The sequence below is a fragment of the Heteronotia binoei genome, chromosome 2 (genome assembly GCF_032191835.1).
Source record: "Heteronotia binoei isolate CCM8104 ecotype False Entrance Well chromosome 2, APGP_CSIRO_Hbin_v1, whole genome shotgun sequence".
Lineage (NCBI taxonomy): Eukaryota > Metazoa > Chordata > Lepidosauria > Squamata > Gekkonidae > Heteronotia > Heteronotia binoei.
In genome coordinates this window covers 177,086,256-177,213,078 of record NC_083224.1, presented here as the reverse complement: position 1 = coordinate 177,213,078, position 126,823 = coordinate 177,086,256, and the positions used below count along the sequence as shown (strand labels likewise).

General features: G+C 47.2%; 4 protein-coding genes across 6 annotated transcripts; 2 read left to right on the top strand and 2 right to left on the bottom strand.

The window, feature by feature from the left end:
• Positions 1-38,209: 38,209 nt before the first annotated feature.
• Positions 38,210-75,847, bottom strand: SPPL2B (signal peptide peptidase like 2B). Of its 2 annotated transcripts, none has more exons than XM_060232530.1 (15): positions 75,689-75,847; positions 67,943-68,062; positions 67,644-67,826; positions 61,175-61,264; positions 59,295-59,434; positions 57,849-57,991; positions 53,523-53,619; positions 53,316-53,432; positions 52,851-52,932; positions 52,183-52,257; positions 50,210-50,272; positions 48,659-48,758; positions 45,812-45,889; positions 42,225-42,385; positions 38,210-40,728 (listed from the first exon to the last, which is right to left on the bottom strand). In XM_060232530.1, exons 1-15 carry the CDS (start codon positions 75,755-75,757, stop codon positions 40,417-40,419), a joined length of 1,830 nt encoding a protein of 609 aa, XP_060088513.1. In that variant the 5' UTR covers positions 75,758-75,847; the 3' UTR covers positions 38,210-40,416. The 2 variants fall into 2 exon arrangements, with proteins under 2 accessions (XP_060088513.1, XP_060088514.1); XM_060232531.1 differs by having other exon boundaries at positions 40,511-40,728; positions 42,157-42,385.
• Positions 75,848-75,924: 77 nt separating this feature from the next.
• LSM7 (LSM7 homolog, U6 small nuclear RNA and mRNA degradation associated) lies at positions 75,925-81,010 on the top strand. Of its 2 annotated transcripts, XM_060232528.1 has the most exons (4): positions 75,925-76,097; positions 77,746-77,836; positions 79,447-79,518; positions 80,260-81,010. In XM_060232528.1, exons 1-4 carry the CDS (start codon positions 76,074-76,076, stop codon positions 80,400-80,402), a joined length of 330 nt encoding a protein of 109 aa, XP_060088511.1. In that variant the 5' UTR covers positions 75,925-76,073; the 3' UTR covers positions 80,403-81,010. The 2 variants fall into 2 exon arrangements, with proteins under 2 accessions (XP_060088511.1, XP_060088512.1); XM_060232529.1 differs by lacking the exon at positions 79,447-79,518 and having other exon boundaries at positions 75,961-76,097.
• Positions 81,011-84,579: 3,569 nt separating this feature from the next.
• LOC132566977 (kelch-like protein 21) lies at positions 84,580-91,147 on the top strand. Its single transcript, XM_060232527.1, has 3 exons — positions 84,580-85,500; positions 87,912-88,323; positions 90,814-91,147. The coding sequence occupies exons 1-3, from the start codon at positions 84,582-84,584 to the stop codon at positions 91,124-91,126; spliced, it is 1,644 nt and encodes a 547-aa protein (XP_060088510.1). The 5' UTR covers positions 84,580-84,581; the 3' UTR covers positions 91,127-91,147.
• A 998-nt stretch (positions 91,148-92,145) lies between these two features.
• Positions 92,146-118,340, bottom strand: LOC132566975 (CTD small phosphatase-like protein 2-B). Its single transcript, XM_060232524.1, has 10 exons — positions 118,260-118,340; positions 112,236-112,355; positions 101,933-102,035; positions 100,835-100,931; positions 99,657-99,743; positions 98,729-98,791; positions 96,343-96,422; positions 96,077-96,203; positions 94,159-94,254; positions 92,146-92,762 (listed from the first exon to the last, which is right to left on the bottom strand). Exons 2-10 carry the CDS (start codon positions 112,324-112,326, stop codon positions 92,703-92,705), a joined length of 804 nt encoding a protein of 267 aa, XP_060088507.1. The 5' UTR covers positions 112,327-112,355; positions 118,260-118,340; the 3' UTR covers positions 92,146-92,702.
• Between the last annotated feature and the right edge of the window lie 8,483 nt (positions 118,341-126,823).

Here is a 126,823-nt window from a genome sequence, read left to right as displayed (position 1 = left end):
CAGTCTCTGAGGCTTATGGTGTAAGCCTTGTTCTAAAACCAAGGTCTTGTGATCTCAGGGCACATCCACAAGTTACTGGTCCCTTGACACTGTTAAATATAAGGGAATGTGTCTAGTTATATATTCTGTTACTGCAGCCAGCACCATCCAAAAAGCCAGGAACAGAAAGCAAAGCAGCCAGAGGCGGATGCAGGAAATAACCAAGAAAAGACAGGATCAGTGGTACTCGCTCTGCAGCTTATGGACAGCCACATTCACCATAACCCAAAAGAGCCACATACTACCACATGCCCCATGCACCACCCCACAAACACACATGTTATAAGACAGAACTATTCATATTCAATGTACAATTATAACCTTTTGATTTCTATTGCAAAGGTAGGGTTGTAGCTCCCTACCACTGTTGAACCTTGATTGTCTGGGGGCTGATGGGAGTTCTTCCCTCTCTTCCTTCCTTCTTGCTCTCCTCAGAGAGGGCAATCGCCAAGGCACTGCTCTGTGGCCAGCTTGCCCCATCCATTCTGTGTACTGTTGCCAGCTGTCCAGGGGGAGAAAGCAACATGTCCCTTTAATAGATGCTGGACAGACTATTACAGGGGTGGTCAAACTGTGGCTCTTTCACACATATTGTTGTGTGGCTCTCAAAGCCCCCACCACCCTGTCAGCTGGCTTGAAGAAGGCATTTCTTGATTTAAATAATTTCTCCAAGCCAAGCCAAGCCAGCCAACGGCTTGAAGAATGCATTTAAACCAAAAGTTGCTTTCTTTCCACCTCTCCTTCTCCCTCCACCATCTATTTGCCTTCCTTCCTGCCTGCCTGCCTGCTCTCAAACATCTGACATTCATGTCTTGTGGCTCTGTTGTGTATATGGACTACGACTGTGTATAATTAAGGGTGTTCCTGCCTGACTCATTGGAGCCTTTAGGACTGAGCTTGGGGACTCAGGAACAATGGGCAGTAGGATCCAAATTCCTGCTGCCCTGCTCCAATCACGAGCCCCCTGCTGGTTTGAATGATCCAATGGCATCCTAGCATGGGAATCTTGACGTGTATATAGTTGGCCACGTTCTTCAGTCTCTTCAGTCGTTACCATGCTGTACTTAATAAAGAGCTATGATCACTACAACAGCATCTCCTCCTTGCATTGAACCCACTATATTATAGGCTCTCAAGCATCTGATGTTTATTCTATGTGGCTCTTACATTATACGGTTTCACCACCCACTAGGTGATGAAAAGAGACGTGCAAAGCACCAGAAGTTGTAATTATTTATGAAGTGATAAATAAGAGGATCAGACGGAATATAAACATAGAATTGTATGAATGACGGGTCAAAAATACACAAGCTCAGCAAAGCCAGTGTACACAGAGATAAATGACAAACACAACAGCACCACACTAAACACGGCAGAACAGTAAGTCGTGGTGCTTAGAAATGAAACATTGCACAGAAACATTGGTTGTAATGCACAAAAAAGTCCAGCAGGTAGCAATGTCGCAAATAGTAAATGGCAGCAATGCACATCAAGTCCAGCAAAAACAAATGTACACAGACAAAAGTGATAAACAGGACTCTCTGCTGGACTTTTTTCTTCTTGTTTTGCACACACAGCCAAATGGCGGCTGCATGGGACTAATTTTTAAAGAGCGGCAGGGGCGGCTTTAAAGCACTGCAGAAGCAATTCAGAATCATGGCACCAGACATGGGGGAGGAGGGTTCAACCTTCCCTCTCACACAACTTTCCTGCCCCAGGGATGTTTTAGGCCAGGAACGTAAGAGGGAGTGGAGGCTGAAGCTCCTTCCCCCTGTGCCACAGTTCTGATCCAAATCAGGCCCCTGAAGTGCTTTAAAAACCAGTTTCCAGCAGTTGTCAACCTGTGAGGAAACATAACATCTAATTCTCACATGAACTGTTGTGCTTGCCTGCCTTCCTGCAAGGGAAACGGTGTGCGAAACAAGAGTGTGTAGGGTTACCGTGTCTGTATTGGAAAATACCTGGAGACTCTGGGGATGGATCTGGGAGGGGGAGGGGTTTGGGGAGGGGAGGGGAGGGACCTCAGCATGGTACAATGCCATAGAGTCCACCCTTCAAGGCAACCATTTTCTCCAGGGGAACTGATCAAGTGTATATTGCTTTATTACATTTGATTGTCACACAGCAGCTCCTAAAAGGAAATTTAGTGGCTTGGGAATCTACTGCATGTGTGACTAGCCTTACTACTTGTTGAATGTGCAGTGACGAGAGTTCTCGTCCCTGCCAAACATCAACGGCACAGCTATTTCAAAGACTTGCCCATATTTTCAGAAAACCACGCTGAAGTTCAAAAGTTGACATTTGGAGCCATAATGCCAGGCAATGACCCAATTCTGAAAGAGTGCGGGCATATCACATCCTCAAGGCTCAGGCTCTACACTTTCCCTTCATGGACTACATTAAATCTTTGTTGGAAGTATCAGATGCAAATTCTCAAGCGTCTCAGTCTATAGAAGTAAGGGACCACAGAATTGCAAGCAGATAGGCAGACACTAAAGCATCTTCCTGTTTACTCTACTGTCACTGGGTGCTATCTCACACATTAAATAATGCGCTTTCAATCCATAATTGCATAAGAACATAAGAGAAGCCATGTCGGATCAAGCCAATGACCCATCCAGTCCAACACTCTATCACACAGTGGCCAAAAAACCAGGTGCCATCAGGAGGTCCACCAGTGGGGCCAGGACACTAGAAGCCCTCCCACTAGGGTTGCCAAGTCCTTCCACCACTGTGGCAGGGAACATCGTGTGCGGGGTGCAATGACATTACCTGGAAGTGATGTCATCATGCCGGGCACATCACAAGGGGGACACTCTAGGAATAACAATAAAACTCCATGGTAACAGAGTTTTAACAATTCCAAGAGTGGCATACTGAGGAATCCAGTAATGCAATTTCAGTGCACTTTCCAACCGTAGTTTACTGTGTGAACTGGCAAAATCCAGTTGGAAAGTGCATTGAATGTGGATTGAAAGTGCGTTAATTAGTGTGTGTGATCACAGCACTGACTCCCTTTGAAGTGTAGATCAACAATCTTTAGGGAAAAACAACTTCCTTCCATCTCCTTCCTCTCTCTCTCTCTCCCTTCCATCCGCCTGCACACAATGAAGTTGCAGGATGCCTCTCATTCACATCCATCTCCTAGCTAGAAATCAGTGTTCCCTCTAAGCTGAGTTAGTGTGAGTTAGCTCACAGTTTTTAGCTGCTGGCTCACACATTTTTGTCTTAGTTAAGAAAGGATGGGCCCATAGTGTTGCCAGTTGAGGGCAGGGGATCCCTCAGTTTGCAGGCCCTCCCCCCACTTCAGGGTCATCAGAAAGCGAGGCAGGGGGAGGGAAATGTCTGCTGTGAGCACTCCATTGTACTGTATGGAGACTGATTCCCGTAGGGTATAATGAATAATTGATCTGTGGGTATCTGGGGCTCTGGAGAGGAGCTGTTTTTTGAGGTAGAGGCACCAAATTTTCAGCATAGCATCCAGTACTTATCCTCAAAACAAGTTTCAAAAAGATTGGACCAGGGAGTCCAATTCTACGAACCCCCCCAAAAGGTGTCTTTATCCTTCATTACTTCCAAACGGAAGGAAGGCATTTAAAAGGCATGTGGTCCCTTTAAATATGATGGCCAGAACTCCTTTTAGAGCTCAATCTTGCTTGTCAAAACCTTGCTCCTGGCTCCACCCCCAAAGTCCCCAGATATTTCTTGAGTCGGACCTGGCAACCCTATGGCCCCAGAGCAAACTAATTTATGCAAAGGGTTGCCAATTCCCAGGTGGTACAGGGAATAAGGTATACACCTCCGCGAAAAACCAGCCTCAAAAAAATATAACATAAGATACAAATGTTTATAAATATAGCAACCAAACATATAAAGTGAAATAAATCACGAAATAGACAAAGACCACGTTCACACTCAAGTCCCTTTGTATGCGAATTAACGTCAAGAAGATGAGAAGAGTAGTCCAAGTCGTGGCAAAGGTAAGTTCTTCTAGGGAGTCCAAAGCTCCAGGACGTCTTCCACGAATTTTAAAGATGAAATAATCCAGTGCAGCAGAGCACAAGAAACGCAACAAGGCCGTACCTGATCCCCTGTTTCACTAACAAGTTTCTACGAGTTTTGGAAAACCATCATATATTTTACAATAGAGCAGAGCTTCAAAGATCTTAACAACAACGTTGTTGTTAAGATCTTTGAAGCTCTGCTCTATTGTAAAATGTATGATGGTTTTCCAAAGCTGATAGAAGCTTGTTAGTGAAACAGGGAATCAAGTACAGCCCTGTTACGTTTCTTGCTCCTGGCTCCACCCTAGGGTTGCCAAGTTCATCCGTTGTTGCAGCGAGGGACTTGTTCCTCATGTGTGCTTTGCGCAGGGGATGCAATGACATCACCCAGAGGTGACGTCATCACACCGGAGACATCACGCCATGGATGCTCTAGAACTCGTGCTAAAAACTCTATGGTACCGTAGAGTTTCACTACAATTCCTAGACTATCACACGGGAAATGCTGATACCATAGAGCAGGGGTGGGGAACCTCCGGTCTGTGGGCCATTTACAGCCCGCGAGGCCCCTTGGACTGGCCCCCAGAATAACCCAGGCCAGCCCCCAGAACAACCCACATGCGCGCGCACACACACACCCAAACGCACATTCCATATGTCTGTGCAGGGCTTCCTTGCCGATCCATGCCGATCCTTTTGCACACACCAATGAGTTCTGTGCAGGTCCAGGGAACGCTTCCTAGCCTGGCCCCACCCTGATCCTTTCATGCTTGCCAAGAAGCTCTGCGCAGGTCCTGAGCACACTTCCTGGCCTAGCCCCACCACTTTCTTTTCTCGCGTGCCAAGGAGATCAGAGCAGGCAGTGAACGAGGAGCATGTGCCTGCCTGCTATTGCTGAGGCCTTTGCCCCCCCCCCCCCACTTTTGCACTAGCCACTTTCCTCTTCTTTTCTCAGGCTGAGGCACACTGGTAAGCAGCAACAGGAGTCAAGCATGGCAGAACACATCCCCTGCCCACCCACAGGGCATGCGGAGGAAGTTGGCTGGCTTGGCGAGACTGAGGCGATTTCCCTTCCATGGGGGAGTGGGAGGGAGGCGGCAGGGTCAGGGTAGGACAAGTGGAGGCTTACAGAGTTGGGAGAATTGGGTGGGGAAGGGGAGGCAGCAGGGGCTGGAGCACACAGAGCTGGAGAAGTGAGGAAGGGGAGACAGCCAGACCCATAGTTGGGGGGGGGGAACCCATTTAATCAACCCCCACGTGACCCCTCAAATGGGTGCCCATGGAGTGCGGGGATGATGGAGGTGGCTCGCGGACCAAAGGAAAGGTCCCTCTGTCGGACGTTTAGCTGCTCACCACAGCTGGGTGCGGCCACTGAGGAAGAGGAGAGCAGTGGGAGGGTAGCTGTCCTGAAGGAAGAGTGTGTGTGTGTGAGGGGAGGTGTTTGGGATGGAAAACAAACAAAAATGGAGCCCCCAGTCTCTGTGTGCAGTTTAAAGTTCCCGCTGATCAGGGGGCCCTTCAAATGGCTTTCCGTCACAAGGAGGGGGAGGGAGGAGGCAGGCTTGAATTTATTTATAAGAATAAATTCATAGGTACAAAAGTCCATACAACTATTTACTGCAACAAAGTACTAGTGCAAAAAGTGCTTGCCCAATAAGGTGCTGAATCAATCAATAACGGAATTACATTCCTGTATGCTGCGGTTCTCGTAGACTCCCCACGGTCACCTCTGGCAGAGTCAGAAGCCAGCTTTATCCTTGCCGCACTGTTTCTTCAACTTTATCATCGCCTTTGAAAATTTGAGTGCTTGTTCTTGTGTTCATGTTGTGATTATTGTTGTAGAGGATATTAAGAATTTATGAGAGAACTCCAAAGACCCCTCTTTGATAAAATTTAAGAAATGGTGCGGCAAGGATAAAGCCGGCTTCTGGCTCCGTCAGAGGTGGCCGTGGGGAGTCTACAAGAACTGCAGTATACAGGAATGGAATTTCATTATTGATTCAGCACTTTATTGGGCAAGCACTTTTTGCACTACCACTTTGTTGAAGTAAATGGTTGTATGGACTTTTGTACCTATGGATTTTTTTTGTCATAAATGATTGGATGTGCTAGTAATGAGTTTTGTATTTCACCCTATTATGAATATTATGGTTGATATGTGAAATTAATATTTATGAATGAAAGATAAATGGTTTATATTGTATTCGTTAGTTTATCATGGTGTTTGTTTTTGGTTTCTCAATCTTCAGATGGCACCTGGAGATCTGCTGTTATAATTAATCTCCAGATGATGAAGATCAGTTCCCCTGGAGAAAATGGCTGTTTTGGCAGATGGACTGTATGGGATGATACCATGCTGAGGTCCTAACACTCCCCAAACCTTGCTTCCCTAGGCTCCACTCCCAAAATCTCTAGGTATATCTCAACCAGAGCTGGCAATCCTACGAGGAGCTTATGCCAGTTGCAGCCTGGGAGGAAACATCTTGAGTCACTGCAATGTATCATCCCCAGCTTTCTCACTTGGAGGGAGAAAGGGAGCTGGATCAAACCTCATTGGTCACAGTCACCTCTCTTCATTGCTCTTTAAAGAAGATTGCTCTAGCCATGCATCAACCTGGCTAAGAAAAACTGTTGTTTCGGGGGTCTTTTTAGCCTTGCTCTGAGCTCCAAAGCAGCATCCTGTACTATTCAAAAGTTTTTTATCTGGTCTCTGAAGGACACCTTTCTCTAAGAAAGGTTATTCAGGGGTGTCAAACATATTTGTTATGAGGGCCAAATCTGACATAAATGAGACCTTGTCGGGCTGAGCCATGTCGAGTTGGGCCAGGCCATGTGTGTACCTATTTATGACTAGGTAGCAGAGATATAAACTTTATAACGGACACAGAAAAACATAATTTAAAAAAACCCCTTAAAACATCCATAAAACATTAGCACTTGGTGTTAAGGGTGCTTTCTTTGTATCTCTCCCATGGGATCCAGGGAACCGGGCAAAGGAAACTCTGGCTCTTTCCTTTCTTCCACAGGGGACCAGGAAGGGGAGGAGCCTCAGCAAATAGAAGGAAGAGAGCCTTGGTTCAGTAGCTCTACTGTCTGATTGAGAGAACCTGGCAAAGCAAGCTATCCCTCCCCCCCCCTTCTTCCCCAAGGGAGGAGCCTCAACCAGTTGAGAAAACAGAGGTTTTGCTCTGTAGCTCCTGTGTGATTGAGCAAGCCTGGCAAAGCAAGCTGTTATGTAGAAGGAAGCAAGAGAGAGGGAGACGGAAGCGGATGACAGCCAGTTGCTCAAAGGCCTGATAGGAGCCCTCCGGGGGCCCGATTTGGCCCCCGGACCGCATGTTTGACACCCCTGGGTTATATAGTGCTCTTCATTCTGCTGTAAAGCCTAACTGCTAAGGCTCCAAGGCACTCATCTGTCTCTCATCCAAGCAATCCGGTTGGACTGCTTGATCTCTGCTGGGCACTCAGGGGAGGGAGAGAAAGGCACTGGATGGGGAAGAGGCTGCCAAATACAGTAACAAACAGGGGCAAAGAAGACACACACACACACCCCTCCATCAAACACGTGATGAAGGCACCTCTCAGGTAAGCTGATGTTCCATTTTGTCCTAGCAAACATATTAAAGCCCTTCTCACACATTTTGGCAAAGGCCTTTCTGTCTTGTCACACTGAAGAAAGCATCTTTGAATGTAGCTGAAAACTGAGAGCCATGGGGGAAATCAGGCAGGGGATCCGGAGCACCAGAGCTGCCTCCAGGGGAGCAGTGTCTTGTCAGTCTTTCCAGTAGGCAACGGGGGCTCATCAAAGCAGCAGCCCCTGATAAGGGAGAGTGGGAAAGGTCAGCCTCCAAGGGAGGGGATCACCTGTCCAAAAGACAGCTTTGAGGAACCTCGGCGTCCACTTTCAGCTCATGCAGGAGATAGTAGCCAGGTGGTTCGCCTAACAATGGTATGGCTTGACAGTAGCGACTCTATTCCTCGGCGGGATTTGTAGTGACCTGGTTGCATTTCAATGAGAGAACTTTGGCTCTCCTGTTTTGTTTCAGAGTTCCCCACTCCTTGCACCCCACCAAACCGCTGGCCTTATCTTTGGGCCATCAAAAATGAGTACCCACGGAACACAAAACAATCTGGGGCCTGCTGAGCGGGGAGGGGGGGGGAGAAGAAGAAGAAAAAGAAGGAGGAGGAGATTGGATATATATCCCACCCTTCACTTGGCGTCTCAGAGGGGCCTAGGATCTCCTTCCCTTCCTCTCCCCACAACAAACACCTGTGAGGCAGGGGGGGTTGAGAGAGCTCTTTTGAGAGAATCTGTGACTGACACATGGTCACCCAGCTGGCTGCATGTGGAAGGAGTGAGGAATCAAACCTGGTTCCCCAGATTAGAGTCTGCCGCTCTTCACCACTACACCACAGCGGATTCTCAGAAGGGTATAGAAGTGTGACACAGAGGGTGCATTCACACGACATTAAATAATGCATTTTGCAACTGGATTTTTACTGTGTAAAAATAGCAAAAATCCAGTTGCAAAATGCATTATTTAATGTAGTGTGAATGTATCCAGAATGTTGGACTGGATGGGCCATTGGCCTGATCCAACCTGGCTTCTCTTATGTTCTCTTAAGTGAGCAAAATAAGATAGGCCATCTGCAATTTTGCCGCTCTTTCAAAATGGCTGCCCAATCTCCCCATCCTTCCAGACATATTTCTGTCCTTCTTCCTTGTTGGGTTGTTGTCTGAAAGGGGGGAACTGTAAGAGGGCGAAACTCTTATGCAGCAAAAGATAATCACAATATAGCAACCACCTTGCTGGCTCAACAGACTGAAGGCTTACTTGTGATTGCAAAAGGTTAATGCAAAGACCCGCCTTACAAGATACTGGGGCTTTTTCCCCTCTCTAAAAGGGCATCTGTGTTTTAGTTTCAGAGGGCAGCCAATGTTGGCCTGCAGTGGAACACTTACATTCAAGTTCATTTGCACCTTAGTGCACTATTGGAACTCTGGCTCTCTTGAACTACGTCAAAAGCTTTTCCTCTGAAATTTGTGTTGGTGTCTAAGGTGCTACTGGACTTGAACCTGTGTTTATTCTTTGAAGATTAAAGCCAAAACTTTTGCAAGCGGCACTGAATGGAGTGGGCTCTAGTCTGACACAATAAAGGTGACCGAGTGGACTAAAAGTCTTAAGGTACCTTGAAGACTAACACTGTGTTTGTGACACACTACTCAGCTGAAATTCTTGAGGGAATGCTTGCTAGCAAGGCACGATAGTTCTAGTTTACGGCTGCCAATCCCCAAGGGATACCCCCGTTTGGAGGCCCTTCAGAGTCGTCAGAAAGCGCTGGGGGGGGGGGAGGGGGAGGAAATGTCTGCTGGCCACCCCATTATTCCCTATGGAGACCAATTCCCATAAGGCAATGGTCCCCAACCTTTTTGGCACCAGGGACCAGTTTTGTGGAAGACAATTTTTCCACAGACCCGGGTGGGGGGCGCGTGATGGTTTTGGGGTAATACAGTTGTGCCCTTTATTTCTATTAGTTTGGTGTAGTGGTTAAGTGTGTGGACTCTTACTTGGGAGAGCCAGGTTTGATTCCCCACTCCTCCTCTTGCTCGAATGGATTTGGGTTAGCCATAGCTCTCACAGAGCTGTCCTTGAAAGAGCAGCTTCTGTGAGAGCTCTCTCAGCCCAACCTACCTCACAGGGTGTCTGTTGTGGGGGAGGAAGATAAAGGAGATTGTAAGCCGCTCTGAGATTCAGAGTGGAGGGCTGGATATAAATCCAATGTCATCTTCTTCTTCTTTCATTGTAATATATAATGAAATAAATATACAACTCACAGCCCGCCTGCTAACAGGCCATGGACCAGTACCAGTCCACGGACCAGGGGCTGGGGACCCCTGCCATAGGGTATAAAGGAGAATAGATTTGTGGGGCTTAGGGGGCTGTTTTTTTTGAGGTAGAGGCACCAAATTTGCCGTGTAGCATTCAGTGCCTCTCCTCAACACTCCCTCCAAGTTTCAGAAATATTGGACTAGGGGATCCAATTCTATGAGTCCCAACAGAAGGTGCCCCATGCTTCATTATTTCCAAAGGAGGGAAGGCATTTAAAAGGTCTGCAAACCCTTTAAATGTGATGGCCAGAACTCCCTTTGTTCAATTATGCTTGTCCTAACCTTGCTTCCGGCTCCACCCCCAAAGTCCCCAGATATTTCTTGAATTGGACCTGGCAACCCTTGTTCTAGTTACCCCTTTTTGTCTATCACTTTTGGTCATGGGAGTTAGACAAAGATCCGTCCTCATGTCTAGCGTCTGCTTAGGATTGAACCAGACATGACATCGTCAAGTGTTCTCCACAGGAACTGGCAGCCATACGCTAGCTGCCAGTCCCTGTGAGGAATTCCTGAAAGCACCACAAGACCCAGATTTTGGTCAGGACAAGGGCAGGGAAAGGGGACTCCTGCTGTAATGTACTGAAGTCGGGACGTTCAGATGGCAACAAGCTTTATTAGCGAGTACATCACAAAGACAACATGGTGGGGCCGGGTCCCCTGTTATATACATTTCCAGGAACAACCTTCTTCCTGGTCAGGTCCAATCCTGGCCAGTTAAACTTCCCACCACTGGTCGTCATAGGCGGGCTGTGTTCATCCTTTCCCGGCACCGCCCACAGGCGCACTGTGCTGTACCTTCCGGGACGAACGCCAGACACAACACCTGCCCACCCCCCACTGTTTTGCTGGTCCAAAATATCACATAGGACAGCTGTATGTGCTGCTGCTGAACAGGGCAAATTATACCCCTGGGCTGTTATTAGGGTTGCCAAGTCCAATTCAAGAAATCTCTGGGGACTTTGGGGGTGGAGCCAGGAGACTTTGGGGGTGGAGCCAGGAGACACTGGGGTGGAGCTAGGAGCAAGGGTGTGACAAGCATCACTGGCACACCTTTTTAAATGTCTTCCTTCCCTCCACCCTCCCCTTCTCTGATTTCACCTCAGAGGCGGAGCTGAGCCCATCTCGGAGGAGCAGCTACGGTGAAGCGGAGAAGAGGCGGCAGCGCAGCGGCGTCGCCTGCTCCGCCTCTGAGGTGAAATCAGAGAAGGAGAGGGTGGAGGCAGGCCAGGAGCGTGGCGAGCCGCGAATCTGGGTCCTTCTAGGACCCGGACTCGCGGCTCGCCACGCTCCTGGCCTACCTCCACCCTCCCCTTCTCTGATTTCACCTCAGAGGCAGAGCAGGCGACGCCGCTGCGCTGCCGCCTCTTCTCCGCTTCACCGTAGCTGCTCCTCCAAGATGGGGCGGCTCGGCACACTCCTTGGCGCCGTTTCCCCCCTCCCCCCGCTTCCATTTTTTGGAGAGCGGGGGAAGAGGCTGTAAATTCTGGGGTCCCCCGCCAGGGCGGGAGGGTTGGGAAGCCTAGCTTTTATGGGTCCACAAAATGGTGAAGGGGAGAGGCAGATCTCCCTCTCCCCATGTCATGTTTCCAACCAGAATTGGGGCCCCAGGGTGCCATTTCTTTAGAGGGAGTTTTCCATGGGAACCAGCAGCTAGTGTATGGTTGCCAGTCCCTGCGGAGCAGACGTGACACACATCACATCTAGTCCAGCCTTTAGCTTTGACAAGTGCGAAGAAGGGGATATGACAGGTTCTTACCAGAGGGAGCCAAGCCGATGAAACAGGAAAATGAGACTCTATTCTGAATTTCCTTTCTGTCCCAATGACAGAAGCGATCAGGGAGGGTAACTCTGTCTCCCAGTACCAGAACACAAAGCATACTGTTTCCCGCAAGGTGAGGGACAGCCAGAGTCAGACAGATTTATTTCTTTAAAATATTTTTTCTCTTGTATTCAGTTAAAAGAAAAAAACAAAAACAAAAACCCTCACAGCTAATTTCAACTTCTTTTCAAAATTTTTTAACTGGCTCCAGATGCAACCGATCCAGGGAGTGAGTGGCTAAACACAAACCTTGCCAGCAATTTCTGATCATTTTCAGAAATTGTCTCCACTCAGAGTTCAACAGAAATTCCAGGAAGGTGAAAAAGGTGGTACAAGCCTCACCATGGAACTCCAGAAGCAGCCATTAACAAAACGGTTGTTGAATCTGTGGGGCAGATACTAGCCAGGATGTTGTGGAACAGGGTCCCTAAAACCACTGCTGAGGAGAGAAAGCAGGGGGCTTGAGAAAATAATGCAACTCAGCTTGGCAGAACAAAAGCCTGGCATGGGCATGGTCAGGTGGACACTGGCCAATGCTGTGTTGTGAGGGCTGGTTTCAACAAGTGGAGAATATATGGCTCATCTTTGGCAGAGAGAAACAGTCTGGGACATTCTGTCCATGACTCCAAGCCCACATCATTCACTCTGGGAAGCCACCTTGGCAGACCCCATAACGCAGGGGTAGGGAACCTTTTTTATACCAACGGCCATATGGATATTTATAACATCATTCGCAGGCCATAAAAAACCATCAACTTAAAAAAACAGTGCTCCGCCGAGGGAGAATGATTCAGGTCAGCAAAATTAATGCAAATAATTGTTTTTCTATTTGAAGTCATGTGGGGAGAGCCTAATCTGGCACACACACACCTGGCCTGCCGCCCTAAGCAATTGCATAGGTCCAGGGCTTTTTTGTAGAAAAAACTTCAGCAGGAACTCAGTAGCATATTAGGCCACACCATCTGGGATAATCAAGTGCAAACTGAACTGTGACAGTAACTTTCCCAGGCCCTGCAGCAATTCTGGCCGGCCAGCCAGGCCCCAAGGAGGCTGCCGCACAGTACATCTGGGTCCTGTGATCCCTGCCTGGCCCTGGGGAGGCTGCTGCACAGCACAGCTGGGCCCTGCGATCCTCACTGGCCAGCCAGGCCCCAGAGAGGCTGCCACATGGCTGGGTTCAGCCCAGCAATCCTCGAGCGCCACACCAAGTGACCTCGAAGGCTGCATACGGCCCTCGGGACGGAGGTTTCCCACCCCTGCCATAACGCTAGGCTTCCCAACCCCCCCGCCCTGCCGGGGGACCCCTGAATCAGCAGCCTTTCCCCCCGCTTTCCAAAAACGTGGAAGCGGGGGGGTGGGGAAATGGCGCAGCCTCCCTTTGCGAGGTGCATGCTGGGACTCGTAGTCCTTGCGTCCTCTCCGGCTGCTACAGGCGTCTCCTCGGGGAGTCTGGCCAGCGGGGGGGGGGGGACCTCCGCTCCCAGAAGACCATGTGCGTTTCTACCTCCGGAGGCTTCAGTCGCTGATTGAAAGGCTTCCTCTTGGGATGGGGTGTCTGTGTTACTTTGAAGAAGTTGGCAGCAACTCGTGAGTAGAGAGGCCAATCCCCCTTCAGTGTTGCCAGAAATGGGGGGGGGAGTCTGCTGAGTACTTCATTATTCTCTATGTGGAGATCGATTCTCATAGGGTATAATGGGGAATTGATCTGGAGGTTTCGGGGGCTCTGGGGGCGCTGTTTTTTTAGGTAGAGGCACCAAATTTTCAGTATAGTATCTAGTGACTCTCCCCAAAGTATCCCCCAAGTTTCAAAACGATTGGACCATGGGGTCCAATTCTATGAACCCCAAAAGAAGGTGCCCCTATCCTTCATTATTTCCTATGGAAGGAAGACATTTAAAAAGGTGTGCGGTCCCTTTAAATGTGATGGCCAGAACTCCCTTGGAGTTCAATTATGCTTGTCACACCCTTGTTCCTGGCTCCACCCTGATGTCTCCTGGCTCCACCCCCAAAGTCCCCAGATATTTCTTGAATTGGACTTGGCAACCCTACATAACGCATTAGGGCCAGCAGCAGGAAGGAGTGGAACAGAGCATCCTGAATGGCAAGAATTGGAACCAAGTTCCTAATCCCTTTACCCAACCAATGAAGGGCAAGAAAAGTGGCTAGTGCTGTACCCTCTTTGCAGACACAAGCTATTCCCTTTCAGCTGTGTGGTAGTTTTGGGATAGCCCCCCTCCAATCCACTTTGCCACACTACGCATTAGCAGGTCTGGCCCTTGACTATATGGCACCCTAGGCAAGGCTAACTTCTGGCACCTCCCACTGCACTGATAATGTCACAGAGTCATGTTAATAATAATAATAATACTTTTTATTTATATCCCGCCCTCCCCGCCAGGGCAGGCTCAGGGCGGCTTACAACATAAAAATACAATATACATCAACAGTTATACTGTTGGTGGGGGGGGGAGGCACCCAATTTGTGACGCCCAGAAGGTGAGCGCCCTAGGCTATTGCCTAGTTTGCCTAGTGGTAGGGCTGTGCATTATTCATGCTGTGCTGCTGCTGGACTTCTTTAGGGTCAGGCTCGTCTCTTGTATCAGTAGTATGACTGTTCACCTTGCACAACAGGTGGGAAAGTTCTGACTTCCTGAGCGTTCCCTGTGCATTAGTCATTTCAGGAACTCTGCTGCAAGATGTGGCGATGTCCTTAGAGGGCTTCCAAAGAGGGTCAGTTTAATTCATGGAGGTCTATCAACATGCTATTGGCCAAAACAGGAAAAATGGACCCTCCCTGTTCAGGAGGCAGTATACCTCTCACTACCAGTTGCTGGAGAGGAAATGGCAAAAGAGGGCCTTCATATCATGTGACCTTCCCATATTCATCTGGATGGCCCCTGCGGCAACCAGGATACTGATCCACCTAAGCAGCTTTAATGAATGGCATCAGCTGGATCTCAGATTCCAAAGGAAAGGAAGGAAAGGTCCCCTGTGCAAGCACCAGTCGCTTCTGACTCTGGGGTGACGTTGCTTTCGCAACGTTTTCACGGCAGACTTTTTACGGAGTGGTTTGCCATTGCCTTCCCCAGTCTTTTACACTTTCACCCCAGCAGGATTCCAAAACCACCCCCCAAATCCAAAGCCCTTATGCTTGCTAAAGGGGGGGGGGGTGTCCTAGTGAAATCTCATCAGCCAGAAATGAGCACATCAGGACTTCCAGATGAAGAGCAGTTGGTGCTTCCATACACCTCACAGTTTGCCCATCACATCTGGCAAGAGCAAAACTTGAAGCGGGGCTTGGTAGCCAGATGGTGTTTTGGGGTGCCTTGCACCCTTCCGAAACCATATGACAGTGTAATGCAACTCTTTGTGTGTGGCATGTTCCTTCACACGCATTCCAGACCTCAAAAGATGCAGTTATTTAAACTATGGTACTCTGCGGGATCGAGAACGCTCAGGAAGTCAGAACTTTCCCACCTGTTGTGCAAGGTGAACAGTCATACTACTGATACAAGAGACAAGCCTGACCCTAAAGAAGTCCAGCATCCTTTCCTTTCTGCCTGCAGAGGGAGAAGAGTTTCACCATCTTGCAGGCTCCAGAGATTAGCAGACTAAAAAAGACAGTTGCTACCAGCAACCATGTTTGTGGACCCCTGGGAATTATGTAACAATGTTTGCAGTTTTGATTATGCAACCTGGATTTTTTTCAGTAATAAACACTCAGAACTTGCTGGCTTCTTTCAGCCTCAGTCACTCTCTCTCTAAAATGGGATGTGTAACTTGCTTATTATTGTAAGCACAGATATTTTTGCATATATTTTTTAAATGCCTGATAGCTCAGCCACCACATTTCCCTGGTCTTTTGCTAGACCCGCAGGTTCAAGAATTCTGTGTTTCCCATCACTAGGAGTAAGGATCTCCTATAGAGATCACTCTGCCTATAGAGAAATTGATGCAAAAGTCTTGAGTTAAACATCACTTGAGAGTTACCGTAGGTCTGCTTTGTGTTGCCGTTCTTGCACTCCCAATGCACTGAAATCCCACTTCAGGGGAACACGGATTGCAGGAGCTACAGCCGAACCTGATCCATTCTCACAGTGGGAGAGAAAACGGAGAGACAAAGCCAGCCCTCTCGGGGGACCAGACTGGCATGCATTTGAGCAGAAAAGGACTGCTTTCCTTTTAGGTTGTTGTTGATCAGTTCTCCCTGTGATGGATGCAAACTGTGAGGCAGTGAACACAGCATGATACACCTCTGACAGTGCTCCATTTTGTAGAAGGCAGAAAATACCTGACAGCTTTTTAGAAAGGGGAAGGGGGGATTGATTTCCCTTCTGGCCCTCTTTTGCCCAACGGAGTTTTTCACAAAGTTTTGAGCAGCTGCAGCTCTTCAGCCCTTTGTTCCCCAAACCTGTACAACAGGGGTTTCCTAAATGCTGTAACTCTACCTAGCAACCAAGCTACAGGGAGATGAGAAAATACTTCCAGGGTTGAGGGACGTGAAGGGCTGAATGCCATTAGTGGAAATTTCACATCCAGCAAATTTCTAGGCTGCAAGTCTGTAAGAATACCATTCTCCTACCAACCCTTCTGTTGAGGCAGACATCCAAACTCCTTGAAGGAGCATCTTTTAATTAAAAAAACTTCATTCCCATGGTGCAACTAGAGTTGTCACCCTCCGGGTGATGGCTGGGGAACCCCTGGGATTACAACTGATCTCCAGGTGAAAGAGATCACCTTGCCTGGAGAAAATGGTCATTTTGGAAGGCGGGGTCCGTGGCATTAAACCCCATTGAAATTCCTCCTCTCCCCAAAGCCTGTCCTCAGGTTGCACCTCCAAAATCTCAATGTATTTTAGAACCCAGAGCTTGTAACCCTAGGTAGAACAAGCAAACAAATCCAGTGAATCTGGGTCTCATTAGCTTCTTCCATAGGGTCCTCAGTTAGCAAATTCACCCTTTAGAGCAGGGGTCCCCAACGTAGTACCCATGGGTGCCGTGGTGTGCACTAATACCTTTCCTGGTGTGGTGCCCATCAAATGTTTTTAGAAAATGGGGGCCAGCAAGGCTTTTGACTGACCACTGGAGTTCTGTTTTATTGATAACATATGGTAACATTATCTGTTTATATCATTACTATCCCTAACCCATATGCTATTTTCCAATCCCCCCTCCCTCCGTTACTAGACTCCCGCTGAAGTTATATACTTGAGTTCACTAATAAAGGTACCCTTAACCAATCAAAGTTCAATTTCTCCCTTTTCTCATACTCATTATTAAAAAATTGTCCAATGTCTTTTTACATTCCACTCTTTCTCTATATATCCTCTAAATTTCATCCACTCCCTTTCGAACACTTCCAAATCATAGTCTCTTAAAGTTCTTGTTAATTTGTCCATCTCACTCCACGATAAAACTTTCACAATCCAATCCCATTTCTCTGGTATTTTTTTCTTGCTTCCACAACTGTGCATACAATGTCCTAGCAGCTGAGAGCAAGTACCTACTGGCCACTGGAGTTCTAATTGGCTGTGCGCACATTACTAGAACATTATTTCAAGAGTAGCTGCCACTGTGGGGTTGATTGGATCCTCTTTCACACCTCTTCCCCAGGAAAATTTCTTAAAAATTATCCCTGTTCTCCTGCCAGAGCTATGGCTGACCCAAGGCCATTCCAGTAGCTGCAAGTGGAGGAGTGGGGAATCAAACCCAGTTCTCCCAGATAATTGGCCTTGTTACTGACCTTCCTCTCTGGTTTTGGTGTTGTATGTGGTATGTCAGGGCTTATTTTGTATCAGGAACTCTCCTTTGCATATTAGGCCACTCCCCCTAATATAACCAACCCTCCAAGAGCTTACAGTAGGCCCTGTACTAAAAGCCCTGCAAACTCTTGGAGGATTGGTTGTGTGACCTCATATGCAAAGGAGTTCTTGCTACAAACAAAGTCCTGCACATATTTATGTTTTAATCAAAATGTGTTTATGCTATTTTAATGTAATTTTTTAAAATGTTTACTGCCTTAAGGATCCTATTTAAATGGAAAGGCAGCATGGAAATGTATAAAATAAATAAATTAGCCGCTTTCTCCAAGGCAATTGATCTCTGTAGTTTGGAGATCAGCTGTCATTCTGGGCACCAGGGAGCTGACAACCCCATCCCCTCGCTTGTTCTTCTGACCACAATGATGCCACTCATTCAATGGCTTCCAGTCCACTTCCAGATCTCCTCAAAACAAACACTCTGTGAGGCAGGTGGAGCTGTGAGAGCTCTGACAGAAACTGCCCTTTCTCTCAGAACAGCTCTGAGAGAGTTATGACTGACCCAACGTCACTCCAGCAAATACATGTGGAAAAGTGGGGAATAAAATCCAGTTTTCTCAGATAATAATCTGTGCTACACCAAACTGGCTTTGTACAGTGGTTAGAAGAAGATACTGGGTTTATATCCCGCCCTATACTCTTAATCTCAGAGTGGTCACAATTCTCCTTTACCTTCCCCCGCCCACCACAACAGACACCCTGTGAGGTGAGTGGGGCTGAGAGAGCTCTTGCAGCAGCTGCCCTTTCAAGGACAACTCCATGAGAGCTATGGCTGACCCAAGGCCATTCCAGCAGCTGCAAGTGGAGGAGTGGGGAATCAAACCCAGTTCTCCCAGATAAGAGTCCGCACACGTAACCACTACACCAAACTGGCTCTTAGAGTGTCAGACTAGATCAGGGAGACTGAGTTCCCACTCTGTCCTAAGAACATAGGAGAAGCCATGTTGGATCAGGCCAATGGCCCATCCAGTCCAACACTCTGTGTCACACAGTGGCCAAAAAAGCCCCAAGTGCCATCAGGAAGTCCATCAGTGGGACCAGAAGCCCTTCCACTATACTTCCCCAAGCACCAAGTCCTGGAAGCTTGGTGGGTGACCCTGGGCCAGTCATACTCTCTTTGCTTAACCTACTTCGCTGTGTTATTGTGAGGATAAAGTGGAGGAAAGAGAATGCCGCTTTGGGTCCCCACAACGGAGAATGGTGGGGTATAAATGAAATTAGTTAATTAACCCTTCTTTCCCAACTGATATTAAGCCTTAGTAAGTGGAATTAGAATTAATACCTATTCTTCACCTGTGGAACCCCACCATTTCTTCTTGCAACTTCTGCATCAAGTTTTTTTTGGGCAGAGACCTGGACTTTTGCTGGAACTGAATTTGATGGTTTTAATTAGATGGTTTTAAACCTCTGACCTCCCTCACCATCCAGTTGGTGTAATGACTGATTCTGCGGCTTTATGATAAGACCCACACCTAACCTTTGTATGTCAACTCTTCCCTTTCCCCTTTATATTAAGATCTACAATTGAAAGACACATGGTGTAGCTCACAACAAGCCTTGACTCTCCCCCACCAACTTTCCCCATTAGACTACCATTTTTCTTCAAATGTCTTATATGATGAAGTGGGCTGTGACTCATGAAAGCTCACAGTGAAGTAAATATTGTTAGTCTTTAACATGCTAGTGGACTTTTGTTTTATTCATCTCATAGAGAACAGTCTTTTCTAGGGGCAAAGGCTGTGATGTATGTGCCACAAAGCTTATATATAGCCACCCTTTCCTAGGCATTTTTAAGGTTTGACCTAGATCAGGGGTGGCCAAACTGTGGCTTGGGAGCCACATGTGGCTTTTTCATACATACTGTGTGGCTCTTGAAGCCCCCACCATCCTGTTGGCCGGCTTGGAGAAGACATTTATCTCTTTAAATCACTTCGCCAAGCTAGCCAGTGGCTTGGAGAATGCATCTAAAGCTAAAGTTGCTTTCTTTCCATCTCTCCTTCCCCCCATCTATTCTCCTTCCTTCCTTCCTTCTCTCAAACATCTGACATTCATGTTTTGCGGCTCTCAAACATCTGACATTTATTCTATGTGGCTCTTACATTAAGCAAGTTTCATAATGAAAATTAATTGTGGAAAGAAAAAGGGAGAGAGAGAAAGAGAGAGAGAGAAAGAGAGAGAAAGAGAGAGAAAGAGAGAGAGAGAGAGAAAGAGAGAGAGAAAGAGAGAGAGAAAGAGAGAGAAAGAGAGAGAAAGAGAGAGAAAGAGAGAGAAAGAGAGAGAAAGAGAGAGAAAGAGAAAGAGAGAGAAAGAGAGAGAAAAAGAGAGAGAGAGAAAGAAAGAAAGAAAGAAAGAAAGAAAGAAAGAAAGAAAGAAAGAAAGAAAGAAAGAAAGAAAGAAAGAAAGAAAGAAAGAAAGAAAGAAAGAAAGAAAGAAAGAAAGATTTGGATTCAGTAGCAATTTCTGTGGATGGAAAGGATTTCCATTACTGGAATGGGACTTTCTCACCTCCACGTAATACTCTCCAAAATACTGCTCCTAAGGGACCCCAGCAACAGCACGAGGGGTGAGTTGGAGATCTGCAGCAGAAGTGAAAATAATTGTTTTTGGGAAAAGAGGTGTCCTTAGAAAGTTTATGGAGCTCTTTATTGAACCAGAAACTGGAAACCAGGAGGAACCAGCTTCAGTTTCCTTCCAAGTATGAGGCAAACTTTGGGGTCAGCTGAGGATCCAGTTCAAGTGTTTCCAGTTGAGAGACAACAACAATAAAAAACCCCACCCCAGAGGAAACCCTTAGGCCTACACCCCCACTAGAAAAACCCATGCCCACGTATTTCACTGATTTTTGCTATAACAGAAACACCCCGCATAACAGCTGAAATGGAAAACTGAGGATTTGTATGCAACATTTTCCTCCTTGCATTTATTCCAACTCTAGTTACATTACTGGAGATCGTCCCATCTTCTTCATCAGAAGAAACTTTAGAGACCCATTTTCCTGAGAATAATAGGAAGTCAAGAGCAGCAAAAATGTCTTTTGGGTTTGTGAGGGGGCTGAAACCTCCTAACCTGAAACTACCAAATGAATACCCTGGAATCCTAATTTTGAATGTCATAGGATTTTGGAGATGTTGGCACATAATCTGAGAATCTGAGACCCTGAATAAATTGACCCTAAAGCTCTCTCCCTGCACAGAGGGGGCTGAGGGCACACTTTGCAGAGGAAATCTCACGTTTGTTTGTCATAAAGTTGCTTTGGCAAATGCCCAAACTTGGAAGCCCAAGTTGTGCGCCATAGTAATTTGGCACTGCGAGAGACAGGTAGGGCGAGCATCACCTCCCCAGAGGATTCTTCAGTCCCCCTGACCCACAATGGATGGTTTTCCTGCCATCCCCAACTAGGACTCACCTGTTTGCTCCAGAGAAGTGCTGCCTGCGCCTTTTAGAAAAGCCTTTTCATGCTACTCTGGAGAGTCTCCATCAGCTCCCTTCTATGACTGCACTCAGCTGTGTGAGCGAAGGGAATGTTTTGTTGAGCTGAGAGGGTGGGAGGAGGCATGTAGGAAAGCTTAAAGGTACAGGGAGGCAGGACAAAAATGCACCTGGAAGTGCTCCTACGGCTGTTTAGGAAGAAACTTTAGCTCTGTAGTGACTGGAGGCCTAGGGACAGCCATATTCACTGGAGAAACCAGTGCTGGAGGCACATGCAGGCTAGGCTGGATAAAGTTGTTCTCATGTCTGCCTTTGAAACAAACCTGACATGCACATTCTCACATACTTGCTTCAGTGGATAGGACAAGCTGTAGCACCAGGGCTGAACGTGGCCCAGAAACAAACACCTCTAGCATGCTGGAACTCTGGGGATAAGGATGCTGCCACTGCTCCATCTGGAAGCCTCTTGGAAGTATCCAAATTGCTGCCCCTCCTTCTCCTGGCTGTGTTGGAAAGAGGCCCAGTTCTTCTTGTGTTCTTCCTACCAAAAGATCAACCGAGGAAGAAAAAACATCCAGTCTACTTTGAAATCCTATATATGCTCCTTGGGAGTAAACCCCATCAAATGGGATTTACTTTGAATGAACATATATAGGATTAGGCAACGTACTACTTTTCTTTCTCTGGTCTACAAGCTGAACTTCTCCAAACTGTGGTCCAGGGAAATTGGGTTTACCTGCCGACTTTCACAGACAGAAGAAAAGGGACGCCCCTGGGGGTGGGGCCTGATGCTAATCCGGGTTTGATTACTAATGTGCCAAAAACAGACTGCAGACCAAACCCATACGTTATGTGCCAGAAGTAGATTTATTGATAGTTAAACCCAGCTTTTCTTCCCAATGGCTACCCAAAGCAACCCTCCCTCCGTCTATTGTATCATTACAATGGCCCTGCGAGAAGTCCCAGTAGCACCTTAAAGACAAGCAAGATTTCCAGGGTATAAGCTTTCGAGAGCTCCCTTTTGTCAGATATAAAGTAGGGAAGTATGCAAAGTACCTGTGAGGTCAGTGAGCTTTCATGGCAGAACACTGAGGGAGGATTTAAAAGGGGCCAGGTAAAAAAATCTTGCGAAGGAGACAGCATAAAATGAGGATGGGAAGTCCTCCAGGGACCTGGGGAGGCGATCCCCTGGAATTACAGTTTGTCTCTAGACTCCAGAGATCAGTTCCCCTGGAGAAAATGGATAATTTGGAGGGTGGACTCTGTGGCATCGTACCCCACTGAGATCTTTGTCCTTCCCAGACTCCACCCCCAAATCTCCACGCATTTCCCAACCTGGAGCTGGCAACCCTCCCCCAATGGTGGCTGGGGGGATCTGGCAACCCTAGAAGTGAGGTAGAACTAAGAGGCTTCTCAGCAGCTCAAAGGCCAGTGGTTCATATTTATGAAACAAATTAAAACATTACAGTGCATCAATAAATTAGTTTAGAACCAGTTCATTAGTTCATATTCCCAATCAAACCAGTGGAAGCAAACCTTCTTAGATGACATTCTGTATGTGATCACTTCCTCCAAGCGGGCAGCATCATAGGCTGGATGAGATGGAAAAATCGTTGCTGTCCTCAACCATGGACTTGGTAGAACACCTTCATTTTGCACGCCCTGTGGAAACTGTACAAGGTCTGATGTCTTCTAGCCCTGGAACGGAAGTTTCTTTTAGTCATCACAACTAGTCAGGGCTTTTTTTGGGTAGAAAACGCCCAGCAGGGACTCATTTGCATATTAGGCCACACCCCCCGGACATCACCATTGTTTCACACAGAAAAAGCCCTGCAGATAGTCATATTAGGGACCCCTGTGATGCCATGCCAGCTGGAACAGTGTTCCTGCTTGAAAAAAGCCCTGCAGCTAGTAAATATTAACAGGCCTATTCCAGCCTTCAGCCATCCCCATCACACAAGGGTTGCGACTCGGTCTAGGCTGGGAACTACCTAGAAATGTTGTGTGTGGATCCTGAGGAGGGGAGGCATCAGTGGGGTATAGTGGCATAGAGCTCACCCTCCAAAGTTGGCCATTTTCTCCAGGTGAACTGATCTCTGTCACCTGGAGATCAGTTGGAACAGTAGGAGATCTCCAGCTACCACCTGGAGGCTGGCAAGTTGGCATTGGCAACCCTCGCATTTCAATGGCTAGAATTTATCGACAGCTCCCCTTGCTTGGTTTGTTTGTGTGAGTTATGAATGGAAATGCTGTTCCAAAAAGACACAAGTAAGTCTGCTGGCACCTTCAAGACTACTAGATTTTAAATTTATTGCAGAAGTTTTCTTGGACCACAGTCCACTTTGTCTGAGGCAAGCTGGCATCTAGCTGCAGATAAATCTGGTAGTTTTTTAAGATGTCACCAGTCTTTGATTTTTCATGCTGCAGAAAACTTGACATAGCTACGCAAGCAGGAAATGATATGCCAAAATTGTTCACAGTCCCCCATGCATGTGCTGGATAGATTTCTTCAAAGGGAGAGTGTAGTAACCACTGACAATTCACAGCCACAATTTTCTGGCTATATCTTCCCAGCAGATCCTTCCCCTGGACAGGGGATTACCTTATTTTAAAAAATTATTTCCTACCATTCCATTACCACAAGGGGCTCACAACAGAAAAACACATCCGGATGCAAAAAGAATGAGGACATTTTTTGCCTCTGTGACAAGTCTACCTCACAGTACTGCCAGAGGAGAAAAGAGAGAATTATGACATTCTAGGACTTGCATAGGGATGCCAAGTGTGGGCTGGGAAATTCTAGCGATCTGGGGGTGAAGCCTGGGGAGGATGGGAGCTCAGCAGAACTGTGATGCATGTCACTCTAGGACTTCAATTTCTCCAAGACTCTATGGCAGGGGACCCCAACCCCTGGGCCATGGACCGGTATTGGTCTGTGGCCTGTTAGCAACTGGGCCGTAAGTTGTATAATTATTTCATTATATATTACAATGTAACAACAGCGATAATAATACATTGAATTTATATCCTGTCCTCCACTCCAAATTTCAGAGTCTCAGAGCAGTTTACAATCTCCTTTACCTTCCTCCCCTACAACAGACACCCTGTGAGGTGGGTGGGGGTGAGAGAGCTCTCCCCAAAAGCTGCCCTTTCAAGGACAACTCTGCGAGAGCTATGGCTAATCCTAGGCCTTGCCAGCAGCTGCAAGAGGAGGAGTGAGGCATCAAACATTCTAGCTGGTGCATGTCTTTGCCAATGCATTCATGGATCCTAAGGAAACTTAGTGGTCTCCTCCCATATGCACAAGCCTCAGAAAATTTCACCTTGCAAACCAAAGTGGGCTTTGCTGTCCTTGTATTTTTAAGCAAGAGCTCCAAACAAGACAGCCAACACAGCAGCTCCCAGTCCGTGTGCAGCACAAATGTGTAATGGAAATGCAGATGTTGCATTTACTGAGGGGAGATATGACTGTAACAAACAGTGTTGAACTATCACATGAATAAGGCTTTGGAAAATTAGACACACCTGCAGAAGAGAAGTGACCTACTATCCAAGCGGGTTTAATAGAACCTCCATGTTGAGAAGCACGCTGTCTGTACCAGTTGCCAGGAAAGGGGAAAAGAGGACAGCAAGAATTTTGATGTTTCCTGATGCAAACGTCTACCTGAAAAATCCAGCTCTTATAAGGTCAAATTAATATTTAGAGCTTGCCAGGCTTTGTACTAAACATATATCAAGAGCTTATCATCTCTCTTGGCAGCAGTTTTGCTCCACTAAATCATTCAGCACAGGATGTAAACTAGGAAACACTCCAACTGTCCTTATTTACTAGGACCTGTCTTTCTCCCATCCATCAAGTCCTTGTTTTGTCTCTCTGTAGGACCTATGATGGGGGGCGGGAGGTAGGGTTGCCAGCTTTGAGTTGGAATATACCTGGAGGTTTTGGGGGTGGAGCCTGGAGAGGGCAGGGTTTGGGAAGGGGAGGGACTTCAGCAGGGTAGAATGCCAGTCCACCTTTCAAAGCAGCCATTTTCTCCAGGGGAACTGATCTCTGTTGCCTGGAGATCAGTTGTAACCCCAGGAGATCTCCAGCCACCACCTGGAGTCTGGCGAGCCAGGGAGCAATGGCTGTTCAAAGCTTGTTTACATGAGAATGGCGCAGTTCTCATCTCCCTTCTCAGAGCTTCTTAAATTTAAACCTCCAAGTTGGGTTGATTGATGCATCTAGCCTTTTGATCCATGTACAGGAATATACATGCATGCCCATAAGCCCTAATGCACCAAGCAATGCACCACCTGCTACTTTAATATGCTGTAGGGGCATATTAGCGAACATCATTACAACACGAGGCATGTATGCAGTGCTCACTATTTCACATGCATTGTGTGTGTGTATGTGCGTGTGTAGGTGCCTGGAAGTGATGGTTGACTTCTGGAGACCCCTAAGTAGGGCTTGGATGTTTCAAAGAGGAGTCTTGCTGTTACCTGCCTCTGCATCTCAGCCCTGGTATTCCTTGGGGGTGTCCCATCCAAATGCTTGCCAGGGTTGGCCCTGCTTAGCTTCTGAGGTCTGACGAGCTTGGGCTTGCCTGGGCTATCCTAATCAAGGCCACGTACATTATCTTGTAAGTCTCACAACAACCTTATGAGGTAGGTCACTTACAAACACACAGTAACTGGCTTAAGGTTTTACAGCCAAGTGGGGCTTTGAACCTGGGTCCTTCAGATACTAACCTGGCATTCTAACCACTACAGTGACTACACTGTACTAGCTCTACATGATATCTTTCCCAGTTTGCTAAAGGTAATATGGTTGCCAGGTCCTCCCTGGCCACCAGCAGGGATGAAGGGTTAGGGTTGCCAGCTCCAGGTAGATAAACTCCTGGAGATTTGGGGGTGGAGCCTGGGGAGGGCAGGGACCTCAGAGGGGTACAATGCCATAGAGTCCACCCTCCAAAGCATCCACATTCTCCGGGGGAACTGATCTCTGTACTCTGGAGATGAGCTGTTATTCTGGGGGGTCCCCAGGTCCCACCTGGAGGCTGGCATCCCTAACACTGGATCCAGTAAATGCCTTCCTTTAGAAGAAAATGCTTTTGGATTTTCAAACATATCTGTAACTGAAAGAACAACCCCAGTCTTTTAAATCAACAGAGGACAGTTGGTTGAAGAAGATCCAAATTCAACATACAGGAAGGAGTAGTGCTTTTTATATATATATATATATATATATATATATATATATATATATATATATATATATATATATAAATAAACTTAATGATACCCTGCCCTCAGCCAGTACAGGCTCACAAGGTGACCTAAGATATCATCTGCAATAAAAACATGAAATATCCCCAAATAATTCAACAGCTATTTTTTAGGGGGAAAATTGTAATACTCCACAGCTAAGCACGAAAAAGTCCCAACAGAGTACTAAAAAACCCATAAAACAGCCGTAAAACATTATGAAACTATATAAACCCTGGCCAACTAATTAAAGACACCAACTATGGCCAGATGGGCATGGGTCTCTGATCCCTGTTATGAGAGCAGTGCGGTTGTGAATATGGCCTCATTTCCCACCGGTGAAATGTCAGACAGTGCGTGCAACACTGCTCTAACCTTACAGAAAGGAAGGCCACTTGTTCTAGGAAAAGAAAAGCAGAAAAAGCAAGAACCAAAGAGAGGAAGGTGAGGAAACATAGAAACACAGAGCTCAACGGAACCCCCAAGGATAACTTAATCTAAACCCCCACAAAATGCAGGAGAGTCACAGCTCTTCACTCACACCTCCAGTGATCTCTGCTCTATGTCCAGAGCAGGAGTGGCCAAACTTGCTTAAGAGCCACAAGACATGATGTCAGATGTTGGAGGGGAGGGGAGGGGAGGAGAGGGGAGGGAGGGAGGAAGGAAATAGATGGAAGAAGAGAGGTGGAAAGAAAGCAACTTTAAATGCATTCTCTAAACCACCAGCCGGCTTGGCTTGGATAAGTGATTTAAAACAAGAAATGCCTTCTCCAAGCCGGCCAACAAGGCAGCGGGGGTTTTGAGAGCCACACAATTTGTGTGAAAGAGCTACATGTGGCTCCCGAGTCGCAGTTTGGCCACCCTTGGCCCAGAGCGACTGAGAAGAGTGTAGAGAAATGGAAGAGACCAGAGGTTTGTGATGGTTTTCCAGCTAAGCCAATGAGCAACTTTCATGGTGGATTGGGGATCTGAATACTAGAGACACATGACAGGCTGGTTTAAAGTTATTGCATGTTGCCTATCATGAAGATAACCTGGTTAAGATATTCCAGTTCTGTTCAGTTTTGGTCAGTTTTCAAACATGTGTTATTTTCTGAGTTATGCCTGCCACAAACAGAGATCCTTTGCTTCCTCTGCAAATGGCACAGTGTGGTTGTGATTTGTCTCACCTGGGCCAGGATTTTCTCATTTTGGCCCTGCAACTCTCACAATCATCCAAATACTTGTGGCCATTTCTAAGTGTCCTAGCTTTATTCTCTGACAAGTTATGCCTTGCCAACAGGACCGTCAATTGTCTGTCGAATGTAGGAGCGTTGGTCTCCAATATGAATGGTTTTAGTCATTGCCAAAACTCGTTGAAGCCTCACGTGAAACAGGGCATTTAGCGCATCCCTGTTGCGTCTTACTGCCTTGCTGCATTCCATCCAGATATTGGCTAACAGAGAAGAATTGGAGCATTGGACTCTGTTTTCACAGCATTGCACACTACTTCCCGACTCTATTCTCAAGGAACAAACTGTCGGACATCAATATAGGACTGGTTGTTTCGGGAGTAGTTTTTCTTTGCGCTTTGTGATACACTGTATTTTCTATGAATGATTTGTTATATGAATAATTGAATTTCTAAGGATTTGAGGTTGATTTAATGTGAATGCCTGTGTGGCTCTCTCCTCCTGCCCCACCTGGAGGTTGGCAACCCTAGGTCTGCCTGATGACTCCTCTGAACCAGGACTCTTTGGGACTGTTGGACCTTTTTAAAGACTTTTGAAAAAAGCGTGGTGGACTTGAAAAAAACTTTTTGACCCCTAGAGGGGTTTATGTCTATGAACAGAACTCTCAAAATAATTGTGGACTTATCGAAGAAATTGTTGCTTTGGTTATAATTGCATAATTGTTAGTTTGCACTGTTATTGCTAAGACCTGAGCAAGGCTGTTAATGATACGATGTTTTAGAGAACATGAATCAGGGTGTTTTTGTTTTGTAGCAGGAGCTTCTTTGCATATTAGGCCACACCCACCTGATACAGCCAATCCCCCTGGAGCTTACAGTAGGCCCTGTAAGAAGAGCCCTGAAAGCTCTTGGAGGATTGGCTATATCAGGGGTGTGTGGCCTAATATGCAAAGGAGTTCCTGCTACAGAAAAAGCCCTGTTAATTCATAGGGTAGCTGTAATTTAGAAGTGACTTGGCAGTTAACACACATGTTGTTTCTAGCCTACCTGATTCCAAAGGCTTGAGCTTGGTGCAGCTCTAAAAACAACAGAATATAGTCTAATGCCCCTCTAAGACCAACAAAATTCTATTCAGCGTATGAGCTTTGCTTGATATTCCTGTTTGCATCTGTTAAAATATTTCATTATATTGTATGCTAATTTGCTGTTCAACCTCTGCCTCATATGTATGGACTGGTAGGTTTCATTCCAGTTTGTGCACACAAAAGCTAAACAAGAACTGATTGGAAAAGTACTAGAGACAGCTGAACTGGACTATTTATCTTCTTTATTGAGAGGCAAGACTGTAGAAGATATTAAAAATATTGGGAACCACTATATGCTTGGCTTGACTCTTCTGCTTGAATCCATCATTATTGCTCCCCGATGAAAATTCCAATTTTCACTTCTAGTATCTGTATCATGACTGACCTGGATGTATACAAACTAAGACCAACAGTAAAAAGGTAAAGGTGGTCCCCTGTGCAAGCACCAGTCGTTTTTGACTCTGGGGTGACGTTGCTTTCACATTTTCACGGCAGACTTTTTACGGGGTGGTTTGCCACTGCCTTCCCCAGGCATCTACACTTCCCCCCCCCCCAGCAAGCTGGGTACTCATTTTACTGACCTCGGAAGGATGGAAGGCTGAGTCAACCTGGAGCCGGCTTCCTGAACCAGCTTCTGCTGGGATCGAACTCAGATCGTGAGCAGAGGGCTCCAATTGCAGTACTGCAGCTTTACCACTCTGCGCCATGGGGCTCTTACCTACAGTACTTACCCTTTATGTCAATGTATCTTGAATCCTTGTAAATTATCTCTCCTTTCTTGGTATTATGATATGCAGAATGTAACATTTCCATATCCATTTTTATTCTCCCATCTCCTTCCTACCCTCCCTACCTCCTTCCCTTTTATTGCAAACCTAATAAAACTCTTCAAACGACAACAAAAGCTCACAACCTGACTAAAACTTCGCTGGTCTTAAAGGTGCCACTGGACTTTAACTTTATTCTATTGCCTCAGACCAACACGGCTACCCACCTGGATCTACCTACGAATAACAGTTAATGTACAATGTACACCAAGCCTTTGTTGATCGATCTCCACTCTAAAAGATTAGCGTGGGCAGCAGGTGCTGCTGGGGGCCAGGAGGGGTCAGGGAGGCAGCGGCTGCCAAAGCCCAGACAGAGCCAGGCTGTGTTACGCGGCCCCTCTTATCTTGAGGGATGAGCACAACAGATCATTGTAATTATCCAAGCCTTTGATTCCTTTCTGCGATGAGTCATAATCAGGTTACCCAACTGGAGCTTTTGAAATGACTGGGAAATGGAGACCCAGCTGGCTGGTTCTCAAGTAGTGGGCATCTGGCCAGCCCAGCTATTACTCACCTGTCCATCTCTATTTCACCATCCATGCCCTGAAAAGACCCCCCGCAGAGAAGCCCTCTCAGGCCTGGTCATGAGTCTTCCAACAAATGTTTCCACAGAAAAAGGGAGAGCCAGAAAGAAGCTGACAGGCTCTCTTCTGCCTTTCCTGCCTAAGGGTATTGGTGTAACTGCAGTGACAAAGGGGAAGATCACTCTAGCTTTGAGTTGCCAGCTCCAGGTTTGGAGATTTTGATGGTGGAGACTGAGAAAGGCAGGGTTTGGGGAGGAGGAGAGCAAAGGGATTTCAATGATGTATCATGCCGTAGAGGCCACCTTCCAAAGTGGCCATTTTCTCCAGGTAAATTGATATATGTCGCCTGGAGAACAGTTGTAATAGTGGGAGATCTCCAGCTGCCACCTAGAGGTTGGCAGCCCTGAGCCTAACAGAAGTCAGTAGGGTAATCTACAGCTCACTGAAAAAGACAAGAAGAGCCTTAAAAAATGGACAGAAGGTACACATGTATGGTCTAATTTATTTGAGAGTCAGGCTAGTATCCTGGAGAGGAAGGTTCAAACTGGAAGTTTGGCTGGGTGACTTTGGGCCTATTATGCTCTCTCAGCCTAACCTACCTAACAGGGTGGTGATGATTGTAGGGTTGCCAACTCTGGGTTGGGAAATTCCTGTAGAATTTGGGAGTGTGAAGCCTGGGAGGGTAGGATTTGAAGGGAAGGACCTCAGTGCGATATAATGTTATAGAGGCCACTCTCCAAAGCAGCCATTTTCTCCAGGGGAACTGATCTCTGTCATCTGGAGATCAGTTGTAATCCCAGGAGATCTTCAGGAACCAACTACTAGAGGTTGGCAACAGTATTTATTTAGACTTCTGTCAAGAGCAGCCAGGTCTGTAAGGGATGCGGGTGGAAGGAGGGGGGGAGATGTTCTGGGAGCCAGAAGTGTTGCCCCCAAGAAGTAGGGTTGTCAAGTCATATTCAAGAAATATCTGGGGACTTGGGCGGTGGAGCCAGGAGCCTTTGGGGGTGGAGTCAGGAGACATTGAGGGTGGAGCCAGGAGCAAGGTTGTGACAAGCATAATTGAACTCCAAAGGGAGTTCTGGCCGTCACATTTAAAGGGACCACACACCTTCTAAATGCCTTCCCTCCATTGGAAATAATGGAGGATAGGGGCACCTTCTTTGGAGGCTCATAAAATTGGACCCCCTGGTCCAATCCTTTTGAAACTTGGAGGGTATTTTGGGGAGAGGCATTGGATGCTATACTGAAAATTTGGTGCCTCTACCTCAAAAAATAAAGGGGCCCCCAGACAGAGCCCCATGGATCAATTCTCCATTATACTCTATGGGAATTGGTCTCCATACGGAATATTGGAGTGCCCAGCAGACATTTCCCTCCCTGCCTCCCCACTTTCTGATGACCCTGAAGCGGGGGGAGGGCCTCCAAACTGGGAGATCCCCTGCCCCTACCTGGGGATTGGCAACCCTACCAAGAAGTGACGTAGGCATGTCAGTGGTTTGGGGACAAAATTCTATGGTAAAATTGCCCTCAAACCATAGAGTTTTGCCCTAAAACCAGAGCATGACCCCAGCATGCTCACTCCCAGGTGACGTAGGCACCTCGCGTGATGTTGCTGTTGGGGAGTGGGATTTCCTGCCGGGCAGGCTGGAGCCCACAAAACCAGAGGATCCCCTGCCACCAACTGGGGAGCGGCAAGCCTATTTCTATCCCGCCCTCCCCTGCATAGCAGGGCTCAGGGCGAGTATCAACCATTGAGTTTAAAACATCTTATACATATGGAATTTAAAACACCTTATACATGAAACATCTCATGCATATATATCACCTTTAAAGATTAGCTCCTATAAAACTAATACAGTATCTTTATCTAAACTAATGAAGGAACCAAGTGCAAAGGCAGGGGCGGTGCAATTGAACTGTTGCTATTTCTCACCCATAAGCCTGGCGGAACATCTCTGTCTTATTGTGGAATTTTCTCAAGTCCCACAGGGCTTAGAGCTCACTCGACAGAGACTTCCACCAGGTTGGTGACATGGCCCAGGTTGTGGTTAGCTGGATTTTTGGGGGCCAGGATTCACCAGCAGGTTGTCATTAGATGAGCACAATGCTCTTGCGGGGGATGTACCAGGAGATCCTGCAGATACACTGGGGCCTTAAAGATTAACACCATAACCTTGAACCTGATCTGGTATTAGGCTTCCCAATCCCCAGGTCCCAGAGGGGGATCCCCCAGTTTTAAAGACTTCCCCCCTCCCCCAGCCAGCTGGCCGGCAGGGGAAGCCCCGCCCCCAGAGCCATCATGCACCTCCATGAACGATTCCCATAGGGAATGATGGGGAATTGATCCGCGGGTATCGGGGACTCTGGGGGGGGGCTGTTTTTTGAGATAGAGGCACCAAATTTTCAATATAGCATCTAGTGCCTCTCCCCAAAATACCCACCAAGTTTCAAAAAGATTGGACCAGGGGGTCCAATTCCATAAGCCCCAAAAGAAGGTGCCCCTATCCATTATTTCCTATGGAAGGAAGGCATTTAAAAAGGTGTGCAGCCCCTTTAAATGTGATGGCCAGAACTCCCTTGAAGTTCAATTATGCTTGTCATACCCTTGCTCTTAGCTCTGCCCCAATGTCTCCTGGCTCCACCCCCAAAGTCCCCAGATATTTCTTGAATTGGATTTGGCAACCCTATCTGGTATTAAGTTATTGTGAGGATAAAAAAGTGGATAGAATGATATTGCTCTTGGAACCTGCTTTGGGTCTGCATTGGGGAGACATGTAGGGTACAAATATCTAACTAAACAATGACTTATATTCAGATATGCAAATAGACACAATTACCATATTTTAAAAAGAAATACAACTCAGTCTCAAATGCCAGCGCTGTCTGCTTGCCATCCAGTTTCTGATTGTGAATGAGCGACTTTTCAAGGCCTTCTTCCTTCTCCTTCTCATCCTCTGGAATCCAACCTGGTGGTTACCTTTCTGCCAACTGCAGGGAGTTCTCAAGCCACTGCAGTTGCTCATAGGGTTGCCAAGTCCAATTCAAGAAATATCTGGGGACTTTGGGGGTGGAGCCAGGAGACTTTGGGGGTGGAGCCAGGAGACTTTGGGGCGGAGCCAGGAACAAGAGTGTGACAAGCATAATTGAACTCCAAGAGAGTTCTGGCCATCACATTTAAAGGGACAGCACACCTTTTTAAATGTCTTCCTTCCATAGGAAATAATGAAGGATAAGGGCACCTTCTTTTGGGGCTCATAGAATTGGACCCCCTGGTCCAATCGTTTTGAAATTTGGGGGATACTTTGGGGAGAGGCACTAGATACTATATTGAAAATTTGGTGCCTCTACCTCAAAAAACAGCTCCCCCAGAGCCCCCGAAACCTCCAGATCAATTCCCCATTATACCCTATGAGAAGACGTTTCCCTCTCCACCCCCCTCCCCCCCGCCCCCCCCTTTCTGGGAAATCTGATGCAGGAGACAGAACTCACTCACCTCCGGAGGTGCAAAGGCACATGGTCCTTTGGGGGCGTGGCTGGGCTCCCCTCCCTTCACCGGCCAGCTGACTGGGGGCGGGAAGCAGCCTGAGAAAACGGAAGAGCTCTGGCTGCTGCGATCGGGGCTGGGTGCGAAGGGCTGCCGTTCTCCTCCTCCCCTCCCCCCCCCCGCTTTCCCTTTTATGGCCAGCGGGGGGAGGAGGCTCCAAATCGGGAGTCTCCAGGCCTACCGGGGGATTTGGGACCCCTAGTTGCTCAGGAAACCAGCTTCCATAGCCATTTCAGTTGGACATTTCGGATGTCTGGCCTTAACAAAATAAATAAAACCAGAACCGCCTCCTCCCCAGGGAGAACTGCCATCTGAAAAAAGGGGGGGGGGAGATCTGACTACCCTACTGGCCACAAGGCTGAAGGCAATTTGCCCCATCTTCACCCCCACAAGACAGCCAAGAAACACAGGCTGACCACCTGGGTATACTGCCTTTCCTGCTTTTGCCCTGGTGTGCCATTGCTGAGTTAGGTCTTATGCTACATATGGTGCCTGGTGCCAGTGTGTGTGCCCTCCCCCTCCCCCTCAGAAAAGGGTTCCACAGTGACTGAAAAATGCAAAAGGGGAAAGCTAGGGCTCCCTGGATAAGCCTAGAGTTCCCTTCGAATTACTACTAGCTTCTAGACAACACAGAGCTCAATTACCCCAGACAAAATGGCAGCTTTGGAGAGTGGATTCCATGACATCACACCTCCACCTGGCTCCTCCTCAAATTGTGCCAGGAATTCAAATCTCCAGGAATTCCCAAACAAAGATTTGGCCAACTTAGGGGCAGGGACTCACGGGGAGAGAAAGCTCCAACCTTTTTGCCCCATTGCTGGCAAATCAGCCTCCTTTGGGCTACCTTTAGAACACTGTTATTCTTACATGTTGGTCTCCGTCTTTTTGGTTCTGAGTGTCCTCTTCCCCTCAGAGGGAGAAGTGGCCTTCTGTATCCCTCACAGCAACAGTGTCAGCAAATCTGCATTTTCTAAGGCTCGTAACCCAAGAACCTTCCTCAGTGTCGGAGCGGCTGCTTTTTTTGCGTGGCCTTTGTGAGGAGAAAGCACACAGTGTACTGGCGCCATGGGTAAGAGAGTAGAAGCATGTAAAACGCTACTCCCAAAATGGTTGCACAAGGTTACAGGGAGGGCAGTCAGCCAGGACTGGCATTTGAAAAGTGGCCACAAGATCCCTTCAGTGCAATGGAACTAGTTAGGACTAAGGAAGTGGCTGCCACCATACTTGCAAGGCCAAAAGCACTCTGAGAGGGAACTATTTGTGAGGCTCCACTGAAAGGGCCACTTTGGAATACCACATAAAAAAGCCTGAGGCGCATTGTACCACCACTGAAAAAACAAACCTGGTTTCAAAGTCAGAATGAACTATATACAGACCGGTGGCCAAGCAAGCTGTGACATTACGGTATTATTTCTCTAGGACAGCAGTCCCAAAATGTTTTCAACCTATGGGCACAAATGGATTTCTGACACAGTGTGGTGGGCACAGCCACAAAATGGCTTCCATAAGATGCATAGCCAGCCACAAAATGGCTGTGACTAGAAACAGAGCCAGCCACAAAATGGCTGCCACTTACCTTCAGTCACACAGTGAACATCTTGCTAGGGCAGCCTGCCAACTTCTAGGGGGGCCCTGGAGATCTCCAGCAATTACAATTTATTTTCAGACTGCAAAGATCAGTCCCCCTGGAGAAAAGGGCTGCCTTGGAGGTTGCACTTTATGGCATTATATCCTGCTGATCTCTTTCCCTTTCCCAGACTGTTCCCACAATCCTTCAGGTATTCTCCAAGCTGGAGCTGGTAATCCTAGGCCCCTGCCCTGAAGAGCTTATATTTCATAAAAAACTGGGGGGGGGGGCAGGGAGAAGTGAAGTGAAGAATCTGAATTCAGTCATGTTGCATGTACTGTTCGGCTTATTTTCAGTATGGAAGCGGATCAGGTTCCTCTTTGTCCCTATTATACTGGGTTCTACACCTCTCCTCTTAATCCTTTCCTCCTGGAACAAAGGTCTTCTCATCTGTATTTCTTTCAAAAACCTTGTCCCCCATTTTATATGCTCTTGTTAATCCTTCACACGCATCTAATGTAGACTGTAACCCTTCTAAGTTACTAGCTTCTGTGTTCTGTGCAGCACCTAGTGGACAGTCATTAGGTGAACAAATTTTGCACCAAATTTTAGCTTTGGGCTGCAGTTTGACAATCACCAAAAAGGAGATGCACACACTATACCTTTAGTGTGTCAGGTGCACTCTGAAAGTAAATTCTGTCAGTTTTTAAAAGCAAGATGAAACTGTTCACCACTAACCTTTTAAAAAGTATTTTTATTAAACATTTTATATGCTTTAAGTTTTTACATTGTATAAACTAACATCCCTAACCTGGATGACCCAGGCTAGCCCAATTGCAGTTCTCAGAAACAGGATCAGCCCTGGAAACCTGGTTAGTCCTTGGATGGGAGACCACCAAGAAGTTCAGGCTTACTATGCAGAGGCAGGCAATGGCAAGTCACCTCTGAATAATCATTCCCATGTATAGCGCAAAGGCATTCAACGTTTTAAAGTATATATTTGTTTAAACATGACCAATTTTGTCCACAATTAATGTGTGTAGTAGGCTGTTGAAGAGCCCACTGTTTCCAGTATTCTTAAGTTTAATGCAATAGCCAAACACTGGTACCGTATGAGACCACAGCTTTAATTTCCCCCCTATATCTCAGATGGAAAAAACTAAGTGCTAAGGTAGCACAAGATGCAATAGCTTACATCTGTATTTGGCGGTTTTGCACGTAGAAAACAAAGGTATTTATACCTAGAAATGTACACGCCAAATAGTTATATATATAAATCTCTAAATGATGTGTTATATATTGTTATAGTAAGGTAACTATAGGCTTGATAAGAGAGTATTCTATATATTTCAGTTTGCGTCCAAATTTGTGTGTGTCTTTTCCCTCCTTACCCCCATGGTCTCAGCGTCCCCACAGGATAAACTGTGTTAGTTCCACATTCAGAAGCCTTGATGTCAGCTTGCTAAACAGATAGGATTTGAAAGTGTGTGGAGCTATCAGGGTATCTCACATGCCAGAGGGAGGTCCCAGTAGCACTTCCAGTGGTCAGGACCTTCAATTCCCTAGACATTTCTTTGCCCCTTCTCGCTGCTTGAAAAAGCATACCGACTATTTTAAAAGTCAGCAAAATGCACTCAAAGCTTTTAACTCAGCTAAATCATGCAGCTCCCAGGATTCAGCTCTTTTGTCCAAAAGTTAAATTTCTTTTGGCACATAAAATTTTTAAAATGAGTCTTGGGGTACCTTCAAAACAGAAAGCTACCTATAGCATGGGGCATAAGATTTATTATGCAGTCCAATCATGATTCAGACTAGCAACTCCAAGGGCTTGGGCTCATGGAATGTGATTTTCCCACCTTCCCCCTCCAAAAGGAACCCTAAAATCCACAGGGGGATTTGGGAATCTGGGGGATGGGAGCGGTCACATAATGTGAGCAATAAGTCCTGGTAATAAATGCAAGCTAGAAACCAACCCTATGTTTGGAAAAGAGCACTTCAGATTTATCATGACAAGCTGCCCTCAACCTGGATGAACCTATGGGCACTTTTGGAAGGTTGGGAACACCACAAAATGGCTGCCGCAAGGGCAGAGCCAACCAGAAAATGTCTGCTATGGGGTGGCTGGGGCTGTTCACAAAAAGTTGGAGGTTGCAAGCAGAACACCCTCCAGAGACAAATGCAGTTATTTCAGAATGAATGTTCCTCAAAGGCAGCACATCTGCAGGTCTCCTTGGAAGCAGAAGCTGCTCCTGTGAGTCAGAAGGCCAGGACTACCTCTTTGCTTTGGGGAAGAAGCAAACAGACATCCCTTTAGGGATTACTAATCTAGCCATTTGACAGAGCTAGTGCAAGGATCCATTGAGAGGGGGGGATCTGGGAGCTCAAAGCTTGCAATAGGAACAATGTGTTGAGTTTGGGCCAAGCTTCCAATGTAGCCAGTTACGTCAAACCTCGTTTAACAGCTGACTTGGTTCTAGGCAGAGGTAGAATTCTAGCAGGAGCTCCTTTGCATATTAGGCCACACACCCCTGATGTAGCCAATCCTCCAAAAGCTTACAGGGCTGTTTGTACAGGACCTACTGTAACCTCCAGGAGGATTGGCTACACCAGGGAGGTGTGGCTTAATAAGCAAAGCAGCTACTATTAGAATTCCACCCCTGCTCTTGGCAAACTTGCAGGACTGAAGTTTCTTGGTTGTAAACATTTTGCTTCCTCACTGGCAGGAAATGCAAGGTGACCCTGGGATTATAAAAGCAGACTGCTCTCAAAAGGCAAGGAGAGATCAATAGCGGCAATCAGGAACACAGAATCAAGCTTCAAATGTGACATAAATCACAGTGGTATAGATTTCTGAAACATGAGAACCATATTTTGTTGTATGAATTGCTGTGTAGAACATCTCAAATCACACAGCCCAAGGGAGTTAAGTTATTCAACTGTGGAATTAAGAGTTTTATGTCACTACTGAAACACTTGTGATCGGTGGTGCCAAATCTGCTTTGCCCTCCCCACGTGTGTTTTGTAGCCGGACTTGGAAAAGGAAGAGCAAAACCCAACAGAGGTTGCTTAGCAGCGCTCCCTAATTCTGGGATGCCCAAACACACACCTTCAACTACGTAGAACAACTCTTCACAACCCCCCACTCCCAAGAAAGCCTGAGAATTAAACCCCCAGACGGAAAGAGATTCCAGGAGAAAACAAAGACAAAAAGACCAATTTCAAAACCACAATGGCCGGCCTCAAAGTCTGAATAACCTGATTTTTGTCAAGTTTATTGTTTAACCTGTTTTTGTAAAATGAAAGTTTCATATACATTATTTATAAAATGGCTTAAATTAAGGCATAAATCCTGTAGTGTCTAAGACAAGCGTCCGTCATTCTGCTCAAGCGACAGCTGGTTCCGTTTACCGTCCGCCACGTTCTGCCCAGGAGCAAGGCTGTGCCAAAAAAAGGGGTTCACTTTCCCTCTGGGCTGAGGCCTAGGAAAAAAACGCCTCCCCAGACAAGCCCCCCTCCCCTCCGTTTGGCTCAAAGCCGAGGCAACCTGGTGGACTGGAGTTGGTAGTGTCACCAGAAAAAGTCGGCAGAAGCTGGTGAAACCTTTATACACAGATTACAGTGCTACAGTCTGGAAAACAAAAACAAAGAGTACGTGGACACACAACACAATAATGGAGAGAGAGACGCACAAAGACCCACAGAGGTGGCAGCCTCAGGACAACGAGTTCTAAAGAGGTCTGGGGAAACTCACGCACCCCTCCCCGCCCTGATCTATCTTGAGGAGAGATTCCTCACTTTCCCAACATCCAAGGGCCGAACCACAAACGGAGGCATCCACAGGTCAGACCTGTGGAAGCCGACACCGGTTGTTAAGCAATTTGAAAGTGCCACTGGTTTAGGCCCGTTCCCCGCCTTTTCAAGTCCCAAAAGAGCAGCAAAACGGCATTAATCCTGCTGCTCTTTTAAGGGCAGTATTAGCTAAGCAGGGAAGCATTTCCCTGCCTCCACCCCCCCCTCCACATTCAAGATCAGCCCCTTTTTCATAAACCACTGTAGCACCTCGTCAAAGTACGCATTTCAAGGTTGTAAGCCGCTGTTTGGTTTTCTTAAGGTGACTTGGGAAACACTCAAATCAAAACGTCCTGAATTTCGGCAGACTTCAATGCAAGACGTTTGGTCCAGGCTTGCCCAAGCAACCAGGAAAGAGGGTTCAAATTCAAAGCGACTTGCCTCTTGGTGGGACAGACATGGAAATGTGGGAAGAACCTAGGCGGCGGATATGCGGCACAAAAAGACCTTCCCCTCCCATTGCTTAAGTGGCTCCTCCCAAGAAAGGCTTGGCTGAGATCTCAAGCGCTTGCTGAGATTTCAAGGGGCTCCCGTGTGACAGCAGCAGACCCTTCCACTTTCAATCCACAGAGGCAGCAAGCTTCACTTCACTCCCAAGGGCAGCCACCATCATCCCTCCTGCCTTCTCTTGCTTGCCAAGGAGAGGGCACTGGGCACATCAGCTCACGGAAACAGGTTGGGCACAGGAAACAAACCTCTCTCCTGCTAAAGCAGCCTCCTGCTAAGTTCAAAAAGGAAGAGGATTCCAAAAGCATCAACTGAGAAAGGGGTTCCTGCAAACATTTACCTCCATCAGCTTGCTAACTCGGTGGACCGGAGGAGAGGGGAAGGAAGCTGGCCTTCTAAAGCAGAACAGATCCGTCTACTAAATGCCATCATCTCAAGGGGCCCTGCCCGGAATATTGTATGCTCTTGACATCACACCTTCTGTTTCTATGGCATCCAATCCAAACACAGATATGGCAAGGCACAGAGCCCCTTCACCTCAATCAAATTCTTTCCAGAACCCAGCTCATTCCCCTGTCCGTTTTGTACCTAAGCCAGGTTGGGGATGTGCACAGAGACACAAGAAACAAAATCTCCCTGGAGGAAGTGAGGGAGTTATTTTGAAAGAACAGGAAAACACCTACGGGTCAGAGACGCACGACGCTTTCTTCTCGCACGGCCCTAACCTACGCTAAAGCAATATCACAGCCACGCAAGCGCAAAATACTGTCTACATTTTTTTTTTTAAAAAGGAGTATGTTATAATAGTACCCCAGCATTATGAAAGGGGAAAGGGAAAACAAAGGCATCTGCTAACTGGTGTGATCTAAGCAACCGCTGAAATTCTACCAGAACCTTCTTCATTAAGCACCATATTCAAGGGGAGGGGGCAGGGGGCAACGGGCAGAAATTAGTGTGAGAGATTATCTGTGTCCTGAACTCTGAAACAGAGGTTTCCTGGCGGCTGGATGATCAGATTGGTGATGCGCTTCTGTGCTAAACGCCGATGCGACCAAACCAGTTCTTGGTTTTAGTCTTGAGTTAGTCTGTGATGGAGGAAGAGGGGGGGAAAAACAAGTGGAAGAGACTGGGCAAGGAGGAACCGGCGTTTCTAGTCAGATTGACTTTGTTCCGCCGGGACATTCTTGCTTTCGGGAGTGCCTTCCTTCTGAGCAGTCTGTTCTTCTATGCATGGGGTGGGGGACCCCGCCTGTTCGCTGGACTCAGTCTGCTCCTCCGCCCCTGGGGAGGAGGCCGGCGGCTCCCCGCTGGACAATGGGCCGCTGTCTGGCTCTTCGGTGTGGAGGGTAGGGTTGGTCGTCTGCTCGTCTGCTTCGGGCTGAGACACCAGCGGGTTCGCCTCCTTCGGGGGCTTGGGACAGCTGACGGGGGAGATCACCAAGGGAGGATGAGGTAGATCTTTCTGCACGCACAAGAACAAACCGCAATTAGGACGAAGGAAGTGGCAGCTGCTTCAAACGCGCACTACTTTACGGGATCCCCGGTCTTCCCCTTGGGGGCCTAAAACCCAAACTGACCTTGGAGCAGAAAGGTGGGCTTACTGGCCATAAAAAGAAAAGCGGGGGACGGAAGGAATATTCTCTGTGGCAACCCCAAAACCAATTTTGATGTACAATTCTGTAATTGGGGGGTTGCTGCCCAAACCTTGCTCCTAGATGCTGACTCCTTCCCCCAGGGAGACGTCAGACCTTCCCTATTTGCAGCAGCCTGCCTCTCTCTGCTCACTCTCCCTCAGGGGTCCCCACCCTTTTTAAAGCGTGTAGGCACCTTTGGAATGGGATGGTGGGTGCATCCACAAAGTGCCACCATGGAAGGACAGAGGAAGCCCAAGTGCAGGGGACAAGAGGAATAATTAAAAAATAAAAAAATACACTGGGAAAGAAGTGAGAGGGAGTAAAACCAACCCTGGGAGGCAGATGCTGCTGTAGCAATGTTATTTTAATCTGCCCAGTCAATAGGATCTCCACTGGCCAATCAGAGTCCCCACTGAGCAGAAGCCCCATCTGGCCCCACCCACTGGAGAAATATTCTGTATCATGTGTGCAATACTGACCCCTACTGCGGGCCTGGAGGATATTCAGAGAGGTGGCTGAATAAAGCATGCTCTTGTCCTCCCGACTGCTGGCATTCCATGGAAGTCTTTCCATCCAAGTACTTGCCAGAATTCTCTGCTCAGCTTCCAAGATCTGACAAGACTGGCCTTGTCTGGGCTACCCAAGTTAGGGCCCTACTGGAGAAATACTGGCAGGCACCATGTTGGGGATCCCTGCTCTCCACCCTGGCACAAGCATCTTTCACAGCAGCCAGCACAGTACCTGCTGTCCCCAGGTTAGGGAAACACAGTACAGTGTATTAAGGGCAGCTCGCAGTCCACACGCACACCTTTCAGCTCCTAGACAACCCAGGAGAGGGGGGTAGGAGGTACAGGGCTCTGTATTTGGCCAGGCCAGGAAACACACATTGCACCATGGTAACTACAGAACACGTTCCTAACATGCATACTGCAGCTGCTGTTCAAACCCAGGGGACTGCAAGACAGACTGTCTCAGTTTCAATACTCGATATTTGTGGGTCAACTGCCCTCCCCAACCATTTCAGCTATTTGTAGGGCAAGCTAACTATCTAATTCTCTCAATCCTATTTTCCATACTAAGAGCATTGATGCACTGTTGTGATTTGCATGCCAGAAATGCAAAACTTGGGAGGGGAGAAGAGAGCATTCTCCCAAGATTTGGGGAGAATGAGCACAGCTGGATGGGGGTGCTGAGGAAAAAGCAGAACAGACGTTTCCCTTTTTTAAAAAAATATGCTAACAGTAGTATTACTCAACTTTAATTCTAGTTACGGGTTTCTAACATTAGCATTTCTCGAAGACACTCATAGCAAACTGGTATTCACCGCAAAGCCGCTGCCCGTCCAGAACATGCCCAGCTCCTTGCGACACAGGGCCACGACGAAGCTGGTGAGGAGCGTGCATGGCACGAGGTAGAGGAGCGCCGGCTGGCCTTTCTGCATCAGCGCCAGGGCCACGAAGGTTACCAGGAGGCCAATGCCATAGGCTGCCACAGGGGAAAAAAGGAGACACAGTGAGAGGAAGCAGCTCGAGGGCCCTCTCTAGAACGGGGTGTGTGTGTGTCTGCCCACCACCCAACCCTGCCCAAAAAACCAGGCTTCTTTGGGATGGCTGGCAGGGAACGCTTTTGCCCACAGGGTGCTTGCTGTTCCCAGATTTCTGAACATTAGCAGGAATGAAGAAGAGGAAGAGTTGGTTTTATACCTTGCTCTTCACTACCCAAAGGAGTCTCAAAGCAGGTTACAATTGCCTTCCCTTCTGCTCCCCACAACAGACATCCTGTGAGCAATACCCCTGTGAGTATTGCTAATGGCAAGCTGTGGAGCCCTGTGAGCAAAAACTCTACTCTGTGAGCTACTGCAGAAATTATTTAGCTCTGGGGCTATCCTTCCTGAGCTAAGATGAAAATGTGTGAGCTAGAGGCTAAAAAAACTGTGAGCTAGCTCACAGTAACTCAGCTTCGACAGAACACTGCCTGTGAGGTAGGCGGGGTCAAGAGAGTTCTGAGGGAACTGTGACTGGCCCAAGGTCACCCAGCTGACTTCATGTGGAGGAGTGGGGAATCAAACCCGGTTCTCCAGATTAGAGTCTGCTGCTCTTAACTACACCAAGCTGGCTCTCAGTGAGCTAGAGCAGAAGCTGCTGGGTGCAAAACTGCATTCGAGAAGCTGGTATGGCAAGTGAAAGAACAATCCAGCCTTCAGGTGCACAAGTGGAGCGGCTGCTTGCAAAAAGCCTTGCACAGCGGCTGCATTTTGCATAGTTAATTCTCCACCTGATGTCAAAGTGGAGAAGGGGGAAATGCACAGAGACACGCCTCCGAAGACACCCCCTCTCCCACAGTGTTCTTGCCCAGCCTATCACATTTCTATCTCATTCTTCTGCCAAACAACTCCAAGCCCAGCATACAGTTTCCTCCCACTCCCACAATAACCCTGTGAGGTGGGGCTAGGCCAGTAGATTGGCCCAAGGTCACCTGGTGAGTTTCACGGCTGAGGGAGGATTTGAACTGGACGCTTTGAGACCTAGTTTAATACTCTAACCCAGGAATGGCCAAACTGTGGCTTGGGAGTCACATGTGGCTCTTTCATGCATACTGTGTGGCTCTTGAAGTTCCCACTACCCCATTGGCTGGCTTGGAGAGGGCATTTGTCTCTTTAAATCACTTCTCCAAGCCAAGCCCCAGCTGGCAGCTTGGAGAATGCATTTAAAGTTAAATCTTTCCTTCCACCTCTCCCTCCCTCACTGCGGCTCTGATGTTCATATCTTGTGGCTCTCAAAGATCTGACATTTGTTCTATGTGGCTCTTACATTAAGCAAGTTTGGCCACCCCTGCTCTAACCACTTCACCACCCCCCTGCAAGAGAGGATTCTGAAGATGACTAATGGGGAAGACAACAGAGGAGGGACACACCTCTGCATGGGAGACAGCTGGAAGACAGTGATTAGGTGGAGGAGGAGGTATTTATTACCATGGCTTTATCTCAAGGAGTCTTGAAGCGGTTCACAATCGCCTTCCCTTCCTCTCCTCACAATGGGCACCGTGTGAGGTGAGTGGGGCTGAGAGAGTTCTGAGAGAACCGTGACTGATCAAGCTCACCCAGCAGGCTTCCTGAGGAGGAGTGGGGAATCAAACCCCCTTCTCCATATTAGAATCCACCGCTCTCTTAACCACTACACCATGCCGGCTCTCATGGAGTAGCGAGAGGACAATGTGCACTCCCAAGCAATTTGGGAGTTTCATCATTGTGCTACTGTTTCATCTGCTTTATTTTAATTATCTACCGTGGCTTTAATTGGCCACATTTTCAATGGCAAGCCTCCTATGACCATCAAGGACTCTGCGAATTGTTACAGCTGAAAAAGGTGTTACTGCAAATAAATGAACGAGCCGCCTTATGCCCAAGCCAATCATAGAAAGCAATGGAGGAGGTTACACATGAAAGGATTACAGCAAATCCAAATCCAACTAATTGCCCCAGAACAGTACTGCTTAAACCTCAACCCTCTCCTAACAGTTTGGGCCCTACATCAAAACGGATGCCTCTTGGTGCAAGGTCTACATTCTTCAGACACTGCAGAGATGGAATTGTTCAGATAGTACTTGGGGGGCAACCTTAAAGCCTATGATGGATGAGAGGAGGTGGTATGAGTTTTTAAGATTTCCATGACACTTCCTAATGAAACAGCTTACAAAAATAGTAACTTGCAAAGCTGACGAAATACGGAAAAACCATCAGCAGAAGCAGCATGGGAAAAAAAAAAAAAGGAAAAGCTCAGAGCTCTATTAGAGCAGTCTTTCTTTTAGGAGGTTGCTATGATGCAAAGAGCCAGAGTCTTCTCTACAGAGGCTCCCACCCTTTAAATGGCTTGCCAGGAGAGGTGTGTGGGATTGCCTTCTCTGGAAAGACGCAGAAAAGCCTTCTAAGACAGCCACTTGCCCGCAAACCTTTGCAAGTCTGTCCATTGTCTGTTGAATGCTACAGCTAAGATCTGTGGCTTCTCCTATTGGGTTCAAGTTCGAATATTTGGTACTTTGAGGAAGCTGTCTTTCCTCTTTTGGAGAAGGGAAAGGTGTCATTTATACTATATGAAACAGTGAGCTTTCTTCTATTTTGTGGAGGAGGTGTGCATATTTAAAGTAAATACCGTTTTTAAAATTCTGCCTGTTGCTGGGATTTGTGACCAACTTTTTATCAGCTAGTGGTGGTGGTAAGAGGAGAAGGAATTGAATTCATACCCTGCCCTTCACCCAGAGTCTCAGAGCGGCTTACAATCTCCTTACCTTCCTCTCCCCACAACGGACACCCTGTAAGGCAGGTAGGGCTGAGAGAGCTCTGAGAGAACTGCTCTTGAGAGAATAGCTCTGTGAGATCTGTGATGCTTGGAATCCTCCCCTATGTTGCCTTTGGGTTGCCTAGCAACCCCCAAGTGGCTACTGATACCCCACAGCACAAGTTCTCAGTGGTGCATTTTTCTTAAAAGAAGCAGGTATTACTTCTATATTTTGGGCGGTTTTCTATAAACTGTGGACCCCCCCACCCCAACCAGGCTTGTAGCAACCCCCCCACCTGTCCTTGGCTCCATTGTGTGTATCTTCTGATCTACGTCCTAGAGGCCAGTTCAGAATTAGATATAATGACCTTAATAAGAGAGGACCCACGCACCTTACTACCGTGCCAATTCAAGGTTGCTGTAATTCAATCTGTGTTCAAAGAGCTTTCCTTCTGGCTCAGAGAAACAAGGCGCTGGCTAAGCAAGATGCGATAGGAAAAGAGGGGGGGGGGGGAAATTGCTTTCTCCTTGCATGATGGTTGGAAAGGAGGTCAAAACCCAAAATGGTGCTGATGTGATCAGGAATGCATCTCTGCTTTTAGAGAGCTGGCAATGCGTCAGGTGGAGCAAAGCTTACCTGTGGTGCAGGCAACAAAATATACTCTGGATGACTGGACTTGGATGTCAAATCGGTGGCAGTATGCCACCAGGAGACCTAAGGGAAGAAAAAGACCACTGATAGTACACTGAAATTGTTCAACACACACACCGTTCCAGGTTCTACCAGATGGTAACCCAAAGTCCACACTGTGAACTATTCATTCTCCTTCTGCTAGAGGGGTATCTCTGGACACCTCCCAGGTCCTGTACACGTGAAGCTGCTTTCTACCCTTGCTCTGTCTTGTTTCCTCTGACTAGCAGCTGCTCTCCAAGACCTCAGGCAGAGAAAGGTCTTTCCCAGCAGCTGCTCCTGGAGATGCCAGGACTGAACTGGGAACACTTTGCAAGCAGAGCATGTGCCTGACCTCCAAGGTGTGGCTCTAAAAGCAGAGAAGCATCACTGCAGATTTTTGCACATGCAAAGCTTTCTGAGACAGAGCCAGGTCTTTGTGGTACATTTCATATAGCACTGTCTCATCTCCTCTGACCGGCGGCAACGGCTCTGGCACCAAAACCTGAGGGACCGTCTCTCCCCATATGAGCCCCAGAGAGCGCTGAGGTCAGCTGGAAAAAACCAGCTGAATATCCCTGGGCCAAGGGAGGCCAGATTGAAGGCCACCCGGGATCGGGCCTTCTCTATTGCAGCTCCACTGCTCTGGAATCAACTCCCGGAGGAGGTACGGGCCCTACGATGCTTAGATCAATTCCGTAGGGCCTGTAAGACCCACCTCTTCAAAATAGCCTTCAACTAACGACAAGCCAGGAAGTGCCGTTGAAAATGCTTTTAGTTACTGAATTCTATTGAAGATCTAATGTTATAGCACTTTATTGTTAATGTTAATTTTAATAATCTGTAATCTGTTTTAACTATGATTTTATAAGTATAATTGATGTATAATATTTTATGTTGTGAGCCGCCCTGAGCCTGCCTTGGCGGGGAGGGCGGGATAGAAATAAAAAGTTATTATTATTATTATTAAAACACTTTTTCCAGCACCTGCTACTGGGAGCCTTTGAATGGAGACTGAACTTGGGCCCCTCCGTATGTGAAGGACCTGCTCCGCCAGCAAGCTATAGTACCACTGAGGAAAAGCAGAAGAGCACAGCTGTAGATTTTTTGCCCTGACCTCAGCCACATCATTGGCAGGGGATGGAATTCTAGCAGCAGCTCCTTTGCATATTAGGCCACAGACCCCTGATGTAGCCGGTCCTCCAAGAGCTTACAAGAAAGTTTTGTGAGCTCTTGCAGGATTGGCTACATCAGAGGTATGTGGCCTAATATGCAAAGGAGCTGCTGCTAGAATTCCACCCCTGATCATTGGTCTCTGCACCTAGCATCACTGCTGTACAGAAGGTCCCAGGTTTAATCCCCAGCATCTCCAGTTAAAAGGATCTGGCAGCAGGTGATGTGAAAGCCCTCTGCATGAGACCCTGGAGAGCTGCTGCCAGTCGGAGTAGACAATACTAACCGTGATGGACCAAGAGTCTAGTTCAGTATAAGGCAGCTTCGTATGTGTTCATGTAAAGGGGCAACTTGTCCTCTCTTACTTGGGGCAGGGCTGTGCCTTAGTGGCAGAGTATCTGATTGAATCACCTACACAGAGACAGACAGAGATCTTTGCCAGCCCTGATGCCAGAGGTCCTTTTTCAAAATTACAATCAAATAGAACAGATTCTTTACTAAATTTAAAGAGAAAAAAAGTTGTAAGCATCAATCCGCAAACTACGAATAGTTTCCCAAAACTGTACAAAACGTTCCCAAGCAACGAGCAAACAAAAGTTTAGACTACGTTCCAGGACTTTTTTTGTAGCAGGAACACCTTTGCATATTAGCCCTGATATAGCCAATCCTCCAAGAGCTGACAGAGCTCTTAATACAAGGCCTACTGTAACCCCCAGGAGGATTGGCTACATCAGGGGGATGTGGCCTAATATGTAAAAGAGTTCCTGCTACAAGAAAAGCCCTGCTACTTTCCATCCTTTTGATGTAAACACACTGTTAATTTAGCCAATTTCACCAGACCTTTTCAATCTGTTTCTTGACAAAAAAATATTTGGCAACACACTAGAGTTTTTAGCTATGATCATTTTAGGGCTGTTAATATGTCAGCAATCATAAGAGATCTTAGTTTAGAAGTGAACTTTTGCATAAATGCCGACAACACTGTTTTGAAACTTTTAGGTACTGATATTCCTTTCAGACATACAATCTCATTAAAAACTCTTGTCCAGAAGATAGAACCAAATTGGTCATGACGAGAATGGTAATTAGCTGATTTGTGCCCACATTTTCAACACTGAGGCGTTTTTGTCCTTAAAAATTCTGACTAACTTCTGTGGTGTTAAGTACCACACGTACAAAACATTTAGAACTTTATAAACATTCTTTTAGAATTGCAGCTTGCAATTGGAAGAGTCAAAGATAGATTTCCTTTAATTGCCTATCATGTTTATTGTTTTAGAATTTTACTCCAGTTGAAGAGAAAAAAAAATATGGATTTTATATTTTGCCTTTTTAAAAAAGGTATCCTGATAAAGAGTATTAGCCGCCCAAAATAGTTCCTTTCTAAATGGAGATACTGAGCACTGACCCAGTGAACTTTTGAAACCAAAGCAGGTATCCCCGACAACTGAGTGATTGCCCCTTTCCTTCTCAGATGGCATCAAGATGACCTTCGCAGCCAGAAGGGTTAATAAGTGTAAAACCTTAGCATCTCTGAGAAACAGAACCCAAGAGCAGGTGCCAGATGGGAGAAACCGGAGATGAGGTAGGAATCTCGACTGCTGTTAAGTCCCAAAGCAAGTTCAGAAGAAGAGAATGTACCTGGAACTAGAATGTCCCCGAATCCGAGAAGTGAGAACGGCCTGTCACAGAGCGCCAGTGGTGAGAAATTGAGCCTCGGGACCTTCAACACCATGGGCAGCTTTGAAAGATAAAAGATAAAATAAGTGCTCCTTAGGGAAGTTAAATGCCTGGACAGATTTTTATTTACGATTATTTCCCGTGGTGGAGAATCAGTTGCCTCCAGGAAATCCACCAGCAGGGCATGAAGGTTTGGAGGGGGATCCACCCCAAAAAGGGCTCTCTGGTTGACCCGGTCTCCTTGGCAAATGGCATGCAGTGATAGGCTGCTCCTGAACATGGAGATCCCATGGAGCTGCCGTGTACCTGGGATGGCCCAGGCTAGCCCGATCTCATCAGAAGCTAAGCAGGTTGAGTCAGGGTTAGTACTTGGATGAGAGACCGCCAAGGAAGCCCAGGAAAACACAGAGGCAGGCAATGGCAAACCACCTGTTCATCACCTGCCTTGAAAACCTTATGGCGCGCTGTCTGTCAGCTGTGACTTGAAGCCATTTTTCACCACCACTATGTAGACCTCTCTTTCAAGGACAAGTCTAATTATGTTTTAAACCAGAATGTAAGAGAGCCCTGCTAGGCCCAGCTTTTCAGACATTCGGGTGCCCACAGTGGGTGGCTGGATGTCTCCAGGAAGCCCGTGAGAAGGGTACCAAGGCCTGTCTCCACTGCTGAACAGAGACTGAACATAGAAGTCCCTCACAGCTATCATGGTCAATAGTTGGAGACAGGCTGCCATGAAGGGAAAACCTGACAGAGAAGGAGGGCAATGGACCTGTGTTATGCTGTCTACCGCCCCCGCCCCCAGCCCCTGAAAACCATCTCTAATAATCAGTGGATTGGGGAAGGTTATTGAAAGACTTTCCAGACTCCATCCACCCAGCTGCATAAGCACAATCCAAGGCAGCACCAATCCCGAGCTGGCCCAGTTATGCCACAGAGTGCCTCAATAGAGCTGCTCCAGTGGGTACAGAACAAGTCCCCAGTTTTTTGCTTTTGAAAATGGGGATTGGGGTTCCAGTAACTGATGCAGCCCCAGCATACTAGCTGTGAAGCTCCCCAAGAAATTGGAAAACTCCACCAGCCCTGTACTGACGACGCCGTCGGGAGCTTCTGAAGTTTTCTTCACCTCAGCCCCCTGTGGTTCCAAAATCATTTTCCTAGCACTTCTCAAGGGGCGCCCCTCCCCTCCACAGGAGAACCAGTCTGACGTTGTAGTTAGAGTATCAGACTAGGACCCAGGAGACACAGGTTCATATCCTCACTCTGCCGTGGAAGCTCACTGGGTGACCTTGGGCAAGTTGCACATTCTCACAAGTTTTCTGTGAGAATAAAATGGAAGAGAGAAGAAAGACGTGAGCCACTTGTGTCTGAGATCAATGTTTCAAGAATCAGCTCTTTGGCAGAAAGATGCTGCAGGACTGCTTTGAAGCTCTGAAAGAGACCAGTCACTTGCCACAGCCACATCTTATCTTGCCTTGGGGCCACTCTTTAGAAACCCCCAAGCCCCAGCCCCACCTTTTCATGAGTGGCCGAGTCGGTTGGGCCAGCTGCCACCTCCACCATGATGCTCTCCCCGGTCTGAAAGAAATGGAGGGGAAAGAATCCAGTCAGTTCATTTTTTTAAAAAAAATAATAATTTTCCAAACTCCTACCTGTTTAGAGGATCAGGGACCAACAGTAGGACGATGAAGAGGCAAGGGCTCCTTCCCAGAAACTCCAGAACTTAAACCAAAAATGGAGTTTTGGGGAAAGAGAGCAGACGTTAGGACTGACAGCCTTGGAAATGAAACCCCAGGGCCGTAGCTAGCAGGGGGGCACAGAGGCAGTTCCCCCCTTTGTAGAATCTGTAGCACTCCCAGCTAGTGTTCTCTCTAAGCTGGAGATTCTAGTGGGCAAAAATTCTACTGTGTGAGCTACCAGCATTAAGGTTGTGAGCAAGCCTACATTTGACTATCATGCAAACCTAGCCCAGAGGAAGCATCTGTGCGTTTAGACTGAAAAGCTGTGAGCAGACCAGTGAAGATCTGTGCGCATTTGCTCACGTGCTCGTGCTAAAGGGAACCTTGCCCCCAGCCAGTCTTTCACTGAAAGGGAAGATTGGGTAGGGGTGTTTCAGATACTATAGGGGACACCCTTGTGCCCCCCTGCTGGCTATGGCCCCACGAAACTCACTCGTTCCCTTGTACTCGATCCTCTGCAACGCCGAGAATCCCTTCTGGCTTGGGATGCCACTCCCACCCCCAACACCTTCTCTTCCTCCCCCAAGACATCCTCCTTTTCTTCTCTGGAGGACAAGTACAGGAGCCCCTACTTCTGAAGTAATAAACAGTTACAGAGTAGGCTGCCAGAAAAGACGGCACTGTTTGTTTACAGTGAAGCACCCCTTCCCCCTTTCTCTGACGTACAAACACTGAGTATTTCACCCTGCGATGTCCTTACATTAATAAAGATAACTTTGTGCGTAGTGAGCATAATTGAAACTGTCATCAAGGGATCAAGGATAATGGGATAAAATGTGCGTCTGGGCACGCACAAGGTATTTTTGGTGACTGCCGCAATTCGGGTCAACAAATGCAGGAAAATAGGAGTTATCATTCAAGGGCTGGGGGTGCCGCGAGGCCAAATCTCAAAAGAGGAAGAATCAAAGCCTGACATTTCCTTTCCTTTTGAGTTTGACCTGCTGCCCTCCTGCTTGCGTTATACTGCCCGGAGGCGCTCGCAAAGTACGTCACGGTAAAATTTGGACATTGATAGAGAGTACAGAAGGATTCCAAAGCCATCCAGCCTTGTGACGCCTTTGGGATCAGCATCGTGCCCAGTTCTCTCCTCCAACAGCTACAAAAACAGAGACCTACCAATTTTCTCGTGCTTGGCCAGACTGTGCAACTGGCAGCTCCTGCCCTTCTCCACTTTGCAAGAAATGAATGAAACACACTCTCTCAACCCTTATGCATGCAGAGAGAAAAAAGAGAAACCCCTCCCCATATTTCGGTACAAATGACTGTTCTGTGATGTAATGCTTTGACTGGGTAACGCAAGCACAAGGAACGGGTACAATTTGCACAGCCCAACCTTTTCGAACCTCCAGAATTCCGATGCAAGGTGGTGGGGGTGCAACTGCAAAATGGCTGCTTTAGGAAGCAAAGCCTGCTATAAAATGGCTGCTTTAAGAGGCAGAGCCACACAGACATGGAAAGCACAAGTGCAAGGGAGAAGAGCAGTATTTTTAAAAAATACACTTGGAAGGAGAATAAACCCGACACTGTAGTGGCAGCCCCAACTGAAACAACATCAGCACAGCCAAACAATGTCCAATCAGAAGCCATAGTGGGCAAAAGCACCATATTTCCCCGCCCACTTTCTAAAAGACTTGGTGGATGCCAGGAAAAGTATTGGTGGGCACCTGTGTGTTGGAGACCCCTGGTCCAGAGCATATATCTAAAACCTCTAGGGAACACTGTGCCAATCCCCAGGCAAACGCCACGTACCTCAGTGAAATATGGTGTAATGAACACAAAGAAAACGTCGTACACAAACAGCACTACGAGAAGCAAAGTACAGCCCTAGAGGGAGAAAAAGACACAAGAATCACTTTGCATATCTTAATAAAAGGACACTTGATCTCCCAAAAATAAAGGATGCCGCAAAACCACAGATCAATGCCACTGCCCCCAGCCTGACTCATTCAGTGTTAGAAAGTGATCATTTTTAGACCTGCATTGTGTGATCAATTGAAAACCTTCTGATCAACTGGGGGGAAAACAGCCACCCTCAATTAATCAGGCAATGGACATTTTAAGTGTTATTAATTCAAGTACTTGTTAAAAAAGACTATGGATGGCAAATGCCAGCTAAAGAGACACAAATACAGGAGGGAATACCTCTAATTACAGCCTCAACCTCCTATTGTTCCCTACTTTCTCATGCTGGAGGGAATGCTTCTTCCAAGAAGTCTGCAGCTCATGGAAGAGGCATCCCTGCTGCTCAAGGAAGAGGCATTCTTTCCAAGAAGATGTCTGCTGCCCATGGAAGAGGCATTCCAGCTCACACATTGGAGAGAAACCCTTTTCTAATACGCTTGGTCTCCTCAACCTGAACTTGGACACCAGCCCTCAACATGCCACAGTCTCCATCCCAACCTGCCCCTTGGGCTTACCTTGAATGTTGGCAAGCGGATGGTTTTCAGCATGTAAAGGCAAAAGGCAATTCCCAGGGCATCTTGGAGGACCCAGGCCCACCTAGAGCGAGAAGAGCCACGTTGGAGAGGAGAGCAGGGCAAGGGGCTGTGCAGAAGCCCCAGGCCCTCACTCTAAGACGAGAACCCTGGCTCAGACTATTTCCCCCACCGGAAACAATTTGGTGTAGTGGTTAAGCAACTTTAGTTTTAAATGTATTCTCCAAGCCGCTGGCTGGCTTGGTTTGGAGAAGTGATTTAAAGACACAAATGCCTTCTCAAAGCCAACTAGTGGGGCAGCGGGGTTTTTGGAGCCACACAATATGTGTGAAAGAGCCACATGTGGTTCCTGAGCCACAGTTTGGCCACCCCTGTCCTCGAGGGACACAGGCAAAAACTGCAGCATCAAAGTTTGAAGACTGAACAGTAAATGCATCGCAAACTTACTGGTCCTCATTTCGGAAGACTACCCAGACCACGCTGACGGCGACACAGAAGAGAGCCAAGAGCAGCATCCGGACCTGCGGACGCTTGTGAAAGTACGGCAGGTTGTTATCAGGAACTCTGAAAGCCAGATGAATGGCGTCACTGGGAGCACAGATCACTATGCTTTATGCACACAGAGAAGATGCACACAATAACGATACCACGTACCTGCATTTTCCCCAAGGGAACCTCCGGACAAATGGAGAAAGGCAGCTGTAGAGGCCAACTGAAGCAGCCAGGCAAAAGATCCCGATGATGCCATAAACTGGAAGAGGGGAAGAGAAGCGGCAAAAAGAAAGTCATCCCCGAGTCCCCACCGCTTTAGGCAACAAAGGCCAATGCTGCTCCAAAGAAAAGCCACCATATGACCAGGCGGACAGGAGGGAGAACAGAGGAGTAAGCTTGAAATGGTCCTGCAAAATATGACAAGTCTGGCATGTGTCCTCAGTGGAGCGGTGCTTAACTTCGACATGTCCTATTGTGGCAGATTCATCCAAGAGCCAACTATTTTTGCTGACAGGACCTTTGAGCCACATAACCAGAACACTGCTGTGTTCTTATTCTGAATACTGCAAACCCGCCAAGGAATATAAGCACAAGCCTAAGCTCACAGGGCTGGAAACGTATGGATCTTTTCTGGAAGTGATAGTGTGGTGCCTCCCTCCAGAAGAACCCCAGTAGAGCTCTGTGAGGTCAACAGGTCCAGTATCCTGTTTCAACAGAAGCCCTGATGGAAAGCCCACAAACTAGGCAGGAAACTGACAGTTTTGTCCTGCTGCTGCCCTGTCCCTCAGTAGCTGGCATTCAAGGGCAGAGCGCTTCCATTTAGCCACTGTGGCTAATGTAGACAGGCCTCTTCTCCTCCTTCATTAATATGTCTAACCCCCTTTGTACAGCCATCTGAACTAGCATCCATTACTAATGCCTTGTGGAAATGAGTTTCACAAGCTAGAATTTTGTGGAGAAGCATTGGATGACCCAGGCTCAGAGGCAGAAGGCCTCTGTTGTAAGAAGCTAGAAAGGGGACAGTCAACAGGTGAAGGTTGTAACCAGTGGGCCTTAACGGTGGGCTTCCCAGAAGCATCTGATTGGCTGCTGTTGGAAACAGGATACTGAATAATAAAAATAAGACGATAGCAGATTTATATCCTGCCCTTCTCTCTGAATCAGAGACTCAGAGCGGCTTACAATCTCCTATATCTTCTCCCCCCACAACAGACACCCTGTGAGGTGGGTGGGGCTGATAGGGCTCTCACAGCAGCTGCCCTTTCAAGGACAACTCCTGAGATAGCTATGGTTAACCCAAGAGCATTCCAGCAGCTGCAGGTGGACCAGCGTTCCCCAATCTGGTGCTTGCCAGGGCTTTTTTGTAGCAGGAACTCCTCTGCATATTAGGCCACGCCCCCGATGTAGCCAATCCTCCATGAACGTACAGGGGTCTTAGTACAGGGCCTACTGTAAGCTCCAGGAGGATTGGCTACATCAGGGGCATGTGGCCTAATATGCAAAGGAGTTCCTGCTACAAAAAAGCCCTGGTGCTTGCCAAGTGTTTTTAGAGAGTGGGTGGGGCCATGTGGGGCTTTTGCCTAGCAGGGCTTCTGACTAGCTGTGCAGATTTTCAAAGAACAATTTATGTATTTTTCATCTTTTACATTTTACTTGTTTAGATTATTAGATCGAACTACAATTGTCTGTTTACACATGGTTATAAAATTGACCAACATTAAACGTTAAATAATAAACTATATATAATACCAGGTACTTAGTTTTACTATTATTAATTATTCATTACTTAAATTAAGAATATATTGTTTACTTATACTGGGGGTTCTTTTTTTCCTGCCACATGACTCGCCAAAGGGAACCGTGTTGCTACTGCTTTGTTTTCTTATTGCTCTATGGGAGCATTTGAAATCATATACACTATTTCACTTACTACAAAGTGTTCCTGTAACCTGTTATACTGCTGTGCACATTTTTTAAAAAGCTGCTTTGGCGATAGCTGCCACCACTGTATAAGGATCTTCACGGTGGAACTGAAGGTTAGCTGCGGCAACCATTTTACGGCTGGCTTCATCTCGTGTGGCAGCTCTTTTGCAGCTGTGTCCACTAAAATACATCCGAATTCCAAAGATGCCTGCAGGTGCAAAAATGCTGCGGACCTCCCCCCGCCCCCCCAAGATAGACTATTTGTCTAATGTGGCATCCTTACAACCCCCCAAGGGCTAGTCTTATGTGAGAGGAGGAGATGTTAATTTCTGAAAGGGGGGGAAATCCATAAAGAGTAGGCGAAAAGGAATATGGGGATTTTTCAAATATCTGTCCGCATAAGAGGACAGAAACTGAACACGCAGATTTGGACGTTCACCACAAGAGGTCAGTGCCTGCCATGATCAACACTTTTGATAAAGACAAAGTTTCAGAGTAACACTTACAAGGTAAAAAAGGTAAAAGCAGTCTCCTGTGCGCCAGTCATTTCTGACTCTGGGGTGATGTCGCATCATGATGTTTTCATGGCAGAGTTTTTACGGGGTGGTTTGCCATTGCCTTTTACACTTACATTTACACTTTCCACCCCCCCCAGCAAGCTGGGTACTCATTTTACCGACCTCAGAAGGATGGAAGGCTAAGTCAACCTGGAGCCGGCTACCTGAACCCAGCTTCTATCGAAATTGAACTCAGGCTGTGAGCAGAGAGCTCGGTCTGCAGTACTACAGCTTTACCATTCTGCACCACTTGCAAGGTAGCCTCTGCTAAATGCTCACAAAACGACAAGCACATAGGCTGAGCATAGGACTTGTGGAAAACTGCCCCCAACTCTTATACTGTTACCTGGAATTAGAGATGCTCAAACACTCTAGTTCAGCTCACCTTCCCAATTGTTTGAAGGGCTCTTAATCTGTGCCACTTCAGCATCAACAGGAAACTTCTCACTGTGCCCCAAACCTTGCATGCACTCAGCAGGAAGAAGAGAAGCTGATGCATCTATACTCCATTCATAGCTTCTCTTTGAGCCTTCTGCCTTGCAGAAGTTAACTGCTTCTGTTTCCCCCCTCCCCAAGAGGGGAAGAACATTAGTAACCAACCTCTTCCCACTTGGGGGAGCAGATGACAAGCTGATTGCTTTGGGCCCTCCCCACCCAAAGCACAGGAAGGAACTGAAAAGACTGGCATCTTCTCTTATCTGCTCCAAGCTGGCAGGTGGGTTAGTTTCTGACTCTACCTTGAAACTTTCCAAAAAGGATAGGACACAAGGAAGTGCCTGATTATCAGAACCTGACTCCCAGATGTTTCCCCGATCAACTGAGAGTCAGCTTCTGACCATCAGAGCAACTGCAAACCTGTTGCTGGAACTCTCTGTCTGGGGCAAGTGATGCTCTGTATTCTTGGTGCCTGGTAGGGACACCAGTGGGAGGGCTTCTAGCGTCCTGGCCCCACTGATGGACCTCCTGATGGCACCTGAGTTTTCTGGCCACTGCGTGATACAGAGTGTTGGACTGGATGGGCTGTTGGCCTGATCTAACATGGCTTCTCTTAAGCCCTTATGTGTGACTGATGTTCAAGCGGTTTGGCGCAAGGTAAACACAGTCCTGATCAGCTCATGGTCTAATCCCAAGGGCCGAATAGGGAGTGTTTGACTGTGGACCAGCTTTGACGTAAAGTTCAGAGCATTATAGTCTGTTTTGTAAGCTGTTCCAGTCCTAATGTTGAGGTTCCAGATTTGTTACTTCTGGTATGCCACAAACCCAGCTGCCAGCCTGACAATAATTTCAAAATATGGTTTCGTGGAAATACCTTGAGATGAATTCTGTGGATCCAGTGGGACTTGCCTCCAGGGTAAGAAACCTTCCCTTGACGGGCGAAAGCCTTCTCGCACCAGAGGAAAGCGCTACCAAGGGTAGGATCTGACCCGAGACCTCTACGTCAGTATCCACATAAAGGACCAGGTTGCAGAGCCACCAGTCTGGGCAATTGTCCTTTCTTCCATGTGGCTCAGTTACCCATCTGTGGTGCAACACCCTGGGTCAACTCAGAAGTAAGGCAGCACAGAGTGTTACCGTAGCTCCCTCTTGAATGATAACCCCTTTGTTGCAATACAAAATTCCTGTTTAGCAAGCTAAGGAGAACTAGGCAGGGGGTCTGAGTTCAGTTATTATCAGTTTGCCATACCTGCGTTTAACATTTATATGGGATGAATGGAAAAGAAGAAGAGAGCTTTATTCTCCCCACAGTGCAATTCCTGTGCAGGACCACTTGATTTTTGTAAATACAAACGGCAGCAAGCACATCTGTACTTGCACTGGTTGCACAAGTCCCCCTGTGTGTCCCTTAAAATGTGATCCATTACTAATACTCGGCTCTGCAAGCCAAGGTGGGCAGGCTAAGTGCAACCTGGATACAGCTGTTCTGCAAGGTTTTGGCCTGCCAAGTTATGAAATTGCTGGGCTTACACTAGCCATCATTCCATCATCTGAGGCAACTACCACCAAATACCTAGATCGTCGTAGAAGTAATACAGGAGGACGAGCATTGAGCAGCACATGACCACGAACACGCAGATCATGACCGGGCTGACGTCAACCGTCTCATCTTCGTGCTTCTCGGCCCCGTCATCTCGCTTGTGCTTCATGTACCGCCTGGAAGAGAAGCGGCAACAGCCGTCAAGCCCGGTTTCCTTGACTGCAATGGTAATTCCATGCTGCTGATCCCATGCCGCTGGTCCAAAGGCCCGTGGCAAAAAAGTCGAGGGACCCACAGCCAGGGGTACACCGAGACAGAGTCTCTGCAGTGGATGTAGCATTTAACAGTGAAGTGGCTGGCTGGCATGCAACGACTCTTCTGCAATTGCCTAGCAGTCGCAAAACAATGCTGGTTCCCTCAACAGAACAAGGACATGGCTGTGGCTCAGTGGCAGAACCTCAGAATGCTGAAGGCCCCTCGATCCAATTCCTGCAGCAGAGCTTGGGGAAGGCTTCTCTTTGCCGAAAACCCTGGAGAGCCACTGCCCTGAGACAAGGTACTGAATCAGTCTATAACACTGACTCAAAATGAGACTGTTTCATACCTTCTTAAGCAAAAATCCACCCCTCCAAGAGGCTGTAACTGACTGGTCGAGCTTGCCCTTTAAATACAAAGGTTCCCCCAGGTTCAAACCCTGGAAGCCTCTTCAGTCCAACACTCTTATTAAACAGTTATTGAGAAAGACCTTTGTCTGTCTGGACATCAGAGAGCAGATGCCAGAGAGAGGAGACAGTGGTGGTGCTGCTGGGAAAGTGCTGTCAAGTCACAGCTGACTTATGACAACCCTGTGGGGCTTTCAAAGCAAGAGATGAACAGAGGTGGTTTCCCATCACCTGCCTCGTTAGCCATCCCGGACTCCTTGGGGTCTCCCATCCAAGAACTACTAGGGCTGATCTTGCTTAGTTTCCATAATCTGATGAGATAAAGCTAGCCTGGGCCATCCAGGTCTGAGGAGTTGGTACTGGGGCTTAAATAGACTAATTGTACATTCACCCAGCTCCAAACCATGCCAGTAGCCAGCTGGGAGCTGAACCACCACTACAAGGAACAGACACACCCACAAGTGCATCATACAGTGACATGTATGAGGGAGCTGCAAAAGGCTCTGTAATCAGAGCCCCCAGCCTCAGAAGGGAAGGGGTTCTGGTCATGGGGAGAAGCACAGGGGTCATCAGAGATGCAAGAGGAGGGAGAACTGCAAAACTCAGGCAGGATTCTGGAGAAAATGACACACACAGGCAACAAAGAAGGCTGAAATGCAAGTAATCGACAGATCCGCAAAGATGCTACTTGTATCAGAAAAGGCAGGTCTTGTCACGCTTTATAAAATGGAAGCTCTGACATTTCAGGTGTCCAGATGACACTGAATTAGCCAAGGAGGTGGGAGTGTCCCCTCTCCCCCATCCCCAGGCCACTCACTTTTTTACATCTCTGCTTCCAGCCCAGTAGCCGCCGACTGCCACTGTGCCCACGGCCATGATAAAGATGATCACCATGTTGTAATCCAAGACCGGCTCGCTGGGGGCGTACATAGCCACCTTCACAGACTGGCCGAAACTCTGCAGTGGCACAGAGGGCAAGAAAAGGGAGGAGACAACAGTTGCTGGCCAGACAGACAGATCAGCAGTTAGCAGCAAGCCGTCCTCTGCTCACCCCTGGCATCTGTGCCGAGATCCATATGTAACTCTAGCAATCTTATCTGGGGAGAGGGGGGGTGTCATCCGTATCCTGCAATTCTGTCGCCACTTACACAGTAAAACTGGTCTTCTACACCAGTTCAATTATCCCTTTTTAAAGAGGAGGGGGAATGGATTGTAGAAAGGCAACCCGAAATTATATGTAGGCTCACCATCTCAGCAAGAATCAGGTCTGAGTCATTATCAGATTCCCTACGTCAGGTGTTCACAATTAAGGCAGTGGAAGCAACACAGCCAAATGCCACTCCTGATATTTCTGCTTTCCCACAAATCACCTGTTTACTGGTTCTCATAAACCCAGTTAATTAGGACTCCCCAAGAAAAAAAAAATTAAGGTCTGCTCGGCTGGGGTATTACTAACTGTCCTACAGGAAGGGTGAGCTAAAAATCAAATAAAATAAATAAAAATAACTGAATAAGGAGACATTAAAATAGCCAAGTACACACCGGGACTGTCTGTAGCTAAGTACACATTGGGACTGTCTCTGTGCTGGAAGGAAGAGGCTGAAAGCTGAGCTCCCAGCCACAGAACAGTGCAGAACTCATCCCATCTGCCTAACTCCCTTTCCTTGCTAGGGAACCTTCCGATCTCCTCGAATCCCTCCCTAGCAACAGAAGGTCCCTAGGCCAAGCCAGCCTTTGGAGAGATGTCACCTCCACGCCCCGTTTTGCTGCTGATGGTGGCTTTCTAATGTCCACATTGGCAATTAAGTTCCTTGGAGAGACTGTTGTTGTGCCTGGTCTTACTGCCTCCTACCCTCGTCATGGGATGGCCTGAGAAGATCAGGAAGGCTCCTGACCCTTGTGATTTGCAAACTGTGTATAAAACAGAATTGTTCAAGAGGACATTTTTTTTACAGAGGGAATAAGGCTGCAGTATAATGGAAAGGCTCAGGAAAGCACATTTGTAATGGATCTGGGAGTGTAGGCTACGCCACTGTGTCTGGCAGGGGTCCCCAACGTAGTGCCTGTGGGCACTATGGCGCCCACCATGTGGGGACAAGTGGGGCTCCTGCCCAACAGGAATTCTGATTGGCTGCTGGAGATCTTTGGATGTTGGTTCAGCAGCTGCTCTTTACTACACTGGTCTATTTTTGTAATTCCATTTTCTATCCCCCACCAATAGCTCCAATAATTTTTGGCATCCTCTCCAAGGCTTTTTTGTAGCAGGAACTCCTTTGCATAAAAGGCCACACACCCCTGATGTAGCCAATCCTCCAAGAGCTTACAGGGCTCTGAGTACAGGGGCCTACTGTAAACTCCAGGATGATTGGCTGCATCAGGGGAGCGTGGCCTCATATGCAAAAGAGTTCCTGCTACCAAAAAAAAGTCCTGATCCTCTCAAGTTTTGTAATCCTTGTCCTATTGCATTGCTTATTTGGTATCTCATGCTATCGGACCGCACTGCTTTCCACTGTGCACTCCACTTTAAGTCCCTGTGAGAAAGGCAGGCTATACAAATAAATAAATAAATAAAAAACTGGCCATGAATATACACATCAAGGAAGATCTCTATAGCTAGAAGAGCCCATGGTGGCTTGCTGCTAATGGGACAGGCTGCTAACTACCCCAAAGCAACACGGGATGGACCAAAACTCTTACCTTGCCAATATCCAGCATGTCAGCATAGCTCAACAGGGCCACAGGAATATCGATCTCTTCATATTGACTGCGGTTACCAGCAGGGGGAACCTGCCAGAAGAACAAAAAGGGTGAGGGCAGCCTTGGAGGAAAAGTGCTGACTGGCCATACAGACGTAACACGGCTGTTCACAGACTAGTCCAATCGGATCCATGCTTCAGGCCACACAGCCTAAAACTGTGCATGGAAAAGCATGCAACTCAGAACCAATAATTCAAACAGCCTTCTTCTCTACTCAGAACCTGCTGGATCTACTTCATTCTGCGCTGAGTGCTGCCAACTGTTCCGAAGTGATCAAGAGGATGGAGCACATTCCTTGCTAGGAAAACTAAATCTTTTTAGATTTAAAAAGAATTGTAGGGCGGTGATAGAAAGAACAATGAAAAGAGAGAGAACTTTCTCCTTCCCTTCGCGAATTAGAGGCTTCTGCTGAGCGGCAGATTAAAGGCAGACAAAAGAAAGTGCTTCTTTACACAATGTTTAATTAAATCACTTGCAGAGCTCAGTTAGCTGGCTCTAAAACAGAGAACGAGGTTAGAAGGACAGGACTGTCCACGGCTGTCAGAGCCTCCATGCCGAGAAGCAGTGTGCTGAAGAGGCAACGGTGGAGGAAAGCTTAATGCTCAACACTTGCATGCCTCGTTCGGCTGGCCGCTAAACAGAACAGGACACTGGACTAGATGGACTGGGACTGATCCAGGAGGGATGCTCATCGCATCCTCGCAGAGGAGGAGCGGGTTGGATGAGCAAGGAGCTGCCTAGCAGCCTGGAGGAAGAGAGGGAGGGCAGGCGGGTGGCTAAGCAAGAGCATACGAGCCCCAGCCTCAGAACAAAGAGTGGGGCTTTTTGGCAGGCAGCTGGCACACTTCCAGAAGGAAAAAAGATATCCCACAGGGGACCGGCAGAGAAATCCACAGAAGATTAATAACTGCCAAAGAATCCCAATAATTCAGAAAAGAGGCTCGGAAAGGACATTAGCAACTGGGAAGAGAAGTTATGTAGAGAGTAAAACATGTTCAGGAGGCAATGGATTAAAAGAAAAGTTACACAAGTGGAAAGTGGTAGCTTCACGTCCCAGATAAAGTCAGGCCAAGGGATTTAGTCCCATTCAAAATCTGCCCCTTCACCACTGAGGAGTCAGTTTTGGGGGGGAAAAGCCCGCAGGAAAAAATCCTATTTTAATCCTGAAATAATATAAAAATAACAAAACGGTCACTTTTTGTTGCATGTGAATTCTAAAATAACAACTATTATTAATGGTTATTCACAATTAGAAAAATCTACATATTTTTCCAAGTGGCTTTTCCCCCATGAGCTTTTTACCTGATGAGTCAGACCTTCCATGTAGAACTAACTGTTTTCATGAGATCTGAGAGGAGGGTGAAATGAGCAGTAAGGACAGACTGGAGAATCATCACTATCTAGTTTGTTTTTTAATATAGGGATCAGAGAAATGGATTGTATACATGACAGAGATGGGAAGGGGAGATGGAGGAAAACTGGTTTATTTAAACCAGATCTCCAACATGGTGTCCATGGGTGCCATGGTGCCCATCGACACCTTTCCTGGTGCCCACCAGCAATGCTGGATTAAACCCTGTGGAGGCCCCTAGGCAGTTGAAATCTCACGGCCCCCTCGCAAATTAGCTCAATCGGAGCACCTGCCCTGCCACCCAAGGCCCCTGCTGCAGCCTGCAGGCACCTTCTCAAAAGCCCCTTTGACTAAGATGCGGGGGAGAGGCAGAGAGAGGCAAACTTGACAAGAACGCAGCAGCAGGCACACCAGGCAAGTCGGGCACAGAGCAGCTCAGTTGCTGGCTGCACATGCAGGCTGGAAACTGGGTGTGGGGAGAGGAGTTGGCCCAGGGCCCCTAAAGGCATGGGGGCCCATAGGCCAGGGCCTACTTGGCCTAATTGTTAATCCAGCCCTGCCCACCAGGTGTTTTTAAAAGTAGGTGGGGCTTTTGCCCAGCAGAGTTTCTGATAAGTTGTACATACCAAGAAAATATTTTAAAACTGTATGTTCATTTTAGCAGGCATTCTGTTAAGCAGAGCATCTGCCTGAAAAGTTGAACAGCTACTATTAGAAGCAAGGCTTTTTTTGTAGCAGGAACTCCTTTGCATATTAGTACTCCTGTGCTAAGAGTCCTGTAAGTTCATGGAGGATTGCCTACATCAGGGGTGTGTGGCCTAATATGCAAAGGAGTTCCTGCTACAAAGACAGCCCTGATTAGAGATATGCATAACCTCACTTCCTGACATTTTGTGGTTGGCTCCACCTCCTGCAGCAGCCAGAATTCAAAAAGTGTCTGCAGTGTAGAAAAGGTTGGAGGACAGCTGATTTAAACAATGCCCAAGGTGGTTAAAAGCACCCCCAACAACCCTTCTGACACCTAATTTCCAGAACTTGGAAAATTCAGTAAGAACTGCACTTGATACGTTGACTTCTCTCCTTGAATAGAAAATGAATTGCATGTCTAGATATAGTTATAAAACTTAAAACCTATCCATGATTTCTACAATATGTGTTTGTGCTTGTTTTTAACTTGTTATCATAAGTGTAATTAATTGTATACACACACATCAATATTGATATCTACTGGTTTGCTTCAAAAGTAATAAAAATATATTGGACTTCCGGGGTTGGAAAATGCCGAGCTGAACTGCTTCTCAGAAAGGGAGAAGGCTGGAACTTCTGTTCGGTGTAGTGGAAGGCAATTTAATGCCTACTGCCAACTTTTCTACTTTTTGTAATACAAAGTGGCAAAATAGAATTGAAAACTGCTGAATAATAAATATGATTGGTTCCAAATGCAACAAATAAAGAGCTTGGTGGAGAATGATATTAAAACTGAAGGAATAAGAAAAGAGCAAACAGAAATGGAAAAAGTTCTGCTTGGAGACAATGAAAAATTAATTTCAAAATTATATAAATTACTCTTAAAATGGTCTACAGAAGATGAAGTAGTGACATCTCAAATGATTAAGTGGGCAATTAATGTAAATAAAGAAATACAGATGGAAACTTGGGAATATTTGTGGAAGAACTCTATAAAGCTTTCGATGTGTCATAGTATTAAAGAGAACTGTTTTAAAATGATGTATACATGGTATATCTATATGACTCCTAAAAAGATGAACAATAAGATGCCAGATAGATGTTGGAAAAGTAAAAAACATGAAGGTTCTTTCTACCATATGTGGTGGACTTGTGAAAGAGCAAAAAAATATTGGCAGATGATTCAACAAGAAATTTCTAGGATCTTGGGTTACGAATTTAAGAAAGTTGCAGAGATTTTTCTGTTGGGATTACAAATGGAAAAATTTCCGAAAGAAGATAGAACTATAATTTGGTACTTGCTTTCAGCTGCTAGGACATTGTATGCGCAGTTGTGGAAGCAAGAAAAAATACCAGAAAAATGGGATTAGATTGTAAAAGTTATGTCATGGATTGAAATGGACAAATTAACAAGAATTTTAAGAGACTATGACTTAAAAGTTTTTAAGATGGAGTGGAAAAAGTTTAGAAGATATGTAGAAAAAGAGTGGAAAATAAAAGAACACTGGACAATTTTTGATAATGATTAAGTCTTAGAAGGAAGAAGATTAATATTATTAGTCAAGGGTACCTTTAAATATTCGTATTTTAAGTAAATAACACCGGCAGGGGTCAAGTAACGGGGGGAGGGGTGGTTAGAAAGTAATATATGGGATAGCTAAAAAGTTATTAATGATGCAAGAAATAGATATTGTTACCATATGTTACTAAATAAAATTGTTTTAAAACGAAAAGTAATAAAAATATATTAAAAGAACTGCACTTGATAGTGTAAAATTACTTTGACGTCTTACAGAATGCAGAAAAACTTGGGGTGAGGGGAGAGGTATCGGTCCAGGAATGCAATCTAGGAAGCTGGAAAACAGATTGCTCCAAGGGGAAAATGCTGAGCACTGCCCAGATCCCCAAATCCTCTGGCTTCCTACCTCTTTCATATGGAAGGAGCTGCTCAAAGTCTGCAACCAGGCAGGCACAAAATCAACATGCCTGCTGAATTCTGTGCAAATACTACAGACCTTTCTGGTGATCGAGGTGAACATTTGGCATCAAAGCCCATGAATTTCTGAGACCCCTTTTTGAAGAATATAGTGTTGCGGCATAGGAGAACTCTCCCAGTTCAGGATCAGGAGTTCAGGCTACGGTTCCTGTAGGTCTTATTGGTGCACTGTGGTTTACTGCGATGCAGTTTACCCTAGAAGGAGTTTCAGGGTCTTTCCCCACAATCCATGTCATTCATGGCACAGTAGATAAAAGATGCGCCCTGACTTGGATGACCCAGCTTGGCCAGATCTCATTGTATCTCAGCAGGTCAGCCCTGCTTAGTATTTAGATGGGAAACCATCAAGGAATACTAGGGTTCTTATGCAAAGGCAGGAAATGGCAAACCTCCTCTCTCTTGTCTTATAAACCCCATAAGGTGTTGCCATAAGCAATGTTCCCTCTAAGCTGCAGAGTCTTGTGAGCAAAAATTCTACTTTGTGAGCTGCTGGCATTAAAGTTGTGAACTACTGCATAAATTAGTGTGCTCTGGGGTCATCCTTCCTGAGCTACGTCAAAAATGTGTGAGCTGGAGGCTAAAAATCTGTGAGCTAGCTCACACTAACTCAGCTTAGAGGGAACACTGGCCATAAGTTATCGGCGACTTGACGGCATTACACAAAGGCAAGTATGACGTGTGAACTGGCAAATGATTGATTGTGCTCTCCCTTCATACCAAGGCTGCGAACCACACACTGCTTAAAACTCTGGTGTTCAGGAAAAGCACAGGCCGTCCTAGCTGGACAGGAAGCAACAGCAGACAGTTTGTTATGAAAATGCAAGTCACATGTGTGAGGAGAAGGGACCACACAAGCCAGCCTCCAAGGCTTGTCTGGATGGCAGCAAACCATGGCAGAGTGTGCAGTGATCTCAATTTCCAGGTTGGTGGGCCATGCTAATTTCTTGCAGACAAATAATCTTTTTCTGGGGGAGGGGGAGGGGCAGTTTGCATTTTTTAATGTGTATGTGCGTCTGCATCTGGAAGTCATGTTGATCTCTGGTGATTGACTCCTACTGGGGGTCTGGAGCAAGGGTGGCCAAACTTGCTTAATGTGAGAGCCTCACAGAATAAATGTCAGATGTCTGAGAGCCACAAGACATGAACAACAGATGTTTGAGAGCTGTGAGACAAGGAAGGAAGGAAGGCAAATAGATGGGGGGGAGGAGGGAAGAGAGGTGGAAAGAAAGCAACTTTAACTCTAAATGCATTCTCCAAGCTGCCAGCTGGCTTGGCTTGAAGAAGTGATTTAAAGAGAGCTCCGAGCCAGCTGATAGGGCAGTGGGGGTTTCAAGAGCCACACGATATGTGTGAAAGAGACACATGTGGTTCCTGAGCCACAGTTTGGCCCTTCCTGGTCTGCAGGATATTCAGCAAGGTGGCTGAATAAAGCCTGCCGCTGTCCTCTCAACCTGGTATTTTGAGGACATCTCCCTTCCAAGAACTAACCAGAGTCGACCCTGCTTAATTTCCGAGATCTGATGAGATCAGGCTTGCCTGGGCTATCCAGGTCAGGGCTAAACAAAGAATCTTTTGACACTTGAATAGCAATCCATTTGTCAGTCTTTAAAGAGACAAACAACTCATTCTTTGTGCATACAGTTAAGAGGCAGCTCTCCCTTTGGCTAAGTCCCTGCGTTAACAGCCTCTCTCTCCAAACATCATTTTTTCCTCAGATGGGTATGCTTCAGTATTTTAAGATACAACATTTTGCAGCTCTATTCCTGCACTGTTTGAAATGAAATAAAATCATAATTTTATTTTATTATTTTTATTTTATAAAGGCCCTGAAATGCCAGTTTGCGGGAGAGCTGCTTAGTGTGCATCATACATGATGTGTCCCAAAGCAGCAAAGCACAGATTAAGCACACGTTTCCACCAAATTCCTGTCCAATTCTAAAACGAGAAACTTTTCCGTTCCTTCAAAATGTCTGCAAACCGAGGGATCTTAAGAACATAAGAGAAGCCATGTTGGATCAAGCCAATGGCCCATCCAGTCCAACACTCTGTATCACACAGTGGTCAAAAAAACCAGGTGCCATCAGGAGGTCCATCAGTAAGGCCAGGACACTAGAAGCCCTCCCACTGTGCCCCCCCCAAGCACCAAGAATACAGAGCATCACTGCCCAGATAGAGAGTCACTGATGGACCTCTGCTCCATATGTTCATCCAATCCCCTCTTGAAGCTGTCTATGCTTGTAGCTGCCACCAAGATATGTGTGATGATTTCAGGAAAGGCAACATGGAAGACAGAGAGACCATGGGGAGATGCCATGCTCCTGTGGATATACACCTCTCCCCCATGATAGTTTGAGAACATCCCCCCCACAACTCACCAGCCTCTCTCTGCTGACTATCAGCAGTCCCCGAGCTCCGTTGATCTGAGCCAGCTTCACTTTCTCATAGAAGGTGCAGTTGCCCCGCATCACCATGGGGATGGTGTTGCTGAACCCTCCCTCAGGCACGTCGGAAGGCGAGCACAAGACAGACACCGTCTGGTTCTGCAGCTGCAGGAGAGACTGGAGGAGAAGTGCAAGGAGAAAGACGTTTCACCCGCGGCTCTCCGCAACGCTTGGCGGTAAGAGGGCCCGCCCACAGGGTAAGGTCAAATATGCATTGGTCGGAAGAAACTCACGGCTTTGCCCAAGTCGTGGGGCAGGGGAGCCCACAGGGAGTTGAAGAGGATGCAGTAATCCTTGCCTTTGGTGCTCCCCTTCTCTGAGAAGGCGTGGACCATGCCATATTCACAGGATACCTGGGAAAAAATATATCATTCCCTTGAAGACCAGAACAAAAGAAAACAGAGGTGGGGCAATTTTAAGAGGGTCAGAAGAGAGCAATCAAAACAAACCACAACTCTGAAGAATGATGCGATAACCTGAGTTAGCATGAGCTAGCTCACAGATTTTTAGCTCACACATTTTTGTCTTAGCTGAGGAAGGATAACCCCAGAGCACACTAATTGATGCAGTAGCTCACAACTTTCATGCCAGTAGCTCACAAAGTAGAATTTTTGCTCACAAGACTCCGCAGTTTAGAGGGAGCATTGGCGATAAGTCATCTGGTGGATCTGTTCTGCTAGCAGCACGACTCCCTTCCAGCTCAAGACTGAGAAGCTTCATGGGAAAGTTCCTTGCGCCAGAAGAAGGTGCCATAACTAAAGGAATGAATTCACAGGATCCAGCCCATTGCAACTCTTTTGTTTGGATCAGATTACCAGCCTCGCCTCCCTGGATCTGACCACTTCCACATACAAAAGGGGTAGAGGACATCTAAAGGGCCCTGTTGGGTTAGGCCAAGGCATGTCCTTTGAGTTCAGGATCCCATCTGTGGTCAGATCCCACCAGGAAGCCCATAAACCGGGTATGGAGCCAACTAACAGCACTCAGGGGTAGACTGCCTCTAAACAAGGAGGTGTCGATCACTGCCCAAAGCATGGCTTAAATTTAGGCTCATTAAAATAAAAAAGCAACCGTGGCTCTCTCAAAACGTTTCAAGCACTTATTATCCATTATTATCATGACAAGCGTGCACTTGAAAACTGGCTGCAAATGAGGCAGCTCTTTGGATTACTGCTTCGGTCCTCCATGAGGACCCCGCCCAAGCCAAGTACTTTCTGTGAAGCAAAAGCCACAAAAGGGGGAGAAATGAATGCCGCCTTCACGTAGGATGCCAGCCAGAAAACTGCAAACTGCGCCAGACACGTCTTTAAGGCTTTGCCAGTACAGAGGAATGTGTGATACTCAGGGGAACAGATACACACTGATTCTTATTTACAGGGCATGCCTTGCCTACTCCCATACTAAAGGCACAGGACAGGTTAAAATGGCTTAGAATGACAACGGCAAAAGTGGGGGTGGCATACAGCCTGCATCCAGACCCCCTCCCCTCCCCAGGGCTTTTTTTTTGTAGCAGGAACTCCTTTGCATATTAGGGCACACACCCGATGTAGCCAATCCTCCTGGAGCTTACAGTAGGCCCTGTATTAAGAGCTCTGTAAGCTCTTGGAGGATCGGCTACATCAGGGGTGTGTGGCCTAATATGCAAAAAAGTTCCATCTACAAAAAAAGCCCTGCCCCTCCCTCATTTATTAAAGTAGTGCAGAAAAATCTTGACTCGAGAGCAGGGGCTTCCAGATGGGAGGGAAGCCTGAGAACAGTACTTCCTTTGGCCTGACTGGCACCACAATCGAGCTTGCCCCCTCCCACTATGTAATGAGAGAAAGCTGAGCAAAAAGAAGCAATATTCCCAGACCGCTGTCCATAGCCTTAAGTTAAATGAGAGGATGCTCCACAGGCTTCTGCATGATTGCCTCTCTGCGTTGTCTTCTCGTTGAGTACTGTAGGAGGCCTCTTAGCCAGAGCAGCCCCTCCCCAGTAAACATGAAGAAGGGATAGATGGGCTGTGGCTCAGAGGTAGAACATCTGGTTGGCATGCAGAAGGTCTCAATTCGATCACCAGCATCTCCAGTTAAAGAGGATCAGGTAGGAGGTGGTGCAAAAGACCTCCACCTGAGACCCTGGAGAGCTGCTACCAACACTGACACTAATGGAGCGAAGGTGCAATTCAGTATAAGGCAGCTTCACATGTCCAAGAAGCGGCAAGACTGGGGTGGGGAACAAGGGGGCGGGCTTCCAAACAGCTTATCCAGAGAGGATCTGTTCCCTGAGGGAGTTGGCCTTTGCCGAATTCTCAGAGCTGCTGTAATAACACTAAAAACCCTGATCAGCACACCCGCAGGTGGCCTTTTGACCACCTGAGTCAGATGGCAGCTCAATTGTCTTTGAGAAACACAGCCTCAGTGCTCCTAGAACATCCTTTACACCTTGGTAGCTCTTGAGAGAGTAAGAAACCAAGGGCCCGGGGGGGGTGGGGGGAGAGGCAGACAAGACATGAGGTGGGGAGAAAAAGAAAGCTGAAGGCAAGACCTGGCCAGTCTCCACTGACCACTACTGGAGAGAGAGGGAGATCTGGATTAGCAAAGGCCCTGCCTTAAGGGCAGGGGCAGAATTCTAGCAGGAGCTCCTTTGCATATTAGGCCATACACCCCTGATGTAGCCAATCCTCCAAGAGCTTACAAAAAAAGATTGGCTACATCAGGGATGTGTAGCCTAATATGCAAAGGAGCTCCTGCTAGAATTCCACCCCTGCTTAAGGATACCTCTTTCTGCAGATGATTACAGAGGCCTCTCCCATCCTGTATTTAGATTATTTATACCCAGCTTTTCTCCCCAGTGAGAACTCAAGTGCAGCTTCCTAAATTTTATTCTCACAATAGCAGCAGTCCTATTAGGCAGGTAAGAAAGAGAGCAGCTCAAGGTCAGTCAGTGAGCTCCCACACAGGAGGTCTCAGGTGAGGATTCAAACCTCCCCAGTCCTAGTCTGACACTCTAACCACTGTACCATGCTGGGTCTAGCATCAGGTTTAGAGTGTCAGCTCCAACACTACCATGCAAAGGTCTATAACGTGACAAAGAAATGTATGCAGATGGAACCCGTACAGATGGCTGGGCATCAGTGAAGAGCTGGAGCTGCAAGCCAACCGCCTCTGGCCTCATTTCCACCCTGAACTTCCTCACTGCCTACACTTAAGGTTCTCTCTTTCTCTCTCTCTCCCCCAGCTACAAAGGGATACTGGCTCGCCTGTAAAGATTACTGAGCTGCCATGCGTGAAGGACTTTGATCACTTTAGATAAACACCACAAACTCACTGGGCAACAATCCCAGCAGCTATTAAGATAAAATTAAAAGGGTAATCAAGGTGCGCTGCCAATGACGCAAAACCATTGGGATCCAGGTATGCATGACTTCCCACATTCCTGTTTTTTGAATGTAGATTTTTTTTTCTAGCAGTATATACAAAGGGGTAAAAGGATTACTGAAGGAGGATAGGGAAATGGCTGAGAAGCTGAATACATTTTTTGCCTCCGTCTTCACTGTGGAAGATGAGAAGTGTTTGCCTGCTCCAGAACCACTAATTTTGGAAGGGGTGTTGAAAGACCTGAGTCAGATTGAGGTGACAAAAGAGGAGGTCCTACAACTGATGGACAAATTAAAAACTAATAAGTCACCAGGTCCAGATGGCATACACCCAAAAGTTCTGAAAGAACCCAAAGGTGAACTTGTGGTTCTCCTGACAAAAATATGTAATTTTTCATTGAAATCTACCTCCGTTCCTGAGGACTGGAAAGTAGCAAATGTCACCCCCATCTTTAAAAAGGGTTCCAGAGGAAATCCGATAAATTACGGGCCAGTCAGTCTGACTTCAATACCGGGAAAGTTGGTAGAAACCATTATCAAGGACAGAATGAGTAGGCACATTGATGAACACAAGTTATTGAGGAAGACTCAGCATGGGTTCTGTAAGGGAAGATCTTGCCTCACTAACCGGTTCTTTGAGGGGGTGAATAAACATGTGGACAAAGGGGACCCAATAGATGTTGTTTACCTTGACTTCTAGTTTAAGCTTTTGATAAAGTTCCTCATCAAAGGCTCCTTAGTAAGCTCAAGAGTCATGGAGTAAAAGGACAGGTCCTCTTGTGGATCAAAAACTGGCTAATTAATAGGAAGCAAAGAGTGAGTATAAATGGGCAGTCTTCGCAGTGGAGGATGGTAAGCAGTGGGGTGCCGCAGGGTTCAGTACTGGGACATATGCTCTTTAACTTGTTCATTAATGATTTGGAGTTGGGAGTAAGCAGTGAAGTGGCCAAGTTTGCAGATGACACTAAATTGTTCAGGGTAGTGAGAACCAGAGAGGATTGTGAGGCACTCCAAAGGGATCTGTTGAGGCTGGGTGAGTGGGCGTCAGTGTGGCAAAGTGCAAAGTCATGCACGCTGGGGCCAAGAATCCCAGATACAAATACAAGTTGATGGGATGTGAACTGGCAGAGACTGACCACGAGAGAGATCTTGGGGTCGTGGTAGAACACTTTCCCTATGAAGAAAGGTTAAAACCCTTGGGGCTCTTTAGCTTGAAGAAACGTCGACTGTGAGGTGACATGATAGAGGTTTACAAGATTATGCATGGGATGGAGAAAGTAGAGAAAGTAGTACTTTTCTCTTTTTCTCACAATACAAAAACTCATAGCATTCAATGAAATTGCTGAGCAGTCAGGTTAAAACGGATAAAAGGAAGTACTTCTTAACGTGTGGAATTCACTGCCACAGGAGGTGGTGGCGGCTACAAGCATAGCCAGCTTCAAGAGGAGATTGGATAAAAATATGGAGCAGAGGTCCATCAGTGGCTATTAGCCACAGTATGTGTGTGTGTGTATATTGGCCACTGTGTGACACAGAGTGGTGGACTGGATGGGCCATTGGCCTGATCCAGCATGTCTTCTTATGTTCTTAAAATGTCAACCTAAAATGCATGGGAGTTCAGTCATATCTGCTTGTGGAAGACCAATCGTCCACCACCCAGCCAGGAAGCCCTGTCTGTCACTAGGATGCAAACACTGTGGAGCCACAGCACAGGGGGCATAGCATAACAGCTGAGCACAAGTTTTACCCATGGAAGGTCCTAGGTTTATCCTCGAGTTAAAGGATTTTGAATAGCAGGTGTTGAGAAACCCCTTTTTCTATCCAAGACTATGCAGAGAGACCACTGGTCAGAGGAGATACAAGGCTGAATGGACCAACGGTCCCACTCAGTAGAAGGCATTAAAACTTCCATGAGCAAAAGCCACAGCTCTGCTCTTCTCTTCTGTTTCTTGCCTGAAGATCCCTAACTCAACCAAGTGCTTGCTTTGTTTTCCCAGCTCAGCTCCAGTTCCTGGCATCTCCTCTCAATGGTAGCTGGGCTCAAAAAGACCTCTTTCATTGTGAGACCCTGCTGCCCATCATCAGAGCTAAATAAATGTAAAGTCTGGCTCAGCAGCGCAAGGCAGCTTCCCAGGTCTGTGGCAAGCGAGCGTCTGTAAACTGGGCACCATTCACCTCTTTAGACTGAGAAACTGAGTCTGCAATACAAGGAGTCAGGAACAGTCATTCTTTTCAGCTGCTCCCCTGCAGCTGGGCCCACAAAGCAGCTTGCTCTGCTGCCTTTACCAGGTGAGCTTCAGCCCCGTGCAGCAGAAAAGGATGATGGCATCAGCACATGAAGCGGCATTTTAAAACACAACGGAAGACCTGCCTTGCCAGCATCTCCTCCCCCCACCCCCCCAAAAAAATCAAACAGCAAACCTACTAGGAAGCCAGTCTGGGGCCAGAGCTGGGAAGTGTGTTGGAGTCTTACCCCACTAGTGAAATGCAATGTGCACTAATAGGTATACCTGTACCTTGGAATCTAAGGGAGGGCAGTGTGGAAGCTGGCCTGGTGGTGGTCTGAAGGAGTCAGAACCTAGACTAGAAGACAAAAACCAAGAATAGAGAGAAATCCCTTCCTTGTATCTGACAAAGAGAGCTTTGTCTCTCGAAAGCTTATACCCTGAAAAATCTTATTGGTCTCTGAGATGCTGCTGGGCTCCATTCTAGCTGTTAACTGCCTTTCTATTTCATTTGGGGGAAGGGAGAGATCCAGGTTTTGATTGGCCTGGCTGGTTCCATTTCAGTTTGTTTTTCTTGGGTGCCTTTTCAACTCTGTAATTTATTAGATTTTTGTTCTTTTTTTTCTTTTAAAGCCAAACTTGGCTCCCAAAGCATGCAACAAAAAATACAAACAATGATGCAGGTTCATCAGCATTCCTCAGCTGAGAGGCGAAGCTATGCTGAGCCCATTTTATAGATGGGAAACTGAACCTGCGCCTGCAAGGTGAACCAGAGAAGCAAAGGGCAGAGAAAGGATAAATTTTTGCAGCCCAGCCCTCAGCTTAGCACTGCATGAACAATGTATACATTGGGGATGGGGTGGAGTAAAGACAAGACTGCCTTAACAGGTATAATAAAGGAGCCAGACACCTGTCTATGAAGGAAAACAGGAGTTGTGCACCTTTCTAGCTTTTTACAGAAGGAGGGATGCAGACCCAGGGCACTTCCTTTCCCTGATGACTTCTCTCCACCCCTGCAATGGGTGTCCAAAGATAAGTTGCCTCTGAACACAAAGGTCCATTTAGCAACAGTTAACTCCCAGAAATTTCCTCTTCCAGTAATTCCTCACTGTAAACAGCTCTGCCAGATCAGACCAAAGGTCCCTCTTGTCCAGCATCAACATGGAGGCAGCAGTCTTCCAGGCACATTGCACCAGGGTTTATTAGCCAGGAGAGCTAAATGGAATCTCCAGGTTTAGAGGCAAATCTATCCCCAATACCAAGAAGACAAATGGGAGGGGGAGTCACGTTTATGCCCTGCTTGGAGGCTTCCCACTGGGGCCCATGGCTGGTTGTCATGGGAAATGGGACTGGTCTGGACAGAGCAGAGCCCTCAGAGACCCTCTTTGGATCTCCTGGTACTTACCTGACACTCCAAAAAGCCTGCACACAAAAGTAGACTCAGCATAGCTTGAGTCTAGAGGCTCTATTGAACTTCTGTGGCTAGTTCTTGTTGATAAGACCTTGAACGTACTTGCCTGCTGGTATCTAGTCTAGCATCCTGTTTCCAAAGGTGGGAAGATAAACACCACCAAGTGTAAACCTTATAAGCAGGGGTCATTATGTAGAAAAACAGGTGGTGGAATCATTAGCATAACTCATAACCAAACAAAAGCAACCCAATGCAAGAAAGGAGAGCCTTGGGCGAGTGAAGCCTGCTTGGGCTGGCTAGAGATCCAGCCAGTCCAAGCAGGCCTTGCTCATCTGGGGCTCCCCTTGGCCCCCACATTCAAAAGGCCAGCAAGCCACCCTCCACCCAAAATCACATAAGGAGTAGAGAAAGGGTAGCATGGGCTTCTCCAGGGGTTAATGAAGGCTGCTGGGGGTGTGACAAAGCCCCTGGTGGCTGGCTGCCCACTCTCCTAATCCAGGGATTGTTATGCAGCTGCACCGACTAGTCAATGGACAAGGCAGGTAGGTGGGGAGGTGGAGGGAGAGCATCAGAAAGGTTTAGGAGCTGTGCTCCTGTGAGCTCCTGCTGAATCCAAGGGCTGCTTATAAGCAAGACATGCAAAGACACATCAGAGACGCACTGAACGGGAAACGTCCTCTGACTTTTCATGTCTAATAGTTGAATTTGCTGTGTACAGTCAGGCTAAAGCGGGCCCCACCAAGCCCAGCAAGAGCCGCTTCCATCATTGCTCTCTATCTTGCGGGCATTGGGGTAGACTGCTTGTAAACCTGGAAGCTCTACAGAGCTCTCGGCAGGCCTTCTACCCACTCCGCCCTTTCTGCCGGGGGGGGGGGGAGGACGAAAAGGGACACAGGCTCTTCTCACCCAACCCCGAAAAAGAGCTACAGCTAACCAGCTAGCGTCCCTTTCCTTTACTGGGTGCGGGACAGAGGCTCACTCTCACCTGGTCGCCCCAGAGCAGCATAAAGAGCAGCCATAAACCGTGGAAAGGTGGCCCCCTCGGAGCCATCATTGCCTCCTATTGTCTTGGCTAGTATTGCAGAGGGAAGCGGGGGGAGAAGGAGGACGTTCGTCCCATTTCCGCTCCCAGCCGGAAGCCAAAGTGATGGTTACCCGGCAACCTAACCCGGAAAAGCCGCTCCCTCGCACTCTATGTTCTTAGGAGACGCAAGGGCTTTTGCAAACCGGAAGTTGAGTCTGTTCGCGCGCTTGTGTGTGTTCCGGTAGGAAGGGGCGGGGACTAGCGGCTTCTAGTCCAGGGTGGTGATTGCAGGAAAGGAGGAGGCGGGAACGGAAGGAACGTGCGGCGAGCGGAGTCCGAGGGCGGGATGCCTGTGGAAAGCAAGATGGCGGTGAGTGGCGGGGGAAGTGGGAAATAAGACAGAATTGCAGGAGCCGTAGCATAGATTTTTTTAAATGGAGGGGGACGTGTCCCAGTTAAATATCTGCGAAGCAATTCAGTTCAATGTGGACTTCCCGTTTGGGACTTCTGTATGGCCAGTGCTGGGAATAGGGGCTGGACCAGGTGGATCCACTTTGGTCCTGTCCAGCAGGATTGCTCTGAGGAGTTCATTAATGGAGCTAAGACAGGGGTGTCAAACATGCAGTTCGGGGGCTGAATCAGGCCTCCGGAGAGCTCCTATCAGGCCCCGAGCAACTGGCTGTCATCTGCTTCTTTCTCCTTATATGTTGCTTCCTTTTGCATCACAGTTTGCTTTGCCAGGCTTGCTCAGTCGCATAGAGCAAAACCTCTCTTTTCTCCATTGGCTGAGGCTCCTCCCTTGGGAAAGAAGAGTGGGAGGCAGAGCTTGCTTTTCCAGGCTCTCTCAGTTGCACAGCAGAGCTACTGAGTCAAGCATCTTTTTCTTCTATTGGCTGAGGCTCCTCTCCCTGGTTCCCTGGGGAAGCAAGGAAGGAGCCAGAGCTTCTTTTGCCCAGTTCACTGAATTCCATGGGAGAAATACTAAGAAAGCACCTTTAAGACTAAATGAGTGCTAAAGGTTTAAACATGTTTTAAGTTTTTTTTGTCTGTGTTTGTCTGTGTCCTTTATAAAGTTTTTATCTCTGCTACCTAATCTTAAATAGGTACACACAAGACTTGGCCCAACATGGCCCGCCCCGGCCTGACAAGGCCTCATTTATGTCAGATTTGGTCCTTATAACAAAATGACAGCCTTGGGTTAAGACATATTCATAGAAGACTCTAAATCTATCAGCGGTGATTGTCCGTAGTTTAGTGGAGCCTCCATGTTCAGGGGTGGTCGACCTTTAAGCACCAAATGGTGATAATTCGTGGGGGGAACATTCAGTCCTTTTTTGGGACTTCTCAGAATATGTGCAAGAACAGAAATGCCCCAGACAAGCCAGCCCTGTAGGCAACAGCCTTCATAATTTTTCTCTCCAGCATCTGACAATTATTTTGTCTCTGGACCCTGGAAGCCCAACGTGGCCACTGTGGCTCTTAGCCAATGATAGAGCTTCATAAATCTGACATATCCCGTATTTAAATATTTTTCTGCTAGCGGCCAACCATCACTTTTTGTGGCAGTGAGTTCCACAAGTCAACCACTTCTTTTGTGAAGTTGTACTTTATTTTTTTCAGACTTGATTCTGATGTCAGTTGGTTTCATAGGATTACCCTTGAGTACTGGAAGGTCTAATATTGGCTGTTGTTGGGAACTTGCTGAAGTGAACCCTGAGTGAAATCCAGCAGAGCTCGACTTCTAAAACACTAGACAGGTTCATAGAGGATAGGTGCATCATGGTTTCAATGGAAACTCCATGTATAGAGGCATTGTACTGAATACCCAGAAGCATCTCTGTCTACCAGAAGACTAACTGCATGGCTGAACCATTTTCTTCTTGCTTTGTTTGCAGGCTTCTTAGAAGAATCTGGTTGATCACTGTTGGGAATAGGATGTTAGATGAGATGGGCAACTCTGATATTTTCCTGCTTGGTTATGGCTCATACTGTTTCTTGTGTTTCCATTCTGACTTTAGGACAAAGAAAAGAAGAAGAAGGAGAGCATCTTGGATCTCTCCAAGTACATTGACAAAACCATCCGTGTCAAATTCCAAGGCGGGCGGGAAGGTAAGCACCATTCTTGGGCTTATCAACATAAAATTTCTGGTATTCTGAAGCTGCGTCCATTACATCTCATCAGATTTTGGGGATGTGTCCATGGCTCCATGAAATTAGATCTGGTTTATGTGCAGAAAGTCCCCATGTTTCCTGAAAATCCTCAGCTAAAAGATCTCAGGGAGCAACTGGTGTGAAAGACCTTTTCGTACTGGAGAATCACAGCTAGTCAGAGGACAGAAAACACTTTAAGATAAGGGGCCTCTTGGTCTGTCTCTATATAAAACAGCTTTGTATGCATGTAAGCAAAGTAGACACTTCTGCTGTTAGCCAAAGAGCCCATCATTCAATGTTCAAACACATCTTTTGTATGTATCCATGTACAATCCTCAGCATTTGCTTTTAAGGGAACTCAGGTAGGAGGTTATGGGAAGGGCCTTTCTCTGTGTGAAGCCTTAGAGCAGGGGTGTCAAACTCATTTGTTATGAGGGCCAGATCTGACATATATGAGATGCCGGGCCATGTCGGGCTGGGCCATGTGTGTATCTATTTAAGATCAGGTAGCAGAGATATAAATTTTATAAAGAACACAGACAAATACAAATATATATTTTTAAAAACTTAAAACATGCCTAAAATGTTAGCACTCATTGCTCTTAAAGATGCTTTCTTTGTATTTCTCCCTTGGGATACAGGGAACTGGGCAAAGGAAGCTCTGACTCCTTCCTTCCTTCCCCAGGGGACATGAGGGGGGAGGAGCCTCAACCAATAGAAGGAAGAAAGGCTTGGCTCAGTAGCTCTGCTGTGCAACTGAACAAGCCTTGCAAAACAAGCTGTTATGCAGAAGGAAGTGAGAGAGAGGGAGAAGGAAGCAGATGACAGCCAGTTGTTTGGGGACTTGATAGGAGCCCTCTGGTAGCCTGATTCAGCTCCCAAACTGCATGTTCGACTCCCTTGCCTTAGAGAGTTGTTGCTAGATAGAAGATGCAATACTAAGCTAGAGAGAGCATGGGTCTGTCTATAAGGCTGCTCCACATGATCTTGTGGAACTCAAAACACTATGAAGTAGTTGAGCCCACACTGGACTTGTGTGTGTGTGTGTGTGTGTGTGTGTGTCATGTCGCCTTATGAGGCACAGTAAGCAAGCATGGAAATGGACCTATCTGAATCTGTGAGATCAAGTGTGATGTAGTGGTTAGAGACTAGGATCTGGGAGACTCAGGTTCACATCCAACTTGGCTATGGAAGCTTGCTGGGTGACTTTGGGCAAGTCACACCCCCTCTCAGCCTGACTTACCTCACAGGGTTGTGAGAATAAAATGGACCACAGGAGAACAATGTGAGCCACTTTAAGTTCCCACTGAGAAGGATGGTAGGGGATAAATAAAGTAAATAAGTCTGATACAACCTCATAATGAGTAGGACTACTGATATAGTCACACTGAAAGCAGCTCTCGGTTCACATGCAACAGAAAGCCTTTCTCAATACTTTCTGCCTGAGATACTTAGGCTTACAAAGTAGGTGTTGCTGCTGGTTGATGGTCTCTTCCTCTAAATTACAATCAGCTCTGGACAGTTAATGAGGGTTTCTGAACTCTCTTTTTTCCCTTCTCCTTTGACAGCTAGTGGTGTCTTGAAGGGATTTGACCCCCTTCTCAACCTCGTGTTGGATGGTACCATCGAATACATGAGAGGTATGTACAGGACCAGATGAAGTGGAATGTAGTTGTGACAGCAGGGAGCAGTCGTCTCTGAGTAGCTGTTTCCAAACACAGAGGTTTCCCTTTCTTTCTCTCTTTACTTCTCTGACCTGCAGGTCTTGAGTTGTATCAATCCTACCTAGAAGTAAAAAGGAAGAATTCAAACCAGAGAGGGCAAGCTATATACCATATTGCAGAAGATGTCTTATCACAAGCTGCCTGAACAATGAATTTTTGATGGCCTAAAATCCATTGAAAATTTAATAACTAAAATGTCTAAGGGAAGCCTGTTCTGCTGGCATATGAGTAGTCTGATCCATTTCTCTCTAGGCTCCCTATACTACGGACATTCAAATAAAACATCCTTCACAGTCTCTATGATTCCCAAAGCTAAAAGACATTGTTAAGCCTGCCCAAACACTGGTCATTTTCTGCACCCTCCAGAGATGACCCTATTATTTATCCTGGAAAATGCTCCTCTAGCTGCGGGTGTCCTTGATTCTAAACTCCGTTTTAAAAAATCGGGAGATGAAGGGAGTGGGTTGATTGTCATAAATGATCCTCTGCCTTTGAGTTGGTCGTCGGATTCTGAATGCTTTCTGGTCTGTTTTGAGTCTGAAGTCAAGCAGGCCTATAACGAGAATGTAGTCTTATAACTGGGGGTTAGACTAGATGACCCTGGAGGTCCCTTCCAACTCTATAATTCTATGAACTGTTTCTGGGCTTCCCTTTCAGATCCAGATGACCAATATAAACTCACAGAAGACACTCGCCAGCTGGGACTGGTAGTCTGCCGAGGGACATCTGTGGTGCTTATCTGTCCTCAGGATGGGATGGAAGCCATTCCAAACCCATTTATCCAACAGCAGGACGGATAGCCTATTCTTGAACCCTTTGAGAGGACTGCCAAAGCTGACTCCCCCACCCCAAGCCTCTTCAAAAGGGGAAAATATTTGTATTTTTTTATAGGAGAAGGACCTTACGTTTATGGTTTTTGATTTTTGTTTTTACTTTCTGGTTTGGCACTGATTACAGCTCATAAAAGCTCTCTGTTCATCTGGGAAGAGCTCAGCTCCTGTACAAGGAAATCACCTCTATTGCTTCAAGCCAGCAGCCCTGACTCCAGTCTTGAGTCAGCCACAAAGTAAGAGGCTCAATATGGTATTGCAACAGGAGATGTTTGAGTGTTTTTCTTTCTTCCTATCCTGGGCCAAGGTGAGCATTCCCAAGCCAGCACTGTTACCTTGTGTTCATTTAGGAACTGTCTGTGTTTGAGACTTCCATTTTCCCCAGGAAAAGGTGAGGGCTAGGAGAATGGAATGAAAGTCCTACCTGCTTTGTTTGAAGCTCCAAATAAAGGGACAGGGATCATTTTTGCATCATGTATTCAAGTGGTGAAACGTTTGTGGGTTTTTTGGTTTTGTTTTATGTTCCTGTTCGGAAGAGAATTCCTGGATTCAGAAATAAAGATGGATTTCTGAAAACATGTTTGCTTCCAAGAGTGTCGCTTTGTTTTTGGAAGCTGTTGGGTGGTTCCCATCAAACGGAAGTGGTTATTTTGGATAATGCGATTGTTTCTTGAACTGTCCATTGTGGATACTTATATCCAAACATCTTTGGACACCTACACAAATAATTTTAGAGTCCTGTGGGAGAGACGTAATTCTTTTTTTTTTTAACATAATTTAAGGGTGAGAGCCTCATAACTGCATGGTTGTCAGGTTATGTTGCAAGTGAAAAGGAGGTCTGGTCCTTGAAGAAAAGCAGGCTGTAAAGTAATTTAAATAAGGACTGAAAGCGTACAGCAGCTTCCTTTGAAGGATCTGAAATAGCTAGTTCTGAGAAAGACCATTTTTTGCCTCCGATCTTGGTGTGTGTGTTTGTTTTGCCATCAAGTTACAGTTGCCCTGTTGAGTTTTCAAGGCTTAGAGACCTTCAGAGGTAGCATGCCATTGCCTGCCTCTACATCATTACCTTGGTATTCCTTGGTGGTCTCTTGTCCAAATACTAACTAGGGCCAATTGCTCTTAGTTTCTGAGATCTGATGAAATCAGGCAAGCCTGGGCTGCCAAAGTGAGATCTTGTGCTGGTAAACAGTTCTGAGCTAGATGGGTCAATTATGAAAAGGGGCAGAAGGTATCCTGCATGACCTAGTGTATAATTCACACTGCAACTAAAGACCTGAGACAAAGGAAGTGCCTGCAGAACAAATTGGTTCTGGATGGCTCGAGCGGGCAATCCTGTGTCTACAGGTAGGACCAGAACCAATGGGTTGAAATTAAAAGCGTTTCTGGCTCAACGTTAGGAAGAACATCCTGACGGTTAGAGTGGTTCAGTGGAACAGGCTTCCTCGGGAGGTGGTGGGCTCTCCTTCCTTGGAGGTTTTTAAACAGAGACTAGATGGCCATCTGACAGCAATGAAGATCCTGTGAATTTAGGGGGAGGCATTTGTGAGTTTCCTGCATTGTGCAGGGGGTTGGACTAGATGACCCTGGAGGTCCCTTCCAACTCTATGATTCTACACTGTCAGTCATCACAGCTGCCCTCCTTACTAAGGCACAGCTTCCTGCCCTTGTAGAAGCCCAGCATTCTTTTATGCTGCCAAAGGAAAAAACTAGAAGCCTCGTGGTAGCTTGAAGACAAACTGAATTAGAGCAGTCACAGACCATAGGCATTTTGGCCTATTACGCACTCACTGCAGAGAATCCGAGCAGTCTGTATCTGACCAGATTCAGTGCCTACTGTATGCACCATTCTGTTTTCTTCTGGTGTATTTATTCTGCAGCTACAACAAAAAAAAATGCACTTGTGATGTGTGGGGAGTGATGTCCAAAGCTTTAAAAAAAATTACGCATTTGTCCTATTGCAGCTACACAGTAGCATCAAATAAGCACCTTGTATTTAAATCTTCACAGTTCAGTTCCTTGAATGAAAGGGAGCACAAAGGAAAGCAGGCAGAGTTTTTTTTAAAAAATCCTGAAATTGACCAAACTATTTTTTAAACCTTTCTCCTTGATTTGCTAGTTTTCTACTTGCAAGGTTTTTCAGACTCTACCTCTTGATCTGAAGTGGTTGATTTACTCTCCCTGTGAAGACTGGGCTTGTTCCACTTCCTGTTCTCCCTGCACCAGTCACCTGTGGCTCAGCATAAGAGGCAGAGAACCTTGCAGGTGTTATGATAGATCTAGTGAAGTATTAGCCCACTGCTGACATGGAAAACAAGCAATACAATACAACATCTCCCATTGTAACACCACATACAGAGATGTGAGATTTCTGGAAACTTTGACACCAGTGACCAATGTTCCCTCTAAGCTTCAGAGTCTTGTGAGCAAAAATTCCACTTTGTGAACTGGCATAGAAGTTGTGAGGTACTGCATAAATTAGTGTGCTCTTGGGTCACCCTAAGACAAAAATATGTGAGCTGGAGGCTAAAAATCTGTGAGCCAGCTCACACTAACTCACCTTAGAGGGAACACTGCCAGTGACTAGAGCAGCTGTAAAACTCATATTATTGCCAAGCTCTAGTAGATTCTCTGTTGTGTTATTGACCATTGTGAAAAATGAAAGAGTCACCACCTTCTGTCATCTCTCTCTTTCATTGCCACACAAGTGCCATGGGAACCAAGCCCTATGAGGAAAGACTGAGAAACTTGGGAATATTCATTCTGGAGAAGTTGAGGGGAGGCCATGATCCATACTTCCTCTAAGCTGTGGAGTCTCGTGAGCAACAATTCTACCTTATGAGCGACTGGCATTAAAGTTGTGAGCAAGTGATTTGGCTACTGCATAAATTAGTTTGCTCTGGGGCCATCTTTCCTGAGCTGAAACAAAAACGTGTGAGCCGGAAACGAAAAAAACCTGAGCTAGCTCACACTAACTCAGCTTAGAGGGAATACTGGATAGGATAGCTGTCTTTTAAGTAGAGGAAGGCAGGGAGCTGTTGGCAGCAGAGGACGAGATGTGCAATAATGGGTTTAAATCAAGGGCATGAAGGTACCGGCTGAATATTAGGAAAACTTTTTACTGTAAGAGTAGTTCAGCGGTGGAATCAGCTGTCCAGGGAAGTGGTGAGCTCCCTCTCACTGGCAGTCTTCAAGCAGTGGCTGGACGAACCCTTGTCAGGGATGCTTTAGGCTGATCCAGCCTTGAGCAGGATGGCCTGTATGACCCTTTCCAACTCTGATTTGATGAGGCTGACTGTTTGATTACGCTGATGCAATAACTTAAAGCTGGAAGAGAGTAATTCTACCAAAGCAGCATTCACTTGTTGACAAAAGGTTAAGACATACAACACTTTCTTTGAACCCCAGGCCTAAAAAGCTGTTCCATTCTATAAAAAGGTGAAGGTAGTCCCCTGGCCAAGCACTGGGTTGTTACTGATCCATGGGGTGACGTCACATCAGGACGTTAACACGCACAGAAAGAATAGCGCTTTACCTACTCCGACAGCCAGGAGCAAAGAACTATGGGAGTCAGATCAGGCATATATTAATCAGGCAAGCAAACATTTGCTTGAAGTGACCAGCTTTATATAGTACAGGGGTGGCCAAACTGGCTCAAGAGCCACATGTGGCTCTCACACATATTGTGTGGCTCTTGAGGTTCCCGCCACCTCATTGGAGAAGGCATTTGTCTCTTTAAATCACTTCAAGCCAAGCCAGCTGGTGGCTTGGAGAATGCATTTAAAGTTAAAGTTGCTTTTTTTCCACCTCTCCTCCCTCCCTCTTCTTACGGCTCTCAAACATCTGACACTCATATCTTGTGGCTCTCAAACATCTGACATTCTATGTGGCTCTTACGTTAAGCAAGTTTGGCCACCCCCAATATAGTATTCCCCCTCCCCCCCCAAGTTCTTTCTTACCAGCCAAACAAACTGCAACAATAGGCCTGAGTAAGTTATGTGGGTAATCAGAGCCATCACAGAGACAAGGAGGGTCTAATTTTAGTGTAAATGAATCATTTCTATTTCCGTCCCAGACTGGCAGCCACAGTGAGCCAAGAAACCTGAGGAGGGAGAGCTTGAGGGGAGATGGCCCTGTTTATAAGCAGCGAACATGGACGACGTAGAGGACACCGAGGAGCCAGCTGACCAGACCAAGCCAGAAAATGACACTATCTTGGAGGTCGGGGCTGAGCTCTTCCCCGTCAACAGGTGGGACTTGGCCCGCCACAGCCGGTACTTTGAGGCCATGTTCTATGGGGGCACCCGAGAGCGCACCGAAAAGCACATCCTGATCCGGGGGGTTGAGACGGAGCCGTTCCGGGCCCTTCTGGACTTTGCCCAGACGGGCACTATCACTGTCACCCGCCACAACGTTGCCAGCCTTGTGGAGACGGCCGACTTCCTCCAGTTTGAGAGCGTGAAGAGACGCTGCGAGACGTTTCTGGAAAGGGAGCTCCATGTCTCCAACTGCCTCAGCTTGATGGCCTACGCTAGGCAGTTCGCTTGTGCTGACCTCTACGCCGCCGCCCTCGCCGTCACGCTCAGCCACTGGACAGAGGTGGCCGCTCAAGAGGAATTTGAGGACCTCCCCAAGGCCTTGCTGGTGGAGCTGCTGCAAAGCGATAACCTCTTTGTGGCCCGGGAGGACGTGGTCTTCGACACAGTGATGCGTTGGGTGGCGGCGGAACCAGCGGACAGGGAGCAGGACTTCCTGGAGCTTGCGGGCCTGGTCAGGGTCCCTTTCCTGAGCCTCTCCTTCTTGGACCTCCTGGTGAAGCGCAGCAAGCGGGCCGGGCAGGACTTTACAGCCAAGCTGGTGAAGAAGCTCGACAGTTGCCCACCCCCCAGTTGGAAGGACGTGGCCCGGTTGCCCTGTGCTAGCCGGAGCTACGAGGCCCTCTACGTCCTGGCCGGGAAACACGACAAAGAGCAGCAGGAGCTTTTCCAGTTTCACCCCAAGAGCGGCACCTGGCAGGCCTGTGCACCACTCCAGCGCAAGAACCTCACCCAGTATGCCCTGGCTGCAGTAGGTAAACTGCCTGCTTGAGAGATTGGGGAGGGTAGGGTTGCCAACCTCCAGGTGGACTACTGCATAAGAAACCACTGCTGTAATAGCGCTTGCAATAACATAGATAGCAATAGCATTTTATGTTTAGTGTGTTCTATTGTTTCCCACACTGCACACCATTTAAGAAAACCAACAGCTGGGCCGAAGGAATTAGTTCCAAGATTCAAATTCTAGTTCACAAATGCAATAAGTTCACACGAGATTGCCGGATGAAATATCTCGTTCCGGTACACCTCCTTCAGTGAACCCTCTGGGCTAAGGCAGGCAACGACTGGCCAGCACTACAGCTTCAAAGTTCTGTGTTTATGTGCCACAAGATACTTTATTTCAAAAGAAGGCACCATTCTGATTATTGCAGGAGATGAATGAAGCACTGTCTTTTTTCTGTGGTATGTAAACATGGAACTTTGAAGTTGTAGTGGAATTACAAAATTGGGAACTTTGCAATCTGAGGGACTAGATTCCTTGGGCATTGTGATTTTTCAGCTATGCTATTGTGGATTCCTCAGATAGTAGATGATTTTGGCCAGGGGTGGAATTCTAGCAGGTGCTCCTTTGCATATTAGGCCACGTACCCCTGATGTAGCCAATCCTCCAAGAGCTTACAAAAAAGAGCCTTGTAAACTCTTGGAGGATTGGCTACATCAGGGGTGCGTGGCCTGATATGCAAAGGAGCTCCTGCTAGAATTCCACCCTTGATTTTGGCTATGCTGATTCCTTATGCCCAGCTGTTTTCCCCCCACTTTCTTAAAAGGTGTGCGGTATGGGAAACAATATTGAACTGTAGCACTGAAATGTATAATTCACAATGGTTTAACTGTCTATTTAATTTTAACTTAACTTATGAATGTAATTTTATTTGTTATAATTGCTTAATTGTTGTTGTAATATTGTATTTTACTATCATGGTATATACCGTGTCGTGTTAGCCGCCCTGAGCCTGCCTTCGGCGGGGGAGGGTGAGATACAAAAATAATTTTATTATTATTATTATTATTATTATTATTATTATTATTATTAATATAGCACACTAAATATAAAATACCGTTGCTATCTATTTTATTGCAAGTGCTATCACAGCAGTGGTTTCTTATGCAGTACTGAGCTATAAACCTCCAGATGGAGCGTGGAGTTCGCAACCCTGTTAGGGGGGCCTGGTGGGAGGCAAGCCTGCCAACTTGGGGCATAATAGGCCAAGAGGCAAGCGTACCATGCTTTGCAACTTGCCCACTAATCACAGGGGGACCTGGTTGTGCATATTTAGAAGTAGTAAGCAAACGATTCATGTTCCAACACGCCATTGTTTCAATTCCTGGGCCACAAGAGGGAAAAGATGGTCAGATTCTTTTCCTTGCCCTCAAGACAACTCTCCCAGGCAGGGTAGAGGGTGTAAGTCTCTCTCTGCAATGTCCTTTGGAAGCAAAGAGGTTTCCTTGTTATAAACCCCTGCTTTCAATTCATCCTGGCCAGCCAAATAGACAAAGACAAGCTTTGGCACTACCTGGTAGGCAGCGGCTTAAGGTTTCCAAAAGCTGTGCGATAGAATTTTTCCAGGCCACTGAATAAAACTGACAAGCTGTATATTCAGTACACCTTGACCTAGATATCCCAGGCTATCCCAATCCCATCAGATCTTGGAAGCTAAGCAGGGTCATCCCTGGTCTGTATTTGGAAGGGAGACCACCCAGGAATACCAGGGAGGTGATAGGAAGGCGGGCAATAGCGAACCACCTTTGAACGTCTCTTGTCTTGAAAACCCTCTGCGGTCACCATAAGTCAGCTGTGACTTGACAGCAAAAGAATCCACATTCAGTACAGATGATACAGTTAACATATGGAACTCACTGTCACATGAGAGACAACAGGTTATGAAAGAGGTCACCAGCCACAGTAGTTATAATGGCACCTCTGCACAAATGGTGCACTGTGGAATACAAGCTGCTGGATGGTGGGAAAATACAGCAGAAAGCTGCTGCCCCCTTCAGCCAGTTAAAGGCTTGCCTTTGAGGGCATCCTGCTGGCCCGTCAGAAGCAGGATGCTGCATTAGCCTTCCAGTGACATTAAAAGGTACACTGCTTTTGGACATGGAGGTTCCCCTTTGAATTCTCTGTATATTTGCCTAATGCCATCTAAGCATTAGATATAATCCCACATCTTGTGGCAACAAACTTAGTTTATGTGCTGCATAAAGAATGGCTTTCTTTTGGATGTCCTGGATGATTGTGCTTTACACTGTCAACAGATGTTACGTTGTTATACCTGCAATTTCCCAGCTCCCTATTCTTTAAAAAGAAGAGGGGTGTTACATCAGCTAATTCATGCCAGTGCCAGATTTCAAGACAGGTTGTATATTTTGTGTGTTCTTCCACCAGGAAATTTCCTCTTTGTGACAGGGGGTTACTTCCGAGAGGAGTTTGTATGGTATACCGTGGACTGGGTGCTGATCTATAACAGCTGGGACAACAGCTGGCTGGAGGGACCGGCCATGAAGAAAGCCCGAAACAGCCACTGCGCCGTGGGAGTCGGCTTCCACCTTTATGTCATGGGAGGCAGCACCGAAGAAGGCATCATCCCAGACGTCGAGCGCTTGGCCCCGATGGACTCCAGCTGGGAGAGCATGAGCCAGCTGGTGCATCCTGTGGAACGCGCAGGGGCCGTCAGCGTGGGGACCCGCATTTACGTAATCTGCGGACTGGATGAGAATGGAGACGTCTGCAGCGCCGTGCAGAGGCTGGATGTGGAGACCGACGTTTGGGAGGTCATCTCTTTCTCTCCACTTCCAAGGTGAGTTGATCTGGCCTGGATCTCTGCTGAAAGTGCAAAACGGTGGGAGTGGAAAGGGCCACCAAGTCGTAGGCGGCTCGCAGCAACCTTGCAGGGTTTTTAAGACAGGAGACATTCAGAGGTGGTTTGCCATTACCTGCCTTTACTCAGTATCCCTGGTATTCCTTGCTGGCCTTCCATCCAAATAATGAAATATCTCATTCTGGTTGCCGGTTAGTGCTGACAGCGTAACCAAAGCCGATCCCGCTTCATTTCCAAGATCGGAACAGAAAAACAACTGTGCGATATATACCAAAAACTCCAACAGTCCTCAAAGGCACGTTGCGCTGTTGTTTTTCGGTTCTCCTTCTGCACTGTGCTGCCACTTTATTTTGCCTCTAACTTCCAAGATCAAGCTAGCCTGGGCCATCCAGGTCAGGACAAAATAAGTTGTCCAAAAGGCTTCTGACGAGCAGGAGACGATTCAAAGGCGTTGTACATATTCAGTACTGCAGTGTGTATTCAACACTCTTGCACTTCAGAGGAGCAATTCCAACTTGCAAGCTTCCAACTCTTATGAATACCAAGATCGGATTCAGACATGCTGGGGGTTTGCAAAGTGATTTTAATTTTGTAAATCATGCCTGCTCAAAGGTATAGTTTTAAACAGGAAGCATCGAAGCAGGCAATAAACTCTCAACTGCCCTACAAGGGAGGAAGCATTATACCCATTTTGCAGAGGGAAAGGTCAGAGGCTTGCCTAAGGCTACCTTGTGACCAAAGCAAGATGTTAAGCTCCTCTTTTTAAGTGCAGCGCACAGGCAGAGCATCCAGAGAGGTTGATTTGATCCCCCATTGAAGAGACAGCATTTTAACACAATTAGGTCACGCACGTGGCATTTCTAAGCTGCAAAAGAGAACCCACCTTCATCCCCCCAGCGCAGCCTTGGGAATTACATCATTGCTATTTCTGTTTTGTGGATGGGAAACACAGGAAGGCTTCCACGTGGAATGCAGGAATTCCCCCAATTTAAATGGGAGGATCTGTGTGATGCCGTGCCCCTTCTGAGGTCCTTTAAGTAGAATCAAAGCAAAAACTCTTTCGATCTGATTCTAAGGAAGATCCCCAAGGAAGCTGCAGGTGGAGCCTCCATGTGGATGTTCCACCCACGGACTTTTCTTCAAGATGGCAGAGTTATGTTCTGCACCCCTTTGGCCCCGGAAGGTAGGACCAGAACCAGTGGGTTGAAATTAAATCAGAAGAGTTTCCGGCTCAGTGTTAGGAAGAACTTCCTGACAGAGCGATTCCTCAGTAGAACAAGCTTCCTCGGGAGATGGTGGGCTTTTCTTCCTTGGAGGTTTTTAAACAGAGGCTAGATGGCCATCTGACAGCAATGAAGATCCTGTAAATTTTGGGGGAGGTATTTGTGAGTTTCCTGCATTGTGCAGGGGGTTGGACTAGATAACCCTGAAGGTCCCTTCCAACTCTACGATTCTATGACCCTTTAGAGGCCCTTTCTTTCCCAGTTGGGTTTCAATGCAGCTTTGCAAGGAATGGAGAAGGGGTTGCCGGGCTGCCGGTTGGTGCTGACAGCATGATCTCCATCACGTCTGTCCTTTTGTGCAGATGATGGGAAGAGTAGTGGCGGTGGCAGCAGCATACTGCATGTGGACAGAATGTACGATCATCATTCCTACCAAGTCCCCATATTACTTGCTGCTGTCGCTATGGGGAGGGTTAAATGTTTGGTCCTCCTTACAGAAGTAGCTTAATGTGGCTTGCTGTTCAACAAAGGGACAGAGACTTTTCCTTCTCTTCCAGAATTCTTGAACTGCAGGGGTGGGGGGAGAGAATCATTCCATGCAAGTGATGGGAAAGAGATTGAGGGGGCAGGCAAGAAGTAGGGCTTCTTCACACCGCACCACTCGCAGGATCTGCCACTATAGAGTTGACCCCCTGGCTCAAGCCAAATTCTCACAATGCTACTGAAAGCATTCTCCAGCTTCTGTCCTGCAGCTGGTGTGCATATGGGGGGGAAACCTCCCAACCCCAGAAATGCAGCTTTAAGTGTACTAAATTCCTGAACCAAGGGCTATGCAGGAAGGTCGATTTGCAAGCAAACTTTCAACTTTGCACACCGTAAACATGTGGATGCAATTTCACTTTTAGGCAGCACTTAAAGAGGACAACACAAATTCCTAAAGGAAGAAAGAGAGCTAGCAACAGCTATGGGCCATGATGGCTCAATGGAACCTCCATATTCCAACCTAATCTATCTGTAAATAACAGGGACAAAGAACAGGGGAGAGTTGTTACTCTCTTGCCCTTCTTGCAGGTTTTCTGCAGTATCTGGCAGGCTACTTTGGGGAAAGGATGCTGGGCTAGATGGACCTACTATCCTTGGCCCTATCCAACAGGATTATGTTCTTTTAGCAGAGCATCTGCCTAGAAAAGAATCTGAAGTATTTCCTTTTCCAGCTTGAGTGATGTTCTCCTCTTCCTGCTGTCAGGTACGACCTGTGTGTCACGGCCATGAATGGGGCCATCTACACTATTGGAGGGGGCGCCTTTCGCTTTGATATGGACACTGGTGAGTGGACCCCAGTGGACGAAGAATGCTTGGCCCAGAAGTTCTTTAAAGGATGCAGTACAGTGAATGGACGGATTTACCTCCTAGGGCAAAGGCAAGGGAACTCTGACATATCAAACATGGTTCTCTTGGACCCTTATCTGGACATGTGTCAGGAGGTGGATAATAAGCTCCCTTGCCCTCTCCCCATTCACGGAACAGCCTCCATACGGAGATTTGACACATGGGCATAAAAGCACAATAAAAGCACATGCTAATATGGGTTCACCTTCACTATCAACAATGATCAAAATATGAAAAAGAGAAGGGATTGGATTTATACCCCATCCTTCAGTACCCAAAGGAGTCTCAGAGCAGCTAACAGTCTCCTTTCCCTTCCCCTCCCCACAACCAGCTGCCTAGGATGGTGGTGAGCTCCCCTTCATTGGTAGTCTTCAAAACGCGGCTGGATGATTATTTGTTGGAGATGCTTTAGGCCAGGGGTGGCCAACGGTAGCTCTCCAGATGTTTTTGCCTACAACTCCCATCAGCTCCAGCCATTGGCCATGCCGGCTGGGGCTGATGGGAGTTGTAGGCAAAAAACATCTGGAGAGCTACCGTTGCCCCCCCCCCTGCTTTAGGCTGATCCTGCATGGAGCAGGGGGTTGGACTAGATGGTTCTATGACTCTATACAACAGACACCCTGCAAGGTAGGTGGAGCTGAGAGAATTCTGACAGAAACTGCACTTGAGAGGAACAGCTCTTAGAAAACTTGTGGCTGACTCAAGATCACATCAGCAGGTGCACATGAAGGAGTGAGGAATCAAACCCAATTCTTCCAGATAAGAGTCTGTGCACTTAACCACTACACCAAACTAGCTCTCATGATGAGGAAATGGGGCAGTGTTGGCAGTCTGTCAGTAACACAGAACAGCCGTAGTGTTCATGTGCCAACATTTGACACCGTCCCCACACACATTATTTACAGGTTTTCAAGCAAAAGACAGGCAAATAAAACACTTATCTTGGCCCAGCCTGATTTGGGACCTCTTGCCCACTCCAGCACTCCTTCATACTGAAAGATGAATTGCAAGCTGCTGAAATGGCAACAAGATGTATGTGGCACGCCTCTGCTTCCCAACTCTTGGTCAGCAATATTGTAAGCCCAAATTATGAACTGCGTCTCTGTTTGCCACCTAAGGAGTCTTGAGTTGCAGACAGTTCCTTCCCCCACCCCCAAAAAAGAGAGGAAGTAGAAAACACGCACTGGGCTTTTGGGAAGCAAGCAGGAGACACAAAAATAAAATTTTATTTTTTGCTTAAAATCATTTTTGCAATTACAAAAGAACATGATATAGTTCAAAAAAAATTCTCTGCAGTCTTTTACATCGGAAATTCACATTAAGGTGCCCTTTGGACAAGCCAAGGGCAAAAAAGATTCCCCATACTAAGTCTGGTTATATGTAAGAAGGCCCTCTTCCCTACAAACACATGCAAGTCACTTAAATGAGGTGGGGTGGGGGAAATGCATATTATCGCCCCTCCTAGAATGAAGCTGGAACCACCATTTCTTCCCAGTCCCCAAGCAACCACATTCTGTAAGACCTGCTTTCCTGCCCCTCCCCTAAGATCATGACAAATCGGACGAAGTTGCTGAACTTCCCAGTCTTATCATCCCCACCAAAATCAGGTCAATGAAAGCAAAAAAATGCACCAGACCACAGGCTCAAAGATCTCTCTCCAAGACCCTGTTTTACTTCGAGGGCTTTTGATTGCACTCAAACCAAACTTGGTACAGGAACGGAGGGCAGTTGTGCCAGAAGAGAATATCAGGCCTCCTCTGTTGGCTTCCCATGAGGTTTCCTCTCTATTTCAGCGCAGATATTATCCTGCAGAAGATGATGATACTGGATTTATACCCTGAATCTCAGAGTGGCTTACAATCTCTTTTATCTTCCTCCCCCACAACCTGTGAGGTAGGTGGGGCTGAAAGAGCTGTCACAGCAGCTGCCCTTTCAAGGACAACTCCTACAAGAGCTATGGTGACCCAAGGCCATTCCAGCAGCTGCAAGTGGAGGAGTGGGGAATCAAACCCAGTTCTCCCAGATAAGAGTCCACTCACTTAACCACTACACTGAACTGGCTGAAAAACCACTACTTTTTTATGGTGGCAGGTGGATACGAAAGCAGATTCCTTTAGGGATGCCAACCTTGACATGGTGGCTGGAGCTCTCCCGGGGTTACAAATGACAGGGCCGGATTAACAATCAGGCCAAATTGCCTTTAGGGGCCCCAGGCTGGCTTTCCCCCGCTGCTTGCAGCCCTCCCAGCCTCCACATGCAGCCAGCAACTGAGCCGCTCTTTGCCCAACTTGCCTGGTGCGGCTACTGCCGGCACTGTCGCCAAGTTTGCCTTTCTGCACCTCTCCCCCACAGTTTTGTCAAAGGGGCTTTTGGGAAAGTGCCTGCAGGCTGCAGCAGGGGCCACAGGTGGCAGGGCAGGCGCTCCGACTCTGAGATAATTTGTAAGGGGCCCTTCAAGATTTTGACTGCCTGAGGGCCTCCATAGGGTTTAATCTGGCACTGACAAATGATCTCCAGGCAACAGAGATCAGTTCCTCTGGAGAAAATGGCGGCTTTGGAAGGTTGGCTCCATGACATTACACCTCATAGAAGCCCCTCCCCAAACCTTGCCCTCCTCAGGCTCCTCCCACAAAATATCCAGGTGTTTTCCAACCAGGAGCTGGCAACCCTACATTATCCAGAAGTAGGGCAAGATCTCATGAACTGAGGGGAGGAGGGAAGAGATCCAAGCTGTATTCCAGAAAGCGTTGTACATTTTTCCTGCTCTGGCTATGAGGGCTAGAAACTTGATTTCATCGAATCATAGAGTTGGAAGGGATATCCAGGGTCATTTAATCTAACCCCCTTGCACAATGCAGGAAATTCACAAATACCTCCTCCCTCCCACACACACAGTGACCTCTGTTCCATGCCCAGAAGATGGCAAAAAAAAACCCCTCCAGGATCCCTGACCAAACTGGCCTGGAGAAAATTGCTTTCTGATCCCCCAAGTGGCGAGCAGTATTTCTGTGGGCATGTAAGAAAGGGCCACGAGACCTAAGATGCACTGATTTAAAAGACTACTACTTCTGCTATGGACTAGGGGACTGGAAATTTCATTTAATAAAAGAGGAGATACCTACAATTTCTCACCGTTTTCATGCAATTATCTAAGCTGCCCGATTGTTCCTTTGTTTAGAAGCCATGTTCCCGCCGGACTTACCACCTGGCTAAGACGTTTCAGCACTGGAATCAGGCGCAGCAATTCCTTGTCCCGCGGACTTCCCAGCCACTTTGGGATCAATATCACGTTGGAAGTCTTAGCAGAGTGAAAGAGAAAGAAGGAAGGGGCAACACTTATTTGCGGGGTTATGTATTTGTCCTCACGTCCAAGCAGAGTCCCACTTGAAGATTTTGGCAGGCTCTGATACTGAAGATCTAAGGCTTAAAATATAAGAGCAGAGCTAGAATGAAAGACTAAAACAACCCCCTGAGCAAGCTGAGCATTGCTACAGGGTCTACTCAGTCAACGTGTAGGCCACAGAAACAACTCACAGGAGTAGGGTGAGACTCTGAGCCAGGTGCACAGGAACCTCGTGGCTCAATTTTATTGTGCCCGGGAGTCCTCTAAAGCTGGGAACTTCCCTGGTAAATCAAAGGGCCGGATGGCCCCTGTACAAAACATCAGCTTTTCTTTGGGGAGCTTGATACTCACCTGTCTGGGAGCTGACTGTGTGGATTTGAAAAGGCAACTTGTTTGCTCTCCTCCTATTGCTAATCTCCCTGCCCTCACGTCTCCCAGCACATCTCCCCTCACTTCTGAAGACAACTCCCAGCCAGAATGAATTTATTGTCTTCCCTGCCCCAGAAATACACATTCAAAGCCCTTGTTCTCCTTTTAAGCTATCTGTTCATTAGAAGATTAGAATTACACCCCTCCCTTCACCCTGAATCTAAGAGGGGCTTACAATCTCCTTTACCTTCCTCCACTACAACAGACGTCCTGTGAGGTAGGTGGGGCTGAGAGAGTTCTCACAGAAGGTGCTCTTTCAAGGACAGCTCTGTGAGAGCTATACTTCGGGGGGTTGCTACAAGCCGGGGTGGGGTTGGGGACCACAGTTTATAGAAAACCTCCCAAAGTATAGAAGTAATCCCTGCTTCTTTTAAGAAAAATGTGCCACTGAGAACTTGTGCTGCGGGGTATCAACAGCCATTTGGGGGTTGCTAGGCAACCCGAAGGCAACGTAGGGGAGGATTCCAAGCATCAGTGTCAGCAGGGGGAAGAAACATTTAAAAAGTAAAAGATGGGAGGAAGGGATCGTAAAGCTGAAGAAGATATTGAATTTATATTCCACCCTCCACTCTGAATCTCAGAGTGGCTCACAATCTCCTTTACCTTCCTCCCCCACAACAGACACCCTGTGAGGTGGGTGGGGCTGAGAGGACTCTCACAGCAGCTGCCCTTTCAAGGACAGCTCTGTGAGAGCTGTGGCTGACCCAAGGCCATTCCAGCAGCTGCAAGCGGAGGAGTGGGGAATCAAACCCGGTTCTCCCAAATAAGAGTCCACGCACTTAACAACTACACCAAACTGGTGTAGGGCTGCACCATTTCAGTGGCTAGACAGAGATTCAAATGGGATGAGCCACTAAAAAAATGCCCACCAATTAACACTTTTTTTTTTAGAAATCCCAGTTCTTTAAATACAACTATTTAAAAAAAATGGCAGGTGCTGTCTTAGAAGAGACATTCCCCTTCCTTCCTTCCTTCCTTCCTTCCTTCCTTCCTTCCTTCCTTCCTTCCTTCCTTCGCAAGGAATGCCTCTTCCCAAGCAATGCCAGCTGCAACAAAGGAAGATGCTTCCCTTCCCCTGAAACCCTATTTTGCACCCCTGAGGATCCTTTTGTGCAGAACAGTGTATGGTTTGATGTGAAGAGAGGGTTAGCTTGTGTATCAATCTGCTTAAGTGGTTTCCCTCCCCCCCCCCCCAAAAAAGTGACTCTGCTTGGAGTGATAGTGACTCTGCTTGGAGAGTCACTATCTGTGATTATTTTCACTGCACACAACATGGTCTGGCCATTTTTTATGCTTCAGAGCACTGGAGAAGGAGGGAGAGAAAGGATTGAAATAGTCAAACACTTACCTGGTAAGGAAATGCTTCCAAGCAATTTGCTACAGCCACCGTCCTGGCCAGGTCTCTCTCCAGTACAGAAAGATCCTTTATGTAACAGCCCTGGCTACACAAGCAATCTTCTTGATAAAGCTGATGCCTGGTAGGGTGAGAGAAGAGAGGAGGGGGCAACAATTAAGCTGATTCATGCATACTGTCCATTGGAAATCTTTAGACTGAGTAAAGAGTCTGATACATAAGGAGTTAATTGGCCTGGAGTTCTGCAAGAACACTGTCACCTGATCAACTTCCTCTGGGGTCCAAAAGCCTTCAGGATTTTGTCAGCATAGTCCTGCTTGGCAGCTGTGAAAATGAAGACCTGAAAGCAGGCAAAGAGAGAGGTCTGAAGTTCATCTGCAGCCAGTTGTGCAATAACCCCTGAATTACAAACACACCCCCTCCAAAACCCGTAAAGGTAATCCCCTATGCAAGCACCATTCGTTTCCGACTCTGGGGCAACGTTGCTTTCACAATGTTTTCATGGCAGACATTTTACAGGGTGGTTTGCCATTGCCTTCCCCAGTCATTTACACTTTCCCCCCTGCCAGCAAGCTAGGTACTCATTTTACCGACCTCAAAAGCAGACACAGGCTCCTGTGCCCAAGGCTGAATCCCGCTCCTCCACCCCCGCAGCGGTTTATTCACCGATGATGTCACTGTCATGCCCCCCACCAACTTCACCGAGGCTTCCCGAGCCTTGGGAGGCCTCAGCAAAGTCTGGAAGGCAGCGGGCGCGGGGCGTGAGGAGAGGGGCCGCCTTGTATCATCCCTAGGCTAGGTGGTCCCCTAGGCAGCTGCCTACTTGGCTTACTCCCACGTGCCGGCCCTGCTCGGAAGGATGGAAGGCTGAGTCAATCTCGAATTGGCTACCTGGACCCAGCTTCCGCCGGGATCAAACTCAGGTCATGAGCAGAGCTTGGACTGCAGTACTGCAGCTTACCGCTCTGCAGCATGGGGCTCTTCTTCCAAACCTGTACTGAAGGCTAAAATCAAATGGAACATTTTCAGAATGCTGGGTGGCGCCATCTAATACAAAACATATGTTTCCTCTCTGTTGCCGGGAGTTCTGCTTTCAATGCACTTCAAGCCCTGTTCACCCTCCAAGAAAGAAGGCACAGATTCCTTCATGCATAAACAGCTGTTGTATGGAGGAGGGAATATTGGCTAGCAACTGTAATGTTACCGGAGCCAAGTAACATCCAACCTCCAGCCTCCGGAGCACTTTTGCACCTGCTATGGTTTTTTTTTTCTTTTTATAAAAATTCCCTAAAAAGAGACATATAAGTATAGACCTATATTTTAAAATTAAACACAAATACTGCTAAGTCATATTTTTGAAAGCTTCCATTTTGTATAGATCACAGCAGGGCTCTGCAGCTTGCAAACCAAAATGCAGCTCAGAATGGATCCAAATGCAGCTCGAGGAGCATGTAGGGGTAACTAGGGTTACAAGCAGCCCTCGGATTCAGCAGGAGCTCACAGCAACGCAGCTCCTGAACCATTCTGAGAGTTCCACTTCCTCCTTCCCGCCTTGTCCATTGAACAGTAGGTGCAGCTGCATAACAATCCCTGGATGAGCTCCACCACCTATTTTTCTACAAAATGATCCCTGGTTACAAGACAGGACACAAGGGATAGGGTTGCCAGATTCAGGTCGGGAAACTCCTGGAGATTTGGGGATGGAGCCTGGGGAGGACAGGGACATAGCATTCACCCTCCAAAGCATCCGTTTTATCCAGGAAAAGTTGAACTCCGTTGTTTGGAGATGAGCTGTAACTCCTGGGGATCCCCAGGTCCCAGCTGGAGACTGGCCTCTCTGGCAGATGTGTTCCTCCCACAGCTGTGGCTGGCACAGGGCAGCAGCAAAGCAGGGGACAATGACTTGGGGAAGGGTTGAAAAGGGGGCTGTAACTTGTCACTGCCTTAGAAGGAGCTAGCGGACAGGGGTTAGATGTCATGCTTTGCATTCAGCTATCTGGCGCTGCAGAATGAATTACTTAAACACCTCATTGTTCTGTTTCCCAGAAAAGGACTTGCAACAACCAGAATTTGGGCTGCACCAGCATGGAAACGGGATGAGGGTCTTGAAGATAACAGCTGCTTTGAAGGGTGCTTCTCTGTGGCATTGTACCTTGCTGAGGTCCCTCCCCACTTCCCCAGATCTCCAGGTATTTTCCAACCAAGAGCTGGTTGGAGCCCCAGCTAGCTAGAGCCCCAAATTCTAAATCTGCCATCTTGGATCCAGCACAGGGGAGAACACAGCATTTTCTGCTTGTGAAGAAACAGGAGGAAGGCCCTTTGCTGTCAGGGGGATGCTGAGCCATCTCTATGATTTCACAGCTTGCGGGAAGGAAGAATGATTTGCAGAACAGCGACATACAAGACTGGGTTATTATCAGGAGCTCCTTTGCATATTAGGCCACACACCTCCTGATGTAGCCAATCCTCCAAGAGCTTACAGGGCTCTTAGTGCAGGGCCTACTGTAGCTCCAGGAGGATTGGCTATATCAGGGGTGTGTGGCCTAATAGGCAAAGGATTTCCTCCTACAAAAAAAAGCCCCTGGTTATTATACTTACCTTCCCCCCTCCTTTATTTAACCCATGAGCCAACGTTCATTAACCTACCTCATAGATTCTGGCAAGTTCTTCCAGGAACTCTTCAAGGTGGGGCCTCAACTTCACGGAAACCTCACAAAAACATAACAGACGAGCCACTGGATGAATGAAGTAGGCTAGGGGTCCCACTGACCTTTTCGGAGCCTTCAGGCGCCATAGGAAGTCTGACTCAGCATGGTAGGCATAGCCACAGAATCACTACCACAGAGCCACCCACAGAACGGTTGCCCCAAGTTCAGCATTAATCACACAGTGAAGATCCTTGTGCCGTGGTGGTGGTAGCTGTTTCCAAAGCAACGTCTTTACAAACCTACACAGCCAATCATCTCTCCAATGGCCAATCAGAAGCCGTGCTGGCCAAAAGCCCCATCACACCCTGCCTCCTTTTTAAAACACTTGGTGTGCTTTCACACAGAAACAGTTTGCAAGTAGATTTTGCTGTTCTCATACATTAAAAGTACAGTTGCAAAGCACGTTATTTAGTGTGTTTGAATGCATCATTGATGTGCACCAGGAAAGGTGCCAGTGGGCATGTGGCACCCACTGACACCACATTGGAGCTATTAGCACCCTATCTGAAGAGCCAGCATGCACTGGATCACAACTGAGGAGAATGGGATCCGAATCCCTGCTCTGCCAGGTGATCTTGGGCACGTCATACTCTCTCCATTTAACTTTGCCACCCCTGCCTTAGACACATAAACTACTATATTATAGAAACAATATGGTGTCGAACAGCAAAGAATAGCTTCGCTTGTTGCTCAGTAAGCCGTCACTGTGGCGTTTTGTCTTCTCCCCCCCACCCATACAGAGTCAGTGGGAAATTTTTTTTTAAAGCAGAAGTTTCACCCAGCATGAGCATAGACGGAAGGAAAACATTTCGAGGAGAGTCTCCCTGTGCAAAATTTGGGGCTCAAACAAAAGCAAGCACACTGACCTTATAGTGCCGGCCTTGGAAATGCACGGTGAATGTGGAGGCATCTTCCCAGTGAGCTGTCAAGGAAGACACAGCTAAAGTTTCCTCCTGTAGGGGCCCAAAGGAAAACAATGCTGCAGAGAAAAGGCAAGCCACCTGCAGGGCTCTGGTGCATTTGGCGCAAAGGAATGCTCTGCCGCCACCAGATGGCACCCAAGCACATCATAACCAGGAAGGAGACACAAAGAGCATCACCTTATTACATTTCCAACGTTGTCATCCAGGTCTTCCTTGCCCAACTCTGTGCTCCACGACCACTATGCGCCCCAGCCCTTCTGTTTGATTGCTGGCAGGATGTAGCCTCTCCAATGCGCAGCTCTGGCCCCTTCCTGCAGCTCCCTGTTTCTTCCATGTCACTTAATGCTCAGTTCCTTTTGAGCCCTCTCCCCTTCCTTTCTCAGACCCCTGGTCGCTGCCCACAGCACATCTCTCTGCACGTCCCTGGGCAAATTATTCTTTCCCCTCCCCATAAGCAGAACTGACTTGCAACACCTGCACTGTTTGTCAACATTCTCTTCCTGACAACATCTCTTGGAGAAGCTAGAACAAGGGTGGCCAAACTGTGGCTCAGGAGTCACACGTGACTCTTTCAGACATATTATGTGGCTCTTGCACCTCACCACCCTGTTGGCCAGCTTGGAGAAGGCATTTGTCTCTTTAAATAAGAGACAAATGTCAGCAGCTTGGAGAAGCCTTTAAAGTTGTTTTCTTTCCACCTCTCCCAACTATTCTCTCCTTCCTTCCTTCCTCCCACCTCTGACATTCATGTCTTGCAGCTCTCAAACATCTGACATTTATTCTATGTGGCTTTTATATTAAGCAAGTTTGGCCACCCCTGAGCTAGAAGGCTGTAAGAACATCGCTGCAGTTTCACTAATGGGGCCCTCATGCAACACAAGCAGTGGGGACTCATCCACGCAACACAAACAGTAGGGACTCAGCTGCCAGTTTCTAAGAGCTCTGGGATGTATTTGTGGTGCTATGGATCTGGGGAGGGACATCCAGAAGAGAGGGCTACATATATACTTGCATTGGGTCCAGAAAGGGAGACGCCCTGGCAAAACCCTTTGAAGCCAGACTTTAAGGCTGTCCGTCTAGGCTCTAGCCAAAATAATCTCCCTCCACCCCCAAAGTTTTACCAGTTCCAAGACCAAAGTATTCTTTGGGGTTTGGCGTGTCTTCATCGGTATTTTCTTTTTCCTCTGGGATTTCTGAATAGTTTCTGGGTGGGTGAATCTAAATGGTGAAGGAGAGAGGATAGCAGAACTCTTCATTTATTTGTTTAGCGTATTCATAGCTTTGATTCAATCTCTTCTGAACAAAGTTTGAATTCAGTGGCACCTTTAAGACCAATATACTTTTATTCAAGGTATGAGCTTTTGTGCGCAAGCACACTTCTTCAGAGACAATGGAACGAAAATTGAAATAACAGTCATACATACAGAGGGTGGGCAGTCAAATAGCATATAGAATAATGAAGGTGTTAAAACAGTGAGGATAGTCCACAGGCTCTCCTTTCATCTAAACCAGGGGTGTCAAACATGCGGCTCAGGGGCCGAATCAGGCCCCCAGAGGGCTCCTATCAGGCCCCCAAGCGACTGGCTATCATCTTCCTTCTCCCTCTCTCTTGCTTCCTTCTTCATAACAGCTTGTTTTGCCAGGCTTGCTCAATCACACAGGAGCTACAGAGCAAAGCCTCTATTTTCTCCATTGGCTGAGACTCCTCCCTTGGGGAGGAAGGGGTGGAGGCAGAGCTTGCTTCTCTCAATTGCACAGAAGAGCTACTGAGCCAAGCCTCTCTATCTTCTCATTTATGTCAGATCCGGCCTTCATAACAAATGAGATTGACATCCCTGATCTAAATGGTACAAGAGGAGCTAGGCTTGAAAAGCAGGCTGGAAATAATCCAGTGGGTTTAGTGTTTGTTTCTTGTGACAATTTGTTTCCACAATGATAGTTTTGTATCTCAGTTGTCCTTACTTACGCACAGAAGTGTTTTTACTTTTCCCTCAAAACACAATAACTGGTACCCTTCCAGAGTTGGCCAACACCCATCACTTTGTTCCAGTGACTGCTGTCTGTGCCATACCCTGTTTTTCCAGAGATGTCCCATTTCCACAAGAAGCCATTTTGCTTCACCCTGACACAGATAACATTTGACAGTGACGGACCTGCAACCATTTTGGAGCCCAATGTTGAAACCAGGGGAGAGGGAGGCAGTTCCACCATATACTCACGCATTCAAAGCCTCGATTTTGGGAGGAACATCTAGCTGGATTCCTCTCAGATGTAAAGAGTCACTCCTCAGTTTCCCTTTAGACAACTGGAGCCTTTCTGTGTCTGTAGGAAGAACATTTTGTATTCAAAGCAAGCCACCCCACCATACACTCTGCCATGTGGCAACATTCAGTGCCAGACCAGCAGAACAGTTAGGGTTGCCAACCCCCAGATGGGACCTGGAAATCTCCCAGAATTACAACTAATCTCCAGACAGCAGAGATCTCTCCCCCGAGAGAAAATGAAGAGTCCCCAGATTCAGGCTGGGAAATATCTGGAGATTTTGGGGGTGGAACCTCAGGAGGGCAGGGACTTCAATAGGGTATAATGCCAGTTCACCTTCCAAAGTGAAGCCATTTTCTCCAGGTGAACTGAGCAATAGTAATCCCAGGAGATTTCCAGCCACAGCCCATACTCCATAGCATTATACCTGGCTGAGACCCCTCCCCAAACCCTACCCTTTCCAGACTCCACCCTGAAATCTTGAGAAATTTCTCAACCTCCAGGTGGGGCATGGAGATCTGCTGCTATTGCAACTATCTCCAAACAACAGAGATCAGCTCTCCTGTAGAAAATGGCTGCTTTGGAAGGCGGGCTCTATGGCATTATACCCACTGAGTTATCCCAGTCCAGTCCCAAGCTCTACCATCCCTAGGTCCCACCCCTAAAATCTCCAGATGAACCCTACCTTCACTCTCCCTTTCTTAGAAATCCCCACCTCTACAGCCAGCACCATATCTGCAATTAATTGCAACTATAGTGGACATTCGGGGGCCGCTTTCCATTCAGATATAGATTGGAACTAGGGTTGCCTATTAAAAAAATATCTGGGGACTTTGGGGGTGGAGCCAGGAAACATTGGGGAAGGAGCCAGAAGCAAGGTTGTGACAAGTACAATTGAACTCCAAAGGGAGCAACTGCCCATCATGTTTAAAGGAACTGTGAGCCTTCTCTCCATTGGAAATTATGAAGGACAGGGGCACCTTCTTTGGGGGCTCATAGAATTGGACCCCCTGGTCCAATCTTTTTGAAACTTGAAGGGTCTCTTGAGGAGAGGCATTGGATGCTATGCTGCAAATTTGGTGCCTCTACCTCAAAACACAGCCCCCCCATAGCCCCAGTTATCCACAGATCAATTTTCCATTCTACCTTATGGGAATTGGTTTCCATAGGGAATAAGAGTGCCCAGAGAACAGTTCCCTCCCCACCTCCCTGCTTTCTGATGACCCTGAACTTTGGGGAGGCCCTCCAAACCGGGGGACCCCCTGCCCCCACCTGGGGATTCCACAGCAAAGATAAAACTCTCCCTGTTAAAACACAATTCTGACTGTGTAATGAGTATATATAGTATCAAAATATAAAAAGAGTATCATCAGTACAAAACATATCAGTCATGCAGAAAGTTAAAACCTCATTAGTTCTACAATGCTACTACTGTCCTTATATGGCACAAAGTCACTATATTATATTCCAGTGCTATATTTGAGAAAAGGTCCAATGGAGAACCGCTCCACTTAGCAAGCCATTTCGGATCTCTAATCCTTCTTCTGGGGACCAATCTTGTATATTATGTGTGATTTTCTAGGTCCAGTAGTGCCAAAAATCATACAATCATCATCCGTGTCAATCCAGAATTCCTAGCTTTCTCTAATTTTCATGCATAATAGCGGGAACGCCATAGTTAATCCATTCCTTGTCAGTAAAACAGGCATACTGTCAGTACTATGACTCCACCTGGGGACTGGCAACTCTAATTGGATCTGGGAGCAGTTTAGTCACAGGATCTCAAGCAGTCTGCGAGTATTTCAGTCTCAAACCAGATCCTGCTGAGTATCACATCCAGGGTCACCTCCCTTTTCACTACTTCTAAAGCATCTTTCTTATCCTTTATCCAGGCACTAAGCTTCTTAGTCACAACCCGCATTCTTGTCCTCCATGTACAAAACCTGTGGGAGCTCCAAGCCACCCATTGTCAGAACGTTCCCTGCTTCGGCTTCCAAGACAATCTCTTGTTTATAAAACTGGCAACGCTACCTGTGGTTTTGTGGACATGTTTGCTCTTTTTAAAAGATCTATAATTTATTACAGGCAATCTCATCTGTAACATTCCCTCCTCCAACACTGCTGACTCTGGTCTTTCTATAACTTTTATATCCACAGATATTGGGACCCAAATGCTCATAATGGGCTAAGAATAGATCGTGATGATGTGCCGTGTTCCATCAGCTCTTCAACAGAACCGTTGTTTTCTTGTTAAAAAGATACTTTAAATCCACATAAACACTTATAAATGGTGTCCTGTTTTAACTGTCTTTTTTTGGAGGGGGGGAGATCATACTTTCCGTAATGTGTCACGTTTTCTACTTTCTGCATCATTGTTCCCAGATTCTTATCCGTTCATTTGTTATCTCGCCCTTTCATCTGAGAAGTTCAGGCTGCCATTTATGGTTCACTCCTCATACATTGTTCTTCCCCACAAAAGCCCCCTGATGTCGCAGATTGCCAGTCTTCTGGTGGGGACTGGAGGCCTCTCAGAGATCAGTTCCCTTGAAGAAAATGGCTACTTTAAAGGGTGAACCCTATGTAGCATCAAATCCCTGCTGAGCTCCTGCCACTCCCCAATGTGCCCTCTCCAAGCTCCGCCCCTAAATCACCTGAAATTTCCCACCTGAGCGTTGGCAGTCCTAGAGGTAGGTTAGAATGATAGACTGTGTGCAGCCCAAGAGAGGGAATCTGAATACAGGAGTCCAGTACTCAAACCCCACATCACACTTACACTTTGGATTCCTACTAGATTTTATTCAACCCTCATGCTGAGGATCTAGAATGTCTCCTCCTCCTCAACAGTCAGCTGCCCTTAATATAAGAAAAATACTCCAGAGTAAACTACTAATTGGAATAGGGTTGCCACCTCCAGGGGGGCGGGGGCTGGAGATCTCCTGCTTTTACAACTGATCTCTAGCTGGCAGAGATCAGCTCCCCTGGAAAAAATGGTAAATATCAACCGGTTACGATGTAAGTGAATAAAAAAGTAAAAAAACATTGGAATAACACTTTTACACAATATAGTGTATAGGCAACCTACATTTATCAAAATACATGCATAGCAATAGTCATCATTAGTAACTTATGAACCACTCCTGATACTAAATTCACAAACGCTCATAATACAAATGCAGCTGGAAAAAGTATGAAGATAATAAGGTACAGTTCCTCAGAGGCAATTGCCTCCCTGCTGTTCTCCCTTATGTTCAGCAACTTGGGTGGAGTTCTCAAACCTCCAGCACAGCTTGTCTCTGAGAGAGTAAGGGACTGCAGCCCGGGATTCCTCACGGTTTCAGACCTTCGCCAGCCTTTTTCTCTTAGTGTTTTATCCTGGAGCCTCAGGACAACATTTAACAACTTGGATCAATGCTGGAAACAGAAAGAGAAATTAACATGCGTTGATCCAAGTTGTACTGAGGCTCTAGGCTAAAACACTGAGAGAAAAAGGCTGACAAAGGTCTGAAACCGTGAGGAATCCCGGGCTGCGGTCCCTTACTCTCTCGGAGACAAGCTGTGCTGGATAATGGCACTATTGGCAGCCAGTGCAGTTCCCGCAGCCTCAGCTGTATGTGTTCCCACCTAGGGAGCCCCAACAACAGCCTGGCTGCCGCGTTCTGCACTAGCTGCAGTTTCCAGGTTTGGCACAGGAGCAGCCCCATGTAGAGGGCATTACAGTAGTCCAACCTTGAGGTGACCATTGCATGGATCACTGTTGCCAGGTCATCACGCTCCAGGAAGAGGGCCAACTGCCTTGCCCGCCTAAGATGAAAAAAGATGGCTTTAGCAGTGGCTGCTGTCTGGGCCTCTATTGACAAGGCAGGCTCCAGCAGCACCCCCAAGCTCTTAACCTTGCACGCCATTTTCAATGGTGCACTGTCAAACACTGGTAGGGGGATTTCCCCCCAGATTGCCATGGCTCAGGCAAAGGACCTCTGTCTTTGCTGGATTCAACCTCAACCTACTCAGCCTGAGCCATCCTGCCACAGCTTGCAACACCAGGTCCAAATTTTCTGGGATGCAGTCAGGCTGTCCGTCCATCAGTAGATAGAGTTGGGGGTCATCAGCATCAGGGGCGTAGCTAGGGCTTTGGGGGCCCGGGGCCCAAGATTTATGTGGGCCCCCCTACGTGTGTGCACGCCACCGGAAACAGGAAGTGACGTCACTTCCAGCGATGTCACTTCCGGTGACATCATGCCACCGCCGGAAACAGGAAGTGACATCACTTCCTGTGACATCATTTCCCCCGTGCCACCTGCCGGAAACGGGAAGTGATTCCTGAAAACTTATACTCTGGAACTTTTGTTGATCTCTGAGGAGCCGGTGGACTTTGACCTAGGAGTAATCCAAGTAAAGTTAAGCCATTTTTCAAAAAAAACGGGGCCCAGAAGTATTTAACAGCACTGTGCCAACAGCAGCCATGCCAGCACATTACCTATCATTTCCCCAGGTGATCCAGGTTACTTTTTAAAATCTTCTTGGGGACTTCTCCGTGGCTGCAGAAGTTCTGTACCGATGTTACCTGGAACGCTTTGAAAGGAAGGCCAGGATCACGCACAATCGCTATTGCGGGGGTGGCCGAACTTGCTTAATGTAAGAGCCACACAGAATAAATGTCAGATGTTTGAAAGCCACAAGGAAGGAAGGAAGACAGACAGACAGATGATTTATATTCTGCCCTCCACTCTGAGTCTCAGAGTGGCTCACAATCTCCTTTATCTTCCTCCCCCACAACAAACACCCTGTGAGATAGGTGGCACTGAGAGAGCTCTCCCAGAAGCTGCCCTTTCAAGGACAATTGCTACGAGAGCTGTGGCTGACCCAAGGCCATTCCAGCAGATGCAAGTGGAGGCGTGAGGAATCAAACCTGGTTCTCCCAGATAAGAGTCTGCACACTTAACCACTACAATGGGAGGGAGGAAGGAAATGGATGGGGAGGGAGGGAGAAGTGGAAAGAAATATACTTTAACTTTAAATGCACTCTCCAAGTCACCAGCTAGCTTGGCAAAGTGATTTAAAGAGACAAATGCCTTCTCCAAGCCAGCTACAGGGCAGTGGGGATTTCAAGAAACCTGGACTGGCCACAAAAACAAAAGCTCTGTGTTAGAAACTGCGTTCTCATGGGGAATTTGCAACCTCGAGTGACAGACATGTCCATTCACAACCAATTTTAGATCCAAAACCTTCAGGAGTAACTCAAGAGAGTTTTGAGAGCCACACGATATGTGTGAAAGAGGCACATGTGGCTCCCGAGCAGCAGTTTGGCCACCCCTGTGCTACTGGTAACCCCCAGGTCCTTGAACTCAAACTGCACTCCCCAACAGGCTGTGGCACAGTGGAGCAGTCCCTTCTACTCCAAAGCAATTTGGGGCCAGTCTCCATCAGCCTGACCTACCTCAAAGGGTTGCTGGGAGGACACAACACAGCTCCTTAGCTGAGATCAAAGTGCACTGGACAGAGGAGCAGATCAACACAGCAGGCAGGGGACCCCTCCACCCCCAGCCCCCGGGGCTGTGGCGGCACGGAGGCCATTGGGCGTGGGGAGAGCCAAACTCACTTAATGAAAGAGCCACATAAAGTAAACATCCGATGTTTGAGAGTTGCAAGACATGCGCATCAGGGGAAGGAAGGAAGGAATCACAGAATCCTAGAGTTGGAAGGGACCTCTAGGGTCATCTAGTCCAACCCCCTGCACAATGCAGGAAACTCACAAACACCTCCCCCTAAATTCACAGGATCTTCATTGCTGTCAGATGGCCATCTAGACTCTGTTTAAAAACCTCCAAGGAAGGAGAGCCCACCACCTCCCGAGGAAGATGGGGAAGGAGAGGTGGGAAGAAAGCAACTTTAACTTTAAATGCATTCTCCAATCTGCCAGCTGACTTGGCTTGGAGAAGCGATTTAAAGAGAGAAATGCCTTCTCCAAACCACCCAGTGGGGACTTTGCGAGCCTCACCAGATGTGTAAAAAAGCCACATGTGGCCCCCGGGTCGCGGTTCGGCCCCCCAGCTCCCCGCCAAGTCCTCCCCTCGGCTGCGCCCTCCTCAGCTGACCTGCGGTGTCCCAGAGGGAGATGTGGTGCGGCCCCCACTGCTTGAGGAAGAAGGCGCCGCCGACCGTGCTGACCGTGCCCTGGAAGCGGCGCTCCATGTAGCGGTGCAGCAGCGACGTCTTGCCCACGTTCATGTCGCCCAGCAGCACCACCTTGCCGTCGGGCTTCATGCCGCCCCGAGAGGGACTCAGGCAGGCAGCCCGGGATGCTCGAGGGCCCCTTTCACCCTCCTCCTCCTCCTTCCTGGCGGCCGGAAAGGGAAAGAGCCGGGCGGGCCCTCCGGAGACCTCCTCGCTGCCCCAGGACTCCAGCTGGGAAGTTGGGCGAGTGGAGACATCCGGAAGGCGCCTGGCGGACGAGGCGGGGCGGTGGGAGGGGAGAGGCGGCGGAGGTGCGCTGCCCTGGCCGCTCTGAAGTTGCGAAGCTGCCCCCATCGACGCCGCCCACCAGTCCCCAGGAGCCCGGACGGAACGAGCGGCCTCCAGCGACCATCCATCAGGGCAACCAGCACTGTCTCTGTCCCATGACCTGGGCGAAAGCCGGACTGTTGGAGATCTAAAACGGAAGCATCATCCAGAAAACTCTGTAACTGTGACCCTACTGCCCTCTCAATAATTCTACCCCAAAAGGGTAAATTTGAGACCAGCCGGTAATATACCAATTTGGCCGCATCTGATGTAGCCTTTTTCAGGAGAGGGCAGACCACGGCCTCTTGAAGATGTGTTGGAAAAAGCCCTTCCGAGAGGGATCTATTTACGATGTCCCGTATAGGACATCTAAGCTCCCTCTGGCAAGCTTTAATTAGCTAGGAGGGGCACAGGTCAAGATCACAAGTTGCTGGGCATGCAGTGGAGAGGATTCTGTCAACTTCCTCCAAGCTGAGCATGTGAAAGCGATCCAGAACTAACCCAAAAGACAGTCACGGGGCCTCGAGTTCACATACTGTATCCAATGTGGCAGGAAGGTCGTGGCGGAGCGACAAGATCTTATCTGCAAAAAATTTCGCAAAAGCCTCACAGTCTATCTTCAATTCCCTAGCATTTGGCCTGCCTTGTGGCAGTGTTGTAAGATTCCGAATTGTCCTAAACAATTGTGCCGGGCGTGGATTTGCAGACGCAATCTTGGCCGCAAAGTAAATCTTCTTTGTGGCTTTGACTACTATTTCATAGAACCTTATAAACTCTCTATAAGATGTTCTAGTCGCTTCGTCTCGAGTACTCCGTCATTGCCTCTCTAACCGTCTGAGACCTCGTTTCAGCTGCTGCAACTCCAGGGTATACCACGGAGCCAGCTTAACACGAGGGCGCAGAGGTGCGATCTCATCAAAGGCTCTGGAGACTCGGCCCTGCCAAGACTCAACCAGGTCATCAAGAGAATCGCCAGGGGGCCAGGGATCCCGTAGAGCCATTTGGAACTGCTCAGGGTCTATCAGACTCCATGGGCAAGCCAAAATAAGCTCGCCACCCAGATGGGCTTGGGGTGGAACATCCACACGAGCCTTAAGGGCAAAGTGGTCCGACCATGGCACCGCCTCAGCAGTAATATCGTCCACCAGAACCCCAGCCTCAAAGATCAAATCTAACATGTGCCCTGCCTGGTGAGTGAGCAATGTAACAAATTAGGAGAGCCCCAGTATCGCCATGGATGACACTAGGTCCATCACCTGACTGGAGGCCGTGTCATCAGCATGGACATTGAAGTCACCCAGGATCACAAGCCTTGGGCACTCCAATGCCCAGCCTGCTATAGCCTCCATCAGGGATGGTAAGATGTTGACTTGTGCATTAGGAGGACGGTACACCAGCCATATCTCCAACCCTTCCCCAATGTCCCATGCCAGACCGGCACATTCAATACCGTTGATCTCTGGGGCCAGGAGAGCCCAAAAGGAGTAAGCCTCTCATATGAATAGAGCCACCCCTCCCCCCACTGCTAGTTCGTGATTGGTGAAATACTGAGTATCCCGGGGGAGCCGTTTGGGAGAGAGCTGCAGTCTCTCCGTCTCGCACCCAGGTCTCAGTCACGCAAGCCAGGTCCACATCCTGCTCGAGCAGAAACTCTTGGAGGACTGAGGTCTTATTATTTATGGACCCGGCGTTGCATAACGCCAATGACAGAGGCGAGTAATTCAGCCTGACCTCACTACCTGTCACTGTCGGGATGGGACACAGACTGGAAGGTGGCCGAGCACCACCTTGTCTCAGCCCCCTTCCCTTATATTGATGTCTGTTCCCACCATCATACCTTCCCCTCCCCAGGAGTACTGGAATCCCCAGGCCGGTCATCTCCCACTGGTCTCCGCTTCAGCCTCATACCAAATGTAGAAGAGCACAGCTCAAACCCTGCGGTTAATTAACACCCCAACCCTTTCCGTCCTTGCCAATCCAAATTCCCCTTAATTTATCGGTATCTGCCAGTTCTGAAGTTAACTAACCAATTAAACCCAACCCACAATCTCCCTTTTAGATTAATTAACTAAAAATACTTAAATTAATTCTAATGGCGTATTAATTATAAAAACCTTCCCCAACAATAAAAGCACCCTTAATTAATTTGCCCCAAATATTATGATAAATGTAGGTTGCATATACACTATAGTGTGTAAAAGTGTTATTGTTACCCCTGGAAAAAAATGGCTGCTTTGAAGGGTGGACTCTATTATGTTGTACCGTACTTAAGCCCCTCCCCTCCCCAAACCCCGCCCTCTCCTGGATCGACCCCCAAAATCTCCAGGTATTTTCAAAACCAGGGATGGCAACCCTAGACTGGGAATTTGTTTGCAGCACTAACGTTGCAAACAGTGGGCTCAGTAGAGACTGGAAGTAGCTACCTCACTACCACAGGTCAGCATCTCTTATCCAGAGCCATCTTGGACTGAATGAGGCAGTCCATCTACCCTGATATTAACTACTCTGACTGGCAAGTGTAGTTCTCAGGACACTCAAGCAGAGAGGCGACTTCCAAGCCCTCAGCAGAGCTGCTGAAGGAGGGGCCTGTGTTGGGAGGGGCAATGTTCCAGGGGCCGTGGTCACTCTGAGGGTCTACGAGGCTGAGCAACAGTGTGACTTGTTTTCATCATGCAAGATTTGGGTTGGATTCTGGTAATAGGCGGATCCCTAGTGGTTCTTGGTAGCGTTGGCCCTGGGCTGGGAGACGCCTGGAGATTTGGGGGTGGGGGTGGAGCCTGAGGAGGGCGGGGTTTGGGGATGGGAGGGACTTCAGTGGTATAATGCTATAGAGCTCACCTTCCAAAGTGGTCATTTTCTCCAGGTGAACTGATCTCTGTTGTCTGGAGATCTGTTGTAATAGCAGATCTCCAATCACCACCTGGAGACTGGCAGCCCTATTTGGTCACCAAGACCACCGAAGCAATGGTCCCTCTGGCTAAGAGCAGAAGAGCATCATGGGTAGAGCTTTTGCTCATGAGTTTAAGCTGCTTTAGACAGAATACATGCAGCTCAGCACCATCTCTTCTACCTAATAGCAGCTTCAGAGTCATCAGAAAGCTGGGGGTGGGGGGTGAGGGAGGGAAATGCCTGCTGGACACTCCATTATTCCCTATGGAGATCAAATCCCATTTGGTAGAGTGGAGAATTGATTTGCAGGTATCTGGGGCTCTGGGGGGGGCGCTGTTTTTTGAAGTAGAGGTACCAAATATGCAGCATAGTATCCAGTGCCTCTCCTCAAAAGACCCTCCAAGTTTCAAAAGGATTAGACCAGAGGGTCCATTTCTATGAGCCCCAAAACAAGGTGTTCCTATCTATTATTTCCAATAGAGGGAAGGCATTTAAAAGTTCTGTGGTCCCTTTAAATGTGATGGCAAGAACTCCCTTTGGAGTTCAATTGTGCTTATCACAACCTTGCTCCTGGCTTCATCCCAATGTTTCCTGGCTCCACCCCCAAAGTCTCCTGGCTCCATCCCCAAAGTCCCCAAGTATTTCTTGAATTGGACTTGGCAACCCTAATTCCTTTTAATGTCAGCAGATCCTTTCACACAGCTAACAGATCAGACACTGGCCTAGAAAGACTGAGGCCACTGAATTATGCTTTTTCTGGTCTAGTAAGGCGGAGGCCACCGAGTTGTGCTTTTTCTGGCCTAATAAGATGGAGGCCACCAAGTTCTGCTTTTTCTCCCCCTACAAGCTGTATGGTATATTTTGAGGACTTACTTTCTGCCCTGGAGAAGGAAAAGTAGCTGGCAATTGGCAAGTAGGCCTCCGTGGAGGAAGCAGGCGCCTCGCGGAATCCTTGGGAGTGCATTGCAAAAGGCAATTTCAACAAAGCACCTGCTGGAAAGGGTAAGAGATGGTTGGTTAGTGGATGCCTTTAGAAGGGGCTATTTGCCCACTGGGGAGTGGGGGAGACCGTTTCTAAACTGGCCAGTAACTGCAAGGGTAACCTGAAGGGTATGTAACTTCTGAGACTCATTAGGGTAGCCCACAAAACCTGCAGACAATGACAAGAATATCTCTGAACATGCACTGAGAGTCTCTCAACCAAATAGTCACGAACCCACTCATTCACTTAGATTTTCATCCTCTGTATCCTCACCATCTGAAGGGAGGTGTCTACTTTACAAGGGTGCCTTTCAGGAGCCAGCCTATGGCTTTGGAACTTCCTGCCTCTCAAGATTGCCATCTCCAGATGGGAAATAGTAAAATAACAAAACAACACAGATGTAGTTGAGCAGGCTGATGTACATTCTCCCAATAACAAATAACGAAATTTAAATAAATTACAAACTCTGACTTATATAATAAAAATGAATTGCCATTTCGAAGATAACTAGTACTTAACAGTTTTTATCCGATAAATTAGTCAGTCGTGACTCATGAAATACAACTGTCAGACCAAGCCCACAGCCTTCACAATGATATAGCAAATCCGAAATCACATACACAAATGTGTTTATTACAACAAATATGAACCAATGCCAAAACTGACATAATTAACGAGAACAGACAGGTAGCTAGCCACTTGTACTTCCCATTTCAAATTGAAATATTCCTCATATCTTAATTAACAGTCGGTAAAAGAATCAGTGCCAAAATCAAATTAAATGGAATGGCCACACAAAGGGAAATCAGCATAAGCCTTTACAAAGTTCCAAGCATTGGCAGTAAGATTTCCTGATATTACAGTTGATCTCCAGGCTACAGAGATCAGTTTCCCTGGAGAAAAATGGCTTCTTTGGATGATGGATTCCTTGGCATTGTACTCCTCTGAGGCTCTCGTCGTCCCCAAACCCCACCTTCCCCAGATCCCCCCTGCCCCCAAATCTCCAGGAATTTCCCACCTTGGAGCTGGCAGCTCTACATGGTAACGTTTACTCATGTCTACTACGTGGTGAAAACTGTATCCAGCCACAGAATCTTTGGAGGAATAATTTACCAGTCTTGTTTGCCCATTTAATGTCTCTCTGCTAATTTTGTTTCACTTCTGCCCTTTTTTTGTATTTAAGATGTTTTAAAAGACTGTTTTTAAATTGTTTTTAGCTGTCCCAGGTGCCCTAGTGGCAGAAAAGCTGAGGAAAAAGAATGTTTAAAACAATTAAGAAACTTGGAATTAAGGTTCTGACGGTCCCAAATCAGAACTTCAAGCTTTCCCTAGCAGGATTAGATGCCTGCATTTCTTTACTCTATTAATTTATTTTCTTAATTTATACCCAACCTTTCTGTCCAGTGATGAACAGTGTTCCCTCTAAGCTGAGAGTGTGAGCTAGCTCACTATTTTTGAGCCTCCAGCTAGGCATCCCAACCCTCCCGCCCTGGCGGGGGACCCCCGGGTTTGCACCCTCCTCCCCCGCTGTCCCCAAAAATGGAAGTGGGGGGAGGGAAGAGGGGAACGGCGCAAAGGCCGCGGCGCGAGTTGACTCTGGGTCCTTCGGAGCAGCAAGTTGAAGAGGCGGCAGCGGCGCACAGCGTCGTCGGCCTGCTCCGCTCCCCTCCCCTCTGAGGTCAATCAGAGAAGGGGAGGGGGCAGGCCAGGACTCAGCAAGAGCGGGCAGCAGTGCGCAGCGGCCTGTTCTGCTGTCCTCCAGTCCTCTGAGGTGAGGAGGAGGCAGCAAGCGCGAGCGGGCAGCAGAGCGCAGCGGCCTGTTCTGCTGTCCTCCAGTCCTCTGAGGTGAGGAGGAGGCAGCAACCGCGAGCGGGCAGCAGCGGGCAGCAGCGCGCAGCGGCGGCGGCCTGTTCTGGGAATCATAGGGATTTGTATTGATAGCAACTACACAGGATTCAAATAAACAATGAAAGATTCCATGCATAAAATGAACATCAGGGATCACAGCCAGCAGTGCACCTTATAGAATTTAAAGCAGGGTGAGTGCTAATGTTTTAAGTTTCTTAAAAAAAAAATCTTTAATTGTGTTTGTGGAAGAAAGGCATTTAAAAAGGTGTGCTGTCCCTTTAAATGTGATGGCCAGCACTCCCTTGGAGTTCAATTATGCTCGTCACACCCTTGTTCCTGGCTCCACCCCCCAAAGTCTCCTGGCTCCGCCCCCAAAGTCCCCAGATTTTTCTTTGATTGGACTTGGCAACCCTACCTCCAGCTCACACATTTTTGACTTAGCTCAGCGAAAATGGCCCACAGCAAACTAATTTATGCAGTAGCTCACAACATTAATTCCAGTAGCTCACGAAGTAGAATTTTTGCTCATAAAACTCTACAGCTTAGAGGGAACATTGGTGATGACCCCAAAAGTCTTACATCGTTCCCCTCTTTCTCAGTTTTTTCCTCACAGCAACTTTGTGTGGCAGCTTAGGCTGAGAGAGAGAGCTCCCACAGCACAGTGTGGATTTGGAGTTTCCTAGATTCTCGTCTGGTACCGCTACACAAGACTGTCTTTAATTATTATCCCTCATTCAAAGTGTGGAGTGCCTTTTCCAGCCATAGCCAGAGGGCACATAGTAACAGCGGAAGCTAGGAACATTGTGCAAAGTGCTGGGATTGCCAGCTCCAGGTTGGAAACACCTGATGTTGAGGGTGGCGCGTAAGGAGAGTGGGGTTTGGAGGGAGATGGAGGGACTTCAGTGTGGCATAATACCGTAGAGTCCACCTTTTCTCCAGGTGAAGTGATCTGTCACCTGGAAATCAATTGTAATCCTAGGAGATTTCCAGCCACCACCTGGAGGTTAAAAAAGCAACAATCTGGGATCACAGTTCATCTTGCAAGAAAAATAAAAAAACAAACACTGTGATATACTGGCTAGCAACGTTTAGGAAAACTTTTTAAAAAGTCATGTAAATCCTTAGTACACCTTGTAAAGAAGTTCAACTTTACAATATTACAAGGTTCAGCCAACGAGCGCCTGGATCAACAACAACCTCACAGGGTTGTTGTGAGGACAAAAGGAGGAAAACAGGTATCCAACTCTGAGCTCGTTGGCAGCACAAAATGTACCAGAATGACAGATTTAGACCCACCTCCCCGACTGAAATGTACATAATTGAAGCAAACAGAATTAATGCCCTTCTTTATCCCAAACTCTTCCACCCTCAAGTCAAATTTTAACTTGCATGCGCCCTTGGGGAAAGGACCTATCTCCTTGGTCTCATTAAACAATCAAAGGGATGGATGTCAGAATAATAATGCTTTGTGCACCATTAAATCGCTCATCTGGTAACGCACATGGCTGTAGAAGTTGCCAAGCCTACCCATCACACATGCTCCAAAGCATACACAAAGAGCCAAACTTGATCAGACAGATACCCCAGAAAACCAGCCCCTTGTTCTCCCCCCATAGCCTGGTACTCAGAGGTTCTATGTAGTTACCATGGCCATCAGTAGTAACTGATAAAGCCTTTCTTTCGTCTCCAGAGATCTGTCTAATCCCCACCGAAAGCTCTCTACATTAGTGGCCATCACCATATCCAATGGCAATGAGTACTATAAGTGAATCGTGCATCATACAAAGGAAACAGTTCCTTTTTCTGTTCTGAGTCTTCTTCCCATTGGTTTTGTTGGGTGACCCAGAGTTCTAGTGTAGAAGAGAAAAAAATATTTTTCTTTCTCTCCGTCTCACCTTTCCTGTTCCCAACCTGCTTATTGGAGCTTGGGCTGTAAATATCCCTGCCAGCTGAAAGTTATACTGCTTGCTTCTAATAAACTTGCAGGTTACCAACTCCAGTTTGGAAAATTCCTGGAGATTTAAGGGTGGAGGTGTTTGGGAAGAGACTTCAGTGGGCTATAATGCCATAGTCCACCCTCCAAAGGAGCCATTTCTTCCAAAGGAACTAATCTCTGTATTCTAGAAATCATTCTGAGAGATCTCTGGGTCCTACCTGGAGACCAGCTGCCCTATGAGTGAATTCTAACACAAGAAAACATATGCTGCAACAAACTTGATAATCTTTAAGGTATCACAAGGTTCTTTATCACTTTCAACTGTTGATGCCCAATTACATCCAGCTGCTGATATTTGAGGCTCCTCCCTCTCCACAGGTTACATTCATTTGATTGGATCTAGGGTTGCCAAGTCCAATTCAAAAAATACCTGAGGATTTTGGGGGTGGAGCCAGGAGACTTTGGAGCCAGGAGCAAGGTTGTGACAAGCATAATTGAACTCCAAAGGGAATTCTGACCATCACATTTAAAGGGACCACACACCTTTGAAATGCCTTCCTTCTATTGGAAATAATGAAGGATAGGGGCACTTTCTTTTGAGGCTCATAGAACTGGACTGCCTGGTTCAATCTTTTTGAAACTTGGAGGATCTTTTGAGGAGAGGGATTGGATGCAATGCTGCAAATTTGGTGTTTCTCTCTATCTCAAAAAACAGCCCCTTCCAGAGCTCCAGATACCCATGGATCAATTCTCCATGTTACCTCATGGGATTTGGTCTCCATAGGGAATAATGGAGTGCCCAGCAGACATTTCCCTCCCTCCCCCCTTCTGATAACCCTGAAGCAGGGAGAGGGCCTTCAAACCAGGGGATCCCCTGCCCCCACCTGGGGATTGGCAACTCTAATTGGATATCGTGTCAGTTTTACTTCTCCAGGAAGCTCAGTACCCCCTAATCTTGCTTAGGCTGCTCAGGTTTTGTGGCCTCACTTTGGAAAAACAAAGTATCTGTTTCTCCCTGCTCACTGAGGTAACACTTTCATGCACCTGACAGAGGCCCAGCAAAGCCAATTGTTCACTAAAATGTGATTCTTTAAAAGAAGCTACAGGTAGTAATACCAACCTTTAGGCAGGACTGGATCTAGGGGGGCAGAGGGGGTGCTTGTCCTGGGCGCCGACGGAGGGGGGCACCCAATTGGGTGTGGAATCCGCTCTATTCTATGGACCCATAAGATAGAAAGGGCCCATAAGGGGGCATCATTTTTTAATTTTGCCTCCCCCCTCCCCAACCCCCCCCCCTTGTAGATCTAGTCCTGCCTCTAGGTGGGACCTGGGGTTCTTTCAGAATTACTGCTCATTTCTAGACTACAGCGATCAGTTCCTCTGGAGAAAATAGGTTCTTTGGAGGATGGACTTTATGGTATTGTACCCCATTGAGGTCTCTGTCCTTCCCAAGTTCCATCCCCCAAATCTCCAGAAGTTTCCCAGCCTGGAGGTGGCAACCCAACCCAGCTCAGCTCTACCCTCCCACCCCTGGCCATCAGGGCTGGATTAACAATTAGGCCAACTAGGCAATGGCCTATGAGCCCCACATCTTTAGGAGCCCTGGGCCGGCTGTCCCCCCAGTTTCCCCCCCCCCCTGCTTGCAGCCTGCCCGCATGGCCAGCGACTGAGCCGCTCTTTGCCCGACTTGCCTGGTGTGGCTGCCGCTGGCGTTGTTGCCAAATTTGCCTCTCTCTGCTCTCTCTCCCCCACAGTTTTGTCAATGGGGCTTTTGAGAAGGTGCCTGCAGGCTGCAGAGATAATTTGCAAGGGGCTCCCCAAGATTTTGACGGCCTAGGGGCCTCTACAGGGTTTATTCAGGCACTGATGGCCATGGCAGACGTGGCAACCCTAGCTACCAGATTCTTGCTTCATGCCACATTCTACCCTTCCTTAAGCTCACTTTCTTAGCTCCGTCCATCTCGGTTTCACCCAGCCTCACCCAATCACTCATCCCATATGGACCCTATGGAAAAAGACACAGAAGCTCCTCGGGGGAGAAGACAACCCCAGGTTAAGAGAACAACATTTCTGCTATCCCTGCCCACCAACCATGTGCTAGGTGCTGTACAGAGGTGATCCCCCTACTAACCTGTCAGTGAGAAAAGCAAGCATTCGATGGAACCTCCCAAGACAACCAGGATTGTTTCTGGAGGGAGAGAAGGTGGTACCAATTAATGCCTCTGCTAAGTGGAATGCCCTTTTTTCTTTTTTTTGCATTTAAAGAGAGAGGATGCCTTTTAATTGAAAATAGGGATGCCAGTCTCCAGGTGAATGAATACACCCAGGCCGAATGGAGTTTCTTTATCTTTGGCAGCCTGATCTAGGGTTGCCAACTGCAGCTTGGGAAATTCCTGAAGATTTGGGGGATGGTGCCTAGGGAGGGAGCTCAGTGGGCGTGTGATGCCATTGAGCAGGGGTGTCAAACATGCGGCCCCGAGGGCCAAATCAGGCCCCAGAGGGCTCCTATCAGGCCCCCGAGTAACTGGCCCTTTCTTACGAGGAAAATGCTGATCACCACTTTGAGGCCAGGCAGCAGTTTCTCTCCAGGTCAGATTGGCCAGGGATCCTGGAGGTTTTTGCCAACTTCTGGGCATGGAACAGGAGTCACTGGAGGCGTGGGCTGGGGAGAGGTGTTTGTGGATTTCCTGCATTGTGTAGGGGGGGTTGGAGTAAAAATTGTGAACCCATCTTTGTGTTCAACAGTATTGACTTCTAAATTAGGGTACCAGGACTGTCACAGTCATTATAAAGAGGTCCTCCTATTTCAAACATCATCGCGCTGGGGACGCTCTAGGACTCATGATAAAACTCTGTGGTACCATAGAGTTATACTGTGATTCCTAGACTATCACACTGGTGATGGTGGGTGGAATCAATCCCTGCAAGCAAAACACAGAAAACTGGGTTCTCTCCATGATCCTGTAGTCTTCTGTATGCAGGGAGGGTTTCCCTCCCTCCCTGTCGTACTTGATCAATTTTACACGCTTGATCCAAAGCAATGTAACCTGCATGTCCCTGGGTGTGTCAGGTGCTCTACCAATAACTTATGCTACCCCAGAAGGGGGAACTGATCGCTGTAGTAATTCTGGAGGAACTCCAGACAGACCCCACATGGAAGCTGGCAACTCTATGTGGCTCACAAAGTAACCAAGAGTGCAACAAAATCCTTTCTAAAGCAGGATGAAAATTATCAATAATCAAAAAGAAGCCATAAAAACAAGCCGGGACATAACTACAAGGCTTTTCCAGTGATGATTCCTTGCCTCTGAAATGCCTTCCTGACAGAGGCCTGTCTGGTGCTTCCTTGGTAGTCCTTCAGAACATGACATTGTTCTTGTCCGGAATTCTTGGGGTGGCTTCATTCGCTTCTGCCTGAAGGACTGTTTTGTGGATCCTGCTAAATGAGGTTTTGCGGCTTGTGTTAACACTGACACATATTTCTGCCACTTTTATTGTATTAAATTGGGAGCCATCTCAAGCAAGCTTAGGAGAGTCAGCATACACATTTTCTTCTTGACCTTGATCCTTTGTAGAGGGTTTTGTGGCCAAACAAGATGTGATAGCTTCCCCTTGGCCATACCTTGGGCCACTGCGGCCATTTTAAAGCCTAAAGCAGGTGATTTTAAAATGCTGCAATTGGGCCTGCAGTTCAATGAGAGGAGGTGTTCTTCTTCCCCCCCTCCCCACCCCGTGCACCTCTTCAAGTGCCAAAACAGCTGCAGGGGAACACTGTCATGTCCTGTGTGGCCCTCACTGCTGCTCTTGCCATGTGATGAGTTTCAGGCGCATGCCTGAATGAGACCTAGCAGGAGAACAACTGGCATTCCTCTGACAGAACTTGGTGAGGTTACAATGGAAAGGAAGGTTCTAGAAGGGCTGCATGGACATGTCAGTTGGATACGGCATCATTTCAGGCAGGCCTCATTTTGGGCAGGAGCTTACAGGAGCAGACACTCAGGAACCTCTACGTTATTGTGCTCTTTCTTTCATAACCCCCCACCCCCCAGAAAAAATTGCTTCTAGGTTCCATTGTTCAACCCCCCTGTGAGAATTTTGCTCTTAAGATCTGACAAACTTTGTAATATTTCCCATCACAAAAGCTGGGGAAATAACCAAAGCAGACAGATGGAAATCATCGTCATGCCACTGTGGCCACATAGGAGAAAGTAATTTAAAAAGTATGATGGGATTAAGGTTTATGACAATTCTAATTCAAGAAGCATTTTAAGGTAGATGCTGAGCTAATATAATTCAGTGCACCCTCCAAGGATGTCAGGGGTGTGTGGCATATGCAAATAAGTAATGCAAATGAGCTGTGCTAATGAGATCCAGCACCTTTTTTTCTACAAAATGACCCCTTTCAGGCAACTCAATGGCAGGGAGTGCAGCCACAGAACTCTGGCTCTCTGTTTGGCACCAAAGCTTCCTACATTTCTACATCTAGGCCGGAGCTAAACTCCCTTGGATTAGACGCCTTCATTTCTTTACTCTATTAATTTATTTTCTTAATTTATACCCAACCTTTCTGTCCAGTAATGACCAGTGTTCCCTCTAAGCTGAGTTAGTCTGAGCTAGCTCACTATTTTTGAGCCTCCAGCTCACACATTTTTGACTTAGCTCAGCGAAAATGGCCCACAGGAAACTAATTTATGCAGTAGCTCATAACATTAATTCCAGTAGCTTCCCCCCCCATCAGAGTATTTCAGGAATTCCACAGGAATCGTCCCATCTTCTCTCTCATGTAGAAGATGGATGTAGGGTTGCCAGATCTGTACTGAGGTTCGTTTCCTCAAAATCCTAGCTAATTTAAATAGGATATCATTAACAATTGTTTCTTCATATAGGCAATTTAAGTGCCACCTTTCCAAAGACTTCACTTGGGATGTCTTCAGGGTTGCCAGCTCTGGTCATTGGTAGGGGGTGGGGGAGGGGGTAAAGTCACCAGACCCAGATTGGGAGACTCCTGGAGAGTTGGGAATGGAGCCTAGGGGAGGACAGAGATCTCAGTAGGGTACAATGTCATAGAGCTCACCCTCCAAGGTATCCAATTTCTCCATGGCAACCAGTCTCTATTGTTTTAGACTGAACTATAATCCCAAAGGATTCCCCAGGTCCCATCTGGAGACTGGCGATTCTATCTTGGCCTGGGAAATTCCTGCAGATCTGAAGGGGATGCCTGTGCAAGAAGGAATCTGGGGAGGCACTTTACCTAGAGGCTGCTCTCTGAAGCCGCCCTTTCCTTCTGTATGTTAATTTTACTACCCGCCCACTATATGTAAGGTATGTAAGATTCTATTTTCATTTCATGCTATCTGAGGAAGTGTGCGTGCACATGAGAGCTCACACCCTGAATAAAACTTTGTTGATCTTAAAGGTGCCACCGGACTCCTAATTTTGTTCCATTGCTTCAGACCAGCATGGCTACCCATGTGGATCTACAGACTTGGGGAGGTGGTGTTAGCACTTTGCGCATGTTCAGAGCACTCTGTTGATTATCATTCCTAACGTTCCCCGGCAGAGTCTATTTCCTAGATATTTGGTTGGAATTCGTGGATGGGTGAAGGTACAGGATTGTGTTCCTCGGATCAATTAAAGCACAAAAACAACAGGGTCAGACCAAAGGTTCATCTAGGCCAATATGCAGTTTCAAACAGTGGGCAGCTGGATATGCCTGGAAAGCCGAACAAGTATGATGTGAAGTCAAGAGCACTCCTCAGCTTGTTAGCCCTCCGGTAGACTGCCTTTGAACATGGAGGTCCCACTTACCTAAAAGACTGTTTATCTAACTGAGCTATGAAAACAGCTTTTCCTCTCATTCCTTCAGTTTTAATGTTCAGTGAAATGGTTTGCAGGGAATACTTGTGCATTCTTCTGTAGTACTTTGGAAGGGACAATGAAAAATGTATTGATTTTTAAAAATTGCCAGCTGTTGTACTGGCAGTACACCTGGGCACTTCAGAGCAAGGGGCGGTTGTTTTTGTTTTAGCAGGAACGCACAGGTGTGCAGCTCCTGCTGGCTTGGTGTAAGGGGTGTGGCCTAATATGCAAATGAGCTCCTGATGGGCTTTTTCTACAAAAAAGCCCTGTGTGAAGCAATGGTGATGCCAGGGGGTGTGGCCTGATATGCAAATGAGTTCCTGCTGGGCTTCTTCTTCAAAAAGCCGTGTGAAACAATGGTGATACCAGGGGGTGCGACCTGATATGCAAATGAGTTCCTGCTGGGCTTTTTCTACAAAAATGCCCTGTGTGAAACAATGGTGATACCAGGGGGTGTGGCCTGATATACAAATGAGTTCCACTGGGCTTTTTCAATAAAGACAGCCCTGCTTCAGAGCAGCTTGAGAGAGAGGAAATTTAGCCGCTCATTCTATTTCCTGGTAAGGAAGCAAAGCAATCTTGAAAGCTAATAACTGTGTATTAAGAGCAGAGGAAGAGAAGCCACTGGAAAAGGTGACAAGTCGTCCCTTTGACCTTGCTGTGTTCCAAATACAACTGCAAGACATATGTGCACATGTTATATCACAAGCAGGCAGCAGAGGGAGCCACAGGCTGGAACTGTAAAGGAAAGCAGTTTGCAAAGCCTTCGTGTAGCAGTAGGTGTTAATGTCCCCGATTTTACGCGAGCATTTTTTGCAAAAGGAGGGGCAGCTAAATCTGAGGGAGAGATTCAGACTTTGTTGCTGCAAAAAACCAAAATGTATCTCTTTTTGTTGCGGGGCGGGGGGGGGGGGAAGGTTGCACAATGCACCCCAGAAGGAATCTGGTTTGGGGATTATGGTAAAACTGTTGCACTAGAACAAAGCAAGAGTCAAGTAGTACCTTTAAGACCAACAAAGTTTTATTAGGGTTTGTAGAATCTTTCGGGCTCAAGTGCCGTGTTCTACTGGAGAAAGTTTTTCTTCCAGACATTTCGTTCTCGGCTGCGGAGAACATCCTCAGTGGCGTTGCAGCCGGAGCAGGCGCTCTGACCTTCTTGGCTGCTGTGCATTGAGTGAGGCCAGGGCTGCTGGAGAGCTGCTGTTTCTAGGCTGGAGGGGGTGTGGTGAAAGGGCAATAGGTTTGTGGATGTGCCCATTGTTTGGTGGGGCTTCCTGGAAGGGTAGTGATAAGTTTTATTAACAAAGTTTTATTCAGAATGTAACAAAGATAACAAAGTTTTATTCAGAATGTAAGCTTTTGTGCACTAGAAGCACGCTTAATCAGACAATAGGATGGAATGGCAAGCAGTCCTAAATACAGAGAAAGTGGGCAGTGTATTAGTATGCAAAATCATGGAAATGTTTTTTAGTAGATTAAAAGAATCACAAGTTGGGGTCTGGTGATAGCTAGTGTTAACTAGGCTGAAACAACAACAAAGGCAATATACATCGGAATAGCAGGTTGATGTCTGTGTCATTTGGTATCCTGAGTCTGAAGTGCAGTAAATAAGAGTCTGTTGTAATGTTAGTTCTGGGTTAAAATGTTAGCTCTGGGTTAAAAAAAATTTGTTGCACTGTCATTACACAGCACACTTTTTTTGGCCTGGCCTATGCAGAGAGAGAGAGACTATTTCTCACAGCTGGGATTATTTCCAAACTTATTTTCCCCCAATAAATCATCTGCACTCTGAGCCTCACTCTTAGTGTCTGCGAAGTCACAGCAGCCTAACCAATGCAGCCAAATATACTATATGTTGGCCCAGACTGTTTCTATACTGTTCATTCTTTTGAACACTCATAAATTTAGTTACTATCAGTCGGCCTGAGCAAATTAAGGTATACCGTTATCTGGTTTTACATCAATCATCATTATTTTTATGGTTATTGATTTTGATATATATGTTTCATGTTGTTACCCACCCTGAGCCTGCTCTGGCGGGATGGGCGGGATCTAAATCCCAATATTACAATTAAATCAAATTAAATACATGGTGAACAAGCACTGAGGAGAGTTACTGAGATTTCTAACTTAAAAAATGTTTAGGGGGGAAAGCAACCTCCCTGGGGCGTGACCATATAATAAGAGTGTGTGCTACACAGCTGTTGCATCGATCTGGTGTCAGCTAGGAAAAAAGGGAATGTGATTTTGGGCATGCCTAACTGAACAGCTGCAGCACAAACAGGAATAATAGGTCCTGTTCAGGGTTGCCATCTCTGGATTGGGAAATACCTGGAAATTTTGGGAGGTAGAACCTGGGGAGGGTAGAGTTTAGGGAGGGGAAGGACCTCAGCAAGATATGCCATTGAGTCCACCTTCCAAAAATAGCCATTTTGCTCCGATTCAGTGGGTCTCCAGGTGCTACCTGGAGGTTGGCAACCCTAGCCCTGTTCCAGAAGGTTGCAGCGGTCGCTGCAGCAGCAAGATCTGGCAGTGACATGGGGAAAGTGCTTCTTTGTTGTGTGAAGCCATCCACTTAATAAGAACATAAGAGAAGCCATGTTGGATCAGGCCAATGGCCCATCCAGTCCAACACGCTGTGTCACACAGTGGCCAAAAAAAAGGAGGTTCACAAGTGGGGCTAGAAGCCCTTCCACTATGCCCGCCCCCCACAAGCACCAAGAATACAGAGCATCACTGCCCCAGACAGTTCCAATAATATTCTGTGACTAATAGCCACTGATGGACCTCTGCTCCCTATTTTTATCCAAACCCCTCTTGAACCCCTCTACAGGCTATGCTTGTAGCCACCACCACGTCCTGTGGCAGTGAATTCCACATATTAATCACCCTTTGGGTGAAAAAGTACTTCCTTTTATTCATTCTAACCCGACTGCTCAGCAATTTCATTGAACGCTCACGAGTTTTTGTATTGTGAGAAAGGGAGAAAAGTACTTCTTTCTCTTTCTCCATCCCATGCATAATCTTGTAAACCTCTATCATGTCACCCCGTTGTCGACGTTTTTCCAAACTAAAGAGCCCCGAGCATTTTAACCTTTCTTCATAAGGGAAGTGTTCCAAACCTTTAATCATTCTAGTTGCCCTTTTCTGGACTTTTCCCAATGCTATAATGTCCTTTTTGAGTTGCGGTGACCATAATTGTACATGGTATTCCAAATGAGATCATACCATTGATTTATACAGGGGCATTATGATACTGGCTGATTTGTTTTCAATTCCCTTCCTAATAATTCCCAGCATGGCATTAGCCTTTTTTATTGCAATCGCACACTGTCTTTACGTTTTCAGTGAGTTATCTACATCCCCAAGATCTAGGGCTGCCAAGTCCAATTCAAGAAATATCTGGAGACTTTGGGTGTGCAGCCAGGAGACATTAGGGGTGGAGCCAAGATCATGGCTGTAACAAGCATAATTGAACTCCAAAGGGAGTTCTGGCCATCACATTTAAAGGGACAGCACACCTTTTCAATTCCTTCCTTCCATAGGAAATAATGAAGGATAGGGGCACCTTCTTTTGGGGCTCATAGAATTGGATCCCCTGGTCCAATCTTTTTGAAACATGGTGGGTATTTTCAGGAGAGGCACTAGATGCTATACTGAAAATTTGGTGCCTCTACCCCAAAAAACAGCCCCCCCGAGCCCCAGATACCCGTGGATGAATTCTCTTATGATTTTATATGGGAATAAATCTCCATAGGATATAACAGAGTTCCCAGCAGACATTTCCCTCCCCTCCCCCCACCTTCTAACGATGCTGAAGTGGGGGGAGGGCCTCCAAACCGGGGATCCCCTGGCCCCACCTGGGGATTGGCAACCCTACCAAGATCAGGAGCATGAAATAATGTTAATTAGCCTTCTATGTTTCTGTCCCTTTACTCACTCTATTAACACCCCTGAACTTTAAGCAACCATTTTCATGGTCTTTGTGGGAACTCCCTTATCTCTCTTCTAAGTTGTAGAAGAATTGTTATCCTTTTTCACCCTTCCCAAGGATTTGAAATGTTAACAGGGGCTGAAGGAAATGGGATTTTAGTCACTGAAGACTCTTTCTGTATGAACTCCTTGCTTGTTTAGTTTGTTGGTGAATGGGCTGGTATCGGAATGAATACATTCTTAAATAAAGCTGCCTACTTTGCATGCTGAAAAGCCTTGAAGTGAGTCTTTTTTCTCTCTCCCAGGTTATTAGGTTTAAAGGCAAAATCCCTATCAATATGGTCACCCAGCAAGCATCCATGGCAGAATAGGCATCTGAACCTGAATCTCCTAAGATCCTAGGCTGATGCTCCAATCATTTCACCAAACTGGTTTTGTCCCTCCCCTCCCCAGGCTTCACCCCCAAAATCTCCAGTTATTTCCTAACCAGGAGTTGGCAACCCTGTCTGCACACTAGCACAGAGCATATGGGACACACTGCTGAAGAGTCCATCCCCAAGTCCTGCTGACAGATATGCTCTGGGACTTCCATGCTGAGAAGTTGATTCCTAGGAATGGAATTACATGCTCCGAGCACGGAACTAAGAGCACATCTATCGACAGGACCTGAGACGAGCGTCTCATGTTGTTTGGCCTAGAGATGTCCTCATTTGCTGGCACTGGATCCAGAAGTGGGTGTGCATGTCCCTGGATCCCAACCAGCTTCCTTGGGCCCTGCCAGGTCCTTTCCCACCACCGTTGGTCACATCTTTCCATCTCAAAGGCCAACACAGTCTGCTGGAGGTCAAGCGCTGTAGGGAGAGAGTCCCTAACAATTGCGAATTGTCACGAAGAGCGGCCTCT

Coding starts and splice junctions, on each gene's coding strand:
- LOC132566975 (XM_060232524.1), bottom strand. CDS start 112,326: ATGCACTCCCAAGGATTCCGCGAGGCGCCTGCTTCCTCCACGGAGGCC. Junction 102,036..112,235: donor TTCCTTCTCCAGGGCAGAAA/GTAAGTCCTCAA, acceptor TTCTTCCTACAG/ACACAGAAAGGCTCCAGTTG. Junction 96,423..98,728: donor AACTTGCCAGAATCTATGAG/GTAGGTTAATGA, acceptor GCCTGCTTTCAG/GTCTTCATTTTCACAGCTGC.
- LSM7 (XM_060232528.1), top strand. CDS start 76,074: ATGCCTGTGGAAAGCAAGATGGCG. Junction 76,098..77,745: donor CTGTGGAAAGCAAGATGGCG/GTGAGTGGCGGG, acceptor TTCTGACTTTAG/GACAAAGAAAAGAAGAAGAA. Junction 79,519..80,259: donor TACCATCGAATACATGAGAG/GTATGTACAGGA, acceptor CTTCCCTTTCAG/ATCCAGATGACCAATATAAA.
- LOC132566977 (XM_060232527.1), top strand. CDS start 84,582: ATGGACGACGTAGAGGACACCGAGGAGCCAGCTGACCAGACCAAGCCA. Junction 85,501..87,911: donor GTATGCCCTGGCTGCAGTAG/GTAAACTGCCTG, acceptor TTCTTCCACCAG/GAAATTTCCTCTTTGTGACA. Junction 88,324..90,813: donor TCTTTCTCTCCACTTCCAAG/GTGAGTTGATCT, acceptor TCCTGCTGTCAG/GTACGACCTGTGTGTCACGG.
- SPPL2B (XM_060232530.1), bottom strand. CDS start 75,757: ATGATGGCTCCGAGGGGGCCACCTTTCCACGGTTTATGGCTGCTCTTT. Junction 57,992..59,294: donor GGAAGCAGAGATGTAAAAAA/GTGAGTGGCCTG, acceptor CTTCTCTTCCAG/GCGGTACATGAAGCACAAGC. Junction 52,933..53,315: donor GTCTTCCGAAATGAGGACCA/GTAAGTTTGCGA, acceptor TTCTCGCTCTAG/GTGGGCCTGGGTCCTCCAAG.